At 39.4% G+C, this 143,863-nt stretch overlaps 8 protein-coding genes across 9 annotated transcripts in view; 4 read left to right on the forward strand and 4 right to left on the reverse strand.

Annotated features, from left to right (window-relative positions):
- Positions 1-7,533: 7,533 nt before the first annotated feature.
- Positions 7,534-17,788, reverse strand: LOC133984497 (interferon regulatory factor 4-like). Its single transcript, XM_062423850.1, has 8 exons — positions 17,581-17,788; positions 16,700-16,886; positions 16,374-16,450; positions 14,906-15,038; positions 14,669-14,770; positions 12,120-12,497; positions 10,477-10,589; positions 7,534-8,506 (listed from the first exon to the last, which is right to left on the reverse strand). Exons 1-8 carry the CDS (start codon positions 17,776-17,778, stop codon positions 8,348-8,350), a joined length of 1,347 nt encoding a protein of 448 aa, XP_062279834.1. The 5' UTR covers positions 17,779-17,788; the 3' UTR covers positions 7,534-8,347.
- A 1,749-nt stretch (positions 17,789-19,537) lies between these two features.
- Positions 19,538-32,990, reverse strand: LOC133984611 (dual specificity protein phosphatase 22-B-like). 2 transcript variants are annotated; one of them, XM_062424035.1, is made up of 7 exons: positions 32,862-32,990; positions 29,373-29,406; positions 27,370-27,452; positions 24,474-24,523; positions 23,832-23,906; positions 22,665-22,836; positions 19,538-20,609 (listed from the first exon to the last, which is right to left on the reverse strand). In XM_062424035.1, the coding sequence occupies exons 1-7, from the start codon at positions 32,955-32,957 to the stop codon at positions 20,457-20,459; spliced, it is 663 nt and encodes a 220-aa protein (XP_062280019.1). In that variant the 5' UTR covers positions 32,958-32,990; the 3' UTR covers positions 19,538-20,456. The 2 variants fall into 2 exon arrangements, with proteins under 2 accessions (XP_062280019.1, XP_062280020.1); XM_062424036.1 differs by lacking the exons at positions 27,370-27,452; positions 29,373-29,406; positions 32,862-32,990 and adding an exon at positions 24,815-25,054 and having other exon boundaries at positions 19,541-20,609.
- On the forward strand, positions 32,936-36,943 carry bphl (biphenyl hydrolase like). Its single transcript, XM_062424034.1, has 7 exons — positions 32,936-33,148; positions 34,258-34,361; positions 34,465-34,631; positions 34,945-35,098; positions 35,787-35,918; positions 36,193-36,316; positions 36,408-36,943. The coding sequence occupies exons 1-7, from the start codon at positions 33,066-33,068 to the stop codon at positions 36,496-36,498; spliced, it is 855 nt and encodes a 284-aa protein (XP_062280018.1). The 5' UTR covers positions 32,936-33,065; the 3' UTR covers positions 36,499-36,943.
- A 1,799-nt stretch (positions 36,944-38,742) lies between these two features.
- psmg4 (proteasome (prosome, macropain) assembly chaperone 4) lies at positions 38,743-44,103 on the forward strand. Its single transcript, XM_062424517.1, has 3 exons — positions 38,743-39,000; positions 42,907-42,982; positions 43,646-44,103. Exons 1-3 carry the CDS (start codon positions 38,821-38,823, stop codon positions 43,765-43,767), a joined length of 378 nt encoding a protein of 125 aa, XP_062280501.1. The 5' UTR covers positions 38,743-38,820; the 3' UTR covers positions 43,768-44,103.
- Positions 44,104-45,567: 1,464 nt separating this feature from the next.
- Positions 45,568-72,635, reverse strand: LOC133984973 (solute carrier family 22 member 23). The gene is made up of 10 exons (XM_062424504.1): positions 72,204-72,635; positions 69,470-69,573; positions 67,667-67,821; positions 50,495-50,681; positions 50,046-50,173; positions 49,101-49,203; positions 48,708-48,934; positions 46,775-46,807; positions 46,546-46,669; positions 45,568-45,988 (listed from the first exon to the last, which is right to left on the reverse strand). Exons 1-10 carry the CDS (start codon positions 72,633-72,635, stop codon positions 45,568-45,570), a joined length of 1,914 nt encoding a protein of 637 aa, XP_062280488.1.
- A 15,195-nt stretch (positions 72,636-87,830) lies between these two features.
- On the forward strand, positions 87,831-121,062 carry LOC133985262 (desmoplakin-B-like). The gene is made up of 24 exons (XM_062424860.1): positions 87,831-88,054; positions 90,248-90,341; positions 93,207-93,328; positions 93,421-93,562; positions 96,545-96,670; positions 97,642-97,701; positions 97,788-97,955; positions 98,287-98,391; positions 98,494-98,589; positions 101,131-101,256; positions 102,392-102,544; positions 103,361-103,515; positions 103,619-103,745; positions 104,780-104,966; positions 105,323-105,585; positions 105,697-105,875; positions 107,713-107,851; positions 108,776-108,969; positions 109,617-109,779; positions 109,885-109,968; positions 110,061-110,168; positions 110,346-110,444; positions 110,734-112,560; positions 114,080-121,062. The coding sequence occupies exons 1-24, from the start codon at positions 87,831-87,833 to the stop codon at positions 120,452-120,454; spliced, it is 11,316 nt and encodes a 3,771-aa protein (XP_062280844.1). The 3' UTR covers positions 120,455-121,062.
- Positions 121,063-123,371: 2,309 nt separating this feature from the next.
- tbc1d7 (TBC1 domain family, member 7) lies at positions 123,372-135,257 on the forward strand. The gene is made up of 8 exons (XM_062423965.1): positions 123,372-123,628; positions 124,654-124,787; positions 125,036-125,116; positions 126,330-126,520; positions 129,654-129,791; positions 130,214-130,359; positions 133,306-133,435; positions 134,112-135,257. The coding sequence occupies exons 2-8, from the start codon at positions 124,676-124,678 to the stop codon at positions 134,196-134,198; spliced, it is 885 nt and encodes a 294-aa protein (XP_062279949.1). The 5' UTR covers positions 123,372-123,628; positions 124,654-124,675; the 3' UTR covers positions 134,199-135,257.
- A 910-nt stretch (positions 135,258-136,167) lies between these two features.
- phactr1 (phosphatase and actin regulator 1) overlaps positions 136,168-143,863 on the reverse strand; it is a 16,476-nt gene continuing 8,780 nt past the window's right edge. The window contains 7 exon segments of the mRNA XM_062424861.1: positions 136,168-136,349; positions 137,620-137,728; positions 138,487-138,627; positions 139,787-139,848; positions 139,944-139,999; positions 142,202-142,319; positions 142,322-142,357. Of these exon segments, the coding sequence (XP_062280845.1) occupies positions 136,168-136,349; positions 137,620-137,728; positions 138,487-138,627; positions 139,787-139,848; positions 139,944-139,999; positions 142,202-142,319; positions 142,322-142,357 (704 nt within the window).

The raw sequence follows: 143,863 nt of genomic DNA on the forward strand, positions 1-143,863 counted from the left end.
CCAACTGCCCTCATAAAAATTCAATGTGGCGGAGGTCATTGAATGTGACTGTGGAGGAGCCAGGACTCGTTGGTCTTCTTTTAGTCTTCGTGTAGTTCTTGTAAAGCTTTGAGGTGTGTTTTTAGGGGTTGGGGTTTTTGGACACAACTGTTTCTGTGAAAGAGTTTAGAGTTCTCTTCATTGCCCCCCTGAGAAACCTGTAGTGTAGCCTTGATCTGACGCAGAGAAAGCCCCTCTTTGCACTTTTTCTTCTTACACTTTCAGTTGTTTTTGACCCCATCTTTCTTTCTCACCATCACGATGCTGCTTAGTAAGCAATGATATATGCTGGAAACTTGAGACGGATATATTTATAACACATGAACACATGAACGCCGGCTGGCAACGAGCCTCTGATAAGTAGATGAGATCGACCTGAGCGTCAACTTAACGCTTCGATGGAAATGACGCAACTCAAGGAAATCTGACCTTTTGTAGAAATGGTTTAAGTTGGTCAGTGCTGCATATTTGCTGATAGATAAGATAGAGTTTAATGAATCTGTTCACCTGGAAATAGTTCACAATCTTAAATATCTCTTCTTCATTTTGCATCTTATTGCTTCTTGTGTTTTTCAGCATTTCTGAATTTAAACTGTCTGATTATTTCCAGGTTTACATGAAAATATAACAAGATTTCTAGTGTGGTCTCAGACTTTTGGACGCCCCTTGTATATTTAACTTACTCTTCTTGGTGGAAACAATAACATGAATGCAATCTCTAACATTTCTCATAGTAGTAACACTGGGACTTATCACCATAAGTTCTGTATTATTAAAGATAGTATGTGTAGAATCACAAGAGTATCATTGTTACTGTATTGGAATAAAAGTCATAGTCTTACTACTACAAGAGATCTATATAAGAGATTGCATTAATGTGATTATTCCCACCAAGAAGATCCTACATCATGGTTTATTACAGTTCTGATCTTGAATCAGCATCTCATTCAAAGAGATACTGATTTAACTCTGCTACTCTGATTTTGTTTTGCATTCAGTAGTACAGTAGTAGTTGTAGTATTGTAGTGTGATTTGTAACATCTACTCATTTAAATACAGTAAAGCAAAATTGACCTTTTCGGGGGCGAAGGTGCAAAAAAGAAATCTTAACCTGCACGTCACAATACACACAAATGTATGAATGAAGAGTTCCTCGCTGTAATCATTCCTCCTGTTCATACTGACTATTGAAAGATCTTCAAATGTGCTTTCAATCAATCAATCTTTATTTGTGTAGCGCCAAATCACAACAAAGTCATCTCAAGGCACTTTACACATAGAGCAGGTTCTAAACTGAACTCTTCAGGTTTTAATTTTAAAGAGACCCGACATTCCCACATGAGCAAGCACTTAGCGACAATGGCAAGAAAAAAAACTCTCTTTTCAATGTAAAGTGATGGAGGACAAAATCCAGTCATTTCCTGTAAAAATGCATTTAAAGGTTGATGTTAAATATGTTGTATGAGGCTTCAGCAGTCTGAGTTAGTCATATCAAGTAGATATATGACACATTTACAGTGTTTTTAACATCAAATTCCCTCTTTGTGTTTCCTCTGTTGAGCTGTGATGGAAGTATAGTAACAAAAAAAGGGACTTTGGCACTAAAAAGACTGTAATGTTGACAGATATCTACTTGATTTGACTTCATTTGGACGGCTGAAGCTTCATATTAGCTTCAGATCAACTTTTAAATACATTTTTTTCACAAAGAAGGAGGACTGTGGATTTTGTCCTCCATCCTTTACATTGTAAGTGCATTATGAAAGGATCTTCTAATGGTCAGTATGAACAGGAGGAATGATTACAGCAAGAATCTGCTCATTTTGGTTCTCGACTGTTGTTTTTAAACTGACTTGAACCCTTCCTTTAAAACATCACACTGTTCTGATATGGGCACCACAAGTTTCATAATTGGGGTCCACTTATTTCAATGTTTGGGCTCCTAAGTGTTGTTTTAACCCTTTAAACAGGCAGGAGTGGAAATGACGTGAAAATGATTCTTTTTATTTACTTTGATGTTGCTAGTTATCTTATTTGAACCTGGATTGTCTGGTTGTATCTCCACCAGGAGACATCGCTCCTATTAAGGCTTAAAAACTCTATATATGTTTGTATATCTCCTCGTGCACGTTGCCTCTTTAACTGTTAAATCAGTTTAGAGTTAAAATGTGTTGATGATGTTTCCAACCCTTTGAATTAAGTGTGAAATAATCAGTTTGAGTGGTTTCCATCGAAGTCCTTTTTCTAACTAATCTAGATGTGTCACACAGAGTGCACCTCTTTTGCAGCAGGCAGTTGGTTTGTGTGCTTTTTTTGCGGATTTAGCCATTCATCTCTGGAGCTGTTGCTCAGTCAGTTCACTCATGCCGTCTAGCCCGTCATGTCTAGCACTGTGGGGAGGAGAAGTTGAATGAGTGCAGGGCGTATGCAGGGTGTGGAGGGCGTGGGCCGTTATACGGAGCAAAGCAAACAGAGGTGGTTTTAATTGTATCCTAGAGGATGACGGTGTCAACAGAAAGTGTGATTATGGTCGTGGGTGTAGGAACCTACAAACCGAGCTTGTACGGTTGTGGTAGGTCTCCTCACACAGGCGGAGGAGACAGACAGCGACACTCCCACGAGCTCACACGAGAAAGTTCAAGGGGGGGGGGGGGGTTAACTGAGGACAACGTGGACGTGCCGCTGTGTTTGTAGGAAGCAGTGTGACCCCTTAAAGTTCAACCCTGGAGATGAAATCTTTCACATTTACACGCTGGCCCCAGTACGTGCCAGTTACAGTTAGTGACAGCTTTCTGTTTTGTCTACGCTCCTCAGCACCTCAGATCTTTCTTTTCTTGTCTTGGTTTCCCATGTAGGGGAAAGCCATGCAGGGCAGGCAAGAGTTGTTTTGATTCTCTGTGTGCTAAACTTAGCTTTCTGTCCTCCCACGGATTCATTCACAAAATAGGTTCAAAGCCTTAAAGCCTTATCCGTTCTCTGTTTACAGTAACAGAGGTGAGAAAGGGAGTTTTTGTTGTGTTTTTTTTTTCTTCTTCTTTCATTATATTTGCCGGCAGTCTGTTCCATTCAGGAGAGCAAAATGACAAAACCTGCACCAAAAAAACGATATTATAGACTTTGATGTGATTTCTTCATTGAGTGGGTAATTAAAAAGGATGGAAGCAATTTGACACATCATAGAAAAAATAATGTAAAATGATCTCACGTTGAATGTAGAGCAGAATAAGTGACACTGTTTTCTGTAAAAGATGCTTTTGTGCGGTTTATGATTTCACAAAAACAAACGTTTGATAAGCTTGTCCTACATACAGAACGCAGCCGCCCGTATCATAACCAGAACCGCCTCTATTGAACACATCACTCCTGCCCTGCAGCAACTTCATTGGCTTCCTATCAAATCCCGCATTGACTTTAAGATTCTGCTCCTCACTTCTTTCAAGATCCTTCACAACCTGGCACCATCATATCTCTCGGAACTGATTCACATCTACACACACCTTCCCGAACTCTCCGATCCTCCTCCGCCAACCAGCTCTTTGCCCCATCTGCCAACTTAACTACCACCATGGGGTCAAGAGCTTTCAGCCGATCTGCCCCCTTGCCCTTTGGAACTCTCTCCCACCAGATATTTGCACTTCGGACTCTGTTTCCACCTTTAAATCCCGCCTGAAAACGCTCATACTCAGAGTGGCATACTCTGTCTCACACTAACTATGCAATCACGTTCTTGTTTATTTGTTGCACTGATGCACTTTATAGTCACATTCATATTTATTTCTTTATCTTTGCACTAAATGTTACCTAATTTATATTGTTTAATGTACTGTTGTCAAGTTTTATGTGCCTTGTAAGGGGCCATTGAGTGCTTTGAAAGGCGCCTTTAAATATAATGCATTATTATTATTATTATTATTATTATTATTACATATCACACGTCACTTTTTACTATCAGGCAAAAGTCGTGCATGTTACCAGTAATTTGTGAATTTTATTTGTAGGTATATTTTCCGTATAAATGATACTGTATGTCACACTATCAGACTTTCACTACACAATTATCGTGGCCAAAATAACTCATAATAACGATATTATCGCAATTTCTATTGGAAATTTGAAGGAAGGAAAAAACATATTATCTGTTAAATCATCTTTAACTTTTGTCTACTGTGTGTTTTGTTTCTTTTCTGTGTTAAAGTTCAAGTGTGAGGAGGTGAAGAGAGTGAAAAGAACAATTACAGTTGATATAAAGTGGAAAAAAGCAACGAGACGAACTGATAAACAAAAAAGATCCACAAGGGAAATTAATTATTTACACCATATATTCACATCATCATCATATTTCTTCTTTCTTTTCTAAATATCAGAGTTATTTTCAATACTGGTATATTGCATGAAACGCCTGTACGTCATGTGTGACCTTTTGCATTTCTAAGATGACTGAATGGAACAGATTTTCTTTCCACTATTCAGAAATTTGCCAAAACATGTTTGTGCTTGAGGTAACAGGTGAGTTTTTCTACCACAGTTCAGGTAAATGTCATGTTTTCATCTCATTCAGTAAGTACAGGTTCTTTAATCTCCTTTAAGACACTGCTGCGTTCCTCATATGGGGGATGTTACATTTTTGGGTTTGCTGGACCCTTATATTTCATTCTGCTTCACTTTGTAACTTACGACAGGTAATGTGGTGTTTTTTGTTTTTTTTTTAATTTTCTCTGGCATAGACGCCTTTATTTGAAAGTAGAGAGACAGGAAATTACGGGAGAGAGAGGGGGGTGTGACATGCAGAAGGTCCGCCGGCCGGGAATCGAACCGGGGTCCGCTGCGTACATGGCGTGCGCTCTAAACCACTCGACCACCTGCGCGCCTTGTTTTTTGTTTTTTATGCATATTTTTATTCAAGAGATGTAGAACAATACAGGTTATGCATTTAGATACAGGGTCCCACATAAATTAAAATAGTAATAATAATAATAAATAAATAGGAGGGAAGAAAACCAGTGGAGAGCAGAGCAGTTCATACTCTATACAGGGTGCACATCAGTTGTTATGCATGTTTGACAGAACCATCAGGGCCTTATATTATGGTAAATAGTAAATAATCTGTACTTATATAGCAGTTTTCTAGACTTTTGACCACTTAAACCACTTTTACACTACATGTTTCATTCAAACATTCATACACTGATGACAGGTGCTCCCATGCAGGAGGAATCTAACCATTCATACACATTCATACACTGTTGGCATAGCAACAGGAGCAATTTGGGGTTAAGTATTTTGTATCATGACACATCGACATATGGACTGGAGGAGCAGGGAATCGAACCGCCAATCGATTCAATTGGTGGACGACTGCTCTACTTCCTGAGCCACAGCTGCCTCCCTGTGATGATCCAATGGGAGAGTGTTGAGCCTGTCAAAATACAAAAATCAATGGGTCCCAGATTTTGTGGAAGGTTCCAATCGATCCTCTGGTGACCTCTTTAACTAATGCTCCAAAAATGGCCTTTTCAGCAGTGGGTTGAAAAGTTAGTCACATTAGTTTTGATACTATTACTTCATTCAAAGTTTTTGCAGATGGTTGACCAAAAGTCTCTTAAGTTGGGACAAGTCCAAAAACATGTCGGCCATATCTGCTGGGAGTAGAATTACAGCAATCACACATGTCTCCAATTTCAGAAAAGAAGACATTTTGCAAACATCACAGTCATTTAATAAACTCCACAAGTGGAATCTAGACACTAGACCTTTGAAGTTGTAGGATATATATTGGCAGACACTTTAGTATCTTATTTTAGGGTTATAAAATAAGATTAGGATAAGGTTGGCGATAATCTGCCAGACCAAAACCAGCAGTGCTTTAGTCCATCTCGCAATACAAAAGCGACAGGTACCGTGGTGGTTTATAAGAGTCAGTCACTCCACGGTAAACAAGTGGAATCTACATTACCGCCTTAAATAATTGGCCGAATAACCTTTGAAGTTGTTGGATGTATCAGCAGAAATGTTAGTATCTTGAATGATCTTATATTTTAAATATAAAGTTGTCGATATTCTTCATGTTTCTTACCGTCATCAAATTCTATGAGAAGACTAAAACGAACAATGCTTTAGTCCATCTCGCAATACTTCATCACGACGACCCCTTTCTGTCTGACTCAGCCTCGAGCCTATTGGTTACTACTGAGGAGGTAAATCTTTATATAAACACGTGGCAGATATATTATATAACGTCATATTTGGACGCTTTTAGCAAAAACTGCTCAAACATGAATAAACAGTGCATTTGTTAGGGACTATTTCCAGCGGCGGATGAATCCACATTTAGTGCTCTGGTGAGTATTTCCAGCAGCAGGACGGAGTCAGAATAAACGATGGTGAGTGTGCTTTCATGTTAATTAAGGAATATGTCATTCAGTGTAACAATATAGCTCACTGATGTGTTTTTAATAGTTTTTTAGGCAATAACGGAGATCCACGGGTTTGGATACACACATAATAAATGTTAGTAGATTCGATTTGTTGACAATAAAAACTATATATAGAATAAAGCCGGATTTAGCCTTTAACTTACATTTGTTAAATTTTAAGTGTGGTACCAATTTGCTGAAACTGTTGATTAACCAATGTTTTGATTGATGTAAGATTAATTGGCAACTATTTCAATAATCAGTGGTTTCAATCAACATCTGCATGCAACAATCATTCATTAGTTCCAGATGTTAATTTGTGAGGATTTTGCTGCTTTTCTGTGGTTTGTACTGTAATATATATTAATATCTTTGGGTTTTACTGCAATTTGATGACATCATTTTAACTGCTAAGGAAGCTGTAATAATAACTTTTTTATTATTTTCTTATATTTTATGGATTCAATGATTAATATGTTTCTTAAAATCATAACTAACACATTCATTCATGATGTAAAATGATGAATTGTTGCTCTGATGTGTTGTTTACAAAGTCCTGTAGCTGTGTGTGGTTTTATATTTCTATGTTCACAAGGTATTGGTAGTGGTTTTCACAGTAAATTGGATTGTTTTTCACAGGCAATCGTGACGACATCTTCCTTGTTGTTCTAGTAAATTATTTCGCAGCAGTGAGAAATGTTATTTGTGGGGTTTTGTGATTGTTTTCCATGGAAGTGGAAACAGCCTCTAATCTGTGAGTTAGAAGCCAGGAAGGCCTTTCCTCCACAGCAGCACAGCGCGGAAAGCGTGGCCAACCTCTTCCTTTTTCTCCTCCCCTCGTGATGTCATCACATTGTTTGTGATAACGAAGTGTTTGATTAACCAGCCTCATCCTGCATCTGAACCACACTTCCTGTTCAGACACTCACTCGCACACACACACACACACGCTCTCACACACAATACTAACTCTACCAGAAGAGCTCACACAGTTATGAACAGAGGCCGTCACTTTTTACACTTTTACGCCATTTATTGTTTTTTGGGGGTTTTGTTTTTTTTACAGAACAGTGCACTTCCACATACACACATACACACATACACACACACAAATAAGCTTGTAACAGTCACTTCAACTCTTCTCAGATTTGATGTATGACACACTTACTTACAGTTACATGATATATTTCTATGTGATACAAAATATTGAGTAGAAGAAGCTTATCTAAAAAAAATCAAATCCCTGAGATTTTTCCTCAAACATCCAGCCAGGCTCGAGACGTCTGTTCATTCATAATTTACTAAATGGTGATGATAGTGTCTCCTAGTAACAGAAAAGTCTAAATTATGTACAATTTAAAAAAAAAAAAAAAGAAAAAATCTACATACAGTAAAAGAATAGTTCAACATTTTTGAGAAATAGCTTTACTTTACTTTAGATAAGATTAGATTGATACCAGCAGTTTTGTAATATTCATGTACTCAAGTGTATTTCCCAAAATGTCAAATTATTCCTTTAAGGCACTAAAAATCACTTCACAGTTTCTCGAGAGTACAATCAACCGAAGCTGTCAGTTTTTTTTTTTATCACATAAGCTGCATGAAAAATAGTCCCTGTGCTCTGAAAATACAGTAAGAGGAAGAAAAAACTAAGAAAATAATACTGCAACTTTGGTTCTGGACACACACACACACACACACACACACACACACAATCATATAAAAACACACACACACACATACACACACACACGCAGTTAACTGGCATTAAAGGTCCATTTGATATTCATTGTCCAAGTTGGTGTCCTCTCTTTGTAGGCTCGTGGCGTGATATCTGAAGTCCCGGGAGTTTAAACAGTCACTTGAACTCACTCCGATCACTCCGATCACTCCGATCACTCCTGCAGGCTGCTGCTGTGATGGTGCGTGATGGCCCTCTGGTAGTCCTCGGTGGTGTTTATGTGGTCCGTGACTCCCGGGTGCTCGTAGCTGCGGTAGTAGCCGCCCGTCTGCTGGGTGTAGTACAGGAGCTGCCTGGCAAACAGCGGCTCCACCTGCAAGAATCGGAGGAAGAAGTCAGCGAAAAGTCGGCGAAAAAAGGCTCGAAACGGTCGCTGATTGACACCAAAAAGAGCTCAAAGCCAAAAAAAAAATCTAGACTCATATTTGAAAAGTTGGATATAGGTTTCTAAAAGTATGACAGGTGCAAAATTAGGATTTGAAAGTGTAAAAAAAGAACATTTGAAAGTCTGTCAGAATGGTTTCATGCATGTAACGTTAGCAGTGTTTCATAAAGGTTCACTTACAAGCTTTTTCCAGATCTTGCTCAGTTTGTGATCATGTGACTTTAGGTTTGGTGTAACTCAAGATTAATACTGACAACTGAGCAAACTCTGAGTGTTGAGAAAAGCTAGTAAGTGAACTTTGGAGTAACTTAAGTTTTTGGGTGGTTAACCAGCTGTGTGCTTAAACATAATTAAACAGCAACAGTCTGGATCTTCACCTCTGAACAGTTGCACACATCTCTGATTTTTCACCTAGATTCAAATGTGTCTGATGTTGTTCTCGTTGGCGTCTGTTTCCCTGGTCTGTTAAACAACCGGGTCTATCAAACCTTCGTTGGGCATGATTAAGAATGTGGGTGTGGACTTCCTGTGCCAGAACTAAAAAAAAAATGCTGTGAAAAATGGCCACATGCATGGTTGTCATGGTTATGCTAGTGACATAAAAAGATGCTCCTTGCAGCCACTGCGCCACTCACGTTAGGATTTAATAACGATCCCTAGCAACCAGAAACTGAGAACGTGAACATTATGTCGAACTGTAAAGGAGTGAAAACTAAATGACAAATCAACCTGATTATTAATAGACTGTAATAGTAATAATAAGGGCCTAGAAATGCTGGAGCACAACTGGCTAAGTCTCCATGTGTTGGGTTGTTTCTGGGTTGTTTGCTAACCCTAAACCTGCAGATGTTTGATAGATTCAACCTGATTATCTGACTGAATTATATGTTTTAAAACCCTGCAAACATTGTGACAATGAAGAAACTCGTACAGACTTAAGGAGAAATGACAGATTACCCACTAGCAGTACATTACAATGACTTCAAACATCTCATCATTCAGGCTTCGGGGCATTAAAAAGGTGAATGCCAGAGATCGGTGGTAACATTGATGAAGTTCTTAATAGAAGAGAAATATAATGGATATTTCATTTGCAGACTTTATCCTGCAAAGGACTGAATGATTAGACATACCATGACATCAGATGTCATGGTATGTCTCTAAGGAGCTTTAGGATCAGATAGACTTGTTTATGATGCACTCAGAATACGAGTATTTCACATGACTGCACAAGCCAACGCTGTATATCTGTAAATATTCTTGTAAACAGACATGTGTGTGTGTGTGTGTGTGTGTGTGTGTGTGTGTGTTTGTGTGTGTGTGTGTGTGTGTGTGTGTGTGTGATGTGACGTTGAGTTGCACTACTTCCTGTTTGCATGGACTCTAATTTGACAGATTGCACAAATGTCAGTGCCTGTTATTATTATTATTATTATTATTGTTGAGAGTCACTCCCACAGGAGGATAACTGTCCCACATCTCTGCACACAGGATGGGTAATGAAGCAGATCATTATATATATTTAAGATAAATGTTGCATGAATTGTTTAAAATAGCATGTGTGATCAATTGAAACACACTTGCATCTGAGCATCTGAGGTAAGAATATCTCCTATTAAAAAAAAAAAAAAAAAAGACTTTCAAATCCTATTTTTCACTTTTGAAACCATACCTCAAACTTTCCAGCTTTCAAATCTTCCTTTTTGATTGTTTGAAGTGTGATACTGAGCTAATGTCAGACCCTCAAAGTCACTATTGTGTTTCACGTTGCGCAATCAGCAATCTGAATGTGCATGGATCTCACTGAGGACTGGTGTGTTGATTGTAAGGAGATATTGAAGCAGAGATAATCAAGCAGCAGTCAAACACATGGGAAACAGCTAGCAGCTAATTGTCACCTGGACAGTGAGGGTCCTTCTTTGTCTCTGTGGGTCCAGACACTCATCTCCGAAATTCAGCAGGACCTGGAAATGAGGCAGTGGCCGACCGTGGAGCCCGTAACTCTGGATCTCTGATAACCAGGAAGGAGATAAGATCATATCATTATTAATGCTTTTGATATCAGTAATACATCTTAACTGGCAGATTCAAATGAATTCAGCAGAATTTCATTTGAAGAAGCAGAATTTCATTTGAAGAAGCGTGACCTTTTGGGGGGTGATTCGAATGGAAAGTCCTGGTCACACCATGTATGCAAATACAATTAGGTGTCAGAGCTTTTACTTACACAGCTGGGGCTGTCTTAGCATGTGGGTGGGGATGATGTGGCTGTGATGAAGTCATGTGACTCACCTCACCATGAGATGCTTACTTTGAAAAGTTTGTTCACAAATAGGCTTTTCTTGGGGGGGGGGGGTGTTTCTTTATGGTTTTGTTCTTATAAGTGGTTTACAGTAAATGAGATGCAGTTTGTTTAACTGAAAGACACAAACTTGATTTTTTGCAGAAGTAAAAACTGTGCGACTGATTTACAGTAAACTAAGCCTCTCACTCTGCTTCAGTGTGACCCTGTTTAGTGTTGACACCATTAGTCAGATAAGCAGGTATTTGGTTGTATGGCTGTGAATTTAACCATAATGCTTTTTTTGGTATCAACCGAAATAATTTATGCTGTGGAGGCAGAGATATCTTGACTTTTAATGCCTTGAAGGGGTCAAGTTCTAAAAAATACTCGATTGTACATTTCCTGTAACGCAGCTTGGTCGCACCTTTCATTAGACGCCCACCCTCTTAAACACCCATGTCTTTCATGTTTCACGCACCTCCAGTTTGTAATGCTGGCTCTCTGTTATCAATTTTAAAATTTAGAACATCCGTAATCCAAAATAACCCGAATGACATCACTATGATATCACCCAGGTTATCTTTTTCTTTCGGTTTTGCAGAGAGACAGTATACTGTTTGTTCTTTTTTTGACTTGTTGGCCTGTCCTCTCTGCATGGCAAGTTGGTGAATTATCCATTTCACTGTTTTATTGTCGGATGGGGGGATATTTACAGAAACATGCTCTCAGACTTTTATGCTAGCTCCCTACAGAGCCACAGAAGAAATATTATAACTGTTTCCACAGATTGAAATGTACTCATCAAGAAAAGTAAACTGAACCTGATGAGTAAAATTTGGTGGAGTGCCCCTTTAAAAATCTAATGTTTTGACGATTTTATTCAGGTTAAATTCTTATGTTTGGTACGGCTGCTTGTATTTAGACATTTAACATATTATATTATGTTATAAGTATAGGAAGGGAGAGAAGAGAGAACATTTTTGGTAGCTTTTCCGTCGATATCCTGCTGTACTTCACTGACAGAATCTATTGATAATCTTTTATGTCATTTATCGAGCACAAATCTTAAATATTTGATGCTTGCCAGCTTTTAAAATGTGAAGTTTTTCTATTAACATGATTGCAAATGAAATCTTTGGATAGTGTTGGTTGCTTCGTCAATCTGAAGATGCCACTTTGGACTCATTTATCTCTTTTCTGATACTTTATAGATTGATAAATTAATCATTAGTTGTGGTTGTGTTCCTGCTGTCTCACCTGTGAGGTAGTCCTGTGTGTGGAGGAGTTTACAGGTGACCTCTCTGTCCAGCTTGTTGGGCTTCTCTCCGTACGGCGACAGTCCTGTCTGCCAGTACACTCGGCTCTGACACAGTCTGCGGGCGTAGAGTCCGTCTGGCGTCATCCACAAAAACACTCCCCTCTCCAGGTTGGACGGAGGACTCGGTGGACAATCCTCCGCTCTCCTCTGAGCTGCCAGGCTGTCCACAGGCAGAGGAACCAGCTCAAGGCCTTCCGGGGAAAGGTAGTGCTTCTCCTCTGGGGTGCACGGAGTGAGGTGACACCCCTTCGGACTGGAGGTGGTGACCTCCCTCACCAGATTGCCCCGGAAAAATACAGACACATGCAGACGGAAATCTATGTAAAGGACAAAAAGACACAGGTACAGGTCATTAAATATGTTTTTTCATTGAATTCTGTTTCTTAGTGTGGTGTATTGTCTTTCATTCATCCTTGTTCACATCATATCGGTACAATTAAGGGTTAATTGTAATTTGCAGTGAAGTTAACTTTTACGTGAGTCACAAATAAGCCCCCACCTTTTTTTTCTTCTCTTACATCCCACCTGTTCTCTTTCTCTGAGTTTACACAGAATGAGCTGTCTGACATTTTGAACTCATAAATTCTCATGCATGTGATACATCTGTGGTTTAAATATGTATTTTTAAGACTTGTGCTGTCAGCATTTTGTCTCTCTTCCACCATCTGATCAATGGTTGTATCGGGCTTTCCATCTTTGCCTCCTTAAATCACTCTCATTTTTAAATCTGTGGGTCCTACTCTATCTGATCTGCCATGCCTGCGTTTTGAGACATTGGAGAAATTTTTATAGATTATTATAAAGCCTTTGAGGTAATGATGCTCCCCTCATATCTATCTGACAAGTCCCAAGTGGTTGAAATCAGTCATGTAAAATCCCCCCCTTATAACTTGTAATATGGGAGTTCCACAAGGCAGCATGTTGGGACCTTTACATTTTCTTCTGTATATCAATGACCTTTCCAATAGGTATGTGATTAATCTAATTGTCTCGTATATGCAGATGATACTGTAATGTTTATTTCTGATTTAAAACCTGATGTCAACATCTCAAAACTCCCCTCCGATCGTCACTATGTAGATGACTGTTTGAACTCTAATCAATTATAAATGTCAAGAAAACATAATGTAAGTAGTCATTGATTCATATCTTACTTATCCACTAAACCACGTTCATATCTCATTGGTATTGTTTCAGATACATCCTACTGTCTCCCTTGTCCCTCACAACAGAGTAAACTACTGAACCAATACCATGGCTACACAATAGAGTGTGTAAGATCCATGGGAAACTCCCCCCCTCGTACTCACCACTGCACTTCACTTTCTAATGCACTGACTCACAACTACACATATAATCTATCCATTCAGAACAATAACTCAACCTCCAAACACTTACTGCTCTACTTCCAAGACACACGACACTTCACCAGATCAAGTTCCCATCATGCATTTATTCGAGTAACGAGTTCCCATATTACATTAGAGCATTAACCTCTATTACACACTTCAAACAGGCATATAAACACTATCTGATGGAAGGACGCACCTGCAAACACTGATCCAGCTCACGTAAACCATCGTACTCTAACGCTGAAGTCCTCATCTGTAATGTCTGTGTAGCTTTATGTGTTATGTTGTTGTTGTTTGTTTTTAAATGCTGCAGAACAGGAAGCTAATGTAAACCGGTCAGGCCAGTTTAAACAAGCCATATTCACTCATTCACACATATATTCTGATGGCAGAGGTATAACCATTGGGGGCAATTTGGGGTTCAGTTTTTTTTGCCCATGGACACTTTGACATGTGGACTAGAGGAGTCGGAAATCGAAATCGGCGATCTTCCAATAAGTGGAACGACCCGCTGTACCGCCTGCAGCCACAGCCGATCGTAATGTAACACATTTTAACATCTGTACTGTTACTTTTATTCTATTCCTGTCTAATAATAATGATAATAAATAGAAAAATGTTCTCCTACGACATCTGGCTTCTAACACATTTCTCTACCTGATCCCTGTCTCTTAGAAATGCCAAAAAATTATCGTAGAAAAAGTTTTTAAAGGTTTAAAATCTGAGCTGCATTTGCAATTTTAAGATATTTTTTAAACTTTGACTACAGCTGATACATCAGAGCAGAGTTATCCAAAGTCCACTCTGCAATACTGCATTGATTAGCTTTTTTAAAGTCGTCTAAATGTATATAGGCAAAAATTTGACTGCATAGTTTTAAAGTTGTGTCTTCATCTTTGCAACAATATGTTTGCATATGACTTTAAAGAAAGAACTGTCTTGTAGATATGGACTTATTATGATACTCCCATGTGTTTATACATTACGTAAAGGTGTATTCACTGCTTGATCTTAAACTGAAATCCCATTTAATCTGTAGTTAAGGATGTCACCCAGACCCAGAGGCCCCCTCCTTTGGATTTTATTGCGTGCAAAAAAGGAGGAAAAAGAAAAGTGAACTGAAAGTGTTTGTCTACCTGAAAGTGCCTCCGCTGATCTGATGCCGGCGTCCAGTGTAAAAGGCGAAGGCTGACTATCAGCAGGACCGTAAGAGTAAATTGAGGCTCTGAGCTGATACCCTGCACACACACACACACACAAACACACACACAAGAACTCAACACAAGCAGAGAAAACAAACTGTGTGTGTGCAATGCTAAAAACACTGGCATGGATGCTCCTGCTTCTATATATGAATATATGGAGTACTGTACCATTCTCCATGGCTGTACCCTGCCACGGCAAGCTGCGGGGGGGACAGGGACACTGGGAGAAGGTCAGCTCCGGCAGGGAGGTCTGGTCCGTAGCGAAGTCTCTCCAGCTGCATTCAGCTGCATACGGAGGCATCTACACACGGAGATAAAATCAGTTAAACTTTAGACAACCATACATTTCTTTACATGAGATATGCTGCCTTCAAGCTAGCTTCTATATGGGAAGTTGTAAATAATATAACCTGTTGTTAAGCCTAAAGCAGATAGAAAGTCATAAAAACATGACTTTTATAGTGATTATTGTTTTTAAAGCTTTGTTTTTTATGACTTGCAGCAACTGAGGGAGCTCCACAGCAGGATTAAACAGTATAGTGGCGCATTGTAAACTCTCTAAAAATGTAGCTGTTTTGTGCCAGAAACATGAATTATTAATAAAGCTATCTTTTAAAACTCCCATTACATTAACAGCATGTCAAATAAGCAACTCTGCTCTTAGTGAAACAGCATTTGTAGAAAAATGAATGTAGGATATATGTAGTGAAGTTGATATAGTACAATAATATTCCTGTTTATTTACTTGTAAAGGTATTAAATAAGTATAACTAGGCTGATAAATGACCAGAAATATGAAAAAACAACTAATAGGCCTGACCATCAATAAAATATGTATCATTTAAGTTGTTTTTATCCAGTATAAAGACCTGACATTGATTGCTATAAACCTTCTCATGAATTAAGATTTGCTGATTTTGTTTGTTGTGTGTGATAGTAAATGGAATATTTTGTGGTTTTAAGTTGTTGGTTTGACAAAACAAATGATTTGATGAAGTCGCCTTGAGTTTTAAGAGAGTGTGATTTTCCATTATTTTTACATTTTTCAAACTAAAAATAATTAGTCACAGCACCAAAACGTTTATAACATTTCGTTGTAACCAGTCACGACTTTTCTTAGAAGTGTGAGGTGTGAAATCCTGGTTACCACCTTGGCACACACAAGCTAAAATTGAGTCAACATGTAGAAAATGCACATTATCATTATTTGAATGCCTGATATTGTCTATAAAAGTTTAAATGCATGTGTTTTAATATCAGCTGCTGACATGGTTTTTACATTTTGGATACTTAAAAGATAAATACTATTCACTTTTGTAGCAATGTTCTCAAAATTTCAACATTTCCAACAACACTCAAATCAGTAATCAGTTAAAAGTAAAAAGTAACATTAGTTAAACTTTGGGATGCAGCTTATGAACCTGTGACTCTCCACTTAGCATCTGGTGCTTAGCATCCAAGATCATTCATGCATGCATGCAGTGTGCTCTCTCATCCACTGTTTCTGCTGCACATCCAACCTCTCTCTCTCTCTCTCTCTCTCTCTCTCTCTCTCTCTCTCTCTCTCTCTCTCTCTCTCTCTCTCTCTCTCTCTCCTCCCACCTCACTCACTCATTTTAATATGTATGAAAATCACCTGAGTTTGCAGGGCAGGGTAGGTAGCGTGCCCCGCATAGCTCATTGGACTCAGAGGACTGTCCTCCTGTCTGGGTCCTGAGTGGAAAAGGCAGAAAAGATAACATTAAAAAAAAAAAAAAAAAACAAGCCTGAATGAACTAACTCTGACAAGTTGCAGCATGTGAAACAAGTAAAAACTCCACATGTGTTGACACCATGAAGCGTGACATTAAATGGTTCAAAGTTATCAATCACACAAAAGTGGAATCAGAAAATGTCCAACTCTAAAAATACAAATAAAAATCATAAAGAGAAGCTAATATTTGACTTTGAGGTGAGACTGACTTTTCTTGGCTCCCTCGGGGATGATGCGGTAGACTTTGTAAGGGTCTGAGATGTCAAGCTGGCTCCTCTCCACGATTTCCTCAAAGTCATTGCTCTTGTTGAGGGCGCAGCGGAGACGTGTCTTCCAGGTCGGCGGGTCCGGCTTGTCGATCCCCTCCCGAAACTTGCCTTTAAACAGCGCCCAGGCCTGCACATGCACACAAAAGTCACCCACGTACAACTTTAAAAAGTGTAGTTTTTGACAGGATGAGAAAAAAAAGCAGTGTTGCAAACTGGACTCAAGCTCTTATTGTAAAAGCCTGAAGAAATGACTTTTTTTAGTTACAGTAAGCATCCTCTCAAGAATAAGTCATTTACAGATAATTAATCAGCAAAAATCATCTTTTTTTTTTAAATGTCTCATGGGAAAAACAACTTCTTGCATCTCAAATTTCTATATTTTCAAGTTGTTTGTCTTTTATGACACAAACTGAATATATTCTGGGTTCATGATTGTTGCTCCTGAAGTTTTAAGAAGTCATAATTGGCTCTGTGACTGTCAAGAAAGGGTTAAAAACAAGGAGTCGAGGACATGAATCCATCAATAGGCTTTATAAATGTCATTTCCAGCCTTATTCTATATGCCACATTTCACACAGTAAAGCAATGCAAAGTGTTTTACACCATGAAATACATATGAAACACAGTCAATAAGCCACCGAAACTCCCAAGTGGTGCTAAATGTGCATGAGTTATTAATCTTGCTTTTTTAGGATGTTTATTGTAACACTCTAACAACTTCTTAAACATGTGGTTTTTTGTGTCACTTTGTGCGCTTTTTTCATTCTGACAGATGTTGTACTCTGGATGGATGAAAGATGCGGTTGGAGGGGGTCTCGTACCTTGAAAAGCGCGGCATCCTCATCCCGGTTGTAGTCCTGTTTCCCGGCGTGTTTCCATGGTATCCTGAAGATGCTTTTCTCATCGTTTTCCCACACCAGACCGGGATATTTCCCGCTGTCCACCTGCTCGATCAGCCACTGCCGCAGCTTCCCGTTGCCGCTGCTCCCGGAGCCACTGTAATCCAAGTCGGGGTTCATCTCTGCCCAAACAGACGCACGCGACAAGTCCACGATTAGATCCTGCAATGCAAAGCCATGTGCTCATGCATGGGTGTTTAGAAAGTACTGCAAAAGTTAAGAACAAAAAAAAAAAAAGAAGAAAAGAAAAAGGATGATGAGTCTATCCAAGTATGTAAAACTCACTGAAGGTTAAACCACTTGATATATATCTCTCCCACGCAGAAAAAAAGAAGCTGTGCCTTTTTAATCGGAGTGGTCTTACCTGTGAAACTCGAAACCCGTCAAGTTTTGAAATCAATCAGTCTCAGTCAGAAAGCCCTCATCATTACAGCGCGCCCGCTTAAATTCACCAGCCTATAGAGAGCGTGAGGAGGGCGGAGACAAAAAGAGAGAGAGAGAGAGAGAAAGAGAGAGAGAGAGAGAGACGGGGATGCTGAGAGGAGGACGCACCTGCTGGCTGCTGCCTGCGAAGCTTATCTGCGCACACACAGCAGCAGATCTCCAGTAAGACACCGAGCAGGGGGAAACCCTGCCGGCGTCAGTGACAAATGTGTCACACACCCGCACACGTGGAAAATCATGGGACGGAGACGAAAACAATTCTTTGAAACGATTAAAGCTTTACGAAAAATAACTATAAAGTGGTCTTACAGTAGAAATGATGAACGATAAAAAAAACAAAAAACATCCCATTTGGAAGATTGTAACAGACAATTAAACAAGAACTGCCCCTCTAACAGATAAGATTATTATAATCGGTGTCATATCTGCACGTGCACTTCTTATAATAACCACGTTCTAGAGAAACAAACACTTAATGGGATTATCTAGTAGTTCAAATCAAGTTTTTTTTTTTTTTTTTGGCAGTGGTAAGTATTCAGTGTAACTATATCACACCACCACATTAACAGTATGTGACAGCTTTAGTTACTTTACATTAAATTGCCTTTTTATACATATAATCAACTCATAAAATGTGATGTAGTGTTATAGATTTAAAGAAAAAACACCAAAAAACATTACACTGCTGCTTACACATCAATGCATCATCAATAATAACAATAATAATCTAATAGTAGTAATATAACATTCATAGTTCAGTGAATTTATGAATGGCTGCTTCTACATTGCTTAAACATCACTTTACTTTACTTCCTATAGCAAAAACTACAGTGAGAGGATATAAACTGTACATTCAGGCAAGTTAACAAGTTTCAAGTTGCTTATATTTTACTTAAAATAATGATTATTTTGTATTTTATAGAAGTACTTTTGAGGCAGAAACACATCTCAAAAACAAGGATAAAGAAACAGTTTTAAGCAGAGAACTGTAATAAATACCATTAATACAATGTTTGTTATTTAATAGGAATAATTAGCAAAGAAAATAACATTTGCAATAAGTCAAATACTTGTTAATCTCCATTTTCTTCTATATTTTACTTACATACAGTATATATTGTACTTTATTCTCCACTATATTTATCTGATAGCTTTACTTACTTTACTGATTACAGTGTTTATATGATCAGATTATAAAATATGATTATAGATTAACCTTCCTTACAGTGTATAAAGTAGATATAATAATCTCCACCCCAATAAATAACAATATAAAAAGCTGAACATTAATGCATCAGTATTAATAATCTAATTATAGACTTTCATAATGAGTACTTTTTATACTTTTAATACTTTAAGTAAATTTCACTGTTTTTGGATGCAGAGCTTTTACTTAAAGAAAAGTTCTGTTTAAAGGCCAAAAATGACTAAAACTATCTAAAAAATAAAAATATCATAATTTCATGTATATCAGAGATGTTTTATCTACTTTTCTATATCTTGTTAATAATGTCAGGACCTTTTCAGATTTAATTTGTGACCCCTTCCCGACCCCCACGTTGTGATCCAGTTCTCTAAACAGAAACAGTAATCTTCACTTACACATCTTCTGTCAATTAACATTTTATTAAGCAAAAATGCAACTTTGCTGATTCAGAAACAAAGGCGTGAGTCATCTAATCTACGAGCTGGTTCCTTAAAAAGGAATGATAAGCACTTGGCATATAATCATGTAATCTTATTTGGACTATGCACTCTTTAACAACACAAAAAAAAATCAAACTTTTTTTCTTTTCTTTTTCTTTTTTTTTTTTTTTTTTACTTTTCAATAATATATAATGCAAATAAACAAATACAAACTGCTTCATATAGTGCTTTACTGGAAGATACTGTACTTTTTCACAGAAAGTAATACTCATATTTCAAGTAGACACAGCATAACATAACTGACAGGGGGAGTGCACACTGCTAAATGCGTGTTCACACTGTGTACTATGTGTACATATTTCCTTGTGGTCATGCTTGACTGCCCTTGCATGTTGTTTTGACAGTTAAGGGCAAGGACATGTCATTTTTGAAGGGGACTGATAGACTGACATTTTTTAAAAAGTCCCCCATGCTTAAGCTGTTCAGAGCCAGGGGGGGATTCTGAACCGTGGTGGGGAGGGGGGGGAGATCGATAACTTTTTTTTGTCAGGATTGATAATGAAAGGCAGAAATCCTCTTTTATCATGCAGCTGCTGATCTTAGTGGGTGTACTGTAATAGTCCGAGCAGCAGCAGCAGCCCCTCCCACAGCTCATCTTGTGCTGATGTAAGAAGAAGAAGAAGAAGAAGAAGTTAGCGCGACTTTGTTCAGGTGCCGCTTGTAGCCCGAGACGGTGTGATGCTGGTTGCCAAGGCGCTGCCGTTGGCGTTGGCGTTGGATTTGCGAGTCAAAAGAGCTCCGACTTCCTCATCGTCACTGAATGAGCTATCCCCGTACCGGTCCTGCCACCAGGCCCGATACTAGAGAAGAAGAGGAGAGTGTAAAAGTGAAAAAACTGTGGGAGAGTAAAGAGAGAGAGAGAGAGAGACAGGAGGACAGCTCATGTTAGATTTCAGTCCTGGTTTTTATGGCGACGCCTGGCAGCAACAAGTGCCTTTTAATGGCTCAGCATCCTTCAAGCTATTTGTCACATTGTCAAAACAGTGTCTGAAACCTCTTCCCGCAACCTTCAGTCATCTAAAATTGGGACATCTACGTAGGACGATTACTGTAATGATCTCAATCTCACTTCACACGAACGTTTGGCCAGGTGTGTCACGCTCACGTACTTTACAAACGAGCGCGGGCGGGGGATGATCATTGCATGTCGTGGCCCCTTCTATGACAGTCAGTTATTCACTCCGCCTTAAGAGTGCAGCCACTCAGAACAGCTGTAAACATTTTTGCCTTCAGACGTGGTCTGACAACACGTAATGTCTCAATCATATCCGTCTTTTAGTTTTATGGGAACCAGACTTCTGTTTAAAATGTTTTTACGGATCACTAAGGACAGAAATGCAACTAGTGTTTATCTGTTGGATACCCAAAAAATCTGTCATTGTGTTTGAAAAAAAAAAAAGGCTTTTAACGAGCTCGTTTGTATGACATCCACCGACAAAGTAGACAAAAGTGTTCAAACTTGTCACAAATGTATTTAAAGGTTCTATATGTAACTTTTTTTATTGCCACTGGGTATTAACGACGCTTAAAAAATTTGATATAATCCGACTTTTTTTGGTTGTGCAGCTAATGGGACATCGAGGTGCCACCATCAACCACAACACATTTCACAACACAACCAACAAAACACGCCCACTCCCGAGTACACACATAAGCTAAAACATTATTTCTTCAACAAAGGAGCAGAAAACAAAGCTCCAACAATGTTTGACTTCACAGCACGCACTTCAGTTAAAAGCAAACTGAACCTTTAAAGAAGACCGTTAACAATGTCGTCCAATAAGTTTATCCTGAGCTCATGATCAAATGCTGTCTTCCACATGCACTGGCTTTCCAGAAAAAAACAGGCTTCCCTAGTATTAATAAAAGCTTCTATACATATAGTCAATTATTCAATGGAAATACACTAAATGGCTGATATCTCCGAATAAATGTCAACCAAATTAAACAAAAGCCTTGTTGAACCACACACATGGGTTAAAGTTATTATTCACCGTCATATCTATAATAATAATAACAATAGGGTTAAAGGTTAGGGTGAAGCAGCTTTTAGCTGTTATGCTGCACACAACTGGAACAAACTACCAGCAGAACTGAAATCAGCCCCAACTGTGAATATTTTTAAATCCAGGTTAAAAACACTTCTTTTCTCCTGTGCTTATGATTGAACTCTTTATTTCAAAGCACTTTAAATTTTAATCTTTCATTTGCACTCTATGTCCTTTTAATGATTTTAAAGCAAATCATTATTTTATGCTGCAATCTTATTTTTAATACTCAATATTATAGTATTTTATTCTCTCTTTCTATGTTTCTGTACTTTGTTTTTATTATTAGTGTGTGTGTGTGTGGGGGGGGGGGGGGGGGGGGGGGGGGGGGGGGGGTATGTATGTGTTGGATGATTGGGTTTTATTTTTATTTCTCAAATTCCATGTTTTTTCAATTTTTTCTGTTAAATGTTTCTTTTATGTAAAGCACATTGAGTTGCCACTGTGTATGAAATGCGCTATATAAATAAAACTGCCTTGCCTTGCCTTGCCTTGCCTAGGGGATGATTGTAGTAACAGTTTTTAAACAACTGTCCTCACTCGCAGTTAGAAATAAGAGATGAACAGCAGTCTCTTATGGTAAAGTCTACTGTTGGGTTAATGCCTTTATGCACACCAACTCCTCCCATAAAAGGACATTTATGTACATCTTCTCTACTGCACATCTGCTCCAGGTCATAAATACAATGACTGTGTGATTTTTTGGGTGACTGACATTACAATCTGTCTCCAAAACTGGGGGTTAGTATAATTAAAATCACCCGGATTATAACTTTCAGTGAGATCAGCGTGTGGTGTGTCACTCACTTCTGTCAGCTCTGTGTTTTCAAACTCCTCCAGCTGCCGCAGGAAGCCCAGGTTGGGCCCCGCACACGGTCTGGCTGCCCTCACCGCCGCCAACGACTCCACCCAGCCTCGGCCCGTCACCGTCATGATGTAGACCACCACCAAGGTAACGCTGCGGGACACTCCTGCCACACTGAGACCACACACACACACACACACAGAGAGCTTCGGTTGTAGTAAATCATCACATATTCTGATTATTTTGTGTATAAAGAAGTTGAACCCCCCCCCGCCCCCATCTTTTTTTCCCCCTCTTAAAGTTGTGGTTATCTGGAGCCCACCTGGGGGGAGTTGAGTAAAGAAATGTGCAAATCTGTATTCTCAGTTTTACAAATGTGATTTACAAGCTGTGCCTGATGTGTACGCTAACTAGCATCCGGCTTTGTTTTGGAAACATCACACCCACTAAAACCAAATTAAACCCTTCCTGATATCTGGTCCCTCCCATCTATCCTGTTTCACTTTGAAGTATGTCCCGTTAACGAAACTTAACGGCTCTAAAAATGCCATGTCATTGTGACTGTAAATTTGAATTTGATGTAATTTATGTCCGTTGCATCTATATTTGCACTTGTGTTTGTGGATTTGTAATTCGAGATTCGAAGCACAGATTTACAGATGAACAGATTTACACATGGATATCTTTTTTTCTCTCTCAGTGGATCCACTGGCGCTCTGTAGTTATGTTGTGTATGTATGTCGTGTTTGATATAAGCAATAGATGATGGGTGACATGAAACAGAAACCAATATTTTTGTCAGACTCTGAGACATGTCCCGACTCGTTGTTTGTGGATAATGAAAAAAAAATCACCTATACAAACAAAAACTTTCTTACTTTCTTTCAACATCCCCCACAAAACAAATGAAACCAGACAGATACCAGTTACTTTCATACACTAGTAGGTACGTACTTCATATCACCTGTTTTTAAATTAAATATGAGAGAAGAGATGGAGAAGTATTTGATAAATAATAAAGTGGGTAAAAAAAACAAACGATATGAAAATGTTTAATGTTAAATAATTTAAAAAAAAATAAAAGCTCAGTATCATTTTAGCATATGAATTTAAAATAAAGTAATTAAATAGGAACAAACCAAACCAAGGGATCTTTGGGGTTTACTCACCAGTGGACGAGGCAGCCTTCCCCTTTCATCCTAGACTCATGTATGAACATGATGCTGTCCCTAAAGTACTGCATCCTAGCAAAAAATGATAAATACTGAATTAAAATGTTGAAAAAAGAAATTTAGGCCATTTTGCATTAAATCTGGTATTTTATTTTTTTAGACAATATTCCTCAGACATCATAGGACTACTAAATGATCTTATGCATTTATTCAAATTCACCCGATTCAGTTTCATATGATGCAATAACATATATTTACTGCATCATATTAAAATAAATCAGGTGAATTTGAACAGAATGTATTTGATTAAATAAACGTTTCTATGGACTATAGTCTATGGACCTTCACTGTGTCCTGAGTAAAGTTTGATTGATTGATCCAGAAGACATAATACATTTTAAGATCTGCATGAATGCACTGAATGAGGTTACTTTTGTATGAAATTTAAAAAAATATGTTCATAAAATATCCAAAAAGTTAATTTAATGCAAACATTATATACCCATAAACTGTGAAAATTACAATAGGACTCTAATTTTACATTTTCTTTCTTATTTTTCATCTTTTTTTTGTCTCCGATCTTTATTTGCCATATTGCAGTGTATTAGTATACTTTCATGTCATATCTAAAGTACTCACAGGTTTTGCTTTGAGTGGTCAGAAGCAGATATACAAAGGTATGTCTTGTCCTATAAAGGAGGGAGGGAATAATTTAGACTCAAACAATACAACAGAATATATAAGAAGAACAACAGTGAATGAACTGCAGCGAGGGTCTTTATCCTCCCAGGTCATCTGTTTGAACACCGGGTCGTACACACTTCCTGTTTTTTGGTGTATGGGACGCCCCCTGAAACCTTGCCCCTCTGACCCTGCTGCTCAGCACTGGGGTGTTCAGGTCATGACATAACGATATGTGCCTGTGTGTGTGAGTGTGTGTGTGTGTGAGTGTGTGTGTGTGTGTGTTCTGTACTGTGCACCTGGCAGCTGATGGTACATACATGGCCCCAGAAACTACCTTGTCCCGTAATGACTGCACCGCTGCGAAAGCCCCCAAACCCTCTGGGACACACTGAGCTCTGGAAGCGCTCCAGACAGGTCAGCTTGCACATGCAAACCTCAGACATGCTGTACTATACATGCACGCACTCACTTAAACACTTATACACTCTATAGGAGCAATTGAGATAGATCGAGTCACATTATGCAAACAAATACTGAGAAAGTCCTCATGTATCTGCACCATCACTCTCAAAACTAATCATGTGACTGTGACTAAGCGACATTTTTATAAAATCAAACCGAGAGTTACAAAAAATCTGTCAAACCATTTGCACGCAATTTGTAGATAAATGTTTTTTTTTAAATGCTTTTTCCCCTCTTTTTTTGATTGCATAAAGGCTTTTTTCTCTTTTTTTTGATTGCATAAAGGCTTATTTTAAAAAGATTTTTCTCTGTAAAACTGACCTCATCGTTTCATTTTGCAGTATGTTAAGCGACACCAAATATAGCATTGTAAATTGCACATCTGACCTTAGAGACTTTTTTTTTTTTTGTGCAAATTCACACCTTCCTCTGTCAGGAACCATCAGGCTGTCTTCCAAGAAATCAATCATTCAGCGGGTTGACTGTTAGGTATGCAAATACACCATCCCATCTGGCTATTCGGGCTACGCCAGTAAAACAGACCTGAGTCATCATTATGCAATTGAACTCAAATAGCCGCGTCATGCATACAATGAGAACCAACGATCTTGCGATCAAGTTTAAGAATTGTACAGCAGCAGATATAAATGAGCCTCTGAGAGAAGGTCTGGAGGCTCAGACATAATTTCAAGCCCAAAACCTTTTGGTGGTTGACCAGTTTGAGTAGTGATACTGTATTACAAGTTGCTGTTTCTCTTCAGTGTAATGAAACATACTAGCATGGACGGAGAAAGTGTAAAGAAATCTCTGAGCACTTTTCAAGTTCGCTTTCAACAAGAAAAGATGAAAGTTGTGAAAGCGGACACTGAAGATGTCAAACGCACTCAAGATTTTAAAAGGCGAGTCAAATGTGGACAAAGAAAGGAAAATATTACAATGCGATGTGTTTGCTGGGCTGGAATTAAATGACAATGAACAGAATCAAAGTTTATATTCATATGATAAATCATTGGATGTGTATAAGTACCAAAAGTCTGCAACATTTAGCTAATTGCTGCTTCATAATGGTACTGAGAGGATAGCATCACAGGAAACTTCTTAATTAATTAACTTTTATATTATATTTCAGTTGTGAGGAAAGTATATTCTTACATCTGTTACCAAAAGGAAATCAGTGAGAGCAAATTTCAACTTTCAGCCTACAGAGTTCTCACGGGAGAAGCTTTTTCTCCCCTCTTGACACTCAGTCTCTCACGTACACTCAAACACACACACACACACACACACACAAAAAACGCCTTTCCCGCGCTTTCATACACAAATCGCCACGTCTAAATGCAGCGAAGAAAAAAGCAAGAAACCTTTTATAATGCAGTTCCACTTTCAAGACTTTTTGGACTTCAAGCTGTTGAGCTAAAAGCATCATATGTGAAAAAATATCCTTGGCTTGCATCTGCATCACAGCTGCAGCAACAGACACATCAACTGAAAAGAACATACAAATTTTGTTCAGATATTCTCAGGGATCCTGTAACGCAATATTGAAGCATCACAGTCAATTAGAAATCTGCTTATTAGGTCAAACCTGGTGAATTCCAGGTCTTGTGACTGACAAAAGAACAAAAGGACTTTCCATGCAAAATTGAAAATAAGAACTTCTGACTTTCACATCTATTGAAGTTGTCCATTTCAACATCCTTTGATATACCTTTGATTTTTTTTCTTTTAAACTATACAAAATCTTATATTCTCTTCCTATTTATCCTTTCAAGGAACAACTACAATGAGCTCATATAATAAACAGATTGTGGAGGATGATGATGGACCCTTCAGAGACAAAAAGAGAACCAATTGAACACAATACCTCCAAGGATACCAAGGTTATACTGTGATGAACATTAGAGTTGAAATTGTCTGATTAATGGTTTAAATCATATTTCAAGACTCAAAAATATTGCCTAGAATGTGAGAATAGTCTGTTTGTTCTTGTTTTATATCATAGTATACTACTTTGTTTGATTTTTGGACTATTGGGGGGAAAAAGTGAAAAACAATCAATCTCAGGCTCTTAGGGGTAATTTTTCCAGACTATTTTTATTATAATTGATCGATTAATTGGAAAATCTAACAACAGATTAGTCAGTTAAGAAAATAATTGTTAGTTGCAGCTCTGATGAAGATATTAAGTCAGGAAAAGGCAGTGTAGAACTTCAGGTCTACTCTCAACCTGTCATACTCTCAGAATGACTACTCAAGCAAACCGGGACATTGAGAAGAAGAAAAAACCACTGTTGAGTTCATAGGTGACTGTGGACTTTTAAGGTGAACTGGTGTTAGGGTCAGGGGGTCGTGCACGCTGCTAAGACACACAAAGACAAAGACGTTTCACCTCCAAGATGGGTGCAGCTGTGTCATGGATGGACAGGATGTGGGTGATGTTGTGTTGCGCCAACAGCTCCTTGTCTTGAGCATCTGTGGATCGCAAAGAAAAACCAAGAGATTGCAAATACTCCCTTCGTCCAATCACAAATCACCGCATGTAGGATCGAACCTAAATAAAGCATTTTCTACCCAACAACAACCACCCTCCCCAAATGTCTCCAGAGCAAATGTGGCCAGATAGCTTAAAAGTTTTGGTCTTGTTTTGAACTGAAAGAAAAACCGGAAAACCAGTGTTTCTAAAACAGTGCAACAGCTTGGCTCAAAAGCAAGAAACAGTAATTGTTTTAATCAAATTTTGTTCTTTAAAAGGAAGCCAAATGTTTTCTACTTTAGACAGATGTCCTTTGAGCATTTTTTCTCATGCTTTGCAAGCAAGTTTGCAGGATGCTTATGAAGCCCCCTATAGCAAGATGAGCACCGGACCCTCCTGCTAGCCACATCAAGTAAAAACCAATCTAGTTTTACACATCAGGAGAATTCATATTAACTTTGAAACAGAAATAACAAAATAAAAAGGGAAATTGATAATCTATTAAAACACTTAATGTAAATGTTTGATATTTGCAGATGATGCAGATATTTACCACACAAACACATGTGAGGTATCATTGTCTCATTTAACTCTGAACATAAATGTCACATTTTCTAAAGTAACAGTAGTAGTAGTAGTAGCATTAATGAACTTCCTTTAAATCTAACAATGAACTGACTTTCTACTGAGAATAAACTATGTCCTACGAAGCCATAATCACTACACATTTGGGAAAAAAATGATTTAAGACCGGAGTATGACATTTTTGCATCATTTTTACTGAATGCCACAGTGTAATATCATGTATTGTAAAATAAAGCAATAAAGGCCAAATCCCAGTAACTCCACTGTCACATAGCTCAACTGAGTCAACTGAGCTGGTCAAACTTTTTAGTGTTTGAGTGCTAGCTAGCATGCAGATATCCATGGCTTGCCAGTTAGCAATAGCTAAAGCTAAAAGTACATTTATTTCATGATAGTTCCCTAGATATATGTATTTGTAACTGAAAAAAGCACATTTTGATGAACTGTCTTCAGTAAGACAGAGGCTAAATCCAGTAAAGCAGAATGATAAACTCCTACCAAAGCTAATGTAACTAGCAGACTAATTGGTGTTGGTAATCTAGTTTTAATTCATATATTTTAAACTATCATTTTGTAAACTTATGATATTTCAATATAAATGTTGGTATTATACAGACACAGGGAGAGACAATTAGTTCCTATGATCAATAGACTGTAAATAATGAAAATGTTATCCTCATAGACAATCTTAAATGAAGAATATCTCCCTGAGTATAGATTCTACAGAGTGAAACTTTCCTCATAGTGTTCGTGTTTGCAGTGTGAGATGTAGAATATCCGAAGCAAAATGGCTTTACATAGATCAAAAGGTCTTGGTAAACATGAAAGATGTCACATTTCCTACTTGATAGTGGTTCCTTGAACATGTCATGTTTTCTACAAGTGATCAATATTTTTAGCTCATTTCCTGTGAAGTCACAATTTCATATGTGCACAAATATTTAAAACCGCATCAACTGAATTATTGCATTTGCTTGTTTTGTGGAAAGATGTGGAATACAGTTCACATCAGGGACACCCCCATTTTGCGGGGCATCCCCTCCCACACCAACCCTCATCTACTCAGAGCAGCCCATGAAAATAATTTGTTTCCTCCAGCTGCCGACAGAGCTACACAGAGGCACAAGCACACCGAAATATTTCGTTTTACATCAAAATAGACTGTTTCAATCATTCTCCTCTACACTGTGACCTCTCCACTCTATAGAAACTGAACTCAGTGTAGCATCTCACCACATGCCCCTTCATAGGAGGAACTGAAACACGCACAACTACTTAATCCTGACAATAAATCAATTCTTTACTCAAATGTGAAGACGCAGGATATAATTTACCTTTGAGATTTCCCAGATAAAGATCAGGCAGGATCTAAAGGAAGACAAAAATTAGAGTTAAACAGAGCATGCAGAAGTTGTGAAAGCAGAACAAGAATGTGCAAGTATGACAGGTAAATTAAGGTTTCGAATGTTTTTATGCTTTAAAGTGAAGACATTTAAACCCATCATGCATGATGGTGTACCTTGTTTATGCCATTACCCATGTTTGCCAAAATTTAGGACAAATTTAGGAACAAAATAAGAGTTTTTTTCTGATAATATAATCCGGTGCTCCAGCAGTGTCGAGCCCCTTCAACAACAAGAGACAACAACAAGTCTCTCTTGATGACTTCTTTATGTGACCCAGGAGATCATAAAGCCACCAAACGTGTCCACAGCTCATGCCCCATGGTCCAATATGTTGCCAGGGATGACGTAATGCGATCTTAGCAGTTGAACACTCTGCTTCGATATTTATATTTAGACCTGGAGTGGGTCATGAGACCGTAGACAGGCACATACCAAACAGACAAAGATGGTTGAGGGCCAGAGGGCAGAGGAGACAGTGGTTAAACTCTGGCTAACTCTCTGCTGAGGTAATATATGCCATACAAGGAGCACAGCAGGTTTAAAATACATGCCACTTGGAGTAAGTGGTTGTCTTAGACCTCAGAATTCCCCTATTTCGCTTAAATTATGACTGGACTCAACATCAGTCATTGCATTTCCAGTAAATTCTGCTATATCTTCGACACTTTGTTCTGGGGGTTTCAAGATATTTTGATGTCTGTCCCAACTTTTGTGCTAATCTACATGGTAGATATCCAGATATTTGAATAAACAGCTCATAGTGCTAAAGGGAAAGTCACGGAATCACCGAAGTCAATGGGATTATTCATCTTGGGGGCCGTGAATTTTCGTACCAAATGACATGTCAATCAAACCAATAGTTGCCAAGTTATGTCATTCCAAAATAAAAATGTCAACCTTGTGGTGGCACTAAAGGAAAAATCAGGGGATAATCAAAGTCAGTAGGATTCATCTGAAGACCATGAATGTTTGTGCCACATGTCATGGCAATCAACCATAAAATTGCCATGTTATTGTCCTCAACTTACAAGAATTGTTTATAAATTGTTGTCTTAGGTCTTACTTCCTCCATTCAGTTTAAATGTTGTGACAGTTCTCAATGGACATCCACTGGAATCTACACAAGTCAATACATTTCCAGTAAATTCTGCTGCATCTTTTGCACATCGCTCTGAGGTGATCGAGATATTTTTAGCCTGGCTTTGTCGTCTTGTCTTGTGTTCCTGTGTGTGGTTCAGAGTGTGGCACGGCTCAGACGTGCTGACAGGCAGACAAGAGTGGAGGCGTTTACAAAAAGCTGCCTGCCTGCCTGCCTCAGGGAACTAGGTCTGAACAACTTGCAGCAGTGGGTCAAAGCCATTGATAAACAGACACATTAAAAACTGGGGCCTTTTTTTGAATAGATGATGCATTTAAAAAAACACCTTTGTCAGAGCGCCGCTGTGTGTAGGAGTGAGTCCGTGTATGTAGGAGGAGTGGGTGGGGGCTGTGTTGCATTGGTAGTAAAGGATGTCAGATGTTAATGATTGATTCAGTCTCAAAATAAATCCTAGGCTTCGGTCTGCTGCTGAAAAAACTATACCACATTGTAAAGTCCCTGTATTCTAGGGTCGAAACTACCAATCATTTTCATCTCTTCTAGTAACAAAATAGTCATCTGATCAATCAGGTCATTTGGTCTAGAAATGCACATCTAATAATTTCCCGTAACCCAAAATGACATCTTTAAATAGCTTATTTTGTTTGACTGACAAACGGTTTACAATTCATTTAACAATTTTAACAATGAGAGAAACGGGACCAAGATTCACATTTGAGAAGCTAGATTAAAGGACCAGTGTGTAGGATTTAGTGGCATCTAGCGGTGAAGTTGCAGACTTCGGCTCCCCCCTCCCCTTCCACGCATGTAGATGAACCTACTCTGGCAAAAAAAAAAAGTTTAAACCAGAACGCAGAAGGCCCTATCTAGGGTTATCTTTGGTTTATCTGTTCTGGGCTATTGTAGAAACATTGTGGTGCATCACGGCGGGTTTAGAGGAAGTGAGCCCACTCCCTATGTAGATATCATTCTTAGGTAACAGGTACATGACGATTCTTATTTTCAGGTGATTATACACTAATTAAAACATACTCATGAATATTATACTCCATTTCTTTGCCTATCAGTCTATTCTACTAGATGCCACTAAACTCTAGGACTGCACCATTGATAAAAATGATGGTTTTATCCATTTTAGTGGTAAAAATGTCAATGTCAATCTTGTGGTACGTCAACCACTTTGGTCCTGTAATATCTCAAGAATTATTTTGTACAGACATTAATGGCCCTCCAGATGATGAATCCTTGTGGGTTTTGGTGAACCCCCTGACTTTCACTTTAGCACCACCTCGAGATTAGCATTTTCATTTTTAGTGAAATTATATTCAATTTACAGTGATTTCAATCAAAGAGACGAAGTAAATCCTCACATTTAAGAGAATGTTTTTGGGTGTTTTAGGTCGAAAAATGATTTTAACGAATAATTCATAGACTCATCGACTAATGGATTAATCAACTAATGTTTCACCTCTGCTGTATTCCCCTAATGGTAGAGGAATATTATAGTTATATACCATAAAACCATGAAGTCAGTAAGATTTCAGTAATTCACACTTGTTTACAACACACCCGCAGAGATGGCACGGAGAGAGAAGACATACTGGTGACACTATTTTCACAGGTCACAACATTTCCTATAATTGATAACAAGGAAGAAACTGATAAATAACTTTGTTTATGGGATTTCTGGTGGAAAGGACTGTGTGATTTGGTACGAATAACAGGGAAAATTGAGAGTTTCCAGTAGGTAATTTTTTAAAGACTGCCAGTGGAAATTAGCTGGAAACTAAATCTGGTCTAAAGCATCTTTTCTCTTTGTTTGAGATCAATGTATTTTGTACATGGTCCCTGCTATAAAAATGGTAATTAAACTAAAGTAGCCTAATAGGCCTACATTAACTTATATTAATATCTAGTATAACCTAGTATATATAATATCTAGTATAACCTAGTAGGCCTATAATATCTAGTATAACCTACTTGACTTGTAGTCAATATGCAGAAGGGGCAACTGCAAAAATGTGAAATTCGTCACCATAAGCAACCATACGAGTCAATATAGGATCTGTTTTTCATATTAACTGAGAAGTTGGGGATTTTGGTGCAGCTCTTTCATGGAAATTCTTCTGGAAATCAAGAACTGCTGGCAAAAACCGAACTTAAAACTAAAATGCGGTTTCAGTTTTTCCGTCATTATGAAAGTATGAAAGGAACTGGGAAACCGTAAAACAGCCTAAGCGTTATAGAAATATTCAGCAATATAACTAACAGTGTATTAACTTTTTAAGTGAATGTTGCATTTGGGTTCCTTTGCGTACTTTCGCTTTAAATTTCCATGTCAATAAAGGTGGACTTGGAAAGTGCCAAACAGATACGAGCTTCCCACATTCCCTGAAAAGAAAAAAAACATGCATTAGAGGATTACATGTTGACCAGCCTCACAGAGACTTTGTACAATCTTTAAACCACCTGGACCTGGACGAGCTGCAGACGAGCACTGCTGCGTCTCGCGCCTCTTGAGCATGGCGCTGTTCTTACTCGGAGGTCGTTTCTTAAAGTGCAGAGCTGCCATCAAGAGAGCCATGACAGCTTCACACACGTACTGGTAACCGCTTTCACTGTAATTTTCCTTTTTCTATACACGATTCTGAAGAGCTGGACTTTAACCCTAACCACGAACCGCTGCAGTGTGAAAGCAGGAAATGTCTGCTCTGGGTTGTTTTTTTTTTTTTTTTATGCAGCATGTTTGCCCTTCTTGCAGTCTTGCAGGATTTCTCTGAAGGTTTTATTAAAGGCCACTAGATGGCGTAGTGTCTACAGACAGTGTACTAAACAGCAGTATACACCAAATAATATTGCAGATATTAGAATTTGTAGGGGAAAAACCCACAAGTCTCACTTTATCACTGTTTTGGTAAATATATGCTGGTATTTAATATCATTATTAGCAAAAGCGGTAGCTGCTGTTATGGTAATAGATTAAGATCAGGGATAGCACATTTACATATAATTCCCCCAACATTTCAACTGTGACTGGTGTAAAAATATTTTTTCAGACTCAGCCAAACAACAGTCTTATCAACTGTCAACTGCCTTATCATTGCTGAATTAACAACTTTTGCTCTTTGCAAAACAGTGAAAACCTATAAAAAAATTTCCTACAAGACTGTCTCAATCTAACAGGATCTTATCTTGCAGAACATTATGAACATATGCACAGCACCTACATAAAACCACAAAACCTCACTGTACAAAAATAATTTTGGTTCAGGTCAGAGGCCCTTCTCCTAGAAATAAAGATAAAATACTGTTACATTTACAGTAAACCCAAGAAAAACAGCTTGAACAACCCTGTTGTATATACTTTTGTACATTACACATTACATTTTATTTCATTTACTATTGCTATTTTGCTATTTCACTATGTATAGCCTATTCTTTATATTTATATTTTGCTATCTTAGTATGTATAGTTACCGTATTTAGTATATCGTAGTATATGTATCGGTTAAAAATGAAGAGAATAGTTTGAAACTGGACTTGTCATTGATGGCTATAGGGACCATAGTGTTCAACCTGCATCACCCTCCCTGATCATTTTATCTGTTGTTTTGTGTGATTATGCGTCTGCCAAATGAAAACTAATATTTTTCACTATAGAGAGCTTTTCTCTTCTTTTCCACCACTATGACCTACCTGTCTGTTGCCCTGCAGCTCTTCAGTGACCTCCGGCAAGCAGAAAGTTAATGGAGTGGATCTGTATTACGAGCAGACAGGCAAAGGGAAACACCCTGTGCTGTTGCTTCCTGGAGCTCTGGGTAAATACAACATAACATCAACTCCTTACCTCTTGTTGTCCCTGTGCATGTTGGGGATCTTGTAATCTTGCTAAACGCGCCCTTTTTGTCTTTTCTACAACAGGAAGCACCCGGACAGATTTTGGGCCTCAGCTGAAGTCTCTGAATAAGGAACGTTTCACTGTAGTGGGCTTCGATCCCCGTGGTTATGGACGATCACGTCCCCCAGATAGAGACTTCCCCCCCGACTTCTTTGAAAGAGATGCAAAGGATGGAGTGGATCTCATGAAGGTTTGATCCATCTGTTTAACAGCCGATGATGATAATTACTACCAATCTGAACTGTTTTTGACCAGTTTATTTTAAGATGCAGCAAACGTATGTTCATCATTTGCTGCAGATAGTACATATCTACCATTCATGCACTGAATAAAACAGCTAAATAAGTCAGAAGATTGACTAAGAAAATTGGTCTTTCCCTCTTTCTCCTCTCAACTATAATCCAATTACTGAATACCCGCTGCCTCCACAGACAGCAGTAATTAAAACTACAGGACAGAACACTTTGCTAATGTTAAAGAGTATTTTTTAATTTCCTTGGCAGGCATTGGGTTTTGGCAAGTTCTCTCTGCTGGGATGGAGTGATGGAGGAATCACCGCTATGGTTGCAGCAGGGAGGAACCCCGACCTGATCAGCAAGATGGTCGTATGGGGATCCAATGCCTTTGTTTCCCAGCATGACCTCAACCTTTACGATGGTATTGCGGGAATATTTTTCTCCATCTTTTCAGACATTGTCAATTATAGTGTCGATCAAGTTATATAATCATTCACAATGGGAACAAACCATGTATCTGCATAATCATTATTTCACTATTATACTCAAAATACCCAACAGTACAAAATGATGGTGTCTCAGAATGGCATTGCTGTTAGACGATGGTGGCAGATAACGGTTAACTTTTTGCAGCATGCTCAAGTAACGCTTCATTTTTTGGCAGCACACTTAAGTCATGGCGGCATTAAAGCTCTAGTATAACTTCCAAGATTCAAGAGCATCATTGACGTCATGTGTGAGGGAACGGTCAGGGTCACTTAGTTGAAACTTGGATGGGTATAAAAAGGATGCAAGTCGCAGATTGGACCAGCCCATGTTTAATTGTGTTATGCACAGTAAATCAATGATTGCATTGAAGTCTGTTTGACTCAGTGTCTTTTTGACTCTTGAAGTCATTTTTTTGTTTTGATTGATAAGTTTAAACTGGCCAAGCTGAAGGTTTTTTCTACAAAAGTATTTTGACTCTACTCTTCATTGTCGTTGCTTACCACCAATGTAGTCATCCTTCTTTTTTTGGTTCTTTTTGCATAACTGTGCATGATATAATCTCTGTTATCTGCGTGTTGTGTTATGTTTGTATTTGCATGCGTCTCTATGGGAACACGTAGCGGTCCGAGATGTGTCCAAGTGGAGTTCCAGGATGAGGCAGCCCATGGAGGAGGTGTATGGAGCAGAAGTCTTTGCTAAAACATGGGAGGCCTGGGTGGATGGAATCGCACAATATGCCCACAGACCAGAAGGTGATAACTTCATGTTGCGACAGAGTCATTACACAAGTCAAGTAGGGCAACCTGAAACTGAACAACATCAGAAATGATAAAAATCAAGAGCGTTATTACTCTGCATTACAGAAGGAAATTGTTAGTAAATGTTGACGGTATTGTTGTGGACTGATACAGGTAAGCTGCTATGTTTTGAACAAATTGAAATAAGTTTGAGACACTCCATGTTTTGTACAGGTCTAACAAATGTCATTTAATAGCAAAGATAAACTATTTAATTTGCATTGGTTAGGGAGTATCTGCATTGAGCTTCTGCCCCTGATCACCTGTCCGACCCTCGTCATCCATGGAGAGAAAGACCCCATGGTGCCCAGCTTCCACCCACAGTACCTCCTTAAACACATCAAAGGATCACGGTGAGACCACCCAACAATATATAATGATACGAAATTCAGTTTAAAAGAGATATATTATGCTGTAATACCTTTTTTTCCTTCCCACATATAGATTACACCTGATGCCAGAGGGGAAACACAACCTCCACCTGAGGTTCGCTGATGAATTCAACAAACTGGTGGAAGACTTTCTGGATGATTGACTGATTAATTAACTCTGCAGAAGAAGAACTACAGTGACTTATAGGTCATTGCAAATATTTACATTAGGACACAAAACTACATTAATTATTTCTCTTCTACTCTGTTTTGACAGGGCTCATAATTAATACATAAATTGTTAAAAACTGAATATTTTTACACTAAATTTTGAATGTTAATATTTCCTGTGATTACATTTGTATGAGGCCAGAAGTAGGTGACTTATTGTTCCCTATATCATGTGATTCAGTAGCATTAGTTGTAACTTTGGCTACTGACCATCACAAGACTGTGGATTAAATATTATAAGATGACATGTCCGTTACATCAGCTGCTAACTTTGTCCATCACAATGATTGCATTAAAATAAAGACTTAACAAAGCATTTAGCATTAGCTGCTAACGTCGGTGATCACATATATTCCAAAATAAACATTTACATCAAGACTGGCTGCTACTTTTGACCACCGCACAGTTGTCAATGAGATGAAATATCATAAATATTCATAATTTACCTTTAAACTTTGTATATGATTGATTATTTTAGATTAAATGATCAAATTTGAGTTGCGCTCCCCACTAACGTTGGTGATCAGTGTCTATAGCAATAGCTGCTAACACATGACTATCATTAAGAGAAAATATGTATTAGTTTCTAATATGAATATAATTATATAATATTAGCTGCTCAAGTTAAGCAACCACAAAGCAAAGCTGCAGCTAAAATGTATTAAGTCATTAATATTAGCTGCTAATTTCTAAGATAAACTTATATTAGGTAAGTTATTTACATATATTTGGCCCTCATAATGCTAATATTTATATTGAAGAAAAGGAACACTATGATCTTCAAAAAGGATGATAAACATTGATAACAATCTCTAATCTCATTAGCTGCTTAATGTAACATCCACAAGTCTTACTTCTGTATTTAACAAAATGTCAGTTAGCTGATAACTAACAGCATACTTGTGTTTTTCGTTCGCTGATGTGACTGAACTGATACCTGAACAACGGATATGGATCACAAATGTGTTGCAAAAATCTGACTGTTTCTTGTGAGGTTGCCTCATGGAGATGTTCTTTTTGTGACATTTGTAACATTACACTAATCTTATATTTGAGTTGAATTTAATAAAAATAAATATGCAAGTAATTTCAGTAGCATGATCTAATAGGCTCAGTTCATAAATGTGGGTTGAAGTATATCTAATTAATTAATGACTAAGGAATATTTATCAAGTGGGGAAAATTTCATTTGACCAGTGAGACCATTTGACTGTTTGAATTGTCAATTTATTAAGAATTTTGAACATTTATAACTTTATTTATATAGCACGATTTTAACAAACACAAGGTTTTCCAAAGTGCTGCACAACAAGATAAAACACAATAAATAGATAACACAATAGAAGCACAATACAAAGATAAAGTACACAATGGTGTCAAAAGCTAAAGAAAAGAGGTTGGTTTTAAGAAGAGTTTTAAAATGAGACAGTGAGCAAACTTGAAGGCTTATTAGAAAGCAAGAAACCCATGAGCATGTATTACTTGTGTAACATGAGGGTTCGATAGGTGGTATTTGGACACACTTCATGAGAGAAAACAGCAGGATTGAGACAGATGACTTTTAGGCAGAACTTTACTGTAGCTCCCGGCATCAGAAATCAACAACAAAAACATTTGTCTCTAACCCCCAGGTGACTAACCCAACCAATCAGAGGCCAGGAACAACCCAGACCTAGGTAAATGTACCTGTAATGAGGTAAAACCACAGAAGCAGATTCAAGAGACTGTTTCAAAAGATGCTGGTGTAAATATCTGAATCTGTAAATATGTAAATAATAAAGCACAAATATATAACTACTTAACTGCATAAACATTGTAAATATATTGCTGGTAAATAAACTCAAATGTATAAATTAACTTAACTTTTAAATCTTACACTTCAACAAAGGATGAACACCTACCAATGGGAATATACACAATATTGGGCTTATGAGCTATTACACATTATTATTAATCACTAATAAAGCAATTACTTAAAACTTATAACCTTTTTCTTTTTTTTAATTATTATTAAGGATGTGTAATTAGAAAGTAGTACTGAAGTTTCTCAACATGTTAAAATGACACTCAGCACTGTGTTCATGTCCTGATCTATTTCTCTGGTGCTGCACATCTGACTGAGCCATCGGTGATAGATTACTTTGGGCTGCCATTTTCGTTTTAACCAGGAAGTTCGTTGCAGCTTGTGTTTACAGCTAGCAGAGCACGTTGCTAGTGAAAACTGTAAAGTAAAAACAATAGACTTAAAATAAAAAATGACCGAAACACAAAGTGTGGAGCAGAGTTTTGGCGCCATTTCGGTGCACAACTTTTCGGAGAAGATAATGGAGCAGACTGTTCATTTCCATGTGATGAAGATGAGTGGAGGGTTTTTCCTCTGGGTGGGCTCCTCTGCAGTCCTGTCCAACTTAGCTGTGTCAATGAGCTGCAAATATGTAAGTAAAACACATGTTAGATGCATTTTTTAAAAAGTAGATGGAGACACGTGTTTGTCTGGAATGTGTGGACCAGTTTGTCTACTGGTGCAGGGAGGAAGGGAGGGAGGGAGGGGTGAATTGGGTTTGTTGAGTTGGTTTTTATTTTAAACCAGGTGATGAGATATTTGGAGATTTTTAAAGGATGATTTCACATTTTTACAAGTCTAACTTAAAACAATAGTGGGTTTTTCGTACTTATTGTTCTTTATTATTTCTATTTTACTGTCCACTTGCTGCAAATGTCCCCATTGTGGGACTAATAAAGGAATTTAATTTAATTGTTTTAATTGTCATTGCATTAAAGACAATTCAATTCAATTCAATATAACTTATCTTATCATTCCTCCTGTTCATACTATGAAAAGATCCCCTTCAATTATACCTTTTAATATCAGTGTATTTGAATGCATCACAGCCATTTGGTGCAAAAATGCATTTAAAAGTTGATGCACAATACAGACTAATAATACTATGAATGAAAAGGTAATTGAGTCATTGAACTCATACTAAACTACACTTGTATGTCTCTTTACACATAGTTACCTCTTACCACTCAATACCAATATTACTCTTGTAAATCTTGTAATAATGTTTTGTACTTTGTACTTAGTATTTATTGTTCTTTATTATTTTTCTTATTATTGCTCTTATGTTCTATTACTGTCCACGTGCTGCTGTGACAATGCAAATTGCCCCCATTGTGGGACTAATAAAGGAATATCTGACATATGGTTGCAAGAAATGTAAGGTTAAAAGATGGGTTCATATCGTCATTCAAAGAGATACTGATTTTACTCCACTATCATTTTGTATTGCTTTCAGTAGTAGTAGTAGTAGTATTGTAGTGTGATTTGTAACATCTACTCATTTAAATACAGTCAAAATTGTAAAATTGACCTTTCGGGGGCGAAGGTGCAAAAAAGAAATCTTAGAAATACACACGAATGAATGAATGAATGACTGAATGAAGAGTCAGGTGTTCATATGAGCAGTGAAAGAGGTTTTCCTCGCTGTAATCATTCCTCCTGTTCATACTGACTATTAAAAGATCTTCAAATGTGCTTTCAATGTAAAGTGATGGAGGACAAAATCCACAGTGTTTCCACACAGTCATTTAAAAGTAGATGTGAAGCTTATATTCAGCTTCATCAGTCTGTGTTAGTCATATCAAGTGATATCTGACACATTTACAGTCTTTTTAGCAGCAAATTCCCTCTTTGTGTTTCCTCTGTTGAGCCGTGGTGGAAGTATAGTAACAAAAAGACTTTGGCACTAAAAACACTAACGTTGAAATATAGAAGACTTGATTTGACTCATTTGGACGACTGAAGCTTCATATTATCTGCAGATCAACTATTAAATGCACAGGAGGAGGACTGTAGATTGTAGGTGCATTATGAAGAGATCTTCTAATGGTCAGTATGAACAGGAGGAATGACCGTGGTAAGAAACTGTTCATTTTGGTTCCTGACTATTGTTTAAAGACAGACTTGAAAAACTGTGAACCTGTCTGTTAAAACATCACAATGTTCTGATATGAGCACCACAGGCCAGGTTCAAATTTGGGGTCCAAAGATAAATATTTTTATTAAATTACAGATCTTTAGTTCAAGCAGAAACAGCCACAGAAATGCCAACGTGTTAGCGGAGAGGAGCAGCTGGCCAACACACACTGCAACACTTGCTCCCGGAGCAGATGATCACATAAAGAAATCCATCATGAGTTGATGTCAGCTCATCCCAAAAATAGAAAAAATAACAGTTGCTAACAGAGCATTCAGTGCAACCTGAGCTTGTTGTTCACAGGGATTAGTTCTATACATACATACACTCACTGGCAACTTCATTAGGTTGACACGTTTGCTTTATAATTCAATCTAATACAACAGCTTTAAATTCTACATTTATGAAGTTTATACATTTTCAATTTCTGTTGACGTTGTCAGGAAGGTAATAATTCTACTTTATGTTTATTATTGAGGTCATATAGTGGGTGATAGTGCTGCATTAGGGTGCATTATATTTAATGGCATTCCTAATATTTTGTCCACTCCATTAACACACATGATAGGGGCAAAATATTAGGAACACCAGTCAATATAATGAACCTCAGTACACAATGTAAACAAAAACTGAAAGGGTCAATGACGTATAAGGATTTACAACAACTCAATTTTAGAATAATAAAAACAAGCATATGTAATGCAGTAGTTCAAACATTTTGTACCTGACAATTCATATTATACATTTGAAATTAAGTGATTTTAGTGGGGTTTTCAAGATTAATTGGCACTGGCCTTAAAAAAAAGTCATGTGGTGCGACCATGATTCATCTTGAATTAAATTAATTTACTTAACACGCTTCACATCTTTTTTTTTTTTCTTTTTTTTTTACAAGTTTTCAGTAATATAAAGTATTTGCATTTTTTTTTTTTTTTTTTTGTAAATGATGATCTTTTATTTATATAAGATATTTCGAGATGAATCATGGTCGCGCCACATGACTTTTTTTAAGGCCAGTACCAATTAATCTTGAAAAACCCACTAAAATCACTTTCAAATTGTAATATGAATTTTCAGGTACACAACACTGAATGTTTGAACTACTGCATTAGATATGCTTGTTTTTTATTATTCTAAAATTGAGTTGTTGAAAATCCTTATACGTCATTGACCCATAAACTAGAATTTAAAGCAGAGCTGTTTTACTAGATTGAATTAGATTGCACAGGTGAACCCAATGAAGAGACCAGTGGCTGCACATACCTCATTCATTAATATGAACATCTGACATTGTAACGTTATATATTTGACTGAAATAAGGAAAAGCTGAAGTCGCCTTTAAGAGAGAAGCATCATCATGTTGTCATGAAGCTCTGTTGTGTAGCACGAACCTGTGTCATAATCTTATTTTAAGGTCTCTGTCTATTCCAGCACAGAGTCAATGCATGGTCATTGGGTTCCTAGACTGCAAAATGTAATAATAATAATAAAAATAATAATAATAATAATAATGATCTGCTGGCCAGAGCACAGAACCTTTTATTATTGACATCACCTGATTATACTACAAACCACAGAGGTGACTCAACTATTCTCCAATGGGAGTCACTGGGAGAGAAGATGGTCACAATATGGGATTAAATGTCCTCAGCTTAACCCTCCTGTCGTCCTCCCGGGTCAAATTGACCCCGTCTGTTTTGACTGTTCCTTCTTTCCTCCCTTCCTTCCTTCCGTCTGACATTCCTCCATCCTTCTCTCTTTCTTTCCTTCCTCTCTCTTTTCTCCCTTCCTTCCTTCCATCTGTCATTCCTCCCTCCTTCTCTCTTTCTTTCCTTCCTCTCTCTTTCCTCCCTCCCTCCCTTCCTTCCTTCCTTCCTTCCTTCCTTCCTTCCTTCCTTCCCCCTTCCTTCTTTCCTCTGTCCTTCTTTCCTTCCTTCCTCCCTTCCTCTTTTCCTTTCTCCCTCCCTCCCTCCTTCCTTCTTTCCTCCCTCCCCCTACCTTCCTTCCTTCCTTCCTTGTTTCCTTTCCTCCCTTCCTTCCTCCCTCCTTTCCTCCTTCCTTCCTCCCTCCTTTCCTTCCTTCTTCCTTCCTCCCTCCTACCTACCTTCCTTCCTTTTTTCCTTTCCTCCCTTCCTTCCTCCCTCTTTTCCTTCCTTCTTCCCTCCTTCCTTCCTTCCTCCCTCCTTTTCTTCCTTCTTCCTCCCTTCTTTTCCTTGACTCGAGGACAACAGGATGGTTAAAAGATTTGGAAACAATGCACATTAAGACAAAAACAAACATTATTTTGGATATCAAATCGAATCACTCACTTGCTTTCAAAAAGACTAACTGCTGCTCTTCTTGTTCATTTTCTCTCTGCAGGACTCGATGCCATTATCTACATTAGTCATGGGCGACCCATCCAACACTGCTCCAAATTCTTTGGCACAGAGATTAGGTAACACTCTATGACTTCTCATGAGTTTTACTGTTTCTCCTAAGTAGCAAGTTATATATTTTTAGGAAGATTATTTTTGTTTTTGTTGATATGAAAGGAAAGAAATGTGGGGTTTTGTATGTTTAAAATGAGTTCCAACAATTGTCCAAAGCCTGGTAATATTTCAGGTTTTCAAGCAGCAGCTACTAGCTTTGATTCATTTCAGGACAATAATAAAAGTCAGCTTGCAGAGACTTGAAACTGCTTTGAGTGTCAGAGTGACATTATGATTGATGTGAAGAGTCAGCATTGTGTAACCTTTTATATGACAGCCAATGTTTGACAAAACTAAAAGTGATAACGATGTTCTCAGGTGTCAAACAAGTTTCAAGTCTCCACAAGTTGATTTATGTGACTCCATAAAAAGTAAGTGAAAGCAGAGGCTACCGGAAAGGTGCAACACTTTGGAAAATGGCTGAAATATTGTCAGGGTTTGCAATAAAGAGGCTAAACACATGCAAACACGCACAGAATGAACACTTTTCTTGCAGATGCATGACTGTTAAGACAAATTTCATGGTAAATTTAGTGTGTTAAAGCCTTATCAGTACAGAATAGCTAATCCATTTTCAGTATTACCCAAACTGAAAGTGAAATAATTGCCTGTTTCTGTCTCTTTTGCAGCAAAGAAGACCAAAAAGCAAGTATTTGTGAGTTACAGTCTTCCAATGACAGACTCCAGTCACACTCTCCTTGTGGAAAACAGGATCAAGAAGGAGCTTGAGCTTCACCCTGAACACTTCTGAACACATCTGATCCCTTTATTGAGCTTCTTCTTTTATATGTAACTGAGGACAAACCTGCGATGGAGAATAATGTAGCAGGTCTTCCTCTTTGTTATTTGGACTCCTTCTGAAACCATGAATCATAATCCAAACACAATAACCACAAAGAGTCACATCAAGTGTTCTTTTATTGACATAATAAATTAAGTGGTTTATTATCAAAACATGTAGGCCTATGGCTTTTTGTACAAATGCATCATATTAAAAAAATAACACTTAGAAAACAGCATTAGTGGTTGAGTTTTGTTCTTTTTTTTTCTTCTTCTTTCTCAAGTGTTTAACTGTTGAAAACATACAAACTAGCAAAACCATACAGGGTGTTCAAAATACGTGCTGCGTACTAAATATAATGTAAAAAATGGAGGATGTTTTGGATCAGTGGATTTGGGTATATTATGACAAAAATGGTTTTATGGCATGGTTTATCTATTTAATGTGCTTATATCCTATGAATGTAAGGTTGACGGTCCATACATTATATCATTGAATGGCACATGAACACATACCTTACGTTTTTATGCAGTCCTAAGGGACACTTACATACTAAAGTGTATAAATGTACACTAATCACAACTAGGCCAGGTCTATGCAGGCTGCGCTGCTCTATTCTAATTTCACAAATGTTTATTTCAAAAACTGTAAAATATTGTGCTTTCTGGCTAGAGTTACACATCCTAGGAGCAGGATTACAACATTACCACAGTACAGAGAACAATGAGTGAGAGTTGGGAGTGGAGTATTTGCTAGTTAAGGAGGTATTTCAAGCAACAAAATATTCGCCCTTGGCAGCATGACAAAATAAATACTGTTTTTTCTTAAATTACATTGTATCTTCTCTGTTTCTGTTAAAAGAACAGAGCCATTATGATAAAGCCATTGAAATGCTGAGACGCATCATAAGACATACAGTAGTATACCGACAGGTCACAAATGTCCGTTCAACTCTCAGATTCGTTTAGCATTACCCAAAGTCCTTACAGGCTACACACACACCGTCTCCACCGAGGTCTCCGGCTGTTCCGTCACATCAGACAACCATCATACACCAACGCCAACAGCAGTAATGCTTACTTTAAAAATCAGTGTCTACACTGACCTCACCTCTGAGGATAAAAGTGCCACATTGGACTTCTCGTAGAGGGACCACAAATAAGAAGAAAAAAAAACATGTAAATCCATTTGTGCCCTTTCATGCAAAAGAGTGGTAGTGGTTTAGCCAATCCCTGGATCTCCAATGCATTGGCTGAAAATCACAAACACTTGATTGTGTCTCTGACATTTAGTGCAAAAGAACTTACAAATCATTTTAAGATGCAGTGAAATCCTCTCTCAACGAGTCGAAACTACAAACAGAAAACTTACCGAGCACACTTAATCGAAAGCTAGTCTGCTCTACTTTGCCTCTTTACTTGCCTGCGTCTGCTTCTTTGACCTGTGAATCATTTGTGAAGGAGCGGACGGCAGCGCAAGAAAATCACCAACATCACTGAAGACTTTCATATTATGTAACACACACTGACTTCGGATATAAGCAGTCCAGTACAATATTTTTGGCAACTCCTGAATGAATCATAGTCACTACATACTACACAAATTTACTATCATCACCATTTCAACCTCACCATAACAAGAGTTCATCTGGTGTATCCAAATAATTCTTTTTTTCCCTTAAAAGTGTTTTTTTCCATCACAAGTTCATTGACTTCTCATTCACATTAATGCTGGAGCAACTAATAGCACAGTAGTAGACTGCTATAATGCTCATACTCCATTGGCTATGGCACAGTTGCCAATCACCTCCCCACCAGTCGCCAGGGAGTAGGAGGCAGGTACCGCTGCCAGAGCGGTGGCTGCTGCCACTGTTGCTCCCCCGGTGGCTGAGAGGTGTAGTGGTGTGTCGTGGACACGAGAGTAGTCCCTGTCAGTCTTGGCAAGAAGAAGATGCTGCTCTCCAGGATGGAGCAGGGTCTGACGGGTGAAGGTCTCTCCGTCAGCCAGGCTCTCCGGCAGCGGCTGGCCCCGGGGCTCAGGCAGCAGCAGCAGGCAGATGATGCACAGCAGGGTGCAGCAGGCGAAGATCACATGATGCAAGAAGTAGCCCTTCTGGTTGTGGAGCTCCATGATTGGTGCAGTTAGCATACCGAAGCCGGCACTTGCCAGGACCAGACCCAGACCTCCACCCCTGCACAAAGAGAGAGGAAGATGGAGCACAGCAGATCCATTATTAGGTCAGTCTGACATGAATTAAACTAACAACAGCAGTAGTACTATTTAACCACTAGATGGCGCCAGAGGGCAACTTGAGAACTTGAGCTGTGATGCAGAAAAATTTCAAACATTTTAATAATGTATATTATATACTACAGCTCCATCAAACAGTTGTCATTATCAATTAATATTGTGATTATAATCTTGACTTATCTATTAAAAGTATTATTTAGTTTAGATAAAACATCCGAAAATAAGTGAAAAGTGGTGTTTTTAACTCCATAGAGCCTGAGCTGACATATGTAAATAGCTTGCTTAGTTTAACCAACAATAAAAAACCTGAATATATTATTATAAATATCATATAAGACAAATAAAAGCCACAAACTTTCTAATTTCAGAAGCCAAAACGAGCAAATACATGGCATTCTGCTTCCTCAGCACCTGTATAGACTGTATATGTGTGATGAAAAGTAAGTCAGGAGGCTCCTATAAGTGTCTTAATGTGTGTTTATGATCACCCAGGCTCACCTGATGACAGTCGGAGTGATTTCAGCACAGAAGAATATGCTGAGGGTGCTGACTGCGTGAGACGAGAACATGCCGATGATGGAGAAGGCCACCGAGAATTTCCTGTTCAGAGAGTCTCGCAGAACTATGGAGAAGATGACGAGAAACATGTGAGTAACCAAATAACATCCTTTTGTTTGTATCTAATCTGAAAAATTCCCAAAGACATCGTAGAGGTAGACGGCTGTACCTATGTCATGGCGAAGGCTGTACTTCCCAATTACTGGATTCCATTAGTGAGCATTGGAGAAGAAAAGAGAAGAACATGACATCAGTAAACACAACAGGCTGCTCGGTGCTGACACGAACAGGCAGAACAGCCTTCAGGAGAACTCTGAAGGGTTCTCCAGCGAAGCCTGAAATAATGACCACAAACTGCAGATGTAGGTCAAAAACAGGGAAATGAGAGAAGGCTCCTATTAGCCTGAGAGTTGAACTACTGTCTGTGCTGCTCTAATGACACAGAGACAGTGCACAATGTCTGAAAGTACAACTCAGTTTGAAGATTAATTTCAGTTTCCTGTTTTATACGTCCAAGATAGTCTTACACAACTTTTTTTTTCTTTCTTTAATCAGCTGATTTTTTCTCCACTGAACCTTTGTTAAACCTCTCCTCGAACAGCAGTTGTCCAATTATAGTTTAACAACCCTAACTGACTTGGCATTGGAGGTCTGTCAAAAAGCACGAGGAGAAGTGCAAAGAAGGAATTTAACAAAGTTTGTCTGCATGTACGCTGCTAACGTCACCATGCCTGGCTAAGTAGCTATCTAGTAGTTATCTACAGTAGCAATCAAACATTATACATGCACATTATTAGAAGATATTAACAAATGCTTTCAGGGGATCTATTATGCTCATTTCCGGCTCTGTATTTTCCATCTGACACTCAACTGGAGTAGATTTGCATGATTCCCATTCATGCAAAACTCCTTACTTATGTTATACTGGCCTTTTTTGCAGCCTCTCAGTTCAGGAGGAGGAAAAGTACAAGCAGAAACAGCCACAGTGATGAAGATGTTTGATGAGGAGCTACAGATGACCAAGCACACCTCCAACAGGTAAACTACTTATTTTACTTTCCGCCTGCTGTGTAATGGAAAAACACTCACTGCATGCCAGCTCGAGTCGAGTCATTGCTCGGCATGACTACCCCCCAAAACAGTGAAAAATGCCATAATGGTAGCAGAGGGGAGCAGAGGACTATATAAAGAAATCCGTCACTAGCTGACATCATCTTGGGCTGAAGGTAGAAAAAAACTTTGGAAACTGAGCGTTCAGAGCAGTCTGAAGGTGATGCTTTTCACTTACAGGGATGACTACTACACACGTTTAACTTATTATTTGACACTTTTCCAATGTTTAAAATTAACATCAGACATTTTCAACATTATATATATGACTGGAAATAAGGAAAACCATGATAGGTCCCCTTTAAATCATTAATTTCACATTATTGTAGCTTAGTTAAGTGTGTTTTTCTTAGCAAATATCCAAATAGGGCTGTGTTAGCAATAAATAACATCAAATGTCAATGCCATTTTCCTTATAATGCCACATTATAATACTAGTAGGAGCATCTAGCTTTACACTGCAAAACCAGAATGATTACTGCTCTTTTATTTCCACGACTTCTACATAAGTCAGCAGCTCAGGAAGATGCTGACTTTTCATCTGCAACTTGCCTCGGTTGTTTTTTTGTGTGCATCAATACTGCACTACTGAGTAAGCATAATATCATATTTGTAGCTATCCAGTACATATCATTATAGGGTTTTTCATTTTCTAACGAGTCAGCCGAAAACATCAAAAAGTAAGCTTGAGATTTATTTTCTAACCAACTCACAGAATTAATGTTTATTATCTGGCCGGTACCAGCTGATGACATCTACCAGAAGCCTTGAGACAAGATCAAGACGGGCCGACTAAAGAAGGGGAAGCCTGTTTTTTGTTTTGCGTCAGTCTGACATCAAAGACCACAAATTATGGCTAATTTTAATTGATGAATCATGGACTTTATCACTGTAAACTGAGCTATAATCCAACATTTGACAGGTGTATCAGTAAGATTTAAGACTTATCGAACAGTTTACTGTCTAATTCACTTCTCGGTGATATTACTCACAGTTGAGCAAACCCAGCTGTAGCAGAGACGCCAGGGCCGTTATGATCATGAAGGTGAGCAGCCCTCCGCGCCGACCCATCAACCCCACCATGGGACAAAGCGCTAGGCAGGTTGCCACGGCGATCCCAGCCATAGTGTAATAGTCAGCGTGGCACAAAGCGGTTGGCTGGGCCTCGGGGTCCATCATACTGCGGGCGAAGCAGTGGTGGATCCCATAACCTGTCAGCCTGCACAAACACACATAAAGAAACAATAAGGATATTTACGTGGCGACTGAGACATGCATCTGCCACAGGGGGATGAGCTCATGTTCAATTCATGTTCCCTCAACACAACGGATGTCTGCTTTGATTAACAAAGAAACTGTACAAGCCACAGACGCAGCACACTTACGAGTTGACACACAGCACCACAATGTTTTTCCACAGGTTCCTGGTGCTCATCATCTTGACAATACACGTCCTCTGGGGCTTCTTGTGCAGCTCCTGCTCCAGCTCTGGTGGGAGACATGAAACGCACACACCTTAAGACCTTTCCTTGCAGAAAGTAATGAGAGACCGGCTGCTAAGGGACCTTTAACTCAGAGAAGTTAATGCGTTGCAGGGCCTTTAGATAGATATAGGACTTCACTTTGCCCACTCTCATCATCTACCTGTCTGCTTGGCCACTGGGACAGGCTGAAACAATGAATCAAACAGTAATCAGGGGAGGAGGAGATGGCAGAGAGTGGAGAGGTGTAAGTGAAGAAAATCACCTGCATGGCAATTCTTTAAGGACTGGGACGATAACTGGACATTTAATCATCAGCTTTTGCTATAATTAATTCATTGTGTAAGTCATTTATCAAGGAAAAGGGCTAAAAATGTCAAATGTGAAGATTAACTTATCATTGTTAATAGACTATCTTTGGGTTTTGGAGTGTTTATTGGAAGAAACATGATGTATGAAGACATAAAAATAACTGACAGATTAAGAGCTCAGGACAGACGTCTGACTTTATTGATCATCCAGTGAGAAATGACTTGTGATCTTTCTATAAGGCCACGTATGTGAATGTATTGTTGCAGACGCATTTCATCATATGAACAGCTGGGAGATGCCGCTTGAAAACTCAAACATGTTTGCACGCATCAAAAAGGGTCGACCTCGAGTCTTTGTATGTGAGTTGCTATCTGCGTGTTTGTTGCATGTTCATTTCATCACATAGCAAGAAGCAGCCACAACATATGAAGAATTAAAATCATTTTGCATAATGAAGTGAGTAAAGCAACAGAAAGTGTAACATTTGTAGCGACAAATGGATCTGGGTTTGTTGTCGCTGTGGGAAATCTTTCTCACCTGCAAGAACTCCACTGGGCTCGGTTGTCATGTCAACCTGGTTCTTTTTGGCTATGTGCAGCATCATGGCTTTGGACCGCCTGTAGTGCTGGGTGGCCAGCAACCAGCGCAACGACTCGGGAAAAATCCTGCAGGGAGAGAAAGAGAGAGAGAGAAAGAAACACAGAAAGATAGATGGGAAAGGACATGGAGAGAGCACACAAAGGATGAGAACAGAATTTGTTGTGAATGCAAGAAGAAGAAACGGATAGAAAGAGGGGGAAAGAAGAAAAGACAATAAGAGAAAGAGAGTATTGTCTGTTAGCCGAAGCATAATGTGTAGCGCAGTGTGTACTGTACAAGCCGTCGCCTGGCTCAACGCAAGAGGAATCTGCCCCCCCCACCCTCCACCCCCTCCCTCCACCTCATCACCCCTCCTGCAGTGGGTTTCCTCAGAGGGCGGGACTCACCAAACGTAGGGCAGCATCAGAACGAAAGGGCTGATTATGACAATCTGCAGGACCTGCCAGTCATCCCGGTCCGGCCAATTGCGGCACAGTGCGGCCACCCCTGGCATCAGTAGCTGACCGCCCACCATCAAAAAGCTGGCCACCATGGTCATGGAGAAACGCCAGCCTGGCAAACAAAGCTCGATCCCTAAAATAAAGACACAGAGAGGAGCGGAAAAAGAGAAAGGAACACTTAATTTAACAGAAAATAGACTGTTGTGTTGTTTGTGCACCAGCGGAGACACGTAAATAATGCATAAGCTTGTATGTATGTGCATATGTCGGTGGATGTGACTGCCATCATAAACTCAGCAGCAGCCTTAATGGCCTAGGAGGGTGTGATATGTGCTTGGTAAATGGTGGAGCCAGTATTGAATTTCCTGTCTGAATTATTGTGGACTCCTATTACTGATCCTTTCCCCTTGAGAACGCGCTAGTTTAACACCAGACCTCTTTATAAACTTAAGATGAACAACACGTCCAACCTTTTAAAGAGGGTTCAGCTCTGCTCTGTGAGTGTTTTGCTGTAAATTCCCACCATCACCACCACCCACACACTCCACCCCTGACTGGGTTCCCATCCCCTCCCCTACTGCCTGTAAGATGGTACAGTCCAGATGGCTTGGCCCATATGGCAAGGTCTTTCTGAAGGTGACCATTGTGGGTGGATGAGGAGGAGAAAAGGGAGGAGGAGGAGGAGGAGGAGGAGGGAGGGGGTGTACTTGAAAACCTGGACTCATGTACTGTTACTTCTTATTGTGGAAATGAAAGAGAGAAGAGGAGAGAGAGAGAGAGGGAAGTAGCGGAGAGAGGGGCAGAATACCAATTACTTTTCCCTCTGCAGGACGCGGAAAAGTCCCTCCATTCATCAGTGGAATCACCGAAAGAATGATAATAAAGACAAGAAAGAGAGAGAGAGAGAAGAGGAGAGAGAGAGAGGCAGAGAGAAGCACGAGGAGGAAAGGAAGAGGGGAATGAGAGAAAAACAGAGATTTGTAGCAAGATGAGAGAGAAAGAGTAGGAAATGATTTAGTTAGAGCGTGAGACAGTGAGGCTGAGGAGGAAAACATTAAAGGTATTACTGGAGACAGAAGTCTTCTCTGCAGTCTCAGATGTTCAGTTTTTTTAGAGTTAATCCCCCACAAAACCTTTCCTGAAGGAACCAAAACAGATGAAGGAAATTACATTGACCCATAATCCTGAACTTGCCTGTCTGCCTCTCTGTAGCTTGACTACGAGATTCAAAGGGAGAAAGAGAGAGTTTTATCTGTCTGTCTGTTTGTCATCCAGAAGTAAAAGAAAGAGATACCACATTGTAAAAAAATACTCCAGTGAAAGTAGAATTACAGCATTCAGGATATTATATAAAGGATGAGTCAGGTTTATAGTACTACTTGGTCGTATTTACACAGTTTTGGCAGTTATGGTAACATCGCTCGGATACGGAAACAAGGCAACAAAGTCCAACAAGAAACATGAATCAGTGGTTTGTTTACAGGTTTTAACAGTTCAGATAATGTCGATTATGTAAAGCATTTAATGTGGAGGTTAAATCAAAGTTAGCACACCCAAAACATCTGTAATAATCTGTAATTAAAGAAGAAAACAGCACATAACTGGTAGCTCAAACAGACCGACCTCTGGGGTCAACGTTAACTAAAGAAGTCCGTCTATTAACTGTGATGGATCTTTTACTGCTTGTATTTCTCGCCTCTTTTTTTTTTTTTAAAGCAATATTGCTGCACCAGAAACTCATAAAATACGATCCGAGGTGTTAAAATGCACTTATCAGTATGTTCATAAAAACAATGGATCAAATGACTGAGTCTAATGGGAACGGGGGTCGCTTTTAATGACTTAACCCACAGAGAATTAATACAGATCTCAGCAGTTCTTCTCTTTTAGCTCACTGCGGTGGTTTTCCAGTCCGTAAAGCTTCTCAACCCTGTCTCAGCTGTTCTGGATCTGGATCTGCTGTTTTCAGCCAAAAAAAAGGCTAAGATAAATTGTGTGTTTATTACCTTCCCAGCACCAAACAACAGACTGACAACATTAGCAACTAGCTGGTGAACACAGCGGAGCAACACAGTCACCATAACAACATAGGAAGGTGTTAGTGTGTTTACAGCTTGTTCCGCTGCCCCCAAAGCGGACACTATTTACATTAATGCAGATTATTATAATATAGCGTTAACTATCCAACGTGTATTATTGCATTATTATAACTGACAAACAGTATTTTAATGTTGCAGCTAATTTTGTGTACTTTATACATCGTTTAAGAACACATCATAATTTATAAATTGAATAAGGGTCAATGATATTTTTGTGTCCATGTGGTTTAGTTTTAATTTAAAAGGGGTTAAAATGTGAAAATAAACGTATGAATAACTTGCACACATTCTTTTTTTGTGGACCCAGCATCAAATTTCTGCTTTTAATCCATTTTGAGAGAATATATTAGAGGATTATGGCAAAAATGTCTAAGTGGTGTAACCATAAAAACTTTGTACCAAATAATTCAACTTGCTTAAAAACAGTAAATTGTCAATAAAACACCAAATCAACTAGTTTGGCATGATCTTACATTATAACTTTTTATATCAAATAAAGGTAATGGAATACTATTGTTCTAAATATTACATTTAATCTGGTTACCATGGAGATCAGGAAACATTTACATGTTAGTAATTATTAGTATAAGTCCACTTAAATACACTGTAGGTGGATAAAATATTTAATATGTATCATTCTTTTGTGGTTTCACCATTTGACATTTTCAGGAGCATTATGTCTTACTTTTGGTAAAAAATGGTGCAAATGTCATTTCAAACGATATAAAACCAACAAAAATACAAAATATACATTTAAACAAACCTGATGCTGCTTTTAAAACTATTTTTGAAGATATTTTTTAATTGCTCATCTTGCCAACCCTTATTTGTCACTGACCCAAGTGCAATATGTTTTAAGTGTAAACCCTAAAACTATAATAATAATATGTAACAATAGGTGGAGAAAAAAGTATGATATAAGATGTATGTGGCGTACGTAAATAGTAGTATAAATAATGTGTAAATAGTTTATAAGTGTAAATAATGTGGCGTATGTTGCATTAAACTGCAGAGGACTTATGTAAATGTGCTCTTTCCTCTACTGCTGTCACTCTGACAAATAACACAGCGTTCTACCTCTGTGGTACCTCTGTCCACAAAAGTCGATATGGATGGATCCGACTGAGCAGGACACACACTCACATAGACACACACAGACACACACACACACACACATACATACACACACACACACACACACACACACACACACACACAGACTACAGAAATCAACTGTACCTTGGCAAAGGCAATGCATCCCTAAATCAACCTCGAAAAACAAAAACCACTCCCCAACTCTCTGGGGAGGTGTGTGATCCTGCCGACTCTACTGGGATAACAGCACACACACACACACACACACACGCACACACACACACACACACACACACACACACACACACACACACACACACACACACACACACACACACACACATGCTGGCAAGGACCTTTTGTTCCAGCTGAGTGGGAGAATGGTTCTCCTTGTGCTGATTATCTCACTCCTCCCTCCCCTCTCCGTCCGACCCCCCCACCACAGGCTGATCCTACCGCACCCCCCCCCACCCCCACCCCCTCCCCTCCTTCTGCCCACTCTCCCCTCTTGCTCATCAGGGCTGAAGTGGCTCTCTCACCCTCTGTAAAGTAAAGTCACCATCCCCCACATCTACCCACCCTCCTTTACCCCCTCCTTTCTCCCTCCCTCCCTCCTTTCCTCCTCCTTTCACCAAGCAGCTTCTCCACTGTCTTTACATCTGAAAGTGAACAGTTGCAGAAACAAAAAGCTATAATGGAAGAAAAGGGAGACTTAAAAACAAAGAGAGGACAACAAAAAGCAGCTGATCTAATGACCATACTGAGCTTTGATGACAAATGGCTGACAGCACCACCATTCACACACTCTCTCTGTTGTCTGCTGCTCCCTTGCTAACCTTGCCTGGGGCATGAGAGCAGAGTGGGGAGACAATTGGCTTTCTAACAGCATGAGTGGAGAGAGTCACAACCACCGTCTGTGTTCGTGTGTACGATGTAGATGCATAAAGAGGTAGCAGATTGCAGAGGTGGTAAGAGTCCTCACATTCTGTCTACTTAAGAAGAAGTACAGATACTTGGTAAAAGTAAAGTATTGATTCAAAAGTAAGAAAAGTACAGGCCCTGAAATGCACTTTAGTACAAAAGTAAACAGTAAAAATGAATTTTTACCATCAATGAAACTCTACTGATAACTCAACAAAACGAAAAAAGTCACACAAAATAGGACAGTTTTCCTCTTTTGTTAACAACCTGCACAGAAAAACAACCACTGGACACAGTCTAGTTTTGCTGCAGGCCACATTTCAGACAGAATATATATAAATATATTATATACACGGTCGCCCATAAAGTTGGAATAAAATATTTTTTACCTCTTTCCATGAAATGATTGTGAAAATGTGATTTAATCTTAATAGATAAAGTGTTAATATTCTCAAAATTGTATTGACCAATCTCATTATACCTGGTCAAAGGTGATTACTGATGTGTATAAATAGAAAATAAAAAGAGGAATATGTCTTAAAACTAAATTATTCCAACTTTATGGCCGACCGTGTATATCATATAAATATTAGGGCTGTCAGCATTAACGTGTTAATCGCATTAAGATTAAGGGCCGAGCATAATGCGTACATTTCTTAAAAATCATGTTAATCGCTCCTCACTAAATGTACTTGAATGTGAACTTGTTTGCACGTCACGTCTTCTTTATAAAGTCACTGAGGATGAAACAAGTAACGAGCCTGTTTGGACAATGTAAGGAGTAGAAAGTCCAGATATTTATGTTCAAATGTAGAGAGTTAAAGTAAAAAGTCGTCACTTGGAAAATCTACTTCAGTACAGAACGAAGTACAAATACTTTGTTACTTCCCTCCTCTGGTAGATTGTAGTAAAAGGTGATATTCATCCAATATTTAGAAAAAAAGAGGGATGTAGTGCTATAAATCGATCCAAACCAATTAATTACCACCAATTCTGATGATTAAGTAACCAATTATGTCATTTATAGATACAAAATACCCCAAAATACCTTGTTCCAGACTCTAAAATATGAGGATATGCTGCTTTTTTCTGTTTTATATCACAGTGACTGACCTTAATAATCCTTGTCGCAGCTGTAGGTGGATGACTTGTTAGAGAAGCAGTGATGGGAAATGGACAGCATAAAAGGTTTGACAAGGGCACAGCGTGACAGTACGTTTTCCGCAGCTGAGTCAGCAGTTGTCATCCCCCACTAGCTCATAGCACACACACACACACACGCACGGATGCACACACACACACACACACGCAGGGATGCACACACACACACACACACACACACACACACACACAAACTGCATGTCTCTGTCTTTACCTAACAGCCTCTAAGGAGCAGAGGAAGAGAGGAATAGGCAAAGATGTTAACCTCTGTCTCACTGTTGGAAAAAGCGACTGCAGCCCTAATTCCCTTTGGGTCCATGTGAACCTCATGATTAACGAGACACTCCAATAAATAAATAAAACCTATCTTTTGAGGGGCCAGATACTCCCCCCCCCCCCCCCTCCCCCCCTGTAGGTTTAAGAGGTGGCTTTGAAAAGTTTGTAGTTTGCAACAGCAGCTGTAGTCAGTCGGGATTCACAGCATGTACAATGGATTCCAATGTTGACCCAGTTTCATAACAAAAAAACCCCCCCGAAAAAAATGTCCACAGAAAGCTCTCAAATGATTCTCACAGAATAATCCACTTCTCTGATGTCGTACATCCCAAAGCACGAATGCTTTCACGCTGTTTTGGGCACTTTTAAGTCTCAACTTTGTCAGAATAAGACTCAAGTTCAAAGTTAACTGATGAGTGCAGACGGTCTTTCAGGTGTCCGACTGCAGTGCTGACCATTATAATGACATTAAATCCTGAGGTGCCTGATACTGTCTTATTGTTTTATTTTACCATGCAGAGCAAAACTTGACACTTAGATGTTTTCGCATTCAAGTCTGAACTCAGGTCTAAGTCTCAAGTCTCATTTCCATGACATTAATACATGTTTTATATTTCTACATTTATATTCTGAGGCTCTACTGGAATATATTTGCATGATTCATAGTTCATCTTATACTGGCCCTTGTTCGACCTCCTGTCTCTTTAAGCTGTTCTGATTGGCCCCCCCAGCTCCCAAGGCTCCTATTTCTTCATGACTACCTTTACTCCACATATCAACTCCTCAGATACATCGGTACATGTTCAAGCTCTGAATCTGATCAGAAATATAGACAAGTAGATAACGTGAACAGCCCTAGCTGATAGTCGGCAAATGAAACCTTTAAACCTGAGTTTTGTCTTACTGGGAACCTTTTTCACCTCAAGTTTTGAAGCTTTGATCATCTTTAACATAGACATCCGACATCTTAACAGTAAATGACACAAAGAAATCACAAAAAGCTGAATACTTCCCCTTTAAAGATGCTTTAAGACTGACTGAGTTCAAGTCTACAGCTCTGTTTTTAAACTACAACACCGCTAAACACACTTCTTCTGTCACTTTATCATACCTCAGACCTCCGATTCTCCACAGGAAGTATCATAACGATGTTTTGGTGAAACAGCAATTGTTAGGGATATCCTGAGCCTACCGACAGTGGGGACATAATAATGCCGCAGGTGTGGTTCGAAATGTTTTTTTATGGAGGTTTTGATGGAGGTTTTATTGCTGCTGCAAGCTGACTCTGGGCTGCAATTAAAATCTAGTGTAACGGCTTTGAATTCAAGCTGACTACAGTCATGCTGTCCTCTATTAAGAAGCAGGTTATAAACTTTTTCAAAGCCACCTTTCCAGCTGAGAAGATAGATTTAAAAGTTCATCATTCAGCACTTTAAATCTTTAAAAAAATACTTGTATAAACACTAAGTAAACACAAGGATTGTCCACTGGGTAATGGACAGCTTTAATGCTTACATGCTGAGATTATAATGTCCTCAAATGAAAAGAAAAACAATAAAAAAAAACATCCATCCTTACAGCTCCCACAGGATGGCCCAGAGGAAGGTGCTAAATTACAAACTACTAAACCTGTGCACAACTGCTGCAACAACTAAATATGCACACACACACACACACAGAGACACACACACTAACATTAACACATTTACTTTAGCAGAACAAACTAAAGCTTCTGCTGGCAGCTCCAGTGGAGTTTATTATGCATGCTGCAGCAAGATAACAGAACGATGAGAGATTTCAAAATGAGCCTCGAGAAAATGAGCAATTCAGTATGTGAGTGGTGTTGGTAATAAAAGAGAGAAAGAGGGGGATGAATGGGGCAGAGGAGAGTCGAGGAAAAGCATGGAGTGAAGATTGAAAGGGCCAGAGAGAGGAGCTGCTGCTGCTGCATTCAGAAATAGAAATTCAGCGTCGCTTTTACAGTGGCAGAGGGTGAAAGGAGGGGAAAAGAAAAGGCAGCACAGACAGTGAATCATGCACAAGTATCCAGATGGAGCACCGCAACCAGAATCACATACGTGCACATATACTGTATAATCATCCATAATACAGCACATGCGTGCCACATGCATGTTTTTGTGTTTCTCATTCACATCCACTTCCTGCTGCTGCACATTTAGCACTCAGCTGCCAAACAGATGTAACAGTAATTATTTCTCTGTTGTGTTCCAGCATCTTTTTTTTTACTGTAAGACATTTTTCTTCTTGTTTTTATTTATATTGTACAACAGATTATTCCTTCATTAGACTTTTAACCCTAATTTAAAGATGTTTACGATGTCATTAAAATGTCATTTTTACACATAGTACCCCAATTATTTAGCACAATGCAACAAGATAAGGCAACCAAACAGTGTTTACGAAGCCAGACTGTGTGTTTTCTATGACTGGACACATTAGTCCCATGACCTCAATCCATCTGATCATATGTTTCACCTGCTGAAGGCAAAAAAAAATCCTAAAACAAGCATGAAAGTGAAGCTGGCTGCAGTCTGAGGTCTTGCAGAACGTCACCAGGGAAGATACACACATTCACACATTTACTGCAACACTAAATATTTAAGATCTCCTCCATCAGACATCTTCTAATACTCTGCTAAAAAAGCAATAAATTGTGTCTGACATGTTGTTTTTTTTCCTGTTCAGTTTAAAAATCTGTAACATGACCTCCTTCTCCGTCATGGACAAATCCAACAGCTATGAATATGCAAATATATGTTGTGTTCAAAAGTGTGCACATCGCATCATTCTGCACAGTGAAGCTCCGACAACTGAATAAAAACACATTTTTGACTAGAGGAATACCAATTAGTCACAAATTAGGCCTTTAATTTGTGGTTTTGGCCATCACTTCTGCTGCTAATGATAACATTGTATACGGCAAAGTAATAATTGAGAAATGGAGTGACGTTCAAGCACACAAGGTCCAGAACAAAAAACCCCCACTGGCAGACAATCAGGCAGGTTGTAAACAAGCAGAACTGCTGAATTTAGAGATAAAACCAAAAATGAGCACAACAAGAATCTCGGTAATAATCCCTCATTGCAAAGAAACACTGTGTCCACATAAATTAGAGTATGTGTGCTGCTAGAAGTTAGTGTGTAAACTCTAGTGTTGATGTCTATTTCCACAGAACTCAGATATTAACTTGGTGACTACAGTATTATCATCGCCTGCAGGAATTAAAGCCAAAATCTATATAAATAAAACCTGATTTGTGATAAACTTGAATTTCCCTCTAAAGATTTATATGCTTTTTTATGCACATTTATACATTTGGCTCCTTAATTTGAGTAACTGAATATAAAAAGGGCCACACTTCCTACACTGTTCATCTGTCATGTATGTGAGCATCCTCAAATTAAAGCTAAAAAAAATCAGAGCTTCAATCGCATGTGCTGGACTACAGAGACGACACAAGCAAACTAATATATCACAGTCCAAAAACTAATCAGCTGCTCTGAGTCTATTGGCAAATAATAAAAGGAGAAACAAAGTTTAATAATTAGTATACACTCTCCATCTGCGTTAGTTTGGGAGAATAAAGTTGCGATTCCTTGCAGCTCATGCGTTTGTATGCTATTCAGCCTTTGAGGAAGTGTTTATAGGAAACTTCAGATGTCTTCCTGATGCAGTGTGTGTGCTGTTATTCTACATGTTATTTCACTGTTAATGGGATGGAAGCGTCTATTATCTGCCATCATAGTGAGAGTTCACTTCAAAGAGAAGAGAGTCGTTCTGTGGCAGCGAGCTGACTGTTCCACCTACTGTATGCATCCTCACACACACACACACACACACACACACACAAACAATCCACACAAACACCTCACACACCACACACACACAAACACCACACGCACACACACACACACACACACAAACAATCCACACAAACACCTCACACACCACACACACACAAACACCACACGCACACACACACACACCTCAAACACACACACTCCACACAAACACCTCACGCACACACACACACACACACTCCACACAAACACCACATGCACACGCTCCACACAAACACCATACACACACACACACACACACACACACACACACTCCACTTCACACAAACACCTCACACACACACTCCACATACACACACACACACACACACACACACACACACACAAACACCACACAAACACCTCACGCACACACACACACACACACACATACACACACACACTCCACACAAACACCACACACACACACACACACTCCACACAAACACCTCACACACACTCTCCACACAAACACCTTTTCTGTTGCACTTCAAAGTGCATGCGTGCAATCTGTTCTCTCACACAGAAAGCAAAAACTCAACACACACACACACACACACACACATACACACACACACAAACACAGAGTTATTTATCCCGATCACTGTCAACGCTTAACACACAAACAAGTGAAATATAGAAAAATTGCTTCCCATTATATGCAGTAGGTATTTAGTGTCTGGCAAACTGATTGACTGTAATAAAAGGGGGGGGGGGGGGGGGGGGGGGGATGAAGAGTTGAACAAAGAGTCCCCTCTGCCAGCTGGACATGCATCTCTGCCCACACACACACACACACACACACACACACACACACACACACACACACACACACCAGGGCTTCAGGACAGACACTAAACAATCTGGCTCCAAACTAAATCATCTCAAAACAACAAGGAAATTATATCAAATATTGGAATAAAACCACCGAGTCACAGAGTCAATATGAATCCTATTTGACCCCCTAAACAGAAAGTCTACAGTGGCCGAGTGCTTCAACATTGTGACTGATAGAAAAACTGAGGAAGATGTTGACAATGTACAGATGGAGTGGACAGAGACGCAGCATGGACCATAGAAACAGGCAGAGCAGGCAGAGCAGACTACCAAGGGAGGCCCGACTGTGCTCACTTTGTCATAAAAGAGAAATGAAGACAGGATCTCTCTCTCCCCGCTGAGAGAGAGAGAGAGAAAGAGAGAGAGAGAGAGAGAGAGAGAGAGAGAGAGAGAGAGAGAGAGAGAGAGAGATTTCTTTGAAAAAAATAAATAAATTATATGTATTCTGACTTTATCCATCTCCCTTATCCTCGGAAACTGCTCCGTCTACGGAGGGAGAAAAACCAGCGAGAGGTATTAGCTCTAAAATCTGTCAACTGTTGTCATCCAGTTAGAGAAACAAGCTCCAGTAGTAAATGTTTCTGAGTGATGATATCTATAAAAGCTGGCTGTTATTTCCTTTGCATATATTATAAACAACTGTTCTGTCCTCTATAGGCTCATGAGCTGATTTGAAAGTAATTGTTATTTAACCCTCCTGTTGTCCTCGAGTCAAGGAAAGAAGGAAGGAAGAAGGAAGGAAGGGAGGGAGGGAGGATGGAAGGATGGAAGGAAGGAATAAAGAAGGAAAGGAGGTAGGAAGGAAGGAAGGAAGGAAGGAAGAAATGAAGAAGGAAGGAAGAAAGGAAGGAAGGAAGGAAAGGAGGGAGGAATGAAGGGAGGAAAGGAAAGAAGGAAGGGAGGAAGGAAAGGAAGGAAGGAAGGTAGGAGGGAGGGAGAAAGGAAAAGAGGAAGGGAGGATGGAAGGAAAGAAGGAAGGGAGGGAAGAAGGACAGAAGGAAGGAAAGAAAGAGAGAAGGAGGGAGGGAGGACTGACAGAAGGAAGGAAGGAAGGAAGGAAGGAAGGAAGGAAGGAAGGAAGGAAGGAAGGAAGGAAGGAAGGAAGGAAGGAAGGAAGGAAGGAAGGAAGGAAGGAAGGAAGGAAAGAAGGAACAGTCAAAACAGACGGGGTCAATTTGACCCGGGAGGACGACACGAAGGTTAATGCATTTTATTACATTGTTATTTGATATCAGCGTTGATAATCATCTGTCAATAATATTCTGCACTGCTTTTGCAATGTAGCTTTCTGATCTGTTATGCCGATTAAGCTCGAATGAAGTGTGAGTGTAACCTTATGTGCACGAAAATGTAAAAAAAGGAGCTTTTGTTAGCCTCACATTTGTCCTTTGTTACAGCACACACACACACACACACACACACACACACACACACACACACACACACACACACACACACACACACACACACACACACACACACACACCCACACACACGCTCAGACATGCCTTTCTCTCGGCTGACCTGAGATTTAAATACAGATTATACAGGCGCTAAATAACACCGAAGTGCCTGGGTAAACAGACATGAATGCCTCGTGTCTTTCGAGGTAATTAGATGCTAATTTAATGGGGCTTTTGACACCTTCACAAAACCAACTCTGCAGTCTTACGCAGTCATTTTCAGGTGGCTACAGTAACATAATTTATTCTATTTAGTCAGAATTCAAATTAAACTCATTATTAGTAGTCAGTGTGTTTTGTAAGCGAAGCTAGAAGCTTTTTATATATTCTTTATTGCCACGGTAACAGCTCCAGAGATGCTAATGACTTTCTCTTTGTTGGTTGTTCCATCAATTTTGGTCCAGACTCAAATATCTTAACAAATATTGGATGGACTCCGGAGTATGAATCCTATTGTTGCCTTACTTTTCTTTGAGCGCCTTCATGAGGTTGACATTTTTGGTTTTGAATGTGAACTCTTGCCAATTATTGGATGGATTGTCATGAAGTTTTATACATAAATCTATAGTGTTCAGAGGATATATCCTAATTTTAATTTATCCAATAATTGGCACTAAAAACTAATTTATTATAAAGACATTCATGGTTCCCAGATGATAAATCCTGACTTTGGTGATCACCTAATTTTTTTTCTATTGCTACCACAAGTTTAACATTTGCCATTTTAAGTGAAATGTCTAAAAAAAACTCCTAGATAGTCTTCAAATTTGGTTCTGACATTCATGCTCAGAGGATGAATTTAGTCATCCCTTCATTTTACCTCCAGAAACATCATATCATCAAATTTATTTGGTTTAATGAGCAAACACCTGCATAACTAATGGCATTCCCATCGCCTACATTTTGCATTAAGTGCTAATTAGTACATTTTTGCATGCTAACAACCTAAACTAAGGTTACCACGGTAAACATCATGTTATAATACTGGTGTTAACATTTGGCTCAAAGCAGCCTCACAGAGCGTCACAGAGCCTCTAGCATTGCTGTTGACTATAACAGCACATGTCTTTTACTATTTTGGTCATTTTTTAAATTATTAATGCAAATATGCTCATTATATCAGTCATTTAACTTATTTTGCCATTTGCTCTTTCATTATCTACTCCACATATTGTTATTTATAATGAGGCAAGCATTATAAAAAAACCTCCCACCACTCTTCTGTTACAGTATTACTCTTCATCTTCCTCAAACTCACTCACCGTGAGACTAAATATCACTCGACTGTTACGTTCACGTCTCCCTGTGAGTTAAAGGGCAGACACCACAAACTATGACATTATCTGAGGCCCAATTCACACGCATGGAGATCCGGAGGTGGTCCTGGTCCCTACTCAGCTAACGTCCTCTGTGTAAGCAGAAGTACATGCTAACTCGTGCACCATCAGCATCATTTAGTAACAAAACAACAACAAGAAGCCACAACAGAAGGCTAAATGGATTCTCATGGACTCGCTGTCTGATGTCCATTTGGCCCAAAGCGTTTTGACTTTGCCCACACACCGAGGTCTTTGCAAACTTCTTTTCATTTCCGGCAGACTAGGCACAGGAAGTCTATTTCTCCTTCACACCAATTAAAAACAACATAATCTTTGTCTTAGTCTTTGTAAACATAAATAATGTACATGTTTATTTGCATATACATCGGGAAATTGAGATCTGACTGTAAATCGTCTCTCATTATACACGTGGAGATGCATTTTAATCCCAGGTGTGAGCTGATGTACTTTGAGCTGAGCTGTCTACTTGTGATCTAATCATCCAAGATGAATGTTAATGTCAGGTGTTGTGTGATGTGATTTGTTTGCATCTTGTAAACAAAATAGATTGCATTCCACTCAGAAGTCTCTCGGCTCAGACATCCATTTTGTTTGTTTGTTTTTAGAAGCAGTTCAGCAGAGATTTATCAGGAACCCCCGCTGTGAGGGACAAAACCCGCCCCACCACCCAGGCTCAAAGTCTGCCCTGCACTACAGGCATAATGTATGACTAATCTCTCTCTAGCCTGAAAGAGAAAAGAGGCCTAAAAAAGGGTGAGAAAGAGAGGGAGAGAGAGGGGGATAGCAGCAAGGAAGGAAGGAAGGAGGGAGGGAGGGGGGGGGGATTGTGCTGTGGGATGAAGACATTCCCAAGAGAAATGAAAACGCCAGCAGCTATAATGTGTCATTTTGAACACGTTGTCCTGAGGCTCTTTTAAGGAACCCCAGAAGAGGCAAAGAGGGAAATATTTAAAATGGGAAGAAAAACAAATCAACTGCTGCGGCACCACAGGCTTTAAGAATAAACTGTATAATGTTCAAATGTTCAAATATTTGGATAATTAGAAGCACCCACTACATATTAGTGCCTTAAAAGCAATGAAAGTGCTACAATATGCCTAATTTTAAACTCTAATGGCCAATAATACAAACATGAACTACACATTATACAAATTTAAGGACAGTGTGAGGTGAGCTCTGCTTTACCCGACCCCAACTACCTCTGACTAAGTATTTGGTGTCATGTCGAGTTTGGTTATTTTACAAATATAACTGAAACTATTAAGAGATTAATCAATTAGCCAGTCAGGCAAAAATTTAAATATACTTTGTTCTTTCCGTTAATTAAATATATGTACCTTTTTGTAGGCTGACGTCACTTCTAGCCGTGAGAAATTATGAACATTTTTCACTATTTTTTGACATTTTATGAATTAATTGATAATTAAAATAATCATTAGTTGCAGCTCTATAATTTATCATCGAATGTCTCTCTTTATCTCTCTGCTTGAGCCAATCATATGCAGCGCACAGTGGGAAGTGCATTAGCCTGGCGAAGAGGCAGCTGGACTAGGCTGCAGGTTTGGATCGTATCAGCCTCAGGGTCTTGAAAGCCTGAATGCGGACCTACGGCACCTCTTTAACCTTAGCCTGAGCCAAGAGACATCTCGAGTGCTGCAGAAGACGACATGCCTGGTTCCAGCACCTAAGAAATTATCTCCATCTGACCTCAGTGACTAAAGACTGGTTGCCCTAACATCACAGGTGAGCAACGTTTGCCTACCACCCAGAGGTTGGAGTTGAAGACAATCACAATCACAGTCTTTGATTTCTCCTAAAATGGTTCAGCCTATACTTCTGCTTGAGAACCTCCAAAAGATGCAGGTAGACTCCTCCGCAACCTCTTGGATTATTGACTACCTGAGGGACAGACCACAGTTTGTGTGGCTGAGAGGACGCATGTCTGAGCAGCTGCTTAAAACACAGAAGCACTGCAGGGATGTGTACTCTACTCAACCCTAACCCTAACTTTTTACTTCATCCTGTATACCTCAGACTTCCAACACAGCTCCTGTCATCTGCAGACATTTTCACCTATCTCTGCAGTTGTGGTGTGTGTCAGAGACTGAGGACAGTACAGGGAACTGGTGGACTGCTTTGTGGCTTGATGTGAGAACAACAACCTTGTTTAAAACGTGACCAAAAACAAAGGAGATGGTTGTGGATTTTTAGGAAGACCGGGACTAAACTGGTGGAGGTGGTGGAGGGCTACAGATACCTGAGCATTCACTTTGACAACAGACCAGACTGGAAATATAACACTGAGGCAATCTACAGGAAGAAACAGAGGAGACTGGACTTCTTGAGGTAAGCTTAGGTCCTTCAATGTGTGCAATTTTCTTTGCAGCCATCTATTCGGGCAGCAGAATCAGAACCAGCAACTCTGACAAACTAATAAAGGAACCATTAGCGCTGGTTGTGCAGAGACGGATTTTGCACAAGTTGCTCAACATGGACAACAAAACACTACACCAGCCTTACTCAGCATTCTGGTCAGAAAACAGAGTGTCCTTCAGCTCCACTGTGATACAGACTGATACAGCAGGTCATACCCGCCTACTACAATAGCATCTACAATGAGACTCCTCCATGAGTGGCAATGCATTATGGGTATTTTACATTTAATTTGCACAGTAACAGCAATATCTTACCTTAACGTTTTTTATTCGATTTTTATTCTACTTATTTGTCTATCTATCAATCCATCCATATTCAGTAGTTTCAGGTTGGGTGTGTGATTGGGTTCAGGTGTCATATTTGTCAGTTGGATGAGGTCCAAAAGATGTGAGTGCAGTCTGAGTCAGGGTCTCAATTTAAGCAGAAGGTCACTTCTGACATTTTCTTGCGTTGCACTTTAATATTTAAAAGAACTCGACGACAAGCACTTTTTCAAAATGTCACCGCTGTAGACATCACTATGACTGCTTCTTCTCTTATACTGCTGCAGATTAAGTGGGTAGCAGCTATTTTGGGTTTGATGTTGGCTCACTGAGAAACATTTTGATATATTATAAAATGCAACAAAACTGATTCTGTTGAGGATAGATTAGATAAAGTCCAGGAATTTTTTTCAATGTTGTCCTTGGTGCTCTCACAGTCCACAACTCTTTAACCCTCCTGTTGTCCTCGAGTCAAGGAAGGAAAGGAGGAAGAAGGAAGGAAAGGAAGAAGGAAGGAAGGAAGGAGGGAGGAAGAAGGAAAGAAAGGAGGAAGGGAGGAAGGAAGAAGGAAGGAAGGGAGGAAGAAGGAAGGAAGGAAGGAAGGAAGGAAGGAGGGAGGAAGAATGAAAGGAAGGAGGAAGGGAGGAAGGAAGGAGGGAAGGAAAGGAGGGAGGGAGGGAGGAAGGAAAGAAAGGAGGAAGGAAGAAGGAAGGAAAGGAGGGAGGAAGGAGGGAGGGAGGAAGGAAGGAAGGAAGGAAAGGAGGGAGGAAGGAAGGAGGGAGGGAAGATAGAAGGAAGGAGGGAGGGAGGGAGAAAGGAAAAGAGGAAAGAAATAGAGAAGGAGGGAGGGAGGAAAGAAGGAAGGGAGGAAGGAAGGAAAGGAAGGAGGGAAGGAAAGAAGGAGGGAAGAAAGGGGGATGGAGGAAGTACAGACGGAAGGAAGGAAGGGAGGAAAGAAGCAACAGTCAAAACAGACGGGGTCAATTTGACCCGGGGGGACGACAGGAAGGTTAAAAAGATAGAGACTGGCATTCCACGTCTAACCAAAAGAAGCACTAGAAACTATGAAAAGAAGAAAAAAAATGCACTGAAAAGGTAAGAGGAAGTCAAGGTAAAAGGTAGAATAGGAATGAAATATCATAAAGGGTTGAATGATGAAATTCAAGACACAAATATTGAACATCAAGGATTGCTGTTGCGTCTGTTCTGGTTTAAGAGACATGGCAAAAGTCTTCTCTCGTCTTTTTCACCTTGTCTCTTCTAGTGCTCCGTAATCATGATGTGTGTAAAAACAGTGAGTGAGAATGTGGAAACAGGAGTAGAGGAGAAAGCAGTAGCAAAAAAAGCTAGACATGCATTTACTTACTGAGCACATAGAGGGAGAGAGCGAGGCCCGCCAAGCAGAAACCCTCAAAGAAGCGCAAGGTGCTGAACATGGTGACGTTTACAGAGAAGGCAACACTCAGACCAAACACCAGCATGAACAACACCGAGAGAATCAACACTGGGTGTCGACCAAACCTTTAGAAACCGAGAGAAGAAGAAAAGAGAAAGATGTGGCAAACTGAGAACAGAAGCTTTAATGTGTAGTTGAATAACAGAGATCATCCAAGTCATTGTTTCTTCCAGACTCTGTGGACTTCCTGGTTTCAGGGGGTCAGTGGGTCAGTGGGTCAGGTCAGAGCTGAGGCCTCAGTTGCCGGAACATTTCTTTACATTGTTTCCATAGTTACTGATCCCAACATACAATGTGCAGACTTTTTTTCCCACGAGCAGCTCCGACTGCAGACGTGACAACAATGTAATGGGCGGACAACAGCGTAAAGTAAAGGGTCAGTTCACCCAATTACAAAAGGACATTCATCTTATTTGCTGCCAGATGTGCATAGTTTTAACTCTATTTATCCATTTACTCCATTTCTGCTTCCAACCCACTTGGTGAATGCAATTTTATTCGTGCCACTGTTGTAATTTGCAGCATTGAAACCCTGACATTGGAAGAAGACTTCTACAGCAACATGTCTTTATAAACTATCTCCTAGTTACTCGGAGGATAGTTCAGTATACAACAGTTGATAATGAGGTCTGTGGATTAGCCAGAGGAATCGCTCCATTAATGGTAATATCGCTCGAACAGTTGGTCTGGTTAGTGACCGAAATATGTCATGTTTTCATGAAATTGAGTTCACATATTGAAGGTTCCCCAGGAGATTCATTGTAATAACTTTTAGGCTTCTCTAATTCCAATGCTTTGATTTATGGCTAAACACCAGTAAAACTAACATTCCCATCAGTCTCAGTTATTGTGTTTAGTGCCAATTATTAAATATTAGCCCACAAACATCAGCATCAAACATCAGCCCAAGAAGTGCTTGTCACATAGTCAAAGCTCTTTGGTTCCTACATCTATCCAACATCTCTATTTGAGGAGGTCCAGCCTGTCAATTACACCCACTTGACGCAGTGACAGGTCAGGTACATGGTGCAACACTATATAAATGCCTTAAAAATGTACTCTGTGTTCCCTTTCTGACAGTTTTTTCTTGAGCATAACCCAACACTTAGTGTGCTGATGTTAGCTTTTAGGTCAAAGCACTTCTGGGCCTAATACCGCATTCACGTCCTGTGGGATTGATGGGAAATATGGGAAAGATTCTCATGTTTACAACTTGTGAGTGTACATATCGGACACTTCAGGACAGTTGATTACAGAGCTGGATGAGTAATGGCTAAAAATATTGTGCACTAACAGCATAACCATATAAATCTACTTTGCATACTTTGGCTGATGTGAAACTTCCCTGTTTGCTGCATCTTCAAGTATGTTTGTATTGTAAAGCGACTAATTGGCCACATAAGTGCTTTCAGAAGAGTTTCTCCAGTCGTAATTATGACTTGGAAGTTGGCGAGAACACAATTTAAAAGTTGGGATCTTGTAATTATGATAACTCTGTATGTATACAGTAAAGTTTTCAATGTTTCAAGCCACACAAACAAAATGCCATTCACCTCCATTGTATTGTGTTGAAGCAGAAATCTCAAAGACTGATGAAAACTTGGATAGATATCACAAATAATTGATAGAAAACAAGTTTTTTGGACATTATTTGGATGAAACAACCCTTTATATGGCTATGTAATGCAAAGAGAAATGAGGGCGGCAGCATACCAGTCAGCCATGACACCCATCACTAGGTAGCCAAATATGGAGCCCACCAGCATAGAGAACTTGGCAATGTGCACCTTCCAGGCCGAGTCACACACCAGGTTCCACTGAAACAGGGACAAAGACAGAGAGAAGAGCATTAGTCAACTTTTCAGAGAAAACCACCCACAACAAGATGAAAGGGAATTAAACATCATCAGCAGATTTATTTTATTTATTCTGAAATCTGCACAGAGACAAAAAAAAAGGAACGTGGGCATCTCCCATCAGAAGTCTGACTCACTGTTTTGATAATTCATGAAGGCTGATGAGTGTGCAAACATGCTACGAACACTTCTGAAATATTCAAATCAGATGGGCATTTTGAGAGGAGAATAATAATAAAAAAGAAGAAGAGGAAATTCAAGCGTGAGAGCAGCATGTGTGTTGTGCATGTGGGCGCGTGTCTATAATAACAGAAATCAATAGTTTTGCACTCTTTCCTTTAAGCCCACGGGTCAGTGAACACACCGCTGCAGCTCTCAGCATCTGAAACTCAGCCAAGGACACATGTGAAAGCACGATGTGTACTCTATATTTATTGCACGACCATGAAAGTATCTACAAGAGCCCAGCAGTGAATATAGTGTCAGTGTTTAGCAATGATTAAAAGAACATCCCACTGAGCCCCCGACCGTGCAGAGGAGCAAAGAGGGAGAACAGAAGGGGATGATTATTGGTTATGACTGATGATTTTGGTTGTTAAATGGCTTGTGGTGTTAAAGGAACATATTGGGTATGGGTTTATTATTTACAGGCTGTTAGCATCGGCATTAGCTATGAAAACAGACATCACACATGCATGCACACCGTTTCTTTAGTCATAGTTTTGTTTGTTTGGGGGGTTTTTCCTGGCAAATTGTAATTAAATTTGACGTGATTAGGCATGAAAATTGGGTATTTTACACCAGTGCAAGGCAGGATTAACCTTAAGGTGCTCTCCAGGGAAAAAATAAAGCCCTATTAACTGTCTGAACTTCCACTTTACGAGCAAAACAGAGAGTTAGTCTATGCTGGAAGAGCTCTGCTATATTAGCCCCTCATTTGCTGTTAGATTTGTCGATTGAGTGAGTGTTTAAAAAAGTAATCTGCAACTATTTTGACAATCTTTTTATTGTTGATATCCTTTTTCAACCAAAAATGCCAAAAAATGTAGAGATTAGATGTGAGAATGTGCTGCTTTTCTTCATCTTACATGATAGTAAATTGAATATTTGTGTGTTTTAAACTGTTGGTCAGACAAACAACACATTTACTGATGTTATCTTGTGCTCCAGCATATTGCGATGGACAGTTATTGCATTGTTTATTATTGTCGATAATAAAAAGGATCGTTAGTTTTGCAGTCCTAATGTTCCAGTGAAGGGAATTCCTATTATATTCGACAGCGGTGTGCTTCTAACTTTGTGGCAACAGTTTGGACGTCCTGTCCTGTTCTAACATGACAATCTGACCTCAACCTTTTAAACACTTTAGAGATGAAATGAAACACTTTACTGCAGGTAATTAAATGTCCTGCTAATTGTGTTGAGGTTGAATGGGAGCAGAAATATTATAGAGAAGCTTTCACAGAGAGGAGTAAAGGCTGCAGCATATTAATATCCATTGTTGTATAATGTAGAAAGGTGTAATGTCCACATATTGACGTCCATCTACAGTTTTGGCACAAAAATGAAATAAGATAAGGTTTGACTCTTTTCACAGGGCTTCAAGATCAAGTCAGTTAGTAGATGTTGTGGTTTAGCAGCCTATAGTGCATCTCCATAGTTACGTTTTCAGTTAAATTAACACAAACCAGTAAACACACACACACTAAGCACAGAGCTTTTAAGGACCGCTACAGCCTCGGGGCCCTGGGGAAGTTCTCCCAGTTGGTAATCTAGCCTTGCAAACTAGAGTTTAGTCTGATGTAACACATCACAGTGGAGCACAGTTCACTGATCATTTCACTGCACTGCTGACCATTCATTTGAATATTGCAGGTGCAGTTTGACATTCATGTCACCTCTGATGTTTTTTTATCAGTGTTGAAAATGTCTCAGTTTGTATTGTGATATTGATTTCAACCATATCTTACAGCCTGAAGGCACACACACACACACACACACACACACTGATAAGATACAAGCATATAACATAAACATGCTCCTGCTGCAGTTCAACTATAACACACGCATGCACGCACACACACACACACACACACACACACACACACACACACACAAACACGCACACTGATAAGATACAAGCACATAACATAAACATGCCCCTGCTGCAGTTCAACTATAACACACACACGCACGCACACACACACACACACACACACACACACACACACACATACACACACACACACACACACACACACACACACACACACACACACTGGTAAGATACAAGCACATAACATAAACATGCCCCTGCTGCAGTTCAACTATAACCCCCCCACACACACACACACACACACACACACACACACACACACACACACACACACACACACACACTCTCATATTGAGGTCAGTGGGTAAGTTTTCAGTCAGCTTTGTTAGTTCCTTCATACTCTGCTTTTGGTCTAAAAACTGAGACAGTGATGATGAAGATACAGGATGGTGAGGATGATGATGATGGTGAACAGAGGGGTTTTTTTCCCTCTCAAAGAGATGTACTCTGGGCCTATCTGGAGCTCACTCGTTACCTTGGTAACCACATTCTGACTAAGTCCCGTCTGCAGCTCCAGCCTCCACTCCTTGCAGGAGCACAGCATAAAAACGCTGTTATCTCCGTATCCTTCCTCGGTGCCATTGCCTTTGACTTGGAGTGCGTGCCCCCCACCGGTGACGGTCACCGGCGGGGATCCCACGGTCCAGTTACTATCATTCGCCAATGGCTGTACGCACGTGCCATTGGGTTGCGCCAAGAGGAAATAATCCGAAAACTGGCTAAAGCCGATGAACAATGCCGGTATCCAGGTCAGGACCACGAGCTGCTTCTGATGTTTCCCGAAACCCCCCAGAGACGGCAGAACAGTGCCGTCGATGTGAGGTAGAAGCCGGGGTACTGGGTTCTCCAGCGGGGTGAAGCCGTTCTCGGGCGGGTGGTCCTGCGCCTCCGTCCGGCCGGCTGCCATCACGGCCCGGCCCCAAAGAGAGCAGCTGGGCGCAACAGCGGGTGAAGCAAAGCCCCCACTCTGCTGCCGTCCGTGCGCTCTGCGTTAAGCCCTTTGACACAAAGAAAAGCCCACGGCGCAGATAAATCCTGTATGTAGCCAACAAAAGATATAAGCCAAAATAGGGGGTCTCCAGTCCGTGCGGGCGCACTGAATCACCGTGCGATCGCCCTCATGTTGAAGTGGCTCCAAGCGACCAGGGGATGTCCGAATAGAGAGGCAGTGTCAGGAGGAGAGGGCAGCGGGGAAGCTCCCTGAGAGGAGTTGACTCGGACAGGCAGGCATGCTCACCAGCATGAGCTCCCACAACGGGATCCATCCATGTGGAGCTGAGCCGGGCCAGGCCTGCAGGTTTTGGTATATTAGTGGAAATATGGAGCTACATCCAGACTGGGATCATCTAATCATCTGCTGGTCCTTCATCCAGGAGCTCTACAGGTCTCATACCTGTCCAAACTGTGACCTCCTGGTCCTGGAGGTGCGCATCACTTAGTTACTCATGTGCAGAATATCCGCGCCTCCTCTCATCGCCGGTCCACTTGGAGAAGGGGCTGTTGAGTTGGGGGACAATGTGGAATGTGCTGCTTGGTTTCTCGCCGTCTAGTCAATGGGACACGGTGCCAAAGCAGGGCTTGGAGCAGAGATGGAGAGAGGGAGAGAGGAGGAGGGGGTGGGGACAAACCCCGCCCTCCCCCGGTCGCGCTATGCGCTGTGATTGGAGAGCCTTCAAAGGGCGACTGCACCACTGACGGGCATCTGCAGGCAACAATGATCTCCTTTGTGCAGCCTCTGCCCTCTCCTCTCAATATAAAGCTTGTTAGAATTACTCAATCATTCACGTTTCTAATCGATTGGAGATGATTTATGATGTGACGATCAACTAGAGAGGTTGCTCCTGGGTTTTTTGCGGGTTTTTTTGCTCGTCCCACGAGGCAGTTTTACGTCATGTGATGTTTTTTTTTTTCATGAACGTCATATAAATAGGCAGTATTAGTTACTGGTTTGAGGAGACAATAGAGGGATGTCAGGGTTGTTGGATGATGTGCAGCCAGTTAGCCGCGCGGGGGCGTCAAATGATCACAGTACACGCGCCCATGCATCAGTTAATTAAACCTTCAGCATTTAAACAAGACAAAAAAAAAAAAAAAAGGAAAGAAAGAATAATAACCCACTCTGCTGGATTATTACTGCCAGGCAAGAGAGTCATATTATAATGTATGAGAAGGGATAGCAGCATCATTACGTGTTGAAGCTCGCAGCTGCTCCCAAATGGCTGAGTGTGTGACTGACCTTGAGATTTAAGTGAGTGACAGATTTTCCCCTGGTGCTGAAGAAGCCTGCAGCCGAGATAATGTGTGTGTGTGTGTGTGTGTGTGTGTGTGTGTGTGTGTGTGTGTGTGTGTGTGTGTGTGTGTGTGTGTGTGTGTGTGTGTGTGTGTGTGTGTGTGTGTGTGGGCTGTCACAGGCTACTTTTGGGGACACATATCATCCCAGCTTGTCCAATGAAAGACACCCAGACTGCACTAGAGAGCTCCTTCAGCGACAGACTCCTGAAGGAGGGATATCGCAGGTCATTCCTCCCTGCAGCTGTCAGACTGTACAACCCCCCCCCCCCAACCTGGACAATTGCACACACTGCACTTTAATATCAAATACTCTGCAATATTGATATTTCATGTATACGGACAATGCTAATCATTTCAATTGTGTGCAATATTCATATAATATACTTTAACCCTTTCATGCACAGTGTTCACTGCAGTGGACAGTATGAAAGGATTTTGATGGCATTTGCGTAATCCCACACATGTTTTTTGAGATTTATGTTATTATAATGTAATGTTTTATCATTTGGTGAAAGAGAAAATGAAGTTCAAATATTTTTTTTCATAGCCAAAGAGAAATTAAAAAAAATTGGGGAAAAAATCCTGACTGAGGTTATCATAATTCTTGCATGAAAGGGTTAATCTGTGCAATAAGAATATCACCTCTCTGGTATATTACCACTCAATAACAATATTACTTATTGTAAATAATGTCACGATTATCTTTATTAGATTATCTCTTCTCTTCTCTTCTCTTCTCTTCTCTTCGCTTCGCTTCTCTTCTCTTCTCTTATCTTATCTTATCTTATCTCATCTCATCTCATCTCATCTCATCTCATCTCATCTCATCTCATCTCATCTCATCTCATCTCATCTCATCTCATCTCATCTCATCTTATATTATCTTATCTTATCTTATCTTATCTTATCTTATCTTATTGGAGACAAAAGCTTAAAAGAAAGCTGATTTTTGGATCAGTGGTAAAGGTTAGGGTTAGAGTTAGTCTGCAGGAAATGAATGTAAGTCTATGTAATGTCCCCAAAAGTGACCACGGTGTGATGTGTGTGTGTTAGTGTGTGTGTGAATGTGTGTGTTAGTGTGTGATACATTCTTGTGTGTATTAACCTCATGGCAAACAGTTTAGTCCTGATGCCTCTGAATGACATGGAGCTGGTATTCAGGGTGCTGCTGACAGTGTAACATAGAGGTGACAACTTGTGCTCAGCTCCTGCACATATCTCACTCCCCCCCCCCCTTCTTCATCCTAACCCTCCTCCCTCCTCCTCCTCCATTTTGAAACTTATTAAGTCTCCGAGGGGTAGAAAGGAGGAGGAGGAGGAGGCTGAGAATAAGCTGAGGAGGCTGTGCGTGTGTGTCATCTGTTACAGTCTGCCAACCACACCCATATTATAGCACATACCAGAGCTGGCTCAGGCATTCCCGTGGCCCACAACAGAATGTGACCCCCCCCCCCCCCCCCCTAAAAAAACACCAACACACCACTTACCTAAAAAAACATTAAAAAAGAAGTGAATTGATATATACGTCAGTAATTGTTTGAATAATTTATGGTAATCATACTACTATGTGCACATCAACATGATTTATTGATGCTCACAGTTGCTCCATATTGCCATTTAAAAGACAAGATATAGACTTTATTGTCCCTTTAGGATTAGGAGGTCTCACCATGCCTGAATCAGATGTGCTTAAATATTTAGCAACATCCTTATAGTTATTTATTTTTTTATTATTTTTTTTTTAACTTTCTTTTTAATTTTTAATTTTCATTTTGAGACAGCAAAACAAATACTCATCAAGAGGGCAACATATGATCACAGCTTTCTGCTGTCACAAAACGATAACATATAATACAAGACCATACACACATTCAAAAAACAAAACACAAAACAAAACAAGCAATCAAAAATTTTTTTTTAAAAACCAACAAAAAACCCCCCCAAAAAACAAAGTGTGTGTGTGTGTGTGGTGTGTGTGGAGGGGGGGGGTGGGGGGGGGGGGGGGGGGGGGGGGGGGGGATTCATAATATCAGTGAATGCTAATGCTGAATCTTTAATTACTCCAATACTTGTTATTGCGGGCCACTCACTACCAATATAAATACTAAGGGGGGGACCACTCTTTGACCAAATCCCCCAGGGTTGCAGCACATGAGATAACCGTTCAAAAGGAAGAATTGATAGTAGTTTATTGTCCCACATTGATATCGTAGGAGGATGCACCTCAAGCCAAACCTGCAGGATCGAAAGGCGTGCAGCATACAACATGATATTTAACAATTTTACAGTTTGACCAGCAGGGGCACGGGACTGATACCAAAAATACACTGTTTAGGATCCATTTTTATTTTAATGCCCAAGAAGTTCTCTATCTCTGTTTGAACAGTAACCCAGAGTATTTGAATCAATGGGCATGACCATATTAAATGAAAATAAGTGCCTAGTTGTTTTGGACACTTCCTACATGCTGCAGAACATGAGTCGTCATATTTACTATGTATATACAGTTATTTCTACATTAAAAACACATAATAAGAGCAAATACAATGTTAAAATCAGTACAATAAGGTTGCACATTCAACATAAAATTGTAAAAGTGCTGCTATAAAAGGAATCATTCAACAATATTTGGAAATATTCAGTTTATTTCAGAGAGTGAGATGAGTTAGATTGAACCCAAAATACAAAAGACAGCTGTGATGCGGAGTCTCCAGGTGAGGTTGGCAGGTAATCAGTGGAGAAGATGCACAGATGCACTACAGGCTGTTAAACTGTAGTTCATTAATAAATTATTCATAGTTCCCCTCTACAACCACAAATGAGATATAACATGAGCTTTAACCCTCCTGTTGTCCTCGAGTCAAGGAAGGAAGGGAGGAAGAGGTAAGGAAAGGAGGAAGGAAGGAAAGGGGGGAAGAAGGAAGGAAAGAGGAAGGGAGGAAGGAAGGAGGAAGGAAAGGAGGAGGAAGGAAGAAAGGGAGGAAAGGAAAGGAAAGAATGAAGGTAGGTAGGAGGGAGGGAGGAAAGAAGTAGAGAGGAAAGAAGGAAGGGAGGGGGGAGGAAAGAAATAGAGAAGGAGGGAGGGAGGGAGGGAGGGAGGAAAGAAGGAAAGGGAAGAAGGAAGGAAAGGAAGGAAGGACGGAGGGAAAGAAGGAAAGAAAGAAGGAAGATAGGATCGAGGGAGGGAGGGAGGAAAGGGAAAGAGGAAGGAAGGAAGGGAAGAAGGACAGAGGAAAGAGGAAGGGAGGAAGGTAGGGGGGAGGAAAAGAGGAAGGAAGTAAGGAGAGAAGGAAGGGAGGAAGGAAAGGAGGAAGGAAGGAAGTGAGGAAAGAAGGAAGGGAGGAAGGAAAGGTGGAAGGAATGACAGGAGGAAGGAAGGAAGGAAGGAAGGAAGGAAGGAAGGAAGAAGAAGGAAGGAAGGAAGGAAGGAAGGAAGGAAGGAAGGGAGGGAGGAGGAAAGGAGGGAGGGAGGAAAGAAGGAAGGAAGGAAAGGAGTAAGGAGGGAGGGAGGGAGGAAAAGAGGAAGGAAGTAAGGATAGAAGGAAGGGAGGAAGGACTGAAGTGAGGAAAGAAGGAAGGGAGGAAGGAAAGGTGGGAAGGAATGACAGGAGGAAGGAAGGAAGGAAGGAAGGAAGGAAGGAAGGAAGGAAGGAAGGAAGGAAGGAAGGAAGGAAGGAAGGAAGGAAGGGAGGGAGGAAAGAAGGAAGGAAGGAAAGGAGTAAGGAGGGAGGGAGGGAGGAAAAGAGGAAGGAAGTAAGGATAGAAGAAGGAAGGAAGGAAGGAAGGAAGGAAGTGAGGATATAAGTATGGAAGGAGGAGGGAGCAAAGAAAGAGGGAAGGAGGAGAAGAACGAAAGGAACATTTAAAGAAAGAGGGAGGAAGGAAGGAAGGAAGGAAAGAAGAAAGGAAGGAAGGAAAGAAGGAACAGTCAAAAGAGATGGGGTCAATTTGACCCGGGAGGACGACAGGAGGGTTAAGTGCGTACAGAATACAGAAATAAACTTCCACACACAGGAGACTTTATTTACAGTGAACATCATGTCTGCTTTTATAGTATTTCTGATTGTTATGTAGGTAATGTGTGGTAATGCTGCATAGTAATGCAATGATAGTTGCAAGCTTCCTGTCTCTGCACCATGCATTGGAAAACAGCTATGTAACATACACCTTACATGATTTTGTAGTAAGTGGACTCACACATGTAAAAACACTGCTCTAGTCCTTCAGTTGTCCGTTACATCAGAGACAATCTCCCTGTCAGGCCAGAGAAGTGAAATAATTCCTCTGTATACGCTGAGTTGGAGCAGCAGCATTTGTTTTCCATGAGACCAGTGACCCAGATTGGTTCAGGTGTCATGTGACAAGTAGCTATCTGACAGCCCCCTCCCTCCCATTCACCCCCCCTTCTCCTCCCTCCTCCCTCCTCCCACCTACCCCCTCCCTGGCTCTGTCTCCATACCCCCAGGAGACGTATCCATGTCACACTGCCGCACAGGTACACTACTGTCACAGGATCAGTGATATGGCTGCCTGCTCCTCTCTCTCTCTCCAGCCAGAAGGATATAAAGCAGACAAAAGCTCGTATTCACAGCAGCTCAGTATCTCTGGATGTAGGGTTTTATTGTAATTTCAGCACTAATATCAAAGATGCATAAGAGTAAATATGGGTGATCCGGGCAGCCATGTTGTGACTGAGCTCCTCTCGGTTCTCACAGTTTCCCAGCACAGTCACCTCTTTCACATTTGGTGCAAAGTCCCTCCGGCGCTGCATGAGTCTGATCTTTGTCTTATCTCTCTCTCTCTCTCTCTTTCTCTTCTCTCACACACACACACACACACACACACACACACACACACACACACACACACACACACACACACACACATATACCTGCACAAATGCAAAACACAAGCTCAAGAGCTCTTTATGTAATTCTCCTCGCCCTCTATTGTCTTTTCAGTTCAACCTTGATTCGGAGTCTTTATTAAAAAAGAAATACTTCTGTCAAAGCCTCTTAAATAAAAGTCCTAACTCGTCCCTTTATATCAGTGAATGTGTGTGTGTCTGTGTCTCTCTCTGTGTGTGTGTGTGTGTGGTTTCTGGTTGCTACGTAGCCAGCTCCACCCTAACCTTCACTGCAGCCTCAGTATTAGTACATTTAAAGTGTGTGCAAATAGTGTTTGTGTATACAAAACAAACAGCATTATGTACAGCTTCAATAAGAGAGAGAGAGAGAGAAAAGGAGTCTTTTAGTAGCTTCTCTCAGTTTGTGCTGGCAGTGGCACAGATACAGTATTTGTATTGTATTGTAGATATATAATTTCTGGCTTTAAGGGATGTTTGTCTGTTTATTGTTCCAGATGCACTTTATTGCATTTGGCTTTTGGTAAGTAATAGCATTGTTTGTTATTGCTGTAAAGGCCATCACTACCACTATAGCTGGCAATTTTCTATATATATAAGTATTGAGCATGTGTGTGTGTGTGTGTGTGTGTGTGTGTGTGTGTGTGTGTGTGTGTATGTGTGTGTGTATCCAAAGCCTCACATATCTTCCTCCTCTCTGCCGTAGACCTCTGCTCTTGTCCAAAAACAATTAAAAACACATCAGTGAGCTTCGCAGCTGCACTGGGTGACAGGTTCCTTCATCACAAAGAGTTTTGAGCCATTTAGAAAGTACACTGTTGTTATTCTTCAAACACACTATCAGGCTTTAGATACACTATCAGGCTTTACATACAGTATCAGGATTTGGATACACACACAATACTTTTAAATACATTAGCTCATTCATTTGGCTTTGCACATAAGATTTGTTGATAATAAAACATTTAAAAATCCCCAGCCATATCCTTCATAACAACACCTGTGCTATTATATAATCGTATGGAGCCATTTTGAGGCCTTTATTATTTCGGATTGACTGATTCAGTTTAATGCAAGCTAAATGAATCCTTGCTGGTGCTGCACTCGACCACCAGGATCAGTCTTTGCTAAACATTACCTGCTGATTTTTATCATATTTTATAATAACGAATATTTCCCTTATCTAGAAACATTCATTTTCTTGTTGCTACTGATTTATGCAGGTGTGGTCATGGGTGTTATCCTGACGCGCCTTTTGCCTCGAGGGTGTCGAGCTGAAGACGCCGCGCCCCTGCATGAATGCAGAACCAGCTCTGTGTTGTTGTCTTCCATCAACAGTGCAGTAATAAGCTCGACAGATTTGTAATGCTTATCGATGCAAGTCAGTTTTTTGTCTTAATCCGACGTCTTCAGCGCAGTAGTCACACTCATGACACACCCGATTAGATTCCAGTATATGCATTCATTTGCTGATTTGCAGATCAAATTATGTTTAGTAATGAAGTCTGGTTATAACTTGGATGAGGTTCACGTTGGAGTGATTCCATTTCAGTCTGAGGTCGAACCTCACGACATGATGAAATGCAATCATAAAAAAATGGTCTTCATGTTCCTGGTTTCCTCTGATTTAAATCATAAGAGCAATACCAACAGCCACACCCTGAACATAAGCAATTATTGTCTGTACTCCACCTCTTAATCCTTTCGCTTAATGGTTGCAAACTTTCCCTTCTACACACACACACACACACACACACACACACACACACACACACACACACACACACACACACACACACACACACCCGGTGAGGATCTGAGAAGGTGAGACAGCTTCTCAGACGGAGAAAAAACAAAACAATTAAACGCTCCCGGTCTTTCAGAGTGACAGAGTGAGAAGAGATGAGCTGTCTGTACACGCAGGGACACTGTCTGAGTCAGCACAGCACTGCTTACAGATGAGACAGTATCTGTGTGTGTGTGTGTGTGTGTGTGTGTGTGTGTGTGTGTGTGTGTGTGTGTGTGTGTGTGTGTGTGTGTGTGTGTGTGTGTGTGTGTGTGTGTGTGTGTGTGTGTGTGTGTGTTGGAAAAGGGGTTTTTCGTTTGATAGTAAGATTAATAAACAGGTGTGTTCATGGGTGTGGAGCCAGGAGTTCCCTCAGATCACAGGGCGTTTTAAAGGTTATAACGGCTCAAGTAGAAGGAATGCAGATTTTTTTGTACTTTGAAAATGTCCTGTAGGGTTTTTTTTGCATCCAAGCAAAACCTTACCTTATCAAGTCATGATAAATTACTGTATAACTGTCCATGCATCTCTTTGTGATTAAGATTTTTAGTTTATTTTTAAAGTCCTCAAGAGGTATACGTTTCTGGTATCTGTCAAGAAATAAAGCACAAGTGTGAGGAGAAATCTGAAGATAAAAATTCATTTTTGTGTGCCAGAAATATGTCAGTCTCTTCATGAGCTTGTTGTAACACATCACATTTTTCTTCAGATCCCTCAGGGGGAGCCTTGACCCCAGATTGGGAGCCACTGCCTTGCAGGATTGTGAGACACAGACGATATAGAAGAAAAAGAAGAAGTGCTTTATTGATCTCTGTGGTGAAATTAATCCTCTGCATCTGACCCATCCTAAACACACACACTATAGAAGCAGTAGGCAGCCGCAGTGCAGCACCCAGGGACCAATGTAAGTTCTTTACTAACCATAAGGAGAAAGGAGACCGAAATACTGAAAACCCACGCTAACACTGGGAGAACATGCAAACTCCACAGGCTCAGTCTCACACTAGCAACAGCACACACACAGCTACAAGAAAGAATTTGAAAAATCTGAAACTAATTGAGTAAAGGGGGTGTTTTAAGTTTCTTCTTGAAGCTGCATTTACAACATTTTTTGACGACAAGGGGTAGCAACAGGTCATAAAAAGGTGAAAACACAGACTGCCTCTTCTCTTATGAAGTTGTTGTGGTTGGTCACACACACAGTTACACACACACACACACACACACACACACAGCACACACACAGCAACTTCAGCATTCATGTGTTCGCTGTGTCTTTGTGCACTTGATGATTTTACTTTTAGTTCTGTTTCGATTTCAACCAACTCATGAGCAAAATATCTGCCCTTTTAGCTGATAAGTCTTCCATTGTCTTCACCAGTAAGCCGCTAACATCGTCCGCCGGTTTGGGCTGGGCCGGCAGCGTACGTTGAGTTTGACAGAGTTTGACTGATGCTACTGGAAACAGGATTGATGAGCAATGAGGCAGAACAGCTAACGTGCAGCCAAACCAAAACTATAAGCTAAAAGAGGCTAAAATGCTCAGTAAAGCTGTGGGAGATCATTCTGTGTGGATTCATCACTCTAAGCGACCCTTTTACACTACAGGCAGTGACTTAATTCCTTGTTAGTAATTTAAAATAAATGATTAGTAGAGCTTTAAACACATAAATGGACTGTGATAAATGAATTTAAGGATAAAGTGAATGGCGAGAGGTACACTGATAAAAGCTCTGTCACTTTTTCTTCAAATTATAGACAGGCGGTTTTTTTATAGCTTTTTTTTATTAGCATTGCAATGTGTGGGCAGCATCTGAAATGCATGTGGGGGCAAGTTCATGCTGTGAGTTATAGGCTAAAAATTTGAGAGAGAGAGAGAGAGATGCCAAAACGGGTTTTAACATGGTTTCTCTTTTTAAGAGTTAGCAATCTTTCTGCAGCTTTATAGGCCAGTTAAAGGTGAGATAAAGATGAGAGGGTGATACCAAACAACAGAAAGTTAGAAGTAGATGAGACGGCATGAATGACTCAGATCAGACATTGAGAGGAAATTGCCAAATCTGAGAAATGATCCAGATTTAAAGCTCCATTCTCTATTTTTTATAACATTTGATTGCTTCTTCTAATACAAATCCTAAACCTTTAAATGCTCATGCTACATAATATTCTCATTTCCTATATACCTGAGCCTTGCAGACGAGCTTTAGCACATACACACAGACATGCTCACTGTGATATGTCAGGCGATTATAGGAAAGCCATTAAAGTGTGTGCAAGCCTTATCATGTCTGTAGTAATCACAAATGAAAGGAGATGGCAGAGGGTGGGAACATTTGGACTACGCCTCCGATACACACCCTAACATTTTTTTAATCCAATCAGCCTGAGGGCAAAAAAACAGAAACACAGAAAGTCAATGATACATTTTATACTTTTTACATTGTCTTTTTTTTCAGATTATTACATTTTTACATAACTATGACAATCTTCTCTTTTCCAACTTGAATTTTATATTTTCCCTCGAGGCAAAGACAGAAAACTTGCTCGTGCTGACTCAGGAGTTCATGTTCAGTACTTTTCATCTTCATCTTAAATGTCACCAGACTTCACAGAGCTGCACATTAGGAAACAAAGTGCAGAGGACTGGCACTGGAATGCTGTTTTGGCAAAAGGTGTGTGTGTGTGTGTGTGTGTGTGTCTATGTGAGTTTATGTGCAGGCAAAGGCGTGTTTTTGGAATTTCTGTTGCCACGGGAACAACGTGATTGTAAGGTGGGACTTTTTTTTTTATATCTGAGAGAAATGTCAGTGCAGTTTATCACCTTTATGAATCACTCACAGTGAGAGCACACACACACACACACACACACACACACACACACACACACACACACACACACACACACACATATCCTCCAAGTGTAGAGCATCTGTGAGCAGAGCTGCTGTGCTGCATCGTCATATCCCAAAAATACGATGGGTAAAAATTGTTCTGCACCCTCGTCACCAACACCGAGTGTGCAATTATGTTTGAGGTAATGGGGGAAAAAAAACGTTTGCAATAAATCACAAGCTGCAAACAAACACTCCACAATCTATCTGCTCCCACTTCCCTCTCTCTCTCTCTCTCTTGCACATTTGCTCTTGCATGCATGCTCATAACTCCTGAAACCACACACACACACACACACACACACACACACACACACACACACACACACACACACACACACACACACACACACACACACACACACACGCTACATTCCTCAATAACTGCTGAGTTTATTGGATGACATGGAGGTGCAGGGAGGCTATCCATGAGCTGCAGGTTCTATGAAACATGGATTGAACCATAATTGCATTAATAAGTCATATTTGTGAGTCTTAAGATGACAAAAAATGCTCCGTTAATGTGAATATTTTATACGTCTTAAGACATTTGGAGCATTAAGTCATCCATGCTATCGGTTGGTGTCAACACACTCACCCCTATTTCATGTAAGGGCTACGTTGGGCTGCATGTATGTATGTTTTTATGGGGTTATGTGGTCTATTGCTAGTGACTACATCTGGGCCATGTTATCACGTGTCTTACAAGCAAGTGTGATGTTTAGGTTACGTACCCATCACGTGTAATTTAAACAGTCCATCAGTGCAGTATAATGGCCTCCAGTAACCTTTTGAACAGTCGTGGTTGTATATTTACAGATTGTACCGGACTTTTGTTATCATTGGATAACAAACAACTGGATTCTATACAGATGTGACCGTTAAATTCAGTACTAGCAATGATTGTATTGATGAAGCGGCAGCGCCCAATTTTTAAATGTCTCAAAATGATAACAATGGGATGTGTTAACAGGGTATTTTCTGCTGTGTTAAGACCAGTGGTAGACCAGTGGACCCGATGTGGGTTATCTAGCTCATATTTGGCTGTGATGCATGATATAAGTAAAGTAAACTAGCCAATAGGTTGTTTATCCGTAAATGTCAATATAAGTTCTTGTAGTGCCTATTTAACTGAATCAGTTCATATTTTCTATCTTTTTTTATGTAGAATGACAATAAAGCTACTTTCCTTTACTGTATTTCCTGAGATATTTCTTTTATACTTTTACTTAAGTACATTTTTAAGCAAATACTTTAGTACTTTTACTTAAGTAATATTTTGACTAAGCTACTTTTACTTGTATTGGAGTAATATTTGACAAGGAGTATCTGTACTTTTACTCAAGTAGTGAAGTTGTGTACTCTGTCCACCTCTGGTTAAGACACACACATTTGACTTGTTAATGCAGATGTTGGTTCCATAAGGTTCTGAGTTCAAGCTCTAAACAAACATCTTTTTAATATTATTATCATTTGTACTATTATTAGTAGTTTTTATGGCCTTTATCGGGTTAAAATAAGAAGAAGATACCGGCCTACAGGTGAGCGTCTTTTGCAAAGGCATGATTGTAAAGCGTTAGGCATGATCAGTCTTGACTCAAAAACTGCAAAACCTGCCAATTGGAAACACAATCGCCTGAGTTTGCTCTCTGTCAAATATTTTTTCTGCTGTTTTTATTCAATACTCTTTTGAAAATAATGTTTTGATCTTATGAGAACATCCTCGGGGGAATAAAGATCGAACAAATAACTAAGACTAAGAATCTATAACCATAGCAGCCCCATAAGGCCTTTACTTAAGCACGGCGGTAGTTTGAGCTACTTTGAACATGCTGATGTTTAGCAGGTACAATGTTTACCATGTTTATTATCTTAGGTTAGCATGCTAACATTTGCTAATTTGTCCTGAACACAGCTGAGTGCTTGCATATAGCTGAGGCTGATAGGAATGTCATTACTTTTGCAGGTATTTATCATAAACCAAAGTATTGTATACATTAACATTTTGGCCTGATGATGGCGCTACATATAGCCTAAATATGAAGCCAGTTGATCTCCAACATGATGCATGTCTGTGCTATATTTCCTGCCAATCCATTCAATAGTTCACCAGCCAGATTCACTAAAAATGAAAAATGTGAACCTCATATTGGCGCTAGAGGAAAAGTCAAGACCAGGAATCATCAAAGTCAGTAGGGTTAATCCTCTGGAGACCATGAATGCCTGTAGAGAAATCTCATGTCAATCCATCCAGTTGATGTAGATCAACCAGGATCCAGTGCTTCCTTCCCTAAAGCCACTCTGCTGGTGAGGCTAAAAACAGAAACACAGCTACATTGTTCTGTTTACTCAGTACAAATACATATTTGCATCTACTAAGAGAAAAACAGGAAGGAAGTTTTTGAATTTTTGTGGGTCTATTTCATACGTCTCTGTTGTCTTTGATGAGAAGTCTATGGCAGCTTCACACTTGACAACCTGACAATTTCTGAGCATTGTGAGTGTGAAATTTTCCACTGCTAGATAATTTAAATCCTTGCAAGAATGCCGAACTGCCTGCAGACAAACGAGGAACACAACAAACAATGAAGATAAAAATAATAACACTGTGAGCACATTGTGATCTGCATTACAGTAATACTGCACAGGTGCTCGAGGTCATCAAACCACTTAATAATAAACACCACTCCTGTTGCATTCACCACATGTTGTTGCACATCTTGCCTTCATCAGGGCAGCAGCGACCGTGACGAAGCACCAACCTGATGACACCAAGATAGCCACAAATATTTGGTGAATAAAACAACATGACCTGCAGAGGAGTTGTGTAACATGCTTTCATTGTGGATGAACTTGCAGTGTAACTCCCACTGATGTGCAATAGGCTGAGTTTCATTATTTTAGCATTATAAATTACATAAATAATAACACTTGGAGTTTTGCAAGAAAAACAAAAGTTTGATTGGCCTCCTGTAAGCACACGCTGTAAAAAAAAAAAAAAAAAAAAAAAAAAAAAACACACCTGTGAACTCTACTATAGTAAATGTAACACAATTGGCGAAACATGTCCAAATGAAGCATGAATGAAGAAGTCTGGGATGCTTACACTTGTTTATTTTGACTTGATTTATCTTAACTTGATTTTAAGCTTCTCAGAAAGTGATAACAAGATGAAACCAGAGCTAATGTCTTTCAAGAACTGCTGCTAAACTCGTTTTTCCTGTGAGTCTCACCCGTTGGCTGCAGGCGAGTAGTGTGTGAGTTTACTGTCAGTAGAAGACACAGACAGAGAGTCGATGAGTTGGGTGTGTAAAGGACTTCAGGTACAAGTTTGAAAATGACCCGAGGAGAAGAGTAAAATTCAACTTGTCAGTTATTTCTAATTGAAACTCCGCTGAATGCATCACCTGCCTTTACAGCAGCTTGACTTGAACTCTGTCGACCCTCTAAGTCTTCAGTTAGGGAGAAGTCTGCTTAACAGTGACTAAAATAACAAATAAATGTGTTAGTGCATTTTTGGTTGATCAAAATATAATTTAGATATCTTTGCAAATAAACTTGCATATCAGGGCAATTCAAAAAAATGTCCTGACTTTATAAAATGACAAAACTTGTTCCAGAAATGTCCACACTTCTTTTAAAAACATCATATTGTGTCCTCATTATCCCTAATACTCCTTACTGCCCCAAAATGTCCTCACTTTCCAAGATTTTGTTTGCATTGTTTTCCAAATATTAGTTCTCACTTTCCAAAAAGGATCTCCACTTTCCTTAAATGTTCCTAAATGTTCTCTTCCAAATAGTTTTCACTTTCCAAAACTTACATAGCTTTACAAAATATCCTGAGTTTGCAGAAATGTCTACACTTTCCCAAAAGTTAACCCATTTAACTTTTCATGTCCTCAGTTAACACAGTGTCCTCATTGGTGTATAACTTAGTTAAATATGTCCCCACAAAGACTGCAATTCAGAACACGAACACACACACACACACTGCCTCCCAGCTGAGTTTGAATAGGAGTGGCACTGAAGAGAAAAGCGTTTTTTTTGGCTCAGCAGGTTGGAGAGGGGTGTGGTCACCAGCCTCCAAAAACTATCCTGTGCTGCTGTTTGTTTGCAGTCTGCACCAGAGGGACCAGCAGGGACCAGCAGGGACCCGGAGTGGACAACCTGCTTGATGCGCCTCTCCTCTGCACGCTTTTCCCCTGGAGTTTCCCCCCCCGGTAGCTTCCTCCTCATAGCCGCTTTGGTTGTCGATTCCTGGTCAAAATGAGCCAGTACGGGTCCCAGGGGGGCCTGAACATGGGCCGCAGGATGGGGTCCAGAGGCGACTTGACTGGCGGTGGGAACTATCAGTACGCACGGAGCGAGGTAGTGCACGGAGGAGGTAATGGATACGAACCCTTCACGGACGGATACAACACCTACACCTTCTCAAAGTCGTCTCTGCCGGGCGGGATGGTCACCAACATGAGCATGGGAGGCGGAATGAGGTTAGACATTTATTTATTTATTTATTTGTTTCTTGGTTCATTACACAACAGTTTCATTCCATTTCACTCTCCTGACTGCCACCTGTTGCCTGTCTCTGCGCACCAGGAGACATTTTGTTGGCCTCTCTGCAGGGAGTACGCATGTCAGACTAAAAAAGCTGCTTTCTATTAATTATTAATAACGACAGCCGGTTTTTATCCCAGTATTCATTTCAGCTATGCAAACCCAAACCTAAAGAAAAAAAGCTCTGGTATTTGCAGCCTTAACCCTAAAAAACCCAAATTACCAAAATGCATGATCATATTTGCAGGGATCTTAAAGTCTTATGTGCAAATTTTGTAATCTTTACATATGGATTCCTTCCACATGGATTAAAGTGAGGTTGTGTGCACTTTCAAAGTGTTTGCAAAGAGTTTGGCATGTTTGGTTTCATCACTCAGGTTGTTTGTGGAAGGAGTAACAAAGCAAACTGATAGTATCCTATGATAATAAAACAAGGCTGCAGTGTAATAAATGTCTTACTGTCCCCATAATGCACCTGGGCCTCTGTGTTCTTCATGTTCTTTTGCACAACAGCTTCTCTCTATGGGGAGGAGGAACGCTCACTTAGATTTATTGCTCACATTGAAATGCTAAGTTCCCCTGCAGCAGCTCAACACTGACTCTTTATTCCAGATTCTTGTTTGTCCGCAGTATCACCCACAGAGGAAATATGTCACTGTGGTAACTGAGGGACAAGGAGAGAGAGAGAGAGAAAGAGAGAGAGACAAAGACAGAGCGAGAGAGTTTGGCCAACTTCATTACAAGATGTTTGACACCAGGTTGTTGCAGCGTAGTTGCAGTTGCAGAGTGATTCAGAGGAAAGGCATGCAATTATTAAACTGTAGAGCTATAGAGCCATGAGTCACCTGGATAATATGAGATGATGTAGCATGTAGTGGATTTTTTTTTTTAATTATCTGCTTGTTTGTCTGCTGATAAATAACAAGACATTATAATTGATAATAATAAATAATTTTAATGCTCAAAATTTAAATTGGTATCATCCAGTTTGGCTGTTTTCTGACTTCCATAAATCCATAAAATGCACATTTGAAGCATTAATTCATCAGTCAGCTCTTAATTAACATGTGAACTATAAATGCAACATGTCTGACCTGCTGTCACACTAATCAGTCTGCGTTATAAGACAATACTATCGTCTAAAGTGGAGTAGACGATAGAGTTCATCAGTAGGTGTTTTGTTTTTTATGATTCATTTGAGAATTAACTGAACTCAGACATGAACTCAACCTCATCTCGTCTCTCTTTTCAATATAAGATGATGATTATGTCACAATGTTAACTGTGCTCAGACCTCACACCACTATAAGACACCACAAATGACTGTAATATAAACCAGATGGCATACATCCAAAATTATATGACAGTTTTCCCACAAAAAACCCCACACCAGTTAAATAACTTACATAATCAGATTTTGAGAGCATCCCACCAAAATGCAAAATCCTACAAATAAAGTTTATGTAAGATATCAAAACAGCAATTATTCTTATTTTTGATCATATATGGCTTTTTGTTATAGATAAAGTTTTCAGATAAAGTAGGACAGACTTAATTAAATGAACGGTTTTATCCAGTATTCACTATTATTAGTGTCCGACTGCAAAGGAAATGCATGAGAAGCTCAAATTAGAGACTTTCTTGCATTTTTGCTTAAAAAAGTGACTAAAACAACTATTTGATTATCAAAATAGTTACTTATAAATACTCTTACGATAGACTAATTGATTAATTGACTATTGCATTATTGATTATTGCAGCTCTAGTCAGCAGCACCCCTAAAAATGTGACAAGATCAGTTTAAGGGGTCACAAGATGATTAACAGGATAAGCAAACATGAGTCAGCTGTGGAGAATTATATTATATCTTCTGACTTTTATCAAGTTTTTTCCCCTTTTTTTGCAAAACCCTTGACAGTTTCACTTCTTCAGGCCACTAAAAGCATTCAAATGAAACAATCTGAGAAGAGAAAATCAATCTGGTGAAACTTCTTCCAGCTTTTTGACATGTGAAATGTTTGCAAGTAAACATTCAAAGCAGGTGCATGTTCTTTCTGATACTGCAGCTGAAGATGTTCATTGTAACGTGCTTGATGATGATGATGAGTTTACTCTTCTTCTCTCTGCAGCGGCTCCAACCTCAGCGGCATCCACCAGAAGGCCATGATCCTGCAGGGCCAGTGCCAGGAGTACCTGAAGAAAGCCGAGTACGCCCTCCAGTCTGTGAGTCAGAGTTCACTTTTGTCGTACTACTTTATTTTGGCTCTTCTCCACAATCGGTGAACATTAAAAGCATGTGTGGTTCATTCAGGAGGTTTTTATAGCAAGAGAAGAAGAACTAATGCAATAAAAAAGAAGACAGAAGTGTTGTTTGGTGGTAAAATTGAGCAACTGAATGTGTGTGTTCAGACATGAATTAGAAACCAAGCTTATTAAGAAAGTGTTTTTTTTATTTATCTGTTCCCGAAAGCAAACCATCCCCCCTCCACTGATCATTATTCAACCATTAAATAACCTGCTGATAGCTTTATATGATTGCTCAGAGTTAAGTTACACAACCTTTGTGTTCTGCAACTTCTTGAGAATTTTTTGGTTGTTTTTGGTCTCTAAGTGTGAGACCCGTCAGTGTATTCTTGAATGACATAGTGTGTGTGATTAATTGGCTTCTTGTGTATGTATTGGCAGCTTAGCGTCTTCCTCATAATTAGGTGTGTCAGTGCAAATCAAATACAGTGTTGAAGGATTTCAAAAAGTGACTGATTGTATCACACATTTATTTATAATGAGACCAAAAAATTAGAAAACAACCCTAAAAATCCTCCACACGGTCACTTTATACTCGCTTTATTTGGTTAACCCTCCTGTTGTCCTCGAGTCAAGGAAGGAAGGGAGGAAGGGAGGAAGGATGAAGGAAGGAAGGAAAGGAGGGAGGGAGGAAGGAAGGAGGGAAGTAAGGAAGGAGGAAGGGAGGAAAGAAGGAAGGAGGGAGGGAGAAAGGAAAAGAGGAAGGAAGGAAGGAAAGAAGGACAGAGGAAAGAAAGAAGGGAGGAAGGAAGGACGGAAGAAAGAAGGAAGGAAGGAAGGTAGGAGGGAGGGAGGAAAGAAGGAAGGTAGGAGGGAGGGAGAAAGGAAAAGAGGAAGGGAGGAAGGAAGGAAAGAAGGACGGAGGAAAGAAGGAAGGACGGAAGATAGGAGGGAGGGAGGAAAGAAGGAAGGGAGGAGGGAGGGAAAAAGGAAAAGAGGAAGGGAGGAAAGAAGGACAGAGGAAAAAAGGAAAGGAGGAAAGAAAGACAAATGAGAGAGGGAGGAAGGACAGACGGAAGGAAGTAAAGATGACCCATATTTATTCAACAATGCAAAAAAATACTGTTGTTTTCTTCACTTTTAATATAATTAATGTTTATTCTCCATAAACGAGAAGTGTAAATACTGAATAATAAACTCTCTGAAAGCTTCATTAAGGATTCATCTCACTACTTATCTGTGAATCTGCGCCTGTAATTTTCATTTCACCTGGTCTTAAAATGTTGAGATTTAGAAGTAGCATCTTTATTGGTGGAGAATCTGTGTCATCGGTATAAAATAAGATAAGATAAGATGTTCTTTTATTAGTCCCACGATGGGGAAATCATGCATTATCATGGGACTAATAAAGGAATATCTTATTTTATCTTATTCTGATGACACTTCCACAGATTTTCCACCAATAAAGATGAAATGAAAATGACTTTTAATCCTGTGTCCCTTTTTATTAATTGAATATTTATCCCTTATTATATGCCAAACATCAGTATTTTTACATTATCACGTCTTTTCCTGTAAAAAAAAATAGTCTCAAATGTTTCCTCATAATGTGCTCAGAGGCATTTACAAAAGTAAAGTTCACCCAATCCAACGTGACTTTGTTTATGTAGCCGGCCACACTGGACGTATAATACTGCACGTCACTATTTATGAGTCATAGCAGGTAACAGAGAACTATGAACAAAGACAGGAAGAGAGAGGTGTTTTGATAGGGAGAGGAGGAGAAGGAGAAATGAAAAGGAGAGAGAGAGAAAGGAGAGGAGAGAGAAGCACAACATTGGACATTTAAACAACAACATATTTCTGGATGTGTATATATTTATATTTCTCTCTCTGCACATCACATTATATGCAGCTCTCTATCTACACTGAGCTTCTGATGATAAACAATCTGCATGTCTTCATCCAGTGAGAAATACATACAGAAGCATTTATTCTTCATCTTAATCAACTTAAAAGTAGATATGAAAGTATTTCTCCACCAGGTTTGACTGACTCAATAATGTTATTGAGCACAGTTATAGTCAGTTACAGGATTGTTATTTAACCCTCCTGTTGTCCTCGAGCCAAGGAAAGAAGGAAGGAAGGAAGGGAGAAAAGATGGAAGGATGGAAGGAAAGACAGAAGGATGGAAGGAAGGAAGGAATGATGGAAGGGACGAAGAAGGAAGAAAAGGAGGAAGGAAGGATGGAAGGGAGGAAGAAAGAAGGAAGGAAGGAAGGATGGAAGGGATGAAGAAAGAAGGAAAGGAGGGAGGAAGAAGGAAGGAAGGACGGAAGGACGGAAGAAAAGATGGAAGGATGGAAGGAAGGAAGGAAGGAAGGGAGGAAGGAAGGGAGGAAGAAAGAAGGAAAGGAGGGAGGAAGAAGGAAGGAAAGAAAGATGGAAGGAAGGAAGGAAGGATGGCAGGAAGGAAGGAACGAACGAACGAAGGAAAGAAGGAAGGAAACATGGAAGGAAGGAAAGAAAGATGGAAGGACGGAAGGAAAGATGGAAGGAAGGAAGGGAAGAAAGAAGGAAGAGAAGACAGATGGAAGGAAGGAAGGAAGGAAGGAAAGATGGAAGGGAGGAAGAAGGAAGGAAGGAAGGAAAGGAGGAAAGAAGGAGCAGTCGAAACAGACGGGGTCAATTTGACCCGGGAGGACGACAGGAAGGTTAATAGAAGGGAGTCAAGCACAGATAGGACAGATCTTGATATAATCATGTGGACAGAAGGTCAGTTTCACCTCGTTATATCAGTCTTCCTGTGCAGCTTTTTGAATGTTTTGTTTTTTCACATTTTAGGGCGGTTCCCAGGGCGACGCAGAGCGCTACATGGCGATGGCCAAAGAGACCATAGAGCAGCTGAAGGGCTGCGCGATGGACCTGAGACAGATGGGACAGCCCAATGACAACGTAGTCAGAACGTGAGGAAGACTTTTTGTGATTTCTGTAACCCCAACGATGTAAATAGACGTCCATAAAAACCAAAAGTCCCTTCTATCTTCCTCATCTGTAGTTTGGAGATATGTAAAGACCAGCTGAAGGGCGTCCACAAGTCCATGAGCGGCACCATGCAGAGGAGGAGGAGCACCCGAGGGAGCTGGGAGGAGGGGGGACGGAGCTTCCATGATGGCATGGCCTGGATTGGACAGCACAAAGTAAGCATGCACACACACACACACACACACACACACACACACACACACACACACACACACACACACACACACACACACACATACACACTCTAATGAATATCTTAATCTCAAATCAGTTTCCGCTCACTTTAGACAGAACTGCAAAAGGGTAGATTTAATTTTTTTAAGTTCATGTAAACATCAAATGTAGTTGTCGCATGTTTAAGCTAAGCCACGTTTATTTATATTTATTTATATACAGTAGCACATTTCAACAACAAGGTAATTCATAGTGCTTTACATAAAACATCAAATGCATGAAGACAGCATATAAAAACAACACATGACACAAAATAAAAAGTGTTTAAAAGTGTTAAATTGGAAATAAAATGAAGCTAAAATAGAATAAAACAGATAAAAACAGGAGAATAAAAAGTTACAGTGCAAGAGTGTAAGATATTAAACCTTAAAATGTGGATTAATTTAATAAAAAAAGCAGTAAAAGACAGAAAAGTCTTTAGCTGTGATTTAAAAGAAATGAAAGTTGAAGCAGACCTGCAGTCTTCTTCCAGATATGTGGCGCATAAAAACATAAAGAAAGTTTATGCTGCTCTAAGAAAGGCTGTAAAGTTATGAATCAGTGTTTATTTACAAGAATGGGTGTTACAATTAAGAACATAATTTATTCAAAATGTATCTGTGTTTCTTTAAAAGGAAGTTAGAGTAAAACAAAGTCTGCAAGTCTTGAAAATATCTGAAATTAAACACTAGATTCTAGGACTTAAATTATCTATAACATTGTGTCACTATTTTGATTATATGTTTATGAGTTACAGTATATTCATGTGCATAGTTTAAGGAGTTTAAGCTGTAAAATGTCAACTTTATTTACAGAGCACTTTAAAAAGCAAACAGATTTTGCAAGAAAAGAGCTTCACAAAGACGAGTATAAGGAGATATATGTGCTTAATAGATGGTCGTGAAAAATACAGCAAGATTAAAATAGAAGCAAGATAAGATAAGATAAGATATTCCTTTATTAGTCCCACAATGGTGACATTTGCAAGTTAAAACCCAGTGAAATCAGATAGAAATAAAGCCGATTCAACACAATTAAAAGCCGTAGAATCAAAGTGAGTCTCGAGGTTCGTTTTAAAAGCATCGACAGACTCTCGCTGCTGAGCCTGATGTCCTCTGGCAGGATAATCCAGTAAAGTCAATTAGTATTGTTTCCCCCTCTACCTGTCATGATTCACAATCTTATCTCTGTTTAACAAGGCGCGGCTGACATAAACAAACCATCAACAGCATCATTACATTTTAATAACTCAGATAACAAGAGTCAAGATTCAATAAGTTTACTGTCCCCGACGGGCAATTCATTACCCAGCAGTAGAGCGATGAAATAAACACAGCATGAAACATTAAACATAGATTCATTAAACAAATGTGTTTAAAGAGTGATGAGGAGTTTTTAATTGTGTAGGTAGTTTGCATTTTGATTACAGATCATTGCGGTTTCCTGGCTGCCAACTTTCTTTCTTTCAACATTTTCTTAGATTTTTATGATGCTTTACATTCAAGTTGTTCTTATTTTCCTCATTTTGGCTTTAAAAGTGATGAAAGCTGCAGACATCCTGCACAAATGCAACCCCAGATGTCATAAAAAGGACTGTGAATGTAGCTCCTTGCATCAAATAGGCCTCGTTTTCTTTTACAGCCACCGTTCAAGTCTGCAGGGGGTTTGTTTGATACTCAAAGGTTAGATTTTGGGTGAAGAGTCGGTATGAAGTAAACACTGTTAGTGAACTGCCTGACAGATCACATTAAACCCAGAATACTGAATCATAATCTGCATACTAACAACTCAAACATGGTGCAGGAGGTCTGGACATGAAAGCATCCCCCTGCTGTGTGCTGTCAGAGATACGGAGGTTCGGATAGTTATGCTTGTGGTAATCATGTCTGACTTTAACAACAAGCAAAGGAAGAAGTAATTCACACACTTCTGAAAATCACTGCTGAGAAATAGAAATTAAAATGTTCTTTGATGCTCAGGCCAATTTACTTGGCTGGTTTCCACTAAACTACTTTATAAATGCACCATGAAAAAAAAAAAAAGAAATAATCCTGATGTAACGTGTTTCTTTGGCGCCACCTGCTGGTAGAATTAAGCACATATAATGTTTAACCCTCCTGTTGTCCTCAGGTCAAGGAAGGACAGGAGGAAGGGAGGAAGGAAGGAAGGAAGGAAAGGAGGAAGGAAGGAAGGAAGGAAGGAAGGAAGGAAGGAAGGAAGGACAGGAGGAAGGAAGGAAGGAAGGAAGGAAGGAAGGAAGGAAGGAAGGAAGGAAGGAAGGAAGGAAGGAAGGAAGGAAAGAAGGAAGGAAAGGAAGGAAGGAAAGGAGTAAGGAGGGAGGGAGGGAGGGAGGGAGGGAGGGAGGGAGGGAGGAAGGAAGGAAGGAAGGAAGGAAGGAAAGAAAGAAATGAGTAAGGAGGGAGGGAGAAAGGAAAGGAAAGGAGTTAGGCGGGAGGGAGGAAGGAAATGAGGGAGGGAGGAAGGAAATGAGGAAGGAAGGAAGAAAGGAAAGGAAGGAAGGAAGGAAGGAAAGGAGTAAGGAGGGAGGGAGGAAAGAAGGAAGGAAGAAAGGAAAGGAAGTAAAGGAGTAAGGAGGGAGGGAGGAAAGGAAGGGAGGAAGGAAAGAAAGACGGGAGGAAGGAAGGAAGGAAGGAAGGAAAGAAAGAAGTATGGAAGGAGAAGGGAGCAAAGAAGGAAATATTAAAGAAAGAGGAAGGAAGGAAGAAAAGAAGGAACAGTCAAAAGAGACGGGGTCAATTTGACCCGTGAGGACGACAGGAGGGTTAATAATAATAGATTGTGGGTCAGATGTACAACTACACCTCTGTTTTTCTCTCCACCATCATATTCAGTGTGTGTTTCTTCTCTGTAGCGCTGTGTGATGATTAATTTACTTTTTTTGGGGTATTTCTTTCATGTTTCAGCGTCTGATTGAAACTGCTTCCTGGGGAGATGACACCGCCGCCATCGAGCAGCAGCTCATCAGCCACCAGAAGTTTCACAGCTCCATCCAGAGGAGCGCCGAGGTGGATCGAGCCCGGGACGAACTGGTGGGTTCAGATTACATAAAATAAAGATTGGACTGAGAAAAACAACTTAGCCTTCACTCCAACATTGGCAGCAAAGCTTTAAATCTTTAATATTTCTTTTAATAGTTGCATTTTACATGATTTTATGTATTTTTTAGCTACTTTTACTATGTACTATTTTTATTGTTATTTTTTTTCTTATATTCCATCTTATATTACATTAATGTTTTTATTTTTCTCTTTCTTTTGAACATTGTTTTATGCTCCTTTTATGTGAAGCACCTGGCACATGTAATTAATTTTGTTTTAAAGCACGTTGAGCTGCATTTATTGTATGAAAGGTGCTATACAGATAAAGTTATTATTAATAATATTACTATTATTATTCTTTTATTATCTGCCCAAAGACACCAGTGACTATAGTTTTAACTCATTTTTGCAGAAGGTTCCTGTATACATTAAAGCTCTTTTACCAAACTCCATTCAAACCTTAGGTACAGTCTCCAAAAAGATGCTCTGTAAGCAAATAATTGCAGTTTTCCTTCTCATATATACACCGACAGTAGCTGGTAATAGCCCAAAAATGGCTTTATAAATAAAATAAGTATTGAATGAATGAATATATGCAAGGCAAGGCAGCTTTCTTTATATAGAGCCTTTAATTCACAGGGGAATCTCAATGTGCTTTACATAAAAACTAAATATTAAACAGTAAAAATTGGAAACATTAAAAAAAACAATAAAAAACAATTATAATAAAAAACAAAAAAAAGAAACGAAAAATAGAAAGAGGGCAAGAAAACTTAGAAAAATTAGACTAAAATATGAGAGTGAGAGTGCAGCTTTAAAAATAATGATTTGCTTTAAATGTATTAAAAGAACATATAGTGCAAATGAAAGATTAAAAATTTAAAGTGCTTTAAAAGGAGCTCAATCATAAGCACATATTCAAATTTGGGTTTGATATACAAGGTTTTATTTTCTTCCCGCAGATTAAGAGAGGAGAGAAAGGAAATCTTCACGCTCTGGACCAGGAGTGGGACAGTCTGCAGGTGAGAGGACCAGAAGACTCCAGTTGTTTGCTTTCAGGTAAATTCGTCAGCTCGTGTTTTTAACGTTCTACCTTCTGTGTTTCCAGCAAATGTCGTTTAATCGGACGCAGCAGCTGAAAGAGCTCGATCAGATCATTCAGGACATATCCAAAGAAATCATTTGGGTGAACGACAGAGAGGAGGAGGAGCTGATGTTCGACTGGGGAGACAAGAACATCAACCAGTACATCCCAGAGAAGCAGGAGAGCTACTCGGTCAGTAAAATCCAACAGGAGCCAAAAAAAAGAGAATTGGGTTTGCTTTGATCCTCTCTGACGCTATATAGAAATCCATTTTTAATTTCAATTTTCTAAGAGTCTATTAACATTCTTGGCAAATCCTGTGAGCCTAAATTACACTAACGCCTCTTTTATAAAGTTAATCTGCATCTCATAAGGGAGCAATCATCTGTGGTAGATTAGCTTTTTGGCAGCTGCAGTCAGTCATCCACTTAAAGCGAAGCCACAGAGTGTTCCTCCAGCTGCATCCTTATGTGTGTGTGTTTTCTCTCCCCGTGTGATTACTAAACCTCTCCTTATATAACAGAAACTGATGAGCGCCCTGGAGGTCAAAGAGAAGGACTTGAATAAGCTGAAAATCAAAGTGGATTCCCTTCTGAAGAACAAGCACCCGGCCTCCGACAAGATCGAGGTGCGGACTGATTCCTTTTCATTATGTGTGACTTTACAGAAAGCTGTAGTTATCCAGGAGCTTTGGTGTTTTATAACATCTCTCTTTGTTTCTTTTTCTCAGGCGTACATGGACACCCTGCAGACTCAGTGGAGTTGGCTTCTTCAAATCACCAAGTGCATCGACACGCATCTGAAGGAGAACGCAGCATACAGCCAGGTAACATCTGCACTAACTCATGTTTACCTTTGCTGCTGTTTTAAGGCTTTTATATGTTTGTATAGGCTGTTTGTGTGTATTTTTTATTATTCCTTTACTTTATGTTTCTGTAACTTTCTTAATATAAATGCTAGGTATATTTTTAGTCGTTAAGTTTGTTAAAATCTTCAATCTTGAAAATATAAAAGCTTACACTGCTCTTATCAATATTATTATATTAAAAATGGATGAATGAAATGACTATATATGATGTTAAAGGGCTTATTATCAAGAGACTTGTCAATTCGGATTATATAAATTCAGTCTCACTTCTCTCATCATCTTCATTTCCACCATCATGCAGCTGTTTCTAGATAAAGTTGACAACTAGCTGGGTGAACGTAGCCGAGCATTTAACAGCTAAAGAGCCAGATATTAGAGTAAAAACAGAGCTAAAAGGAGGATGAATATTGGATTTATTAGGCTGATAATTTATTGGTTGGACAGAAAACAACTCAAAGTAAATGCTAACTCTGTCCAGCTTGAAAAAACGACTCTGATTGAGGCCCTGATCCTGAAAATGTCTGACTGTATCGCCCCCTAGTGGTAGTATAAAAAGACAGAAATGCACAATACACATTAACATTTGATATATAGTGGCTCTAATTAATGCAAGGTGAACTTCACTGTGACCAATCACTGCCATCTGCTGAGCTGAATCAGACAGATCTTGAAGCATCCATACATATCAGGCATTTTCCAGCATCTAAATGTACTGAATCAAAGCATGCAAATGTGTGACATCAATACATTGCACGTGCAAGACAAAGTACATCCTGCTTTCTCCAAGAAGATTATGCTTTGGTAAGACAAGCTCCAGGAGGGAGTTACACAAATGTTCCCACCAGTAACTCCTGTGTTCTGGTGAATTTGGCAGCATCTCTCCTTTGATGCTGATCTGATCCCACCTGGAGCACCTCCAAAGATATTTCAGAGACCCTGACACACCTTTCATCTTAACTGGCTTAGGGAGCCCTTTGCCTCAGGTGTAGGTTTTGCTCAGAGGGCTCTGAAAATGGAGTTCACTATTTTTCAGCCACCTACTTGTGTGATTCTGACTTTTCAGCTTTTTACAAAACACAGAGCATGAAGCCCAGATTTTGCAAACTGTATAGGAGTCACGAAGCCAACCCGTCGGACTCGCATCAGTATGCTCTCTCTCTCTCCGTCACTCCTAGTTCACCTTTGGGGACATTACATTTACCATCTTACCTTAACCGAAAACCTGCCTTTTTGTCCCCAGTTGCACAAGCTGATCACAGTTAACTGGTCCTAAGTCTGAAATTTTGCCCCAAAAGTATCCTATGACAGAACACACACACACACACACACACACACACACACACACACACACACACACACACACACACACACACACATACACACAATGTTGTTAAATTAAACTGATTAATTATACTTATCATGGAAAACAGAAAGATTCATTCTTAAGGAAATGATTTAAAATGTGTAATTAGCCTATTATTGCTAGGAAAACATATTCAGATTTTTTTTGTTAGTGTTTTTTGTTACACTTTTTATTTGGGGACATTGTTATGGAGATTTCCTTAATTAAGGGTGAAAGAGAAAATCATGAGTCCAGTAAACAAATTTAAATCACAAACTAGTATTTTTTAATATCTTGTACAAGATGAGTTCAGCACACAGTACACATAAGGTATTGTACAGAGAACAGAACTGAACTGTATAAAGAAACAGAACCCAAGTTATAATCTCTTTCCGGCTTATCCCACACTTCCCTGAGAATCAGCCCATTCTTCTAAAACATAACAAGGCCTCACAGGCGGTGTCTTATCAGCCTTAGTGGGAGCCCAGTCCGCAGCACTTTCACACACACACACACACACACACACACACACACACACACACACACACACACACACACACACACACACACACACACACACACACACACACACACACACACTATGAGAGAGAAACCCAAGGACATGCTAACAAGGCCTAACACAGGTTAACACAATACTAACATGCATATGTATATAATGAATATTATTTCTCCACTACAACATATTTGTTAACTCCTGATTATACATCAGAATTTAAAGTCTGTGTAAAGTAAGAATAAATATGTGTTCTGAGTTTGACATACCACAGAAAAGTGTGTTGTTAACCACCCTGCAGCATTTGAATGATTAAAAAAAATCACCAAATATATGAAATTAGGCTTCAAAGTTGTGTAAAAATCAGCCTCTTTCTCTTCTCCCAAACGCTGTGGGAGTGGCTGCCGAGTCCGCCAAGTGTCACGTGTCAATCAAAGTCACCACCTCTACCAGAAACATGGATGCTAGGTCTGAGAGCTTTCTGCTGCTTACTCATTTGCTAGCTCGGTGGCTAACTCGGCAGCTAGCTCGGTGGCTAGCTCGGTGGCTAACTCAGTGGCTAACTCGGCGGCTAACCCAGCTAACCCCCCCCCCCCTGTATTGAATGCTTACTTATTTACTAACTGTGTGTTTTTTCCAATAGTTCTTTAAGGACGCCAATGAGACGTACAGTTCCCTGCAGAAGGAACACGAGACGATCCGTAAGACGTTCACCTGCGACAAGAACACGTCACTGGAGAACCTGCTGGAGCTCCTCAGGGGACTGGAGGTACGACCGCTTCGAGCACCCAAAAACAAACCACATTTGAGGCCTTTTTTAACCTTTGTCTCGTCCTCCCCGTCTGTTTGACTGTTCCTTCTTTCCTCTCTTCCTTCCTTCCTTCCTTCCTTCCTTCCTTCCTTCCTTCCTTCCTTCCTTCCTTCCTTCCTTCCTTCCCTCTTTCATCCCTCCCTCCCTCCTTCTCTCTTTCTTTCCTTCCTCTCTCTTTCCTCCATCCCCCTTCCTTCCTCCCTCCCTCCTTCTTTCCTCCCCCCTGCCTTCCTCCATTCCTTCTTTCCTCTGTCCTTCTTTACTCACTTTCTCTTTTCCTTTCTCCCTCCCTCCCTCCCTCCCTCCCTCCCTCCCTCCTTCCTTCCTTCCTTCCTCCCTCCTTTCCTTCCTTCTTTCCTTCCCTCCTTCCTTCCTCCCTCCTTTCCTTCCTCCCTCCGTCCTCCCTTCTTTCCTTCCCTCCTTCCTTCCTCCCTCCCTCCCTCCCTTCCTTCCTTCCTCCCTCCTTTCCCTCCTTCTTCCTTCCTTCCTCCCTCCCTCCCTTCCTTCTTCCTCCCTTCCATCCTTCCTTCCTTCCTTCCATCCTTCCTTCTTCCTCCCTCCCATCCTTCCTTCCTTGACCCACGAGGACAACAGGAGGGTTAAGTCAATTAGTCAACAGATTTGTCTCCACGGGTGTTGAACTATTTCACCGTGTCGTTAGTAATGTTTGAGTTCACACGAGAAAGTTTTGGTCTTTAACGAGCAGGAATTTTGACGGATCATTCTGCATGACTGCTTTCATCTGCAGTGAAGCAGGAACACAGGAGGAAACATTTTTAACACATCCACTCGATTACACAAAGAAATCTCAACACTATTAGAGTTTATAGCCGAGGACAACCTATTAAAATAAAGGAGAGGAGTCCCATCGAAAGCTCTTAAAATATAGAACAACTTTTTATATAACAGTAGCGACTTTAATTACCTTAAGCTTTTTTGTTCTGTTGAGTTATATTGATTAAAAGTGTCTATCCAGTATTTCATTCTTCCTCATTTTGATGATTTTTTTTATTGGACTTTCTTCTTTAATAAGGTACACTTTCATTTTATTATTTTTATTGATCTTTTTATCATTTTCTTTTTTAATATCCAGAGAGAGAAAGAGAAGATTATGGAAAACAAGAGGCAGGTTCAGCATCTGGTCAACAAGTCTAAGAGCATCGTGAGGCTGAGACCCAGAAACCCCGAAGATAAGAGCAGCGGCCAGGTCATCGTCAAGGCGTTGTGTGACTTCAAACAAGACCAGGTCAGTTTCCTGATGATCATATCAGTCTCACACATGCTTGTTTGGAGACATTTAATGATGCACACTATGTTAATATATATGAGTCAGTGATGTTTTTTTGTGTTCATGTGGTTTAGTCAAATTTAAAGGGGTTAAAATGTGAAAATAAACGTATGAATTAGTTTTACACATTCTTTTTTTGTGGACTCAGCATCAAATTTCTGCTTTTAATCCATTTTGAGAGAATATATTAGAGGATTATGGCAAAAATGTCTAAGTGGTGTAACCATAAAAACACAAAATTCTCAATAAAACACCATATCAACTAGTTTGGCATGATCTTACATTATAACTTTTATATTAAATAAAGGTAATGGAATACAATTGTTCTAAATATTACATTTACTCTGGGGAATCATGGAGATCAGGAACCATTTACATTTCTTTAAATGAAGTCATTATTAGTATAAGTCCACTTAAATACACTGTAGGTGGATAATTTATGAAATATGTATCATTCTTTTGTGGTTACACCATTTGACATTTTCAGGAGCATTCAGTCTTACTTTTGGTAAAAAAATGGTGCAAATGTCATTTCAAATTATATAAAACCAACAAAAATACAAAATGTACATTTTAACAAACATGATGCTGCTTTTAAAGGTATTTTGTAAGATATTTTTTAATTTGATCATCTTGCCAACCCTTATTTGCCACTTTAAGAGTCTTTAAGAACAAGAACTGGACTGGTCTGGTGTGTTTTTTGGAGCTGGATGTGATTCTGCTGCTTATTTCTCAAGTAGTTAATTAATAAATTAATTTTATTGGGCTCAACAGAAAGTGATCTGTAAGAACAACGAGGCCATCCTGAAAGACAACAGTCAGCGCAGCAAATGGGACATTACTGGCCCGGGAGGACTGGATATGTTGGTGCCCTCTGTGTGCCTGATCGTACCGCCTCCCAATCCACTCAGCATCAGTATGGCCAGCAAGTAAGACGCACTGATTGTTGTTTTTTTTAATCCTGACATATGAGTCAATGTATTTGCAGTTCTTGAAGGAATCAGAATCATATTTTCTCTGTTTCGTCTGAAGGAACGATCAGTACTACGAGGCGATCCTGTCCATCTGGAATCAGCTGTACATCAACGTGAAGAGTCTCATCGCCTGGCAGTACTGTCTCATGGACATCACACGCATCAACTCCCTCACCATAACTATGGTAAGTTATGAATAAACTCTTTTGAAGTCGGCCTCTGTTGTCTCACATGAATAACGAGACAGTGCAGACAACATGCAATATGTGAATCATCTGAAGTAAGAACAGGAAATCAGACCTGGACATAACAAAGCTGTCATTGTTCATCTACAACAATGTAAAAGATTCACCCTCATTAAGTCTTAAAAATCAACCCTGTCATGATGTATTGTATTTATTATTTATTTAAAGGTGTGCATAATATGTACAGTGCAACACACCTATATATAGCATATATAGCAGTATTACAGATAGAATAAATCATCCTTCCCCCAATAAGTAGCTAATAATCTTTACAGGAGCTCTGAGAGATTCCTCCACGTGGAAGCCAAATTAAGCGTTAAGCAAATATGAAAAATGTAAAAATGTATTACTGCTAAATATTCAATACATGTCTCCTTTAACTTGAAACTTATCATGTTATTTCAAAAACAGTTTCCCTTTTTCTCTTTTGAAAAAAACAGAAAAATATGCTTTAGTATCAATTAAAGCTTTGACTAGTGATTCTTTTAGTTATCGATTAATTTGCAGATATTTTTCTTGGTTAAGCCAATAAATGTCACAAAAAAGGGAAAAATGTCACGATAATTTCACAAAAGTTAACTTAATTAACTGTTATTTTATTTCACTAAAAGTCCAAATACCCCAAAAATATTCAGTTTATTTTCATAAATGACAAACATAAATATCAAATAGCCACATTTTGGGGATTTTTTTGCTTGAAATATTACCGAAATGATTATTTGATTATTAAAGCAGTTGCAGATTTTTTTTGTTTCAGCTGTAGCATCATTACAGTTTATATTTCCCTCCACAAAAACAGGAGAATTCAGATTTCAATGTGACTGTAACCAAAGCGAGCATTCAGTAACCAAAACTTTACCAAAGCAAAACCACAACTGTTGGAGTCTTTCTGTTCATAATAAAGCTTCTTCTTAGTTTCTAATGTGGTTTAGACCATAGTCTTACATTGTGTGTGTGTGTGTGTGTGTGTTCAGCTTGCCCGGATGCGTCCCGAGGAGTACCGTCAAATCATCAAGAGCCTGGAGACTCACTACGAGGAGTTCAAACTGAGCAGCCACGGCTCCCAGATGTTTGTTGACGATGACAAGAGGGGCATCGAGAACAAGTTCACCGAAGCCCAGACGCACTACGACAACCTGGTGGTGCAGCTGCCTGTTTACGGTCAGTATTACAAAAGATATACAATATTCACAAATAAATAAAATAAAACATTTTAGACACCTGTAGTCTGCATCAAAAAATATTTATTTAAATATAGTATTTACTGAAAATAAGAAAAGTGCAAAAATGCATTGTTAAAAAAGTCCTTGATTCCCTCTTACACCGAATAAAAAAGAAATCTAGTAAAATGTTTTTGAAATTTGGTTTGTATTTCAGATATTGCTCTTATTTCATGTTAAAATATATTTAGTACAGCCAATTAAAGTAATGCCGCAAAATCAATGTCTGTATATTCTTGAGTCAACATGTAAAATAATTAGTTGATTTTCTTCTCCTATCTTGTGGCTTCCTCACAGTTGCACAACAAGAACAACTACAACAAGAAGAAAGACGGAGAACAGAGACGAAAGTGAAGAAAGAGGTGGTGAAAGTGACCAAGACGGAGCCTGTGGTGAAGAAGAAGAAGGTGGTGGTGGTGTCTTCCTCCCGCAGCCTGTCAGAGCTGCACGCGCTCAGATTGAGGATGGAGGCCTCCGAGGGTTCGCTGAGTCAGCATGTTCACATCTGCTTTGGAGAAGACGGGTTTCACGATTGTGGCCTTAAGATTACACAGCTAGAGGTAAACACACAAACTCAGAAATACAAGCAGACAAATGGCTTTAAACACACATCTTATCCCATGTGCCGCCCCATTATACATTACAACAACTGTACCTGTTTTTTTTTGTAGGCCGTGCATCGTGATGTAGACTCGTTACGCCAGGAGTACTTGCGTCTGAAGGAGCGGATTTTAAAGGAGCTGGAGGGCATGACCGATTCGGATAAAGCCCAGTTCCTCCGCAGTGAGGTCACAGTCATCGACCAACGACTCGCCAGCCTGGAGAGCAGCTCATCAGCTTACCTGCAGAGGTAAACCTGCAATAACAAACTCAAACTCAAGCTTTGTTCATTCGGGAAGTCTCATTAAGACGCATACACAAAATCACGGATAAAATGACACACACACACACACACACACACACACACACACACACACACACACACACACACACACACACACACACACACTATTTAAACTAATCACAAGTATTATTAAAAAGAGGAACTGTATTTAACCTCAAGTTATGTTACAGATCATTGCAGCAATGTTCTGTGCTGGAAAGTCCTCAATCATAATAAAGCTATTATGATGCTGTATCATTACACACACACACACACACACACACACACACACACACACACACACACACACACACACACACACACACACACACACACACACACACTATTTAAACTAATCACAAGTGTTATTAAAAAAAGAGAAATTGTCTTTAACTTCAAATTGTATTACAGTCCATCCCAGCAGTACGATTTGCTATCATAATGGTGCTATTAAGATGCTGTATCATTACAATATAATTAACATTACCACTGAGTACATGTACAGTATTAAAGCAATAATTTAACCCTTAAACAGGCAACGTGCACAAGGAGATACAGACTCTTTAACACCCTGTTAGGAGCATTATTGGTTAAGGTGGTTGTTCAATAGTATGTGCCTCGAAATTTGTAGAATTGAAGCTTGTTGGTAGATCTATAGTTTGATAGAAATGATAAAAATCAGTTTGGAAACTAGTATGTGCGATATTAACGACAAGGGAAAGCAAGAATGTATCACTTCTCTTTATTAGATAAAACATTTAATTGTCTTAACTGTTATGGCCATTTTTATACCTTAATAAAGGCAACATATCCTGGTGGAGATACAACTCATAAAATCCAAAATATATTAAAAATATTTGTGGAAATGTTTTACTTTAGATGCAAATGAGATAACTGGTAACATCAAATTATGCTTTTTTTTTTACATATCAGTTTCCACTCTTGCCTGTTTAAGGGTTAAACTCTTGTAAAAATGTGTTTATTTGGTCATTTGGCCTGATTTGCAATAAAAAGTGTGAGATATACACGATTATATCATCAGCATAGAGACACACATTACAATTCTGAGTTAGGGAATAAATAATCTGTATGTCTCTTATGGGTGCCCACAAGTGTGTTATAATATAATAAGCTTCATATTAACTGTTAAAAATGCTAAATAGGAGGACTACAAGTGTTTCCATGTGATCAATAGTATCAATAGTCTTAGATAGATCCACAAAGAGTGTAGTACAGTGGGTTATCATCACATTATTAACCACCATGGAGGCACAGAGTAGCTTTAATTTGTAAGATCTTAGACAGACAAGACAGCTTAGATACGGGCGGATAGTTATTTAGGTCCCCAGTGTCCTCACTTATATGCAGTGGAACAACTCGAGCTGATTTGTATGAGGGAGTTTTAGCAGAAGTTGAATTTAAAAAGTGTTAAAGTCATTCTGTAATATCAGGAGCACTGCAGATTTCCTTGTGCATTTATAAATGAATTATAGACTTCTGAACATATCGTGAATCTTTGAGTGAAATGTGATAGTATGACTTATCCTCTGCTCTCTCACACACTGTTAAACCACCAAATTATAAAAGAAGCTACTCTTGAGAGGCAGCTCTAGCACATCATTTAGAAAAAGAAATGTATTGAACTTCATCTCTGACTGTGAAGCTGACTTTTATTTAATCTCATCTCTCTCTCTCTCTCTCTCTCTCTCTCTCTCTCTCTCTCTCTCTCTCTCTCTCTCTCTCTCTCTCTCTCTCTCTCTCTCTCTCTCTCTCTTTCTCTCTCTCTCTCTGTCTTTGTTATCAGACTGCGGGCTCTGAGGGACCTGCTGCAGAGTGTGGCGCAGGCTGAAGACATAGTGAAAGTTCACGAGGCGAGACTGACAGAGAAGGAGACCACTTCTCTGTCGCCAAGTGAAGTGGAAGAGTACATGTTGACTCTGAAGGTATTTTATGAGAGATATTATATATACTCCTAAACTTTTTTGCAAAAATCAATATAGTTCTTCAGCTAACTTTTTTGCATGAACATGTATTGCATGTAAGTAAAAAATAATCTCTTGGGAATACTGACCCTTTGGCATCTGCAGCTGGAACAGAATAACAGAGCATATTTGTGCATGGCTCAGTGATCATCCATCAGGTTGAATTAGAGAAGCTGGTGTGAGAAGAACAGGGAGTTATTTTCTGTGGCTTTTAAAGGCTACTCCACCAATTTAGCATTGCACTCCTAGGATGGACAGTTTATTTTAAAAAAGCATCAAACTCGTTACAGCAGAAATAGAGAGATAATTATATTTTTTACTCCACACATCCTTTGTCCTTGTTAAAATGTTGTGCCAAGATTACCCATAATGCAAATTGATTTGATTCACTTGACAATATGGCACAGATGTGGTTGTTTAGGATAGTAATAGATAATGTAGCCTTAAGTGGCAGAGACTTATCCACACACAGACTCCACACATTCATTTTCTTTTTTTAAATATATGCTTTATTCTAGGAAGTGTATAATATGACATACAGAACATAAACATCTAGTACTTCCATTTTTTTCTCCTTTTTAGCAGATTGCACATATCACATATAAAACAAAACAAAAACAAACAAAGAAAAAATACAAACACAAACACAACCCTAATCCCACCCACCCAGGTAGCCTATACTCATTCATTTCCTTGTGGTCTTCAGCCTTAACTGTGACAACGCTTGAGGCAGTTTATCAGACTTTGTGCTGCTGCCCTCTGGCTTCATACAACCTTTCTCACATATGCAGTAGTACTCCCAAACACCTGTCAACACACTGACAGACCTGATGTCAATATCACTTCTGACTGACGTTTTCCTGCATGTTGTGTGTTCACATGTAGAATATTAAGGCAGAGTTGGATCAGAAGAGGCATTTCCTGACCTCCATGGAGTCAGAGCTCTCTAAGGCGACCCACTGGAACAGCCAGGTGGGAGGATCTTTCCACAGATGTGACATGATGCTGTGCAGATGCACGGAGCAGGTGAGCCTGCTGTCAGACCGCTGGAGACGAATCGAGGGACAGATTGACACCAGGTATGTCTCTTTTATTGCATGTAGTGGTCTGCCTTATAATGAAGTGCTCATCCATATGATTCTGTCATCTATAATAATTTGTGATATTTTAAAATGTATTTGTTGTTTGAGTCATTAATCAAGTAAAAGGAGCAGATGACATCCTTTAAATCTCTATTGAATATTTACCAGAGTGTCGCTGTTTGTTCATTTGTGTATTGGCTTATTTAGTTAGTTATAATTGTCTTCTCTGTTGTAATATATTGTACGTTACTAGATGGTTGTTTCTTTGGTTTTTTATGTGTTACTATGTCCTTATACGTCCTTTTAGGGGTCAAAAAATAATTAAAAAAGGTACAAAGCTGGCACTAGCTTGGGTTCTGCTTTTGGGAATTGGAATGGGATTTTTTCTCACTATTTCCTGACAATTTATAGATTAAACAGGCAACTTATTAATTGAAAAAATAATAGAGACTACGACCCACATCCCTAGACACAGGACAACTCATTTACACCAGCATGCATCAAATCAGTCTTTTTTATAAAAAGAAAATCCCACTCTAAGGCTTTTTCTCAGTATCTCACAATCAACAACAGTCATCAATGTGTCTCTTGAGAAAGGTACAGAAGTTATGGTGCTCTCTGCTCTCTCTCTTCCTCTTGCTCAGACTCCAGGATTTGCAGTTGTATCTGCCTCAGCTGGAGCACTACAAGCAAACCAGTTCCTCCCTCATTGACTGGATTGATGTCACACGGAAGAAGCAGGACACCCTGCAGGCCTCCAAAATACAGAGCGTCGAGGCCCTGAAAGACCACATAAATAACCAGAAGGTCTCCTGCTCAGCCCTCTGTTACTATTAATCAACCTCTTGAGAGTCTATGCCCATTTGTGCTAAGTCATGAGAGACCTGACATCTTTATATTCTTCTCCTCAAGGCACTGAACTCAGAAATCAAAGCGAGGAGGGAGACATTAGAAAGAGTGCTGCGGGACAATGTGGCCTGTGTGAACTCCATCAAGGTAAGGAGGCCTACATATATCTAGACTTCTAATGCATCAAACAAATGCATTTAACTTTATTTTCCCAAACTCGTCTCAATGTTTCTTTTCAGGAGTATGAAACGGACCTTGCCTCTTACGCCTCTGGGTTAGAGACTTTGCTCAACATCCCCATCAAGAGGACAATGCTGAAATCACCATCGATGGATCTTAATGAGGAGGTAATGTAACCCAAGTGGAAATATTAGTATGTGGTGACTCACGAATATAAAAAAACTTTTTTTTTCCATTTTGAATGCCTGAAGATAAAGAGGGGGATTATAGTGGGGCAAATAAATTACTTTTAAGTGAATTTGTGAATTTAAGTGATTAACCCTGACTGTATAATTTACTCCCAGGCTATTCAAATCCAGACCCGTTACATGGAGCTGCTTTCCCTGTCTGGTAACTACTACAAATTCCTGGGAGAGCTGCTCAAAAACATGGAGGAGCTCAAGGTACTGAAGATGTATTTCTAACCCTTCTATAAATATTTGTGGATGTATAACTAGAAAACAATATGTACCATATCTATTTTATACAGTATAATATTTCACTGCTGTGTTTACAGTTTTTGTGCTGCCACCAAGTGGCCAAAAATCAGTACTGCAGGATGGGTGTTTGGTAATTCCATGGTCATGAATTTGATGAAGTGCAATGCTTTCATAATACAAGTAAACTGAAATGTACTTGATTCAAGATGTTAAAACTACCTTTGCATTCATATTCACTCTATCTTGTTTTCAGATACGAAACACCCGGATTGAGCTGTTAGAGGAAGAACTTCGCGAGTTGAGGGAAAATATGCAAGAGTGCAATACCAAGAACAAATCGCTGGAAGACGACATTTCCCGCTACCAGCTGCAGCTGAACCAGTCACAGGAGCAGCTGCTGTCAGTGGAGGAAGTGAAGAGAAGCACTGTCCTGCAGTGCACTGTCACCAAGGACAGCCTGGACACCACTCAGACCCAGCTGTCAGACCTCAGCGATCAGATGACACACATCAACTACTTGCTTGAGGAAGAAAGGAGGAAGAAGAGGCTGGCAGAGGAACGCTACGCTCAGCAGCAGGAGGAGTATGATTCAACGCTGAAGAAGAGGCAGTCGGAGCTCGAGACTGTCAGCTGGTCCAAGATAGAGCTGGAGAAGAGTTTGTCAACTAAGGAATACGAGATTGAACTGCTACGTCGGCAGCTGGCTGAGGAAGCAGAGAAGATCAAGGATCTGCAGAGGGAGATGTCAAAGGTAAGGAGCCAATGCAGTGAGGAGGTCAATAACTTAAAGCTCAGCTATGAATCCCAGATCCATGTCACTCGTGTGGACATCCAGAAGCTGGCAACTCAGAGGGAGGAGGATACAGCTGAGCTCCAGCTCCAGTATGACAGGGTGGAGGCAGAGAGGAGGGATCTGGAGGAGGAGCTCAGGAGGCTCAGGATGTCATTCAACCAAACAGAGGAACAAAGGAAGAGAGCAGAGGGAGAAACTCACAGTCAGCAGTTGGTTATCACAGAGGAAGCACGCAGGAGGAGAGAACTGGAAAGTCAGGTGGAGTTGTTAATAAGGCAGAGAGATGAGGAAATTAGCCAGTACAGGGAGGAGCTGGGTGAGCTCATGAAGAGCCTGCGGGAGAAGAATGAGGAGCTGGCCTATGTAACACACAGTTTAGATGAGGAGACCCGCAGGAGGACAACCACAGAGGAAGGGCAGGGTGTGCTTGAGCGGAGTTTGTCCCAACTGCAGGTAAAGCTGACTAATTCATCAGTAGCTGTGACCCAGCTGAAGGAGTGCAAGGAGGAGCTTCAAAAGGTGCGTTTCGAGCTGGAGAGAGAGATCAAGGAGCGAAGCAGAGTAGAACAGAACTTGAACAGGGTACAGGGACGCCTCAAGGACCTTCAAGGTGTGAGAGATGGTGTGGAGAGCCAACTGGAGAACCTGAGGAAAGACAACCAAGAGGAGGTGGCTAGAAGAACGCAGCTAGAAACAGAACTGGAAAGCACCACTATGACCATTAAAAAGTACAGCAGCACCATTGCTACGCTACGCCAGAGCCAAGAACAAACCAGCATGTCAGAAAAGAGAGGTGAAGGAGAACGTCTCAGGTTGCAGGAGGAGCTGGAGAGGAGCTTGAAACAAAACAAGACATCTGCAGAGCACATAACAAAACAGAATGCTGAGCTGAAAACCCTGCAGCAACAACTCCTCCAGGAGCAGACACGAGTCAAAGAGGCAAACCTCAGAAATGAGGGTCTTTACAAAACTATAGAAGAGAAGAGTAAGACACTGAATGAGAACTCTGTTGAGCTTGAAAGGCTGAAGGAGATGATAGAAACTCAGACCAAAGAGAGGCTGAAGCTGGAGGAGGAGCTAAGGGCAGCACGACATGATAAAGAGGAGATCTTGAAATCCAAAAGGGGAAGTGATGACGATCTGTACTCTCAAATCACAGCACTGGAGCTGGAGCTACAGGCCAGTGAGCGCCACAATGTAGACTACCGCAACCTGGTCTCCGAGCTCTCCTCAGAGAGTGACAAACTGAAGCTGGAGACTGAGAAAATACGAAAGCAAGCCATCGAGGTACATGGAAGAATACTGTCTCCTGGACTGTTCCCATCTTTTCAAATCAGAGTCCTACCTTGAACAATCAAGTAGTTTCGACTGTCTATAGTCAACTCTTTGCCTGCATGCTGGAACACCTCTAGATCCCTTGTAGTTACTTCCCACTTGGTAACTCCCATTTAAACACATATATCTGTATGTGTCTAAATGAACTTGCATGTCAATTACTTGCATGCAAGTATAATCTGTGCCTCTCTGCTTGCCGACCTCCCCGACCTAGTGTCTCCGTGCTCACTGTGCAAAAACGTACAGTCCGCATGCTTTTTTGCCTTTGCTTCTTTTGACCAAAACAATCAACGCCGTCAATGACGTCACTGCCGCCGGTCTTCTGGTCTTATACAATTTGATTATTGTTCATCATCTTGTTGTTGTCGTATTTTGTACCTTTGCATCTTAATAGCTTGTAAGATGCAATCTGCAAACGTGTAAAAACAGCACCCTAACCACTCAAAAATATCCAAAATTCCTTGAAAACAATTTAGGCATCTTTTCTTGCTTTTTGAGAACAAGTCAATCAAGATTGGCATCCACCTATTTGAATTGTCTATCTGTGCTGTTTTTCACACTTGCAGAATGTAGACTACTATGATTTGAAAGAAGTAGTTTAGTGTAGTGTAGTAGTGTTAATAGTTTTATAAGCTCTGTGCATTTCTTTGTAGTTGTAGTTGCTAGTTTTGGGGAGGTTGATTTAATGAAAACTTAAGTGTATTTGAAATTTCTTATCAGTATTAATGATACTTCCCCATTTTGCAAGACATTGTCTTATTTTTCCTGTTTTCTGATAGAATTAGTAATTTGCATATCAAACTGCTAACTTAACAAAGCAGTAATATCCAAAAGCGCACACACTTGCTGTTTAGGTCTTTTGACCCACACTTGGGCAAAAAGGGTATCTGTTCTGAAAAGCATAATACAATTGATTTAAATTAGATAGATTACATTAATGCATTTTGATTATCATAACTAATAGCTTTTTGTCTGTTCAATTATAATATATTTGACACACACACACACACATCTTGTCAAAAAGTTGACTTTTTCAAAATTTAAATTAATACAAATGGAGTTAACAAATAGGCTTGAGCTAAATCAGCAAGAAAATACATTTGTGATGTCATATCTATTGCCCCTCATAAAGTTGTGAGCCAAATGTCAGTATTTTTGCTTTTTCTATTAGAAGGATCAAAAATAGCAAGTATGTGTGCTGTCCTCCTTGATAGAATCATAGTTTAAGAATTAAACTTCAAGAATAACTAGTACCAGTGCAAATTTACTGGTGTTGAGGTGTAGTTGTTTGTAGTATAACAATGTCTGATAGTGGTTTCAATTTTATTTCAATTTTGACTTGTTCTATCCCATTACAATTGATTGTATACTGTGATGTAAAACGCTGAGACAAATTATGGTTCTTAATATACTGTAGATGTTTTTAAATGGACTAAACTTTTTGTCTCTCTTTTCTCCCCCTTTTCTGCAGACTACAGCCTCCATGCAGTCCATTCAGTCCCAGTACAATGAGATTGTGAAGGAAAGAGATGCTCTGTTGCTGAAACTGAAGTCGTTAGAAAATGACAGAGATCGCCTCAAAATGCTAGAGGAGGAACTCAGTCGTATTAAACTATCTTTAGAGTCTGAGGTTTGCAACAAGCAACATATACAGGATGAGAATGAGAAGGTGAAGAAAGATTTAAGTTACTGGAAGGACCAGCATGATTGTAAGCAAACCCTGGTTATAGAGTATGAAACAGACAAGGAACGTCTGGTGAGGGAACGGAACTCGTTGAAAAGTGAGATAGAGAGGCTGATGAGGGAACTAAGGGAGCTTGAGGAAACATATCGAAGTAAGTTGACACTCCTCCAGAAAGAACTGACTGAGCTGAATGTTGTCAGACAAACCATCGAGGATGAGTTGAAGAAAGCTAAAGAGCCCCCACCCTTGGTTTTTGATGGCGTCCGCAAGCCAGTCACAGCAACCCAGTTGCATGACTGTGGTGTTTTGGAGGAGCCAACATTCAGCCAGCTTTTGAAGGGGCATAAGACTGTCTCTGAGGTGTCTGGTGACAAAAAGGTCAATCTAAAAGGGACGGGCCCAATAGCTGGTGTGATAATTGAATGTACAATGGGACCACAGTCTGTTACTAGTCCCCTATGCAAGATGACCTTCACTGAAGCTAAGAATCAGAATCTCCTGCCATCAGATAGCGTTGACCTGCTCCTGGATGCACAGGCTGCCACAGGCCACATCATTGACCCCCGAACTAATCAGAAGTTGACAGTTGAAGAGGCATGTTATCAAGGTGTAATTGATGAAGAGGATCGAGAGAGGTTGTTGGCAGCAGAGGCTGCAGCTGTTGGGTATAGTGATCCTGGCTCACGCGAACCCCTTTCAGTATTTCAGGCCATGAAGAAAAGAATGATTGACAGGAACACAACACTGCGCCTGCTGCAAGCACAGGAGTCTGTGGGGGGCATTCTGGACCCCATTCTTAGTGTGTTCCTTCCCAAAGACACAGCCATTGAGCGTAATCTAATTGATGAAGACATATATCGTGCTCTCAATCAGAGGCCTGAGCTCTATCTGGACCCAGAAAGTGAGGATGGTGTAACTTATATGTCATTGAAGAGGAGATGCAAAGTAGATCCACACACAGGCCTTCTGCTTCTTCCTGTACCAGAAAAGCTAGACCCCTCCAAACTCATCTTTGATGGTGTTCGGAAACCTGTCACAGCCAAGCAGTTGCTTGATTGTGGTGTCCTGGACAAACCGACATTTACAGACCTAGAGAAGGGAAAGAAAACTGTCCCAGACGTATCTGTAGACAAAAACATCAGTCTGAAGGGGACTGGGCCCATTGCTGGTGTTTTAGTTGGGAATCGAGTCAAAATGTCTTTGTCAGAAGCAAAAAAACGGAATCTTCTGCCCCTAGAAAGTGCAGATTTGCTGCTGGATGCCCAGGCAGCAACTGGCCATATCATTGACCCCAGCACCAATCAGAAACTGATAGTAGAGGAAGCATGTGCCAGTGGAGTGGTGGACATTAGTGATCGCGATAGATTGTTAGCAGCAGAAGCTGCTGCAGTGGGCTACCGGGATCTGAGCACAGCAAAGCCTCTGTCAGTATTTGAGGCCATCAATAAGGGACTAATTGACAAGAACACTGGGCTTCGCCTGCTGCAGGCCCAGGAGTGTGTGGGAGGCATTCTAGATCCCAACCTCAGTGTGTTCCTCCCTAAAGAGACTGCTATCAAGCGCAACCTTCTGGATGAAAACCTCTATCGTACTCTAAACCAGACCCCTGCGTGTTACCTTGATCCAGAAACTGAGCGTGATGTCAGCTATGGGGCTTTGAAGAAAAGATGCAAGACCGAGCCTCACACAGGTCTGCTACTTTTGCCAATTACTGAGAGGAAAGACCCTTCCAAATTGTTGTTTGATGGTGTCCGTAAGCCAGTCTCAGCACAGCAGTTGCTTGATTGTGGTGTCCTGGACAAACCAACATTTAAAGACCTAGAGAAGGGAAAGAAAACTGTCCCAGACGTATCTGTAGACAAAAACATCAGTCTGAAGGGGACTGGGCCCATTGCTGGTGTTTTAGTTGGGAATCGAGTCAAAATGTCTTTGTCAGAAGCAAAAAAACGGAATCTTCTGCCCCTAGAAAGTGCAGATTTGCTGCTGGATGCCCAGGCAGCAACTGGCCATATCATTGACCCCAGCACCAATCAGAAACTGATAGTAGAGGAGGCATGTGCCAGAGGAGTGGTGGACATTAGTGATCGCGATAGATTGTTAGCAGCAGAAGCTGCTGCAGTGGGCTACCGGGATCTGAGCACAGCAAAGCCTCTGTCAGTATTTGAGGCCATCAATAAGGGACTAATTGACAAGAACACTGGGCTTCGCCTGCTGCAGGCCCAGGAGTGTGCAGGGGGCATTCTAGATCCCAACCTCAGTGTGTTCCTCCCTAAAGACACTGCTATCAAGCGCAGCCTTCTGGATGAAAACCTCTATCGTACTCTAAACCAGACCCCTGCGTGTTACCTTGATCCAGAAACTGAGCGTGATGTCAGCTATGGGGCTTTGAAGAAAAGATGCAAGACAGAGCCTCACACAGGTCTGCTACTTTTGCCAATTACTGAGAGGAAAGACCCTTCCAAATTGTTGTTTGATGGTGTCCGTAAGCCAGTCTCAGCACAGCAGTTGTTTGAGTGTGGAATACTTGACGAGCCTACATTTAACCAGCTACTGAAAGGGGAGAAAACTGTCCCAGAGGTGTCAGTGGATAAAAAGATCTTTCTGAAGGGGACAGGATCAATTGCTGGTATAGTAGCTGGACTTTCAGGGAAAATGTCTTTCTCAGAAGCCAAGAAAAAGATGTGCATGCCCCTAGAAAGTGCAAATTTGCTGTTGGATGCTCAGGCAGCAACTGGCCATATCATCGACCCCCGCACCAATCAGAAGCTGACAGTAGAGGAGGCATGTGCCAGAGGAGTGGTGGATATGAGTGATCGAGATAGATTATTAGCAGCAGAAGCTGCTGCAGTGGGCTACTGGGATCCGAGCACACCAAAGCCTCTCTCAGTATTTGAGGCCATCAAGAAGGGATTAATTGAGAAGAAGACTGGGCTTCGCCTGCTGCAGGCCCAGGAGTGTGCAGGGGGCATTCTAGATCCCAACCTTAGTGTGTTCCTCCCTAAAGACACTGCTATCAAGCGCAGCCTTCTGGATGAAGACCTCTGTCATGCTCTAAACCAGATTCCTGCATGTTACCTTGACCCAGATACTCAGCGTGATGTCAGCTATGGGGCTTTGAAGAATAGCTGCAAAACAGAATCTCACACAGGTATGAAGCTTTTGTCCATCACTGAGAGGAAAGACCCTTCCAAATTGATGTTTGATGGTGTCCGTAAGCCAGTCTCAGCACAGCAGTTGCTTGATTGTGGGATCCTAGACAAACCAACATTTAACCAACTAATAAAGGGTGAGAAAACTGTCCCAGAGGTGTCAGTGGATAAAAGGGTTTTCCTGAAGGGAACCGGGTCAATTGCAGGGATTGCAGCTGGACCTTTGAAGAAAATGTCCTTTACAGAGGCGAAGAAACAAAACATTATACCTACTGACAGTGCTGACATGCTACTGGATGCCCAGGCAGCCACAGGTCACATTATTGACCCAAGAACTAATCAGAAGCTGACAGTAAAGGAGGCATGTGCCAGAGGAGTAGTGGACAGAAAGGATGAATCAAAGTTGTTTACAGCTGAGTTTGCTGCTATAGGTTACCAAGACCCAATAACTTCCAACCTCCTGTCAGCTGGTCAGGCCATGAAGAAGGGACTAATTAACAAGGAAACTGCTTTACGAATACTTCAGGCTCAAGAGTCCGCAGGGGGTATTTTGGACCCTGCTCTCAGTGTATTCCTACCCAAAGACATTGCTTTGGATCGGGATCTCATTGATATGGACCTATACCAGGCCCTGAATCAGAGTCCTGAAGTCTATCTGGACCCAATCACCCAATATACAAGTAGCTATGTGGCTCTGAAGAAAAAATGTAGAGCAGATTCAAGCACAGGCCTTTTGCTTCTCCCTGAACCAGAAAAACCAATAACTGTCCAGGGGCTCAGGGACCAGGTGTTAGTCCAAGATCTGGTAGATGCAAACCTGCTGGAACGGTCTGATATGGACCGACTGAGGGAGGGCAGATTGACAAGCCAGGACATTGAAAACCGCCTGCGTTCCTACCTGAGAGGTTCCACCTGCATAGCAGGAGTTTATGATGAAGCCAGTAATAAGGTGATATCCATCTATCAGGCCATGAAAGACGGACTGTTGCGACCTGGGACCACTCTGGAACTGCTTGAAGCCCAGGCTGCCTCAGGTTTTCTAGTTGATCCTGTCAACAATCTTTACCTGACTGTAGGTGATGCCTACAAGAAAAGACTGTTCGGGCCAGAGTTTAAGGACAAACTGCTATCAGCAGAGAAGGCTGTGACTGGTTACAAAATGCCTGGTACAGACAAGATAATCTCCCTCTTCCAGGCCATAGAGAAAGGTTTAGTGGAGGAAGGTCATGGCATCCGTCTGCTAGAGGCCCAGATTGCCAGCGGTGGTATAATTGATCCTGCACATAGCCACCGTATTGATGTAAATGTAGCCTACAAGAGAGGTTACTTTGATGAGAAAATGAGCAAGATCCTGGCTGATCCGAGTGATGATACTAAGGGCTTCTTTGACCCTAACACACAGGAAAACCTAACCTATCTGGACCTAAAGAAACGCTGTATCACAAATAAGGATGGCCTGATCCTTTTGCAGATCACAGACAAGAAAAAGCAAGAGTCGACTTCCAAGAACACCCTGAGAAAGAGAAGAGTGGTAATTGTGGACCCAGAGACTAACAAAGAGATGACAATACGTGAAGCCTATGACAAAGGGTACATCGACTACGACACCTTCCTGGAGCTGTCCGAGCAGGAGTGTGAGTGGGAAGAGACCACTATCACTGCTCCAGATGGTTCTAAACGATTTGTTATCACTGACAAGAAGACTGGGAGGCAGTATGACATTTCTGAGCTGCTTGAAAAGCGAGTAATTGATCAGGCAGTTTTTGACCAGTACCGTTCGCATGCCATCTCCCTTACTCAATTTGCAGACATCATCACCAGTAAGACCAAACATGCATCATCATCATCAACTTCAAGATCAGCAGCCTCAGGTGCATCTTCAAGTACAACTTCTGTGACATCATCATCAACTTCAAGATCAGCAGCTTCAGGTGCATCTTCAAGTACAACTTCTGTGACATCATCATCAGCTTCAAGATCAGCAGCCTCAGGTGCATCTTCAAGTACAACTTCTGTGGCATCTTCGGGTACATCTTCTGCGGCATCATCTTCAACTTTAAGAACATCATCGTCATCATCAGTCATGTCAAAACCTTTGTCACCTACTCTTTCCAAGATGACTACAACAAGAACTACTGTCACAGAGCGAACAACTTCACTCAGAAGTGTAGGTGAAGAGTCACCTGATACCCTTAAGCAAATATCCAGTGTTTCTATCTCTCTTGCTTCTCCCTTTGAAACAATTGGTGACCAAGAACCTGTGGGTGCCATGTTTGACACAGACACTTTAGAGAAGATATCCATCACGGAGGCTCTAGATCGTGGTCTTGTGGATACCATCACTGCCCAAAGACTGCTGGAGGCCCAGGCCTGCACTGGAGGAATTGTCAATCCCACAAATGGCCGTAGGCTGAGCATCCAAGAGGCAGCCCGTATGGGTATAATATATGACGACATGGCCACTAAGCTCAAGGCTGCCCAGAAAGCCTACATTGGCTTTGAGGATGTAAAAAACAGGAAGAAAATGTCAGCTGCGCAGGCTATGAAGGAGATGTGGCTTCCATATGAGGCAGGCCAGAGGTTCATGGAGTTCCAGTTTGTAACAGGGGGGCTTTATGACCCAGAAATGGGCTGTAGAAGAACCATAGAGGATGCTTTAAAAATGGGCTGGTTGGATGCGAGAGCAGCCCAGAAGCTCCACGATATCAGCCACCACACAAAGAACCTGACATGCCCCAAGAGCAAGCTGAAGATCTCTTACAAGGAGGCTCTCGACAATTGCATGATGGAGGAAAGCACCGGGGTGAGAATGCTACAGGCGTCATCTATATCTTCCAAAGGCATCAGCAGTCCCTACAATCTCTCTGCCCCCGGATCCACCACGGGCTCAAGGAGTGGCTCAAGACGAAGCTCTCGCAGAAGCAGTGTGGACTTAGGCTCCCCCACCTCCTTATTAACCAGTCGCTACAGTCACAGCAGCCTCACCACCTTCTCCTCCAGATCCTTGAAATAAACCAAAAACAAAATTAAAAAAAAAGTCCTGCACATTGTTAATGAATAGAATTGGTTGGGGTATTTTGAATGTTCTGAAAACAGCTTTTAAAAATGAGTCTATTGTGTAAAAGAATGCAAGGTTAATGTTTTAAATCCTTAAACCTTTTGCATAATTTTTGATTTTTAGCTTTGTTTGTCTTATCTTTAGGCCTTTAAAATGCTATAGCTTAAAGGATCATGAGAATAAACACATCAAAGATATTTTTGTGACAATGAACTTAAGTATTAATGGCAGCCATCTTAAGGTATTTGGATTGAAAGTAAAGTGTAATTAATATAATTGTTACTCCTAGAATAGGCCTAGAAATTATTGCCATATTGTTTTCATACACATATTTCAAATATATTTTCCAAAAGCTCATTTTGAAGCTTTGCTTTGGTAACATAATGGTGATATGTTTGCATTTATTTTACAACTAAAGTGCCTATTTTGTGTGGGGAGAGGTGCAAGCTTGGATTGCATATATTGGCATAACTATATTTTGTACTGCATTTGTTTATCATGGCATTTTTGCTTGAGGTTTTGTAAGTTTCTCAATAACTCAAAATAAAAGGCTAACATGTTGCTCATATGTATTCATGACGTTCATATATTCATGGTCGCACTGTCAGACACACTCAAAACACTTTAAAATGATACTAGATATAATAGGATATTCATTTTTTTGTGTCATAGTTTTAGCAGCTCAACCCTTGAAGGTGATTTTCAATCTACAATACTATGAAATGGGACTGATGAACATTTAGTCTAAAAGGCATAAAGCCCACTATCACATTTAAGGACACTGGGGGGGAAATATTATTTTAGATTGGTCAAGTTATAAATGGTCAAATCAACTGTTAAAGGCAAGTGATAGTAATAATAAAAATAATTGCTTGAAAAAAATACTTACATAGATATGACGTTACTGTTGTTACCAAATTTATATTTTTATTGATGTTATATTGTTTACAATTTGCTCAACATCCAATTCTTCATTTTCCTATGCTAGATTTTTTTCAATGAGTCTTCCTTGAGGACAAGTATTGGAGCAGATTCAAATAAAAGAGTTAAAACATGTTATATTATTACTGTAAAAGCACCTTCCTCAGAAAACAGACATTTTTATGAATAGTTGGTATTATCAAATGTCTTCATATAAAAAGCCAGAAGTTTAAAAACAAACAATTAAGCTGGCCTACTTTAAAAATAGCAAGAATTTGGTTGTGTGGATGTGGCATCAGAAGATATTTAAAGGGACTTTCAAAATAAAGCATATTTGGAATCTTGTTCATGAATGCATTGTATACACCTTTATACACTCACGAGAATTTATGAGAGGGTAACGGTGAGAGGGGTCTGTCTGCGGCCTGCGGGAACAAGTACTAACGGCTGCGGCCTGCGAAAACAAGTACTAACGGCTGCAGCCCGCGAGAACAAGTACTAACGGCTGCGGCCCGCGAGAACAAGTACTAACGGCTGCGGCCCGCGAGAACAAGTACTAACGGCTGCGGCCCGCGAGAACAAGTACTAACGGCTGCGAGAGAGAAGACGAAGAGAAAAGATAAGTTGGTAATAAGTCATGTCGGTGAGTGAAATGACGTTGCTACAATAAATGCAATAAATGAAACACTTTGTTCACATCTCATGGCGGTTTTATTGCTGTATATTGTTGTTGTGTATAACTTCAGGGTTTTTTGGTAGGTTAATGGTCAACATTTAGCTTGTAGCTATGGTAACATTATCCTACTGGACGTTAGCTTCGTGTTTAGTCAAGGTGCAATTCACCGCCAGAGCGTTAAGGGGATGTGCTCCTTTCCTGAATGGTTATCGGTGTCTCTAGTCCCTTCCCAGGTATGACAGACAATTTCACACTTTATTTTCTGTGTAATGACCACGTCTTATTTTTTCCCTATTACAAGTATATAAAAATAAAAAAAAACTTGCTCCACAGCAGATTGACTACTTATTTCAATTGATAATGTGCTTGAAACAAGTGAAAGTTGTTTAAAAACAAGTTACTTTTTTGGTGATGAGTGTTAATGAGATTTATTTTGACGTGTGTGTGTGTATGTGTGTGTATGTATGTGTGCCATATAAAGCCATATATATTGCTTTTGATTTAGCTCCAGGTGATAAATTACTCTGCTCTGCTTTGGGTTGAGCATTATTAATGGTTAACGAATAAAATAATAAAATGACTTTTTGCACAATATGGTAGGCTATCTTTAATAAACAGTGACTTGATAAACCATATTTGGTGTGTCATTCATTCTTTCATCCTTTTCAACTCCTACAAATCAAGATAGATAGATAGATAGATAGATAGATAGATAGAAACTTTATTGATCCCCTAGGGGAAATTTAGGGTCCAAGCAGCTTAATACACGTAGAGACATCACACATAACAAGTAAATGAGTAAATAATTAAACACAAGTTTATTAAGAATAAAGATACTAAGAACAGTATACTAAATACAAACCAAGGTCTGAGGCTGTGTGATAAAGTGCACAAGATAAAGCAAGACTGTGCAAGTATGAGTCATTCATTTTAAATATTAAATATGGGAAAAATACCTAATTATAGAGGCCTGTAGCAGCACAGAGATGGATATACAAAAAACACAACAATAAATAAATATGAGCATTATAGTGCAATATCAGAGTTTAAAGTGAATTTAGTCCAGGCTGTGTGACTTAAACTAAGACAATTCCTCAAAATAAAAATACTTAATCACTTGTTAAACTAACCAAAAACTAAACTGAAATAAAAAATAAAGAAAACAACCTGAAAAACTAATATAAATGTCAAAACTACAATAACCCTTGTGAGCGCCACTGCAAGAGTTTTATTTTGACAGTCTCACCCGGAAGCGCTTTAACAGCTCTCTAACAGCTGACATGCATCGTTAGCAGAGAAAAATACCAGCTTAAGTTTTGGAAATGTGGCAACACTACTGCAGTAATGGCACCCTGACACATGTCAAGTATTAGTCTGTAGTTAAAGTTAACCTTACAGCAACATCGTTTGGAGCTTGTTTGTTTCTATATGTAAGCTAAATGTTAGCCTGTTAGCTGCAGTCATGTCGCTTGCAGCTATAGTAAAGCTTTAACACTAAATTATAAACTGGAAAGGTTTAAAAACTCACTAAGGTAAGGAAGTAGTCTATTGCAATCATTCAGTAAATGTTTGTGAGCCTTGCTTGTGATGCATGTGTTGTCATTTGCTTGGTAGGTTTTCTGCATGAAGCTAAATTAAGTATTATGAGTGATGTAGTATGCAGTACTACAGTAAAAGTACTGCAGTATTATGAGTGATGTAGTATGCAGTATTACAGTAAAAGTACTGCAGTATTATGAGTGATGTAGTATGCAGTATTACAGTAAAAGTACTGCAGTATTATGAGTGATGTAGTATGCAGTATTACAGTAAAGTACTGCAGTATTATGAGTGATGTAGTATGCAGTATTACAGTAAAAGTAGTGCAGTATTATAGTGATGTAGTATGCAGTATTACAGTAAAAGTAGTGGTTTGGTCCTCTGACTGATATATTATTATATATGACATCATTAGATTATTAATAGTGAAGCATCAGTGTTAGAGCAGCATGTTACTGTTGTAGCTGCTGGAGGTGGAGCTAGTTTACACTACTTTATATACAGTTAGCTAGTTTAGTCCAGTGGTTCCCAACCTAGGGGTGGGGCCCCTCCAAAGGGTCAGCAGATAAATGTGAGGGGTGGTGAGATGATTAATGGGAGAGGAAAGAAGAAAAAACTAAGTTCTGATACACAAATGTGTTTTCAGTTTTTGGACTTTTTCTCTAATCTTTGATTTTTGCTGAAATATTGGATCATTTGAACATTTTTTGAAATGAAAGCATGTGAGAAGTATTGAGGGAAAAATCACTATTTGGTAGAGCTGTTAACAACTCATAGACATCTGAAATGTGACGCAGACTACACACTGCTTTTTGGTTTAATCTTTAACAATGTATTGTATTTTAAAAGCTTGTTATATGATCCATTGTGTCAATAAATGGAGTAGAAAGTGCAATATTCCCCTCTGAAATGTAGTCGAGTGGAAGTATAAAGTAAAATACAGAAAGTGAGTTCAATACTCAAGTAAATGTACTTTGCTACCTAAAGCTACGTACTGAATATTTTTGCTGTCGTTCAGGTGACACTGAGCAGGTGAAAAGATGGCGGACGACCCTCAGAGAAATTTCCGTTCTGCATATTATGAGAAAGTGGGCTTCAGAGGAGTGGAGGAGAAGAAATCCCTGGAAATACTGCTCAAAGATAATCCTCTAGGTAGGTAACACTTTCACTGTGAATTAAAAGTGCAGTACTAATTAAATGTATTATATTTACCAGCATTTATGTATAAATGTGGCTTTATATACTAGAAGACATCAGGTTAAAACAGGTTCTGGTGTCATTTTAAGAGAAGTACAATGATCTATTTCTATATGTGCGTGTTGCTTTTTGTATTATATGTCTGTAAGGATCCAAGTAACTCAGTTTATATTTTGTAAACAATGTTTTTATGTATCTGACAGATCTTGAAAAGCTGAGCACCTTCAGTCAGAGGTTCCCCCTTCCCTCCATGTACAGGATCCATGTGTGGAAGGTTTTGTTAGGTAGGACGCACACACACACACACACACACACACACACACACACACACACACACACACACACACACACACACACACACACACACACACACATGCAGGCAGAGCAGGGTGGTATTGGTAAAATTTACCCTATATTAAAATAACAGAATCTGTTTGTACTGCAGGTCTGTGAAAAGCCAGAAAATTACAAAATTTCCCAGAATCAAAGTTGAGGCTTTCAGATTTCTTATTTTGTCTGACTGACAGTTTAAAACCCAAAGATGCTCAATTTAATATTTAATCCAATCCAACTTTATTTGTGAAGCACTTTAAAACAACCACAGTGGACCAAACTGCTATAAAGACGAATAAATAAAAGACATAACAGCTCACATGAGGCATAAAATTACATATAAAATAAATTAAAAGACATAATATGAGGAAAAATAATAGCCATAAAATAAAAAAACAATCAAATCAAATAAATAAAGTTAACATCTTTCTACGTGTCAAAGGCCAAGGAGAAGAGATGGGTTTTAAGAAGAGATTTAAAAACAGACACAGAAGAGAAAATAAAGAGACATTAAAAAGAAAAGCATACAAATATTATATTTGAGAAGCTAAAAAAGAGACATCTTTTGGCTATTTTGGATTTAAAATGGCAAAACAATTAATCAACTATCAAAATAATTAATTAATGTTTCTGTCAATCAACTAATCAATTAATCCACATATTGTTGCAGCTCTATATCGGTGCAAAATATTTTTAAAAATGTGGTGCTTATTTTTATTGCATTAAACTACTTTGTAATATCCAACAAAGCTCTTTCAAGTTTTTCACTGTCAAGAGTTTTTAAATATGACAACAGCAGGTAAAAAAAAAATGCAACATGATTCTACTAAGAGATGCAAAACATGTAAGAGCAACATTTAACCAACAGTTTAAATAGAGTCTAGTACAGGATTATAATAATAAAAACAGCTATATAAACTAAGTGCTTTACAAAAAGACATAAAACTCAATCAATAACTAATATTAGAGACCCTAAAATTGGGGTTATATTCATTTCATTATAGTTTGTGGAGTCTTGCTGTGGTAGATGAGATCTAATAAAAGCATAGTTGGCAGTTTCTATACTTTCATACTTATTTCAGTTTAACGTAACGGCTTCACATTGATATTAGTAGCCTGATGTTTAGACTGAGCAGCTCTGTTTCTCCCTGATTCCCCCATCAGGCATCCTGCCGCCACACAGTGACTCTCACACTCTGGTGGGAAGCTACAGGAAGGAGCAGTACCAAGACATCCTGGAAGCTCTGGAGGTGATGAGATACATCAACTCCTCAACACCTTCCACCCACGTCTACCTGCGCATGTTCCAGCTGGAGAGCCAGGTGCTCCCACGATGCTCCGAAACCTCGCCGCCGGTAAGATGAAGGGGAACGTTGAGTTAGGAGACAGTGACATTTAATATCTGGATCTGATGCATTAATTATAAATGTGATACTAGCCTAATAATCAGGTACATCTATCTGAGCTGAGTCCTAAAATCTCTTTTCAACATTATCATCTCCTCCCATCACTATTTTTTCTTTATTACATTACAAAAATGTCTTGTCTAGTACAGAAAAGTCAAAGAATTTAAATAAAATAATTTCCTTTTCTCCTCTGTACCTGACGAAGAGGCTATATTGACTTGAAATGTTATGTTTTTCTTAATTTAATACATTTAATTTGACTAGTTACTGAAAAAATAGGAAGCAGTGAGACAAGGGTTGTATTTGTAAAGCTTCTTAATATAAAAACGATGCTCCTAAATACAAAATACTAAGAAAATTATTAGAATTATGATGTTTTTTAAGAATTTCCCCTCAGAGTTAAGACTAAATCCTGGTAAATATATAAAGTTATTCACAAAGCATCTTTGCCTTAAGAGAAAAACTGGAGTAGGAGTAGGGAGGAGGACCTTTTAAGAGGCCAAAGAGTTTCTGAAGCAGAGGAGAAAGAGTCCATTAAATATATATGTATATAAAAATCTTCCATAGTAGTAAAGCTGGGTTTTTTTTTCATGCAATATCCGTGTTGCAGACAGTTGGCCTGATGTACTAAAGGTTTGCATGTGTAAAAATGTGCAAACTTGACATCACCTGCAAAAAAATTGTGCAAGCTGATCAACTAACGCAGCGCACTGAGACTTGAAATTAATCCCATGGAATTAGAGATTCTAGTGGAAGAGGTTAACAAATATATTGAGTTATAACGAAAAAAAAATATTACCAGAAAAAACACAATATGGGGGAGTATTTATGATAAAGTCAATGCTCTACTCCAAAAATATTAACACCGGTGGAAAAACCCATTCTCTGTGTATTCCGTCATTGTGCCTCCATCTCCTCGTCTCCATAGTAACAGCTGGTTAATACCTGCCCTTCAAACTGATTATTTATAGACGCAGTTACCGTCAGCAAAATGACCTCAAGGTTTGGTAAATCACAATGAGTGTGGCAAATTAACATATTTGCATTTTCTTCTCTGTGAATTTTGCACACTAGGGTTAAAAAGCCCCATATTGCATATTCATTATGGCAAAGAAACTGAATGGACAGTGTGTACTATCTTTTTGCACATTTGAAAGATGCGACCCTCAGTGCACCACGTTAGTAGATCAGCTTGCACATTTTTTTGCAGGTGATGTCAAGTTTGCACATTTTTATACATGCAAACCTTTAGTACATCAGGCCCAGTGTGTTGTAGTGTGTGTAGATATTGTTCATGAGAGCACGTCAGTAAAGCTGCAACTATATATAGTTTTCATTCTTAATGAATCAGTGGATTATTATCTCAATGTATCTCAAATTGAAGATGAAGATGTGTGACAGCTGTGTTGGAGGAAGCTACAACATGAATAAAAACGAAAGAAAAAAAAACCCCTCCCACACATCGTCTCACCTCCTGCTGGAATATTTATTAGTTTATGAAGTTCCCGTCAGTCTAAACCTCAGCGTGGGAGAGATTTCAGCTGATTTTTATTCAAGCCTTTTTTTAACATTTCTCAAAAAGGCTCGATGAAACTTTCAATTTCCAGAGAATCAGCACATTTAAGGAAGTGAAACTAGAGAATATTTAGCACTTTTAGTTGACTAACTACTGAAATGTCCTTCCGCTCTCTACACATGACGTAATTAACGTACCATATATGCAAATAAATGTCCTCTGGCAGCTGTTTTTCTAAGTCTTAAATCCTGGTTTTCATCTCTTCACATGCATGTAAAGTGTTTATATTGTGGCTGGATTGAAATGGGATTACGTAATAACAGCGTGAGCCTGATGATGACTGATATAAATATAGTTATAAAGATCTGATAGTGACGTGATCGCATCTGTGAACACTTAATGTGTCACATGACAGCAGGGTCAGGGTTTGGTGATGCATCTGTATGTCGTACTGCGGCTCTGGTGAAATGACTGTGAGGAGCTTTTTGAGGTTAGCGTCGAGCTTTTCATTACGAGAGCACAGTTACAGAATCCTGGAGCCTGACTGTAAATCTTACCGACATCGTTAGTGATCCGGTAAGTCCGCTATGCAAACATATGTACCTTAGAGCGTCACTTACAACCATCACCACAAAAAAACGACCCTTTGTGTTTTAACTTCCACATCAGTGACTAAGTAATTACATATATTTAAGGTTGTAATTAAACAGGGAAACCTCACAGACTTACAGTTGGCAGTAAATATGTGCCTCAATCACCCTGAATACATCTCTCATGTGTGTTGTGCTTAGAGTCAGATATTGTGGACATCTTTAAAAAATGCAAGTATCAGCATTTTTAAATGAGAGCTGCAACAATTAGTCAGTAGAAAGAAAATTAATTGCCAAATATTTAGCTAAATTGAGTCATTTTTTAAGAGATAAATGTTAAAATTATCTGGTTCCAGCCCTTTAAATGTGAATATTTCTCCTTTTTGTTATTTTCTATGACAGTAAAATGAATATATTTTGGTTGTTGACTGTCAATTGGGATAAAAAAATGACATTTTAGGTTGCTTATTGGTCTTTGGGAAACAGTAATGAACATTTTTCACCATTTTCTGGCATTTTATAGATCAAATAACTAATTAGTTAATGGAGAAAATAATCAATGGATTAATCAATAATGCATTTTATAGATCAAATAACTAATTAGTTAATGGAGAAAATAATCAATGGATTAATCAATAATGAAAATAAAGGTATAAATAATATAAAATATCCATCCACTGTGCTCTTATTTGACTTCTGTTATTTATTTACACCCCTAAAAAAAATAATTGTGTGTCTGTTAAAACTGCTGAAAGTTAAACACACAGTATGACTCTATTTTATAAAAATCCAGGATCCTCACATTCAAATCAATATGTATTTTAATTGATTAATGAAACCTCATCACTAACAGATAATTGGCTCTGTTAATGCTGTGATAGACGACACTGTCACCATAAACTTCAGGTTGATTCCTCGCTGCTTCTCTCGCGCTGTGATGATGATGATGATGATTTTGGGTGTTTTTTCTCATCAGGATGAAGAGAACGAGGACTTCCTCTCCATCAGCCGAGCCATGGAGGAGATTGTAGACGATCCCGTCGACTGCTACTGGCTGATTAAATGTTTCGTCAATCAGTTCCACACAAAGTTCGGAGACTCGATACCTCATCTTGTAAGTACTACATTTAACATGAAAGTTTTTTATATATGTGTGGTGCTTATTGAGGAAGCACAGATGTCAAAAAATATGTCTTCAGATGTTTGTGAGCTCCTGAACACATCATTAAAAACAAGAATCAACCTGGATTTAACACAGATAGGAAACCTTATGTAATGTTTTGCTTCTTGCGTCATTAAAAAATCTACAAAACTAGATGTCAGAAAGGATCCGAACACTCGTATCAGTGCCTTTATTGTTCACTGTGAGTATTTATAGAGTAAAAACTGACACTGACAAACAGTTATTCTGTGTCTAGTCCTTAAGTTTTATACGTACGTGCAAAACAGCTCTCCCAATTTAAGAAAGATACCAAACACCTTGAAGGATTCTGGTGTAAATTTAACTTTTTTGTTGTTGTGTGTCTCGCCGTGTAGCCGAAGAGCTTGGAGCACTATCTGAGTCAGGAGGAACCTCGACTGCTGAACCATCTGAAGAACACTGGAGCTTTGGTGCAGCTGCCCTACAGCTTGTGGTTCAGACGCTGCTTCGCCGGCTGTCTGCCTGAATCCAGCCTGCAGAGGTAACAGTCAGGGTCCTTAAAAAGCCTTTACAGCCACAGCAGCCTTATCATCTTAAATTTCACAGTCTTAAATGTACTTTTTTATATATACAAGGTCTAAAAATGGCTGGAATTGTAGGAGTTAAGTCATTAAATTTGATTTGAGCGTAATTATATTAGTTTAATTTATGTTATTTATCTTTTTTTTCTTACTTAACCCTCCTGTTGTCTTCAAGTCAAAGAAGGAAGGAAGGTTGGGAGGGAGGAAGAAGGAAGGAAAGGAGGGAGGAAGGAAGGGAGGAAGAAAGAAGGGAAGGAAGGGAGGAAGGAAGGGAGGAAGGAAAGGAGGGAGGAAGAAGGAAAGGAGGGAGGAAGGAAGGAAGGGAGGAAAGAAAAGAAGGAAGGGAGGAAGAAGGAAGGAAAGGAGGGAGGAAAGAAGGAGGGAGGGAGTGAGAAAGGAAAAGAGGAAGGAAGGAAAGAAGGACAGAATAGAGAGAGAAGGTAGGGGGGAGGAAAGAAAGAGAGAAGGAGGGAGGAAGGAAAGGAAGGAAAGAGGGAAGGAAAGAAGGAGGGGGGAAAGAAAGAGGGAAGGAAAGAAGGAGGGAGGGGGGAAGGACAGAAGGAAGGAAGGAAGGGAGGAAAGAAGGAACAGTCAAAAGAGATGGGGTCAATTTGACCCGGGAGGACGACATGAAGAATAACCAACCAATCAACCTATTAATTAAAGCTACTACTACAACTATAATGAAACTAATCATTAGTTGCAGTCCTATACAGTCATAGCCAAAAACATTTGCACCCCTGCACCTTGTCCTCCAAAAAAAATTGATTGCAATTACAGATGTTTTGGTATTCACATGTGTATTTATTTTTTTATTTTGCATTAGAACAACACAAAAAACAGATAAAAAAAGTCAAACCTGATAAAATATCACACAGAATTCAAAAGATGCACTGGATAAATTTATTGACACCCTCAGCTTAATATTTGGTAGCACACCCTGTGGAAAAAATAACTGAAATCAATCACTTCCTGTAACCATTATAAGTTTCTTGCACCTCTCTACTAGTCTTTAAGATTTGACGGCTGCCTTCTTCCAGCTGCTGCACAGATGTTCTCTGGGTGTCACATCTGGACTCATTGTTGGCCATTTCAGAACTCTTCTCCAGCGCTTTGTTTTTAACCATTTCTGAGGGTTTTTTGATGTGTGTTATTGGTTCATTGTCCTGCTGGAAGACCCATGACCTCTGACCTCTGGTAGAGATGCTGCTTTCTGACACTGGGTGCTACATTGCGGCCCAAAATCACTCAAAGTATACAGTGCCAGAAGCAGCAAAGTAAACCCCAAAACATGTGTGAACCTCGACCATGTTTGAGCAAAGGGGCCGTGTTCTGCCTCATTTCATCTTCTGTAAACACTACCATGATGCATCTGACCAAAAAGCTCTATTTTGGTCTCGTCTGTCCACACTACTTTCTCCCAGAAGGATTTAGGCTTCGTCACGCATGTTTTAGCAAAAACTCCAGTCTGGCTTTTTTATGCCTTTGTATCAGCAGTGGTCTCTTACCGCAGCGTCAAGTGCAGGGGTGCAAATGTTTTTGGCCATGACTGTATAAATTACTTCAAAATCAGCTTCATTTCAATCCACTACAATAGTAAAATAGGTATTAAAAAGATCTTAAAAGTCATTTAAAATGTGCAGATACCCAGAAAAACACATTTGTAGCAGAATTATTTGAATATTTAGGTTATTATAAAGCTTTTCTAACTGAATTTATGTCTAGTTTTAGTCACTAAATGATGCCAGGATCAGACTATATTAGATTTTTGTCTTTGCTATTTCATCACAGTGTCAGATTTGGTGATTTTGGTGCCTTTTATTATCTAACTAATGTGGCTGATAGACATGTTGGAGTACAGGTTACATGCAAAGGTTAATACTTACTGACATGATGTTGTTTGAGATGTTAAAACTAGGTAAAAAAAAAAAGATGATTAAAAAGTCATACCTGCTTCTCTGTCGGGGACATTTGAGGTTTCCTGTTTCACACGGAGACACGATTGGATTAAACGATCGTCACACATCTGTCAGATCAGGCCGATCCCATTAAGATTAGATCATATTAAAGTGGTTATAATCCACATCGATGAGCTGACGGTGCGTATCAGAGACTCTGCAGCTCCTCTCTCGGCTTTTACGGAGCTTTATAGAGAGTCTCAGCTCATTGTTTAGCTGTCTGGCTGCAACTTTTACTGTTCTGGTTCACTCTCATCGCTCTTATAGTGTCGTTTTTAGAGAGAAAAAGCTGAAAAAAGCCACTTTACGCTACCAGCAAACAGACACAGTTAGCTGTAGACTAGCTGGTGAACGTAGTGGAGCATTTAGCAGCTTAAAGAGCTCCAGATATTTCCCTCTGGAGTTGTTTTAGAGAGCAAAAACAGAGCTAACAGAGAGTGAATATAGGACTTTACATTTAGCAGGTGGACAGAAACACGACTCTAAATGAATGATAATGCTGCTCTTTAACTGTGAATTATGTTAATGTTGTATTTATAACTTGTTTCCGCTGCCGCCAAGTGGCCAACAAATCAGTTAATGAAAGTTTAAAGTGTATTTTAGACAGAAAATAAGCCTGCTTCCTGTTATCTGTATGTCTGAATTCACAGTTTCTAGGTTAAAATGTTGTTTTTTTTTAGTTTGATTTAAATCCCTGTTTTTATTTACTGAACGACATTCCTGGTTTTTATATTAAAAAATGCAGACTTTTAATAATTATATCATATTTTGCTGGGAAAAAAAGTATAGTTAGTCTCTGGAAAAGTGAATCACCTCCAACCTTTATGTTTATAGACAACTTTACACATCTTTTTGCTTTTATATTCAGATAACAGACGTTTTTTATGTATTAACCTTAAATTCCTCACAGTGTTTATATGAACTGAACTCTTCTCATGTTTTTTTTAGAGTGTGGGACAAAGTGATCAGCGGCTCCTGTAAGATCCTGGTGTTTGTTGCCTTGGAGATCCTGCTGAGCTATAAGATCATCCTGATGAGCAACAACCGGTCTGAAGGCGTCATCAAGTTTCTGCGTAACGTGAGTAAAGCTACGACTAACGATTCATCTGTTGATTGTCTCAATTAAAGAAAAAATAAGAAGGAAAATTAAGACTTCAATAAAGCCCCGAAGATATTAAGTTTACTCTCATAGATGACTTAAGACACCAGAAAATATTCATATTGAAGAAGCTGTACTAAACAAATCTCGATTGATGGTTACAATATTACTCCTGTACATGTTACTATTTATTTTACTATATTTTTTAATGCTCTTCCTATTTCTTACTCTCCACTTGCTGCTGTAACTCTGTACATTTTCCCCATCGTGGGACTTGAAAAAGGATTATCTTAACTGTTATGTCTTTATCCATTTAACAGAGGTCTCTGTGTGATGTGACTAATGACCATTTATCCATTATCAAGTAATCCGTTGATTGTCTCAATTAAAGAAAAAAAAGGATTATGAATAATGTCAATTAAGCCCACAATGCAAGATAAATCCACAGTCCACACCCCAAAGATATTCAGTTTACTCTCATAGATGTGTGAAGAAACCAGAAAAATATTCATATATAAGAAGCTAGAACCAGAAAATGACTCAAAGCAATTAATTGATTATCTAAAAAGTAACTTTGAGTGTTTTTATCCACTAAACAGAAATGTGTAGTTTTCATCTTTCTCACAGTAGAAACCTTTTCCGTTTCCTCCTCCAGATACCTCAGGAGAACACAGACGCCATCGTGACTAAAGCCATCGACTTGTGGCACAAATACTGCGGCACCTTGGTTCACGCCGTGTAACCCCCACCCCCCCCCCCACCTCGGAGCTGCAGTCACCGAGGAAACCTGAGCCCAGATGTGAGCTGCATCTTTCCCAGGATGCACCAGGACCTAAAAACCTTTCTCTCTCTCCACGCTGAGACTTTCAGACTGCACCTGCTCAGCGTCCGCGGGGCTTAAACTGAACTCCAGCTTTCACCAAAGAATCTGATGAACTGTGGAGGAGGTGAAAAAAAAAAGACTTGAGCTGAACACTGAAAGCAGCCACTGGAGCGAGCAGCCATCAGTGAAGCCTGTTAGAATGAAAATGTGAATATGAAGAAAAATAAGAGACAAGCAGACGTAAACACGTTATTGTTTCTTTCTTTAAGAAACTGCATACATCATAGAAGACTCACAATAAATTAATACCCACATGCAGTTTTTCTGCTTTTACAAAAAGAAAAACATTTGAAAAGTCGCTTCTTACTTTCTTTGTTATGTACAAGTCTTTATAATTCTGAGAATAGTTTCCTCTCAAAAACACTTTTTAACATACAAGCACACACACTCGCTCAGACACACACACACACACACACACCATCGTAACACTCAACAGAGCAACCAGTCCTCCCATTAATATGGCCAAAAATGAAAACTACTAAACCAAATATGGACTGTAAACAATATAAAAACTAAAAGTAGGATGGCAGGGATCCAGATGTTGAACCACCGAAGGTTCATCTTAGAAAATAAAACAATGAAATATATATATATGTATATTTAATAACAAAAAAAACCTACTTTCTTATAATTCATCAGAGAGTTCGGCACCATTTGACTGTACCTACAGATAATAATAAACTGTATCAAATGAAACAATAAAGTTAATTTGGCAACTTGTTAAATCCCTGTAAACGATACTGTAGGCACAGCGACACAGTGGGTTCATGAACTCTGACACAGCAGGCGCTCTGGGATGCATTCAAGATCCTCCGACTTCCGCGTCGAGTCGAGTTGCTTTGGTTCAAAAAACTTAGGGGAAGGGAGGAGGTGGAGGGAGGAATCTGAAGTCTGGAAACGTTGAATGCAGCCCATAAAAAAAAAATAAAAACAACAGATGGACAAAAAAAATAAAACAGGAGAAAATCTGAAATTATTGCTCAGTTGATTCGATGTTTTTGTTTTGTTTTTGAGATAAGTGTTTGAATTTACAGAGGAGGAGCAAGAGAGGGAGAAGAGAGACATGATCTTCTCTGGAAGCAGTGAATAAAATGTTTACGCAGTGACAAATTATGTAGAAATGAGTCCAAATTCTTCACTTATATGGTGAGTTTTTAGTAATATTTGGTATTAAAAGGCGACTGCAGCCTCCTCCTGAAGCTCAAGGCCTCCAAAACGCTCTAAATAGATTTAATGTAGGCTCTGCTTTTAATACTCTGTCACAAATCCCTCACACGGTCTAATTCAGTCACTGTTATAGAAGATCTTGATTTTTTTTTTGGGACTTTTAAAAACAGGATTTTTAGGACATTTTGGCTTCATATTCAGCTGCCTACAACAACAACAACAACACAAGCTGTCGTACATATTTCCATTCCTCTGGTAACATGAGATGTGATCTGTGGAGTAAAACTGTGCCAACATGAGCACAAACAGGTAAGATTTTAAGAGATTTTAAGTCCAGTGGTGTTAAAAAAAAAAAGCGAGAGTGAGAGAGAACACGGTGAAAAGGCAAGAAAAACAATCCCGGTATTCAAGTCCAGTCTTCCCTCTCCGACAGTTCCCGTCCTTAAATCCTGCATCATCAGAGTTGGCACAGATTCTCAAAATTAAAAAAAAACAAAAAACAAGAAAAGTGCTGCAAAGTAAACATATTGCCACCTCTTCTTCATTTAAAAAAAAATGACAAAATAAAAGCTTTTTGAATATCAAGAAGTCTGAAAAATCTCCACCGATGAAGAAGGAAGGAAGGAGACGCCTGTCCAGAGTTTCATCCATCTGTACTTTTTTAGAAGTTGCTCCCGTTTCCTGGCGACGGGAAACGAGCCCCGGAGATCGTGTCGAGAGTGTAACGTGACACCGACGCCGAAAGAAGGGAGCGGAGAGCAGTCTGTAACACTTGAGGCTTGTGTGTGGGAAATATAAAAACATGGCCGAGGTCCAACTGAGCGGTTTTATGGCCGATGAAACCTGCAGGGGAAAATAAAAAAGAGAGAAAATGTTACCGGAAAGGCTCTTTAGTCATCAGTCGGTGGCTTTTAATAGAGTTAATATCTTATTATATGTGATGGATTGTCTTGAAATTTGGAGTAGACATTCATGGACTTAAAGGATGAATCTTAATAATGAAAATTTTAACTTCATGACAGGAAATCCTTAAACTAATGAGCGACTTCCAATCAGCCTGAACTTTGAGGTCAATACTATCATCTTTTTTTACTTATTTGACTCCAGTAAAGTAGTTTTAATGTGATTTAGATAATGAAATACAGTACTCAGGTCCTGGTGATCGTAGGAAAAGAAGAAAATAAATACAGCACTGTGCAAAAGTCTTAGGCCACCAACATACAAACAGAAAATACAGGAAATATGTGCACAAAATTTAACATTAATGGTTAAATAGTATAATTAATTAAGGTTCCTTTCCATCCTCACATTCCTGCTATTACTCAAGTTTAAGGGGAAGTCACACTAAATACTTTACGCCACTTTAGCCTATAAAAGTAGTTTTTTTAATACAGCATACACATTTCCTGTATTTTCTTTGTTGTATTCTAATAAAGAGACTGAGAAATAATTCTATAGATGGTCATTATAGCATTGTTAAAACAACAAATCTAATGGTGGCCTAAGACTTTGCACAGTACTGTATATATTAATATATATGTAACAAATAAACAACATCTATAGTCAATAAGTAAATCAAGTAAAGAGATAAAGTGAGCAGTGTAGTGTACTATAAAAAATCAGCATGCCCTTAAGGGATATAATAAATAGTTAAAATCATGATAAAATTAGCAGTAAGATGGGATGGACTGTCTTAAAATTAGGTGGCAAAGCTTCATGAACTCAAAGGATGAATCTTAATAACAAAAAGTCTTTACTTCACGACAGGAAATCTTTAAAACTAATGAGCGACTTCCAATCAGCCTGAAACTGTGAGATCAATACTAACATCTTTTTTTTTATAATTAGTTGAGTCCAGTAAAGTAGATTTAATGTGTTTATTTAGATGCAGTTTCTTGTGGTTTTTTACACTTAATTGCTCATAATTAGAGTCTGAACAGTAGTATTAACATCTGATTTACCAACATCATTATTCCTCTATCGCTACCCTCAGCATAGACTTTACATGTTTTTGCCAGCATTAAGGATCTAAAAGTAAATAATCTGTAGCTCCATTTTCATAATACCAACATTTAAGTAGGCTGTTGTGTGATTAATTGCAAAATTGTAATACTATAAGTCAGTGTGAGTGTTTTTTCTTCATACCTGGTCAGATGACGGCTCGACTCATGCACCTCCATCTCTGTGCTTTTAAACTCGTTCAACTCCTTTCTGATGGCAGCCTGAACAACACACAAATACACACATATATTAATATGATAATAATAATTCATAATAAGTTCAGTTCAGTTGTTACAAAATGCTTCACAGAGCAAAAGGAAGAAAGAAAATTAAAAGCAAAACAAGCAACAAGAAATAAAATCACTCAGAGTCCAAAGTACAAAGTATATTCAAGTCATATTCTGACGCATAATTAGTTTCCACACCAATTCACATTCAAAAATTTCACATCAGTCATTAATAAATGTTTGATTAATCATTCTAAATCACAATTTATGGTTCAGGAGAACATTTGAAGACATTTGAATGCTGATTTTTGATTTTTTTCTAATAAAAACAAGTCAAATTTGTACATTTGCATATATAAAAATGTATAAAAAAGATGCTTTTTATTTGCATATTTGTGTACTGTGTGTCACATTATAAAGAGTCTGGCTAAAAGAAATGTGTATATAGTGTTTTTACAGCTCTCAAATGTAAAAATTGGGTCAAAATTAGACTGAACAGTATGAAAGGGTTAAAAGTATAATAATATAAAGTATAATAAGGCTTGTAGAATCATTAACTTTATCTTTTATTTCACTTTATCTCATTTTATATTATATTTTCATCATCTCCTTCATCTTGTCAATGTCAGTCAACAGATGCTATATAAATACAGTTATTATTATTATGAATACTAAAAATAAACTGTATATTCTGTGTGAAATACAGAATTAAGTGGAGTATATCTGTGTGTTTGGTGTTATAGTGCAGTAACCTTATCAGCAGCTGTGAGTCGGGTCCAGGGTTTGTCGGCCCTCCTGTCGTAGTCCTGAGCCTCGGCCACTTCCACGTAGTCACTGAAGCGGATCAGGATTTTAGCCTCTCGCAGCTCCTCCACTGTGGGCCTCTGGCTGAGCTGCAGGGAGGAAGAGGAGGAAGAAGAGAGGAAGGATGTAAAACTAACACTAACATGCAACAATTTAATGAAATGTTCATTATAAAAATCTATGTATAAAATGCTAAAAAGCTCTCAGAGGACAGATCTCTGCTGATGCTGCATAAGCATCTATATTTAGTATTTTAATAACAGGAAATGTTCCATAATCAAAATATGCACTGATGGACAATAACAGGACGCATTTTACTGCTGTAATTAATGACTAAGAGGTAAAAATAATCAAAAAGCAATATTCTGTGTTCAGATTATTCATGCCTGTTTTCGGAGATATCCTGAAAAATAACAGCGAAACAACAGCAAATCAAAATCATTATCACTATTCATAGATAATATATTCTGTACTTGATTAATTTAATTGTTAAAAATACACATTGCAGCTCTTTAGATGGCTTTTTTTGTCGCTGGAAGCAATAGAAAACATTGAAAAATAGCATATCCTCATATTTAAGAAGCTCAAACTAGAGAATTTTTGGCATTTTTGCTTCATTAATGTCTTTATATGATCAATTAATTATCAAACTTGCTGCTAATTGTAGATAAATCAACCAAATTATTGCTTCATCACTGCACAAAAACTCTCTCTTTTCCCACTTTTTAAGTTGTAAGGTTTAAAAATAAACATGTAATCATATAAAAAGGAAAAAAAAAAACACTACCTACATGACGTGAGCGGTTGTTGTTCAGCAGTGGAGTATTGGCCATAAACTTAAATTGGGTCATAAATCAATAAATATAATCAAATATCATTAATATTGTGGCTGCTACTCTCTCCCATCGACCACACACACACACACACACACACACACACACACACACACACACACACACACACACACACACACACACACACACACACACACACACACACACACACACACACACACACACACACACACACACACACACACACACACACACACACAACAGTACGAGAGGATGATGCAACAGATAATATTATCATCGTTTCAAAAGGGCTGCAGTTTGAAGGGTGGCAGTGCACGTCACCACGGCAACCGCCTTCATATTTCCAGCCCTGGGGTTTTTTTTATGAACATGTACAGAGTGTCCAGCTGATCAAAGACTCTCCGTCCCAATCTCCTTCCTCTTGTGTCTTTACCTTTTTGGACAAATGTCTCTTGATCTCTCTCTTCTCCTCCTGCTCCTCCAGATCGTTTCGAGCTTTAAAAAAAAAAAAGGAACAAAAGAAAAAATGATCAATACTTCATGTTTTTTTTTGTCACTTCCTCTCTTCTCTTCTTTTAACTCTGACTTACGTTTGAGGATGTTCCTCTGCTCCAGTTCTTCTGCTGTCGGCCGTTGACTCAACCGCCTGGAAAAAAATCAAAGAAATCTATTTCAGGAAAACTATTTTTATATGATTTTTTTACATCTGTGTGTGTGTGTGTGTGTTTGTGCTTCCAGATAATCAGAAATGCACTTAACGAGGCAGAGATGTTACTCTAGTGTATTTTATTAAAGGTGGTATTTTGTGGATCTGCCAGTAGCTGCAGCTTGTATTCATTGAGAGGATCATTAGAGTGACTGTGACTCCATGTTTTCTGTGTTTATCTTCAGCAGGCTGAGAGGTGGGATACAAATCAATATGATCATTACTAAAGCAATAATACACAAATAATGGATGAAGTGGAGGCAGAGGCCATTATTGTTCTACACCTGCTGCACCGTCTAGTTGAGTCCAGTGTTTTATTGCATTTATACCAGGAACACTTATCAAAGGAAAAAAAAAAAAGAAGTCAGTGGTTTTCTAATCAGCCCTTTTCCAAATTTTCCCTGCAGCCGAGCACTTCCTGTGTTTAATATCAGTTAACTGACAGCAAGACTATTAAAAAAATAAGATATAATGCAATTTACTTCATGTATTACGACATGATATTCAGAAAGTTATCAAAAAACAGGAAGTAGATCATCTTAGTTGATAGACATGACATGAATGTGCTATTACCCAGATATTAGAGACAAATGTCAAAACATCTGCAAACATCAGGATTTGAAGCTTTTTTCTGTTTTATATTGTAAAGAGAACGTTTTTTTCTGATTTACAGGCGTCAACGTTGGGCTTTGATTTCCCTCCTCTGTGTCACTCTTTATAATGTTCTTCATGGTTTATCTGGTTTATGTTTGTTTTATTGGAACATTAAGGAACATTATGACGTGCTTTATTTCAGGATTTTAAAGATGCTTCAATAAAAATACATGATTATTTATATAATAATAATAATATTTGATTTATCTTTTCACTATTTTGACATTTAATAATAATTATAAACTTCATTTGCAGAGCACTTTTCACACAAGGGATGTAGCTCAAAATGCTTTACAGAGAAAAATAAAAAATTCAATATTCAATAAAACAGCAAATAAACAAATAAAATAATAAAATGAGACTTTTAGTAAAAACAAGTTAAAATGACACTAATTAAAAGCCAGATTAAATAAAATCCATTTTCAGGTGTTGTAGTATGTTCAGCTCATATCTCTTATGGCTTTAAGTTCTTTAATTTTGGAGCATAATTAAAGAAAGCTGCACTTCCTGTTTTCTTCTGTGCATAATTGTGTGTATTTTAAAACCCAGTGGTAAATGATCACACAACATCATAGAGAGTCTGTGATGTAGGACAGTCCCGAAAAAAAACATTTAGAGCTTTAAAAACAAGTAAAAGAAGCTTAAAATCTATTTTAAGAGGTGCTGCTAGCCAATGAAGTGAAGCTAAAACTGGAGTAAGATGCTGTTTCTACACTAAAGATCATACTGTTGTGTTGTTGAGTTGTAGAGGCCGATGTGGACGATGTGTGTCTGGTACCAAAACATTTTTAAATGGATTTCAATAAAAGATTAAAACAGTTTTAAACAGTTAACTGTAAAAGTAATTGACAGATGAGCTGATGGTGAAAATAGCCGTTAGATGCAGCTCAGTATTTATATAAAAACATTGTGTTATGTTGTATTTCTGAAGGACTTTAAAGTTATTTTCTTGTAATTAAAATGAAAAAACGTATTTTATATTTTGTTTCATTATTACAGGAGGAATAATTGATCATCAGATTATTATATTGAGAGTATAAGAGTATAAATCTGTGTATATGACTCTTCTTTCTCCTCCTTTCACTCACCTTTTCAAGGTCTGCTCTGCTCTATCACTGCTTCTCTCTCTCTCCTCTCTCTCTCTCTCTCTCTTCCTCTCTCTCTCTCTCTCTCTCTCTCTCTCTCTCTCTCTCTCTCTCTCTCTCTCTCTCTCTCTCTCTCTCTCTCTCTCTCTCTCTCCTCTCTCTCTCTCTCTCTCTCTCTCTCATCTCTCTCTCTCTCTCTCTCTCTCTCTCTCCTTCCGCCATTACACCTCATCATCCATCATTCGCTCCTTTTAGCAGCCGGGTCACATCTACGACAGCTCACATGGGGTTAAAGCACTTTGTAGGTGTACTGTGTGGGTGTTGTGAGGTGACACGTGTGATATATCAGCGTCTCTGTGTGTGTGTGTGTGTGTGTGTGTGTGCATGTGTGCGTGCGACTCACCTGGTGAGTTTGGTGGCCGTCTGCTGCCGGAACTCGAGTCTCTCCTGGTCCGACTGCAGCGGCAGGATGTTCTTCTCCTCCAGCTCTCTCTTGGATGGACGGTTACTCAGTTTGATGCCAGAGAGTCTTTCCGTAAAACCTTCATGGCCAGTGTGCCTGCGTCCAACATCAATAAAGAAGATTAATAAGTCGTATTTCTTACAGACACCGGCTCAGATGTGCAGCTCAAGTCTTAATTCATAATCTGAATGTGAAGAATGAACCTGAGTAAACTCTCCTGTGTGTAAACTCACTATTCTATGATTCATAAATAACAAAATGTAAGTTAATATAATACAATCTGATTTAATTTTGTGACTTTGCTGATTATAAATAAGCTCCACTAATCATTTTTTGTGTGTTTATGTGTAATATTAGTAGGTTCCAGGTGTTAATATGCATTCATGTGTCATCATATGTTTGCTTATAATATTTTCACACTGGTTTTATTCAGTAGGGCAAATAACTGAGTGTTTATTGTGAATAATAATGATATTTATTAGTTTTTCTCACTATAAAATCTTTGCTATATCAGTATCCTACATGTTTTTACTACTATTGTTTTTATTGCTTGTGTACTTACTTATTATTTATAGTCATTTGTTCTTTTTATTGATGCTCTTTCTATTAAAGTCTATCCACTTTGCTGCTGTAACGCTGCTTTGTGGGACTAATAAAAGGAATAATCTTATTTTATCTTTCATACAGGAGATGGAGGTAAAACATTAATGTAACACATGATGGAAAATAAACATCAAGGAAGAGGAAGTGTTATTATTATTGTTGTGAGTGAAACATGGATGTATTAAGAGCTGGATACGTTGTTGCTTCTCAGACTTGTTGCCAATTTTTCCTACAGAGAAAAAAAATCCCCCCGCGGCTAAAAGGCAATTTCCCCAAAGACCCCGTTATAAGAGAGACGTCTATACAACTGTTGACAGCACACTGAAAACTGCAATAAGCTCAATTTTTACTCTTTGTATATTATGATTTTTTCATCAATGAAGGTTTTTTTTATAATTATAATAATTTCTAGGAGGCAAAAAATTATGTGACATCACCAGGAGCAACGTTACTGTGTTTATTCATGGGTTCATGGCCGTCATTAATAAAATATTTGTTGGGTAATGGGTTAAAAAGATTCACTTAGAAAGAGTTACGATGTCAAAAGTGATGTAACACAAATAAATATCAATGACTCTGCAGCTCAGGAGAGATTTTAGCGTCTTCATAGCTCATTGTTTACATCATTTTTACTGTTTGACTCAGTGTTATCGCTCTCTTCATTAATGTCAAAGTTACAGCATATAAACAAAAGTGGAGACCAAACCTGAGCTAAAATGAGAGTGAATGTTGGATTAACAATCATCAGATGACAGAAACATAAAAAAAAGAATGATAATGTTGCTGTGTGTCATTTACAGTATTTTATTACTCTTTTTATTTCTTTATCTATACTGACTGTAATGTGTTTACTTGTCTGTAGTTTTATGTTACTGTGATGGACATATGCTGCTGTATTCACTTATTTTAGATGGTTAATCTTAGATAGGAAGTTTAGGGTGTTGGATGATCATTTACGCTTTAATTATCAGTTATTTTATTACTGTCACTTTATTACAC

The sequence above is a fragment of the Scomber scombrus genome, chromosome 8, assembly GCF_963691925.1.
Source record: "Scomber scombrus chromosome 8, fScoSco1.1, whole genome shotgun sequence".
Lineage (NCBI taxonomy): Eukaryota > Metazoa > Chordata > Actinopteri > Scombriformes > Scombridae > Scomber > Scomber scombrus.

Excerpts from the sequence above, each read along its gene's own strand:
- LOC133984497 (XM_062423850.1), bottom strand. The coding sequence starts at position 17,778 with ATGAACCCCGACTTGGATTACAGTGGCTCCGGGAGCAGCGGCAACGGG. Across the intron at positions 16,887-17,580 it reads AGGATGCCGCGCTTTTCAAG|GCCTGGGCGCTGTTTAAAGG; the intron begins GTACGAGACCCC and ends GTGCATGTGCAG. Across the intron at positions 10,590-12,119 it reads CACACAGGACTACCTCACAG|AGATCCAGAGTTACGGGCTC; the intron begins GTGAGACAGCAG and ends CCTGGTTATCAG.
- LOC133984611 (XM_062424035.1), bottom strand. The coding sequence starts at position 32,957 with ATGCATGTTTTTTTTCTTTTCAGGGAATGTGGGAAGCTCGTATCTGTT. Across the intron at positions 23,907-24,473 it reads GACCACTCAAAGCAAAACCT|GATGCAGTACTTTAGGGACA; the intron begins GTGAGTACTTTA and ends ATTTTTTGCTAG. Across the intron at positions 22,837-23,831 it reads GAAGGCTGCCTCGTCCACTG|TGTGGCAGGAGTGTCCCGCA; the intron begins GTGAGTAAACCC and ends GTGTGGTCTCAG.
- bphl (XM_062424034.1), top strand. The coding sequence starts at position 33,066 with ATGGCGCTGTTCTTACTCGGAGGTCGTTTCTTAAAGTGCAGAGCTGCC. Across the intron at positions 34,362-34,464 it reads GTTGCTTCCTGGAGCTCTGG|GAAGCACCCGGACAGATTTT; the intron begins GTAAATACAACA and ends TTTCTACAACAG. Across the intron at positions 36,317-36,407 it reads AAACACATCAAAGGATCACG|ATTACACCTGATGCCAGAGG; the intron begins GTGAGACCACCC and ends TCCCACATATAG.
- psmg4 (XM_062424517.1), top strand. The coding sequence starts at position 38,821 with ATGACCGAAACACAAAGTGTGGAGCAGAGTTTTGGCGCCATTTCGGTG. Across the intron at positions 39,001-42,906 it reads TGTCAATGAGCTGCAAATAT|GACTCGATGCCATTATCTAC; the intron begins GTAAGTAAAACA and ends TTCTCTCTGCAG. Across the intron at positions 42,983-43,645 it reads TTCTTTGGCACAGAGATTAG|CAAAGAAGACCAAAAAGCAA; the intron begins GTAACACTCTAT and ends TCTCTTTTGCAG.
- LOC133984973 (XM_062424504.1), bottom strand. The coding sequence starts at position 72,635 with ATGGCAGCCGGCCGGACGGAGGCGCAGGACCACCCGCCCGAGAACGGC. Across the intron at positions 50,174-50,494 it reads CTGATGCTGCCCTACGTTTG|GATTTTTCCCGAGTCGTTGC; the intron begins GTGAGTCCCGCC and ends CTCTCCCTGCAG. Across the intron at positions 46,808-48,707 it reads ACAGCTGGGTTTGCTCAACT|TAATTGGGAAGTACAGCCTT; the intron begins GTGAGTAATATC and ends AATGGAATCCAG.
- LOC133985262 (XM_062424860.1), top strand. The coding sequence starts at position 87,831 with ATGAGCCAGTACGGGTCCCAGGGGGGCCTGAACATGGGCCGCAGGATG. Across the intron at positions 96,671-97,641 it reads ATCGAGCCCGGGACGAACTG|ATTAAGAGAGGAGAGAAAGG; the intron begins GTGGGTTCAGAT and ends TTCTTCCCGCAG. Across the intron at positions 110,445-110,733 it reads AAAACATGGAGGAGCTCAAG|ATACGAAACACCCGGATTGA; the intron begins GTACTGAAGATG and ends TCTTGTTTTCAG.
- tbc1d7 (XM_062423965.1), top strand. The coding sequence starts at position 124,676 with ATGGCGGACGACCCTCAGAGAAATTTCCGTTCTGCATATTATGAGAAA. Across the intron at positions 124,788-125,035 it reads GCTCAAAGATAATCCTCTAG|ATCTTGAAAAGCTGAGCACC; the intron begins GTAGGTAACACT and ends TGTATCTGACAG. Across the intron at positions 130,360-133,305 it reads CCTGAATCCAGCCTGCAGAG|AGTGTGGGACAAAGTGATCA; the intron begins GTAACAGTCAGG and ends TGTTTTTTTTAG.